The 120,674-nt window shown below is 38.2% G+C and overlaps 5 protein-coding genes across 6 annotated transcripts in view; 4 read left to right on the top strand and 1 right to left on the bottom strand.

Annotated features, from left to right (window-relative positions):
• Window positions 1–24,666, top strand: part of sema6ba (sema domain, transmembrane domain (TM), and cytoplasmic domain, (semaphorin) 6Ba) — a 195,128-nt gene extending 170,462 nt beyond the window's left edge. The window contains exons 13-17 of the mRNA XM_067452727.1: window positions 3,088–3,267; window positions 6,701–6,841; window positions 9,043–9,120; window positions 11,837–11,895; window positions 19,333–24,666. Coding sequence (XP_067308828.1) covers window positions 3,088–3,267; window positions 6,701–6,841; window positions 9,043–9,120; window positions 11,837–11,895; window positions 19,333–20,249 — 1,375 coding nt within the window. The 3' untranslated portion in view covers window positions 20,250–24,666. The remainder of the gene's footprint in view (window positions 1–3,087; window positions 3,268–6,700; window positions 6,842–9,042; window positions 9,121–11,836; window positions 11,896–19,332) is intronic.
• Window positions 24,667–29,757: 5,091 nt separating this feature from the next.
• Window positions 29,758–35,661, bottom strand: gpr35b (G-protein coupled receptor 35 b). Its single transcript, XM_067453311.1, has 2 exons — window positions 35,599–35,661; window positions 29,758–30,758 (listed from the first exon to the last, which is right to left on the bottom strand). Exons 1-2 carry the CDS (start codon window positions 35,599–35,601, stop codon window positions 29,877–29,879), a joined length of 885 nt encoding a protein of 294 aa, XP_067309412.1. The 5' UTR covers window positions 35,602–35,661; the 3' UTR covers window positions 29,758–29,876.
• A 20,341-nt stretch (window positions 35,662–56,002) lies between these two features.
• Window positions 56,003–73,403, top strand: rorcb (RAR-related orphan receptor C b). The gene is made up of 10 exons (XM_067452724.1): window positions 56,003–56,273; window positions 63,147–63,232; window positions 63,461–63,602; window positions 64,370–64,846; window positions 65,299–65,420; window positions 65,508–65,640; window positions 66,645–66,752; window positions 68,309–68,419; window positions 68,607–68,719; window positions 70,398–73,403. Exons 1-10 carry the CDS (start codon window positions 56,267–56,269, stop codon window positions 70,557–70,559), a joined length of 1,461 nt encoding a protein of 486 aa, XP_067308825.1. The 5' UTR covers window positions 56,003–56,266; the 3' UTR covers window positions 70,560–73,403.
• A 2,323-nt stretch (window positions 73,404–75,726) lies between these two features.
• sh3gl1a (SH3-domain GRB2-like 1a) lies at window positions 75,727–97,480 on the top strand. 2 transcript variants are annotated; one of them, XM_067452725.1, is made up of 10 exons: window positions 75,727–75,931; window positions 85,094–85,162; window positions 86,607–86,679; window positions 87,825–87,968; window positions 88,211–88,344; window positions 88,800–88,958; window positions 90,456–90,559; window positions 91,596–91,729; window positions 95,150–95,194; window positions 97,067–97,480. In XM_067452725.1, exons 1-10 carry the CDS (start codon window positions 75,887–75,889, stop codon window positions 97,258–97,260), a joined length of 1,101 nt encoding a protein of 366 aa, XP_067308826.1. In that variant the 5' UTR covers window positions 75,727–75,886; the 3' UTR covers window positions 97,261–97,480. The 2 variants fall into 2 exon arrangements, with proteins under 2 accessions (XP_067308826.1, XP_067308827.1); XM_067452726.1 differs by lacking the exon at window positions 95,150–95,194.
• A 5,274-nt stretch (window positions 97,481–102,754) lies between these two features.
• stap2a (signal transducing adaptor family member 2a) lies at window positions 102,755–120,377 on the top strand. The gene is made up of 11 exons (XM_067452731.1): window positions 102,755–103,042; window positions 106,264–106,335; window positions 107,585–107,704; window positions 110,926–110,982; window positions 113,373–113,524; window positions 114,323–114,454; window positions 116,107–116,176; window positions 116,257–116,359; window positions 116,446–116,541; window positions 117,439–117,570; window positions 119,120–120,377. The coding sequence occupies exons 1-11, from the start codon at window positions 102,764–102,766 to the stop codon at window positions 119,173–119,175; spliced, it is 1,269 nt and encodes a 422-aa protein (XP_067308832.1). The 5' UTR covers window positions 102,755–102,763; the 3' UTR covers window positions 119,176–120,377.
• Window positions 120,378–120,674: the final 297 nt, after the last annotated feature.

Here is a 120,674-nt window from a genome sequence, read left to right on the forward strand (position 1 = left end):
ATAAAACAATGCAAAAAATGCATTTCTTATTTGATATTTTAGTCTTGTGTCTAGTCTAAATATCTAAAAATTCTTACATTAAGAAACAATTACTAGACAAGTAAACATTATTGTCTTGTTTTGGGGGAAAATAACTCAAAATTAAGAGAGTTTTTGCTTAAAATAAGCAAAATAATCTGCCAATGGGGTGAGTAAAATAATGTTGTTTTAAGATTATTTCACTTACCCCACTGGCAGATTATTTCGCTTATTTTAAGCAAAAACTCTCTTAATTTTGAGTGATTTTTCCCCAAAACAAGACAATTACCTTTACTTGTCTAGTAAATACTTCTTGTTTTAAGAATTTTTAGATGTTTGGACTAGAAACAAGACAAAAATACTAAGTAAGAAAAGCATTTTTGGCTGTGAACCTTTTAGGGGTTCCAAATAATTAGCGCTGATAGAACCTTTTAAGGTTCTAGAACCTTTCCTTCTAAGAGTGCAGCATCACCAATTTTTTCACATTGTCTGAAACGCCTTGTTAAAGAATTCAGTCTCTCTAAACCCCTCCTTTCCAAGCATTTACTGCTCTGATTGGTCAATTGGCCCAGTCTATTGTGATTGCCGCTTACAGCGCTTACAGTGATTCATGTCGGAAACCAAACTTGATACCATTTCTGAATTTCAGCTCCAGAGGCTTCCTCAGCACCTGATACACAGTGATACTAACTGTACTAATGCACACCACTCAAACAAACACCAACAAACACGTTTTTGGGGGGTTTTATGATCAGTGTGTTTTTACCTTGTCGGCATCTGTTGTTGTTGTTCAGAGTTCGTTTTCACCCGACTGAACATGTTCAATGTTTGTCGGTGTCTGTTAGGGCAGTGTGAACATGATAGGTATTTTTCATTAAATTCTAAATCCTAAATCCAACGGCCAACTTGTTTGTTGGTGTTTGTCTGTGCAGTGTGAATTGGCCTTAATAATGCCGTCGGTTTTGCCATGTCAATTCCAGTCCTCATCCTTTGAAAGTGCAAGGTTTTGTTTTCACAGTGCAGAAAACAGCATCTCGACATGTCGACAACACGAACCAAACTTTTCCAGGCCTCAGCTACAACTACAGTGTTTGAGGCAGCCAATAAACACCACAGGCTGGCTTTATGCAAATGTATTACAAAGCTCCGAAGGTTTGTGCAGGAAGTAAGGCTGGAATTAGTGACGACTTGTTTCAGGCAGTTTAGAATCAGTTATTTCTTTTGGGAGACAATAACTTCATTTGGATCTTTTGACCTTTGAAACGTTGCAGACCTTTTACATTCATAACAACTATATAACACACTACATCAGTGGTTTCCAAACCTGTCTGATGAGGGAAACATGCAATATGTGCAGGGCTGGTGGTCCTCCAGGACAGGTTTGGGAACCACTGCACTACATGTAAGGTAACGCACCTAAAAAAAGCATAATACAGGCATTTAAATATTATCTTGAATATTCGTTAGTGAATTACTCGTCACAAAGATTTGAATGGCTTGAAGAAAAATAGGATTTTCAAGCTTACAACAGAAAATTCACAGAAAGAAAAGTTGGTGTGAGCTGTCAGAAACTCTTTTTAATCCAAATAAGCCTTTATACACCTAATCGTCTCAAGCCTCAACAGAGAGATTATTTAAAACTCTAATCTCCCACATCCCTTTTTAATTACGTCTTAAGCTGTATTAAGAATAATACACCGGGAATTGTCTAAAACAGACAACGCCCGCACTAAAATCTGATTTGTGTGAAGCTATTGTATAGTAAATGACAAATATATCAGTTACCATCAGCTGATTTGAACACAAAATAAACCCCATTTACTTTCTTAATACATATGCACAATTCATGAATGTTATTCAAAAGAAAATATGTCTTTATTCAAAATATAATAACTTGATTTTACCTCTTAAAGGTAGATGGTGTTCGATTCCAGGTTTTTTGGAGTCGACTCCGATTCCTGATTCCCACTGTGGAGTCGACTCCTCGACTCCGTTTACTTTACATCAATGCAGGGTTAGAAGTCAGAAAAAATTGCTGTTGTTACACACTTAAATTATTTCCTCCCAACACAAAGTCCTAAAATCCTCTTATTAAAACCGCACACTTTAAGCGTGGCCATCCAAATTTGTCCAATTTAGCGATGACTTTCGTTGCTATCAACATTTCTGTAGGCCTATCTATTACATAACCTAGGAAAAGTCACGAAAAAAGATGTTGTCGCGTGATGGTGCTAAACGCACATGATCATTGTCTTAAAAGGTGAGTTAAAGATGCTATACATAAAATAATGCACACTATTGATGCGTTTCTTCTTGATATTTTTATGATTTATGGTTAGTTTAATAAACTCATGGTTACATGGGAAACCAAATCTATATTTATTGGAATAATATATACCATCAATTAAACTAAAGCTAGCATGGAGGAAGCCTATAATTACAAACTAAAGTCGCTGTGATTGTTTTTTTCTTTCTAAAGTAAGCACTCAGGTAAATAACCGTGTGTGACAGTTTCTGCGACAGCTCTTTGACGCGGTGTACACGACGTCAGTGTATTACCTCGCGTCTCGCTTCATTTCACTCACTCCTTGCTTATAGTACACTCAACTTCCATGCACTTTCGATGAGAGATTCAGTAAAATAGAGTGATTTCGGACACAGCAACAGAGTCGACACCAAGAGTCGATTCCTGTACTGCAGTCGACCCCGACTCTGGTGCTATTCAGAGTCGAGGAATCAACTCTTTTGGAGTCGACTCCCCATCACTACTGAAAGGACCTATTCCCCAGGCTCGTAACTAGGCTATGTGGACGGGGAAAATAATATAGGGTAAAAAAACATTCTGTTTCTCTTTGAAAAAAATCACTTTATGGTTGCAAAATGGGTTGCAAATGCAATTTCATGTTGACTGTTTTATTTGCCTACTGTAAATGTCTTACAGTTAAGAATTATGAACTATACTCTTGGCTGAAAATGTGTCTTTTATCAGATTTTTGTTGCATCTGTTTTTAATAAAAGCAATAAGCTTCTATAATGCTGTGCATATTGCTTTATTTTCCTCACCTTAAGGTACCAGTTGAACACAATGGTGGTGGACACTGAGGCAGGCCCCCACCGCAATCGAACCGTGGTGTTCCTCGGATCCACCAGGGGAACCGTTCTCAAGTTCCTTATCACTCCCAGCCCAGAGAACCTGTACTCCAACACCAACACCTTTTTGGAAGAGCTGGAGGGCTACAACCCAGAAAGGTGATGAGATTTTCTTGCTTGAAACGCTACAGATTTAACCATTGTTTTTCAAGCAATGTTCAGTTTTGGTCTGTTTTGCTTTCTATTGCTTGCTTGCATAACTACAACCGATGGAAAAGAATCCAATGGGACTCAGAAAATCATCCAACAAAAAAAAATCCAATGGGGGCAGAAATTATATTCAAAGATGAGCTTATGTATAAAATATATATTTACGTTTCTGTAGAATGAAGCAGGGTGGGGATGAACGAGGCCGCTGGAGCGATTGATAATGAGAGAAACATGACTGTTAGTTATTAGACTGTTATAGACTAATTATATAGTTGGAATCACTTTCAAAAGACTTTTATCAGCTGGTGAACAATGAAAATATTTATAGACAATAATAATCCATCCTGTTTTAAAGATGCTGCCCAAAACTGCTACATATAGAATAACAGGACAATATTGTCCGCTGGTGAGGATGCTAATATAGTTATCACTATAGTTATCATCATTGGTATAAATGGCCTTAAAGGGTTAGTTCACCTAAAAAGGAAAATTCTGTCATTAATTACTTACCCTAATGTCGTTCGACACCCGTATGACCTCCGTTCATCTCTCAAGACCCATAAAGGCACTAAAGACGTCGTTACAAAGCCCATCTCACTACAGTGGCTCTACAATCATTTTATGAAACGAAGAGAATAGTTTTTGTGCGCAAAAAAACGAAATAACGACTTATATAGTGATGGGCCGATTTCCAAACAAAGCTTCGAACCATTATGAATCAGTGAATCGATTCATGGTTCAGATCGCCAGTGTCATACTGCCAAACTGCTAAAATCACATGACATTGGCGATCTGAATCATGAATCGATTCACTGATTCGTAACGTTCAAAGCTTTGTTTTGAAATCAGCCCATCACTCGTCGCTTCATAAAATGATCGTAGAGCTGTGTAGTGAGATGGGCTTTGTAACAACGTCTTTAGTGCCTTTATGGGAGGAAATGACATTGGTGTCAATGAAGGCCTTTCTGAGCCATCGGATTTCAACAAAAATATCTTCATTTGTGTTCTGAAGATGAACGGAGGTCATACGGGTGTCAAATGAAGGTGAGTAATTAATGACAGAATTTTCATTATAAGAAAAAACTAGATAAGACAAACTTGTTTCAGTATTTGGACATTTGGACAAAAAGTAAGGAAGGGAGATCAAGTTTTTTTTTTGTCCTTAGCATCCTTACTTCCAGACTGAATTTACTTTGAAAAATCCATATTTATCAAGCAGTTTCCCACAGTTGTTTACTGTTGTTGACGTTTAGCCCTGGATTAAAAACTTTGGCACAGTCAAAGAGGAAAAGATTTTCGGTATCAAATGCAATGGAACGAAAAAATCCATGCTTTTTATCCACAAACACACAACACCACTGAAAATGTCCTCAAAAGCAAACAGAGGTAAACGATTCAACAGGTTTTCTGATTATTTGTGTGTGTGTGTGTGTGTGTGTGTGTGTGTGTGTGTGTGTGTGTGTGTGTGTGTGTGTGTGTGTGTGTGTGTGTGTGTGTGTGTGTGTGTGTGTGTGTGTGTGTGTGTGTGTTGCGTGTGCGCGCGTGCGTGCGTGTGTGTGTGTGAGCGTGTGGCACTCTGATGGATGAAAACATGGCTGGGGTTTTGAAGATGAAAGGCAATACCTGTCTGGAGGAAGAACAGAGAGATGCATGCTGGGAGATGAAGGCGAGTTGTGTGGCGGTTGAGATAAGGTTCTCAGCAGGATGCAGCGCTCACTGAGAAACACACACACACACACACCTGAAACAAAGAGATCACTGTGTCTGCTTGACCTTCTGCCTTGCCTCAGGTGTTCTCTGGATGACATCCAAAACTCTCACACAACTTCCTGTAATATGTCTTCAAGCTACTTATCAGTGTTTAGATTACATGCCTGATATCTGTGGACCTACTGTTGAGGAGTTTCTCTGAGACGCCGATGTCGTAATTTAATTAAAGATGATGCAGTAATTTAATGCTTTATTAGCAGATTGACAGTTAATGTGTGTTGGAAACAAACCAACTCTGACTTAATCTCTTTTAGTGTGTATTTTTTTGGGCTGTTTGCCACTTTTTATAGTTACAAATTGTAGAAAGAGGACAGTGGATTACTGAAGAGAAAGAGAGAGGGGTTTAAATTTGAACTTACTGTACAAAATGATGTTGTATATAGTTTGTATTGGTAATGTAGTATAGGTGTATGTAGTTTGACAAGGGCCAAATAGTGATGGCTAGACGACTGGATCAGAGCATCTCCAAAACTGCAGCTCTTGGGCTCATTGATGCACGTGGGGAGCGAAGGCTGGCCTGTGTGGTCTGATCAAACAGACGAGCTACTATAGCTCAAATTGCTCAAGAAGTTAATGCTGGTTCTGATAGAAAGGTGTCAGAATACACAGAGCATCTCAGTTTATTCGTATGGGGCTGCATAGTCGTAGACCAGTCAGGGTGCCCATGCTGACCCCTGTCCACCACCGAAAGCGCCAACAGTGGGCACGTGAACATCAGAACTGGACCACTGAGCAATGGAAGAAGGTGGCCTGGTCTGATGAATCACGTTTTCTTTAACATCACTTGGATGGCCGAGTGCACATGCATCGCTTACCTGGAGAACACATGGCACCAGGATGCCAGTGTGATGCTTTGGGCAATGTTCTGCTGGAAAACCTTGAGTCCTGCAATCCATGTGGACCTTCCTAAGCATTGTTGCAGACCATGGAAATGGTATTCCCTGGTGGCCTCTTTCAGCAGGATAATGTGGCCCTACACAAAGCAAAAATTGTTCAGGAATGGTTTAAAGAGCACAACGAGTTTGAGGTGTTGATTTCAAATTCCCTTCAAATTCCCCAGATGTCAATTCAATCGAGCTTCTGTGGGATGTACTGAACAAACAAGTCCAATCCATGGAGGCTTCACCTCACAACTTACAGGACTTAAAGGATTTGCTGCTAACATTTTGGTGCCAGATACCACAGCACACCTTCAGAGGTCTAGTGGAGCCCATGCCTTGACAGTTCAGGGCTGTTTTTGCAGCAAAAGGGTGACCATTATAATATTAGGTCATTATGTTATGCCAGATTTGTGTATATTTATATTACACCAATTATTTCATCCCTTTTTGCTACTGTAACGTTAAGACTATATGTACATAACATATATAACATGTAAGTTCTATATGTAATGACTTCGGTAATGATTGGCTAACCTCTTGGCATGTAAAATTATGCGTTTGAATGTCTCCGTTTGAAGCTGCTGAGTACGGGTGGTCATACTGTATGTTATTGGCCTCATGACTCATGGAGACACCGATGTGAAGTTGTTAGGTTTTAATGAGTGTGTGTATCCTTGTTCTAGGATGTGTTAAGCTGTAAAAGTATTGACGGTTTTAATGTGCGTGTGTAGGTGCGGCGATGAATCCGTACAGGCACGACAGCCTCTCTCTCTGACCCTGGACAAACCCAGTCACACACTCCTGCTGGCCTTCCACTCCTGTGTGGTCAGAGTGCCTGTCGCACGCTGCCAACTGCACTCCAGATGCATGAAGTAAGAACACACACACACACCTTCAATCTGTACACTGATTAAACACCCTCACATTCACACACGCTCTCGTTTTCCGTCTTAAAGTAAATTGTGCCACCCAAACGCACACTGCTTCATCAGCGGCTTTGAAATTACCGTGACCCAACTTTTACAATTTCCTTCAGACAACGCACACAGTTCTTCTGGCCCGTCTCCCATACGGCACATTTGGAAAGGCTTCTCCCTGAGCAGCAGTAAAGCTGTGGTGTAATTCAGCCGTGATTAATGATAGAGGCTTTGATTGAGTCTGCTGATGCTCTCTTATCTTGCAGGACACGGTACAGCGCAGTTGTACCATCTGCACCAACTCAAGTTTCTCCAATCCACTTTGTACGTCTGCGGCACCATGTGCTCGCTCAAATGACTCTTGCACCGGCACCCCATGTTGCCATGGGTGGCACAAACCTCATTTCCCTCCCTGCACAGACTCGAATAAATAAATGCGTTGCGTTAAGAATGCATTGTGTTGTTTAATATAAATTAAAGTGACAAATCATAATTGTGAAATGGGTATCAAAATGTAACAGAGCCAAAGCTAATGCATGAGCACTCTAAGAATAAATGCATCTATTGCAATTCATAATCTCAATCAGCTCGCTTTTTTGTTTACTTTTTATATGCACTATAAGCATTATATTGTAGTGAGATTTTAAAAAAAAATCGAATTAATTACAAAGTAATCGCACATCAAATTTGAATGAGAAATTACCTTAAAAGATATACATAGGGAATAGTGATTGAGGGTTTAGTGGGCGATTTCGGATTCAACAACTGAGTCATTCCTTCAAACGGCTGATTCATTCAGGAACGCTCTAAGTAAATTAAAGGGGTGGGTCCGTGGTGTTTTTCTAAGGAGCTAGAAATATGACAAAATTATTTATTGACAAGTTTACAAAATTCAATATTATGTTGCATTTTACCTTGTTCTAAATTTGAATTTTTAAATGTTGAATATAGAACATTTGAAATTGAACACATCTGAAATTAGCCTGACAAGCCAGACCCACATCAAGATGTTTGGTCTGGAAACTCACCATAGACAGGGCTCAATCCGAGGGGCGGGATAAACGGTTGTCTTTCAAACTCCCTCTGCACGCGATAGGATAGCGCTACACCAACCAGAGCAACGAAGGTGAAGCAGAGCTTGTTGATAGATTAAACATTCGCCGTATCCGGCCGGCTAAACTACGAACACATCTTCCCTTTTTAAGAATGACTTCAGTGGCGTTCTTTGTTCTTTTCTCAGAGAAAAGCTTAACTCCAAGTCTTCCAGAGTCGCGGTCAAAGCTGATTCGAAAGACCGCCGTTTGCCAGTTTCTGTGTTTACTAGACAACAGAAGCACGCAAACGCAACTCGGCCGTCGTCATTATGGCCCCGCCCACCGACTCTATACACGATGTGATTGGCCTGGCAAGAGTTAGGCGAATACAGCTCAGAAGGGTATTGAGAGTTGCTAGACGACATTCGCGGGCAGATTAAATTTGCTGCCGCTAGGGTGCGTCTAGATTTCTAGGCTAATCTGAAATGTTTTTATGTTGAAATTGTATACATGTATGACATGTATTTTCAAACAACAACTATTTTGTTCTGAATTAATAGACTGGAAATATTCCGTTTTTGAAAATACAGATTCAAGATTTCAGATGAAGAAGAAATTCAGATCATCAAATTCAATATTCTAAAATTCAAACCGCAGAAATTCAGATCTTACAGAAAGTAGGCCAGAGGTTATCATCAGGGAAGCGTAAAGGATGTCAGAAAAGTCAAATGGAGCACCATCTGATCATTTCATTTCATATTTATTTATATATATATATATATATATATATATATATATATATATATATATATATATATATATATATATATATATATATATATATATATATATATGCAAGGACATTCTCTTGGAATTTCTCTGTTTATTGTAAATATATTTAGAGAAGTGAAACTTTAAACTTGAAGAGCTGGAGAGACGGTCTTTTTCTGTTCCTCTTTGTTCATTCCGTCTTTGTAAATGTCTATAGATCATGATTTCTGGTGTCTAAATATCTATAGATCATGATTTCTGGTTTCTGGTTTTGTTTCCTGTATTCATTATAGAGGAGGTCGATATTGTCCTCTGTAATATGGTCATAACATTGTGTGTGTGTTTGTGTAGAAACTGCATTGCGTCCAGAGATCCATACTGCGGCTGGACCAGAGGAAGTACCTGCTCACTCCTGCGGCCAGGCACCAGGTTAGAAATCATGAACATCCTCTACACAAATATAAATGCTTGGCAAAAGTATTGTAAGCATGCTGCTTCATTGTACAAACCTAAAATGCATTCAAACCTCAGCTCAAAGGGGCGATAGAGTTACGCACAAAATTCTTGTACACACGTTTCTGGAACACTCTGCTCGTCCGCCATTGGCTGGTCAAACATGAAGCCAATGCTGACGTGTTAATGTGTAGTCTTTGTTTGTTATACTGGGGTAGGAATATGTACTTTAAAAATATATAGTTCACCCAAAAATGATCCCATGATTGACTCACCCTCAAGCCATCCTAGGTGTATCTGACATTCTTCTTTTATATGAACACAGTCAGAGGTATATAAAGAAATATCATTGCTCTTCCAAGCTTTATAATTGCAGTGAATGGCAGTCCTGATTTTTAAGTCCATAAAAGTTCTCCACAGGCCTCCGGGGTTTGGGCCTTCTGAAGCAAATAATAAAGTTAATAAAGGCCTTCTGAAGCAAAGGGATATTTTTTTATTTAAAACTTTATAGACTAAAATAACTAGCTGCCGACAGACAGCCTACGCAAGTCGACTTGCGCCAAAACAGTAACCCCAGACCTGATGTGTGACGTAGGATGTAGGAGCATCATAAGCTTTGACGCCTCTCATGGTTCAAACTAATAGAGCTGGGCAAAAAACTCAAGCTCCTCTTCTCTTATATCGAAATCCTCCAAAATTTATCTTCAAAACTTCTCGCTTTAGTCTTCTAATTTGTGACCAGTGTTTTGTGTTGTTTTGCTCTATTCTCTGCACCTCTGCGTACATCAATACATCATACGTCAGGTCAGGGGTTACTCTTAACGCTAGTTATTTCAGTCTGCAACACTGTAAAAAATTATTGTCGGTTTTTGTTGGTTTAACTTAAAAAAGTAAGTAACCTGTTTGCCTTAAAATTTTGAGTTTATTGAAATTAAAAATTTGAGTTGATACAATGAAGGCAATTTGTTTAATTAATAGACACTCAAAATATTATTGTATCTAAACCACATAAAAAATTTGATAAATCATATTCTAATCTATTTGGCATGTTTCACTGCGTCATCAGAAATAAAACACACAATTACCCAATATACTTACCAAATATTTTAATAATATTTGAATAAAGGTTGTCGAATCTCAAAAAAATGTTCATTGTATGAACTCAAAAAAAAAAATATTTCAATGAACTCAAAATTTTAAAGGCAACCAGGTAACTTTTTTCTAAATAATTTTTTACAGTGAAAGTGTTAAATACAGCATGGAGATTTTTCTTGCACAATCACATCGCTTCACTTCAGCCTTTATTAACCCCCCAGAGACGTATGGATTACTTTTATGATGGACGGATGTGCTTTTTTTCAAAAGGTGCTCTACTCACTCTCATTATAAAGCTTGGAAGAGCCAGGATATTTTTTTAATATTACTGATTGTTTTTGGCTGAGGGGAGCGCAGGGCACAACCTAACGCAGGGTTAGTTGTAACGCATGGTTTAACACTTTTCACACATGCCAGGATGACGAAACTTTGTGTATTTACTAGTTGCCATATCAACACTATATAGAGAAAAAAATAGCGCCAAAATTAAAAAATCTTTGGAAGATATCAATGAACATTTATTTTACCATAGCAAAAGTAAATTTCTTACTTAAGTTAAATTTTTTATCTGTTTTTTGTGTTTATTTAAAATAAGACAAATCTGATATTATTTGAATCTTCTGTTATTTAACAGTATAAATGTTCTTTAATGCTGATCTGCAGTTCTGCAGGTGGGGTGCGTTGTAACACTGCATTACAATGAGCCCCTATTACAAATATGACATTTGATTCTATACTTCTGTTATGAATTCTTTTGAGAAAAGGGTAAATAAGGACTGAGAGTCAATGTTCAGGAATTATTCATTATTATTCGGTTTTTAACTATGCTGTATAGCTGTGTCAGTGATGTTTGTTGTCAAAATCAAAAAAAGTGTGTTTTTTTAAAGATAAAAAAATGCCATTATTTTATTTCAAAAAGTTAATAATTGTATTTTAGTGACAAAATATTTTAGTTTGTTTTGGATATTTTTTTGATTATATCAGATAACATTTTAAGCTGTCATTTGCTCATTTTTACATTGTGCCCCCTCACATTACAATGTACCCCACCTATGGGGCATGTTGTCACATTTCACTTCCATTCTATCTGGGTACATCAAGAAAAGAGTATACACTGTATTAATAAAACAAAACCACATAATTGTACTAGACGCGTGCAATTAATGTGGGGAAAAAGAAATAGTGAAATAAACCCCAAGTGGATTTAGACAAACTGAGACAGTCAAACAGTCTCCCCTACACCTAGAATGGCCTGAGGGTGAGTAAATCATTGGGTAATTAGAATTTTTGGGAACTATCCATTTAATATATATATAAAAAATTAAATTAAATAAAAAACACTCTAAATGTGTTATTATTTAGGTAGCTTCGGTAACTTGCTTAGTGAAAGTCTGTCTGTCTGACAGATGTTGACCTGAAAAAGACAACTCATTTTTAAATGGTGTCCGGACACATTTCTGAAAATCAGTGATGCAGTAAATTGAGTTTGCATAACTAGAAGCATTTGCATTTGCTTACTTGCATAGAAACCATGTTGTGTATCTAATCTGTGAATTTGTATTTTATGTTCAAATATCCGTTTTCTCCTGTTTTGCAGATTACCTTTCGTGCAGGATGTTGAATATGGAAACACCTCGCATCTCGGAGACTGCGACGGTGAGTTTATGAACCTGTTTAGGATGTGCCCTTTAGCTTCCCCGAGAGAATTCACTAGAAACTCTTCAACAATACAGAGAAGATCAGGTCTGGTCTGGCATGAAAGTTTTACTTAAGCAGTCAAAGTTACAAGAAAGTCACAGGTTGAAGATAATGAGAGAGAAACCAAGCCTTGGGTCTTTTCTTTTTAGAAATTCATTAATTTCTTTAAAGTTTGTAGTGTCTGAGTGCATGGGTGAGTTAGTGACAGTGTTTACATTGTTAAAAAAAGACAAAAGATGGTTTATATTTTCTAAACATTCAGAAGCTTAGATTTGCCGTAAATCTGCTCTAAATTGGCATTTTGCAAGGCTGGCACCATATGAAACCCTCTCTGTCAATCACTAAAGTTTTCATGGCTCACACAGAATGTGGAACAGCAGTGAGGTTCAAGTCTTTTCCTCAAGAGCACTTGAACATAACAGACTGCTCAGACAGAAGATGGTATATACTGCTGCTGCAGCCATATATAGCTGAGTCATATAGGAGAGAGAGAGAGGGAGGACAGAATGAATCTGAATAAAGTTCACTGGCTTAGTATGCTAACACTAGTGCTCTCAAGGAATCTGTCTCTGTAAGATATTCCCATGATAAAAAATGGAAAACAGCAGCAGAATTTAGGTTTCCTGTTTGGATTGCTAATGTTTACACACAGTTTAGTTAAGGAAAAGAATGACGGCCAAATTCTGTGACTTGAAGTAGTTTTTAGGGGACACATCTGTATTTTGAGAATGATTTCAGGTTAATATGTGCTGGGGCCCGACCTCCTGTTTGAGAACCAATGGCATAGAAGCAATAGCGGGCTAGCGGGGTATGTTGTCACACTATTTAACCCTTAAATGCATTAATATTTTGTCAATCTTTATTACATATTGGGGTCTTTAGCGACCCGGATCAATATCTGAAACTATATCTGATCATATAAAACTCTCCTGATCTTAGAGTAACAATTACAGAAGAATAAAAAAAATTGTTAGCTTTTGGAGCTTGGAAGGGTTCAGTTTGAACAGTTGTTTTATACCAGCATTACTGTCCTTGTCAGAGCTCATTTCCCAGGACATTCAGCATCTGGCTCATATCCGTGATCGTTCAGTAGGTTATGGCTCTGCAGTAAATTGCTTGGCCAAATTCAAGTTTTGCTGATGATACTTCCCATTCTTTTATTTTCTACCTGTGTTGACTATGAGTGAAACTCCACTTCATCATTGTGTTTCAGATATTGCCACCTTGTGGAATAAAGGTAAATTGCACTTATTCAGTCACCAACGATTGAATGATTGTTGTGCAGAAAAAATATATACTTACACTGTTACAAACCTCGGGTCGTTAGCGACCCTATACAATTTTTTTTTAAACAAAAAATCAATGGGAAAACCATTGCTTATAATGAATTGATTGAGGAATGCTAAGAAGGCTAATGTCTAACTTTAAAAAATGAATGAGGAGGGTAGTGAATGATGTATGCATTACAGTATGAAACAGCGTGGTTCGTATTACTATTCATTTTAATTGTAATTAGCCTGACAATCCAGACCCACATCAAGATGTTTGGTCTGGAAACTCAGGGATAAACGGTTGTCTTTCAAACTCCCTCTGCACGCGATAGGATAGCGCTACAACCAACCAGAGCAACGAAGGTGAAACAGAGCTAGTTGAAAGATTTAGCATGTGCTGTATACAGTCGGCAAAACTCAGAACACATCTTCCCTTTTTAAGAATGACTTAAAGCTTAACTCCAAGTCTTCTAGAGTTGCGGTCAAAGCCATAATGACATGATTTCGACATGAATATTTAAAAACTGTCAGTCATCACATTTTTCGAGTGAATCCCACATGTAACGTTATATGCTGATGAGTCAGTGTATTGAAGAGTGTGGTAATACACTTTAAAATGACTAAACGCTGTCACTCATTCAATAAACACAATCTCATAAAGTTACGCTATATTAATCAGTGAAGCTGGCATACAATGAATCTCTTATTTTCACAATATCACTCTGCACTTACAGAGAAGCGCTTGTTAACTGAACTCAGCACCTGGACAAACGCTCGAGCAGTGAGTGGATTACAAATTCAACACCTGTGATTGGCCAACTGCGTTGTAGATATCTACAAACATGTCTGTGATTGGCTACATTACTGACAGAGACGAAAACACGTTGGAAATGTAGTCATTTGACGAGTGCAAATACAGATACACACTGGATCTTTTGCTAGCTCCTTTTCGCTAATAATATGCTATTATTACGAATTCTTACGGAGAATTATGAGGATTACATATTCTAGACAAGCAGTTATGGGCAGCGTTTCCCTCTTAAAGGGTCATGAAACCCCAAAACACTTTTTTTGAGATGTAAACAGATATGTATAGGCTGCACATCATTGAAAACACTAAGAGTACTCATTATTGGTATGCATATGTGAAAATAGTTATTTTTGCATTTTTCAGAGCGATTTCTGTCTTCCGGTTTGAAAAGCTTAGTCGGAGCAACATCACAAATGCTGACGTCGGCACGGCCTTTTCGGCCCAAGTATGGGCTGCTGGGCACATGCTGACGTCGACCGCTCCGAGTGATTCTCGATATATATTCATAACATAAAGCTCATTCAGTCCAATCCCTGCGCTGTAGTATGCATACAAGATAATTTAGTTAATATGCATGAGACAGTCACTTCTGTCAGGCTCGTCTTCCATCATTATTGTAGAGATATGGTGGGGAAGTTTTGGAAGCAGCGTGCGGAAAAGTCACGGAGGAAAGCTTGGCGTTGTGCTGATACGAAATAACGTAAAGGGCGCCGAGCGAGCTGTAACCGGCGCCGTCTGTGGAAGCCTTTGCTACAAAGGCTCGGTAAAGTAAAATTCACTTGAGGAATCGCACGGTGAACCTGCAAGCGTTGACTATCTATGTCAGGAGTGCAAAATAACCAATCTGTAATCTGTAGGCTAATGAACAAAAGCCACGTCCTCTCCGTTTTATTTGTCGTCACAGCCATGCACTAAACCGCATGTGTTCGGGCTCTTAGTGAAACAGTCTGCTGCATATTTGGACAAATATAGATTTAGCTGCCGAGTGATAGACAGCGCGGATCGTCACGGCAATGCGCGGTCGAGACTAGCCTCAAACCTCTTCGCTTTTACCCCGATCTAGAATTACACATCTCTGTCGCATCGCATGTTGGGTGGTTCACGTTCTCTTATCACGTCGGCGCGTTGATCATCTTGCCAAACAGCGTGCATATTTGGACAAATATAGTTTTATCACGTTTGCAAAATATTTCGTCATGCAGAATAACATTTATTTTCATTTCTCACTGAATTATGCTGGTTTGAACTTTGAAGAGCTGAATGATTTGCGATCTCTGCTGCACGCCACTCATAGCTCTCTCATTCGCTGTACTCATCCCTCATTTAATCTCTCTGTGGTAAACAATGCCAACGTGAACCAAGAACATGTCTCAGAACCACTGTAACTGCTGCTGTTGGTATCGCTAATCTTAATGCACCTACTGACAGACACTCCCCTATTTATGCAAACATTCCCTCTTTCCACACAATACCATCCCACCTTTTCACAGTCGACCACTCCCCTTTTAACAAGCTTTTTCAAATCGAAGGTGTGAAAAAACACCGCTGCAGCAGGGGGGTTTCATGACCCTTTAAAGCAGAAGCAGCAGCAGGCTGTGGTTTGAGTGAGAAAGTTACACGCTATTATCAAGTCCGTCTCAAGCTCGGAACGGCGATGTCCATGGGGTCCGTGGTCAAGCCTCAACCCCACCCACCCCCCCCACCCCCCTCTGGCGCCGGGCTTGGTTTTTTGTGTCTTCGCTGCATTCAAGCTGTAAACCAATGCTGCCTCTCAGTCTTTTTGCCACTCAGTGGGGCGTAATCACAGTCTCTCCAGCTGACGGTGACGTCACATGCATTCCCTCTATTGAGAGTTGCTAAACGACACTCACGGCAGATTAGATTTGCTGCCGCTAGGGTGCGTCTAGATTTCTAGGATAAAATACAGCGTATAAATTTGACAACTTGAAAAAATTCAGCAGTTATGAACAAGGGTTTTTTAAAACATTTACCCTGAGATACCATGAGTTATTAGCCTAGAAATCTAGACACACCCTAGGGGCAGCAAATTTAATCTGCCAGCAAGTGTCGTCTAGGAACTCTCAATACCCTTCTGTATTCCTCACAATCTGGACGGGCCAATCACATCGTGTATAGAGTCGGTGGGCGGGGCCATAATGACGACGGCCGAGTTGCGTTTGCGAGCTTCTGTTGTCTAGTAAACACAGAAACTGGCGAACGGTGGCGGCCTTTCGAATCAGCTTTGACCGCGACTCTGGAAGACTTGGAGTTAAGCTTTTCTCTGAGAAAAGAACAAAGAATGGCACTGAAGTCATTCTTAAAAAGGGAAGATGTGTTCGGAGTTTAGCCGACCGGATACGGCGAATGTTTAATCTATCAACAAGCTCTGTTTCACCTTCGTTGCTCTGGTTGGTGTAGCGCTCTCCTATCGCGTGCAGAGGGAGTTTGAAAGACAAACGTTTATCCCGCCCCTCGGATTGAGCCCTGTCTATGGTGAGTTTCCAGACCAAACATCTTGATGTGGGTCTGGCTTGTCAGGCTAATGAGTTATAGCATTTGCGACAAACGAAAAGGGAATGATTGGAATTAACATGAAGAACAAAATCAACCCCAACAGCAAGAGACAAAAAAAGGCTAATTGAATTGATCATTGAATTGAAATGGAGGCACATTCACAATATAGCTAAAAATTAGCTAAAAAAAAGATTGTAAGTCTGTAAAATGTGTGATATGATTCGGCTTTCAGATGTGACCAGCTCATTAATCTCAGCGCTCCTGTTAAAACAGCTCCAGTCTGCCAGTCAGCCGTCCTCTCGTCTACATCAAACGCCTGTCTTCTTCTGTCCTCACTCTCTCCATCCATCGCACAGAAGTTCAGTCATATTTTAAACAGTCTGAGATGAGTGAGACACTGAATGCCAAAAAAGATCAGAACAGAACAAAAGAAGAGTTTGTTCAGACCGTATTTGAAATCACCGTGGCGAATACATTACATTTAGCCATATAGTTTATCCAGCCAACAGCAGTGAGTTATTTTTTCTTTGTTTTCTCTGTGTTGCTTAAATATACAGTAGTCAACTTTTCAAAAGTCTCTTGTGCTCACCAAGGCTGCATTTGTTTAATCAAAAACTTGTTTTAATATTATTACAATGTAAAATAACTCTTTTCTATTTGAATATATTGTAAATATAATTTATCCATGGGATGGCATGGCTGAATTTTCAGTATTCAGTGTCAAATGTTTCTTCAGAAATCATTCTAATATGCTGATTTGCTGCTTAAGACACATTTATTATGATCGATTTTGAAAAAAAAAAACTATTTTTGTGGAAACCATGGTACATTTTGTCAGAATTCTTTGATGAGAAAGTTTAATAGAACAGCCTTTACCATCAATACACAGCCCATAAAAGGTGACATTTAGTCCAATCCAGCCCATGATCTTAAATGAGTTTCACACCCTTGGACTAAGACAATTATAATATGTAAATACAAAGAAGACAAAGATATAAGAGAAAACTTTCAATGTACAGGAAATGTCTGTCTCTCTCATTCAAATGATTGCTACACACACCCCTGAGGACACATGCATTACAAGCAATCTTGTAGAAGTATTTTAGTCTTTAAGAATATTCAAAGGAATGAATATTCCTGATGAATATTACAAATGATTGAGAAATGGATTCAATTGTTGAGTGTGTTGAGTGCAGCAAATTCCTGCTGTTACAATGAAGAAAAAGCAATGAGAGATGAGATTCCCAGCTGACAACATTTTAGTGTTAGAAAACATAAATGCAATGGAATAGAGAGAGAATACAAAGAGATGAGATCATAAAATTGGGGTTTTCCACATATACAGTAGTGTAATTGTGGTCATGCCATGTTCTAGAGACTACCATGGTGGCAGTACCATATGCTTTCTTTGAATGGTTGCACACAATATTTGTTAATAAATTGAGTGAGTCGCCAAATAGTTCACTCAAAAATTATTATTTACAGTACTCCGCTTCATGTCATACCAAACATGTCCATCTTTTGTGGCCCACAATAGAAAGAAAATCTTTTGGACTGATATGAGGATGAGTAAATGATGACAGAAGGAATTTTCATATTTGGGTGAACTTTTCTTTTAAAATTCCTCTTACTGTCAAGACATTTGCTAGTTTGGATACCGAGGTATAAACCCAGGGTCTGACAGCTTCTCATTTCTGAGACAGCTAACAGCCCACACATAAACGGCACGGCTAGAAGAGAGATAGTCTGCAAGAAGAAAGCCAAGAAAGGAGATAATAGAGGAAAAGAAGTAGACTGAGAAAATAGAGGTTAAAACCAAGGACATCTCACAGGGAACAGCAAAAGAAAGAGTACAAGAACTGCTGTTAAAAGAGAGAAAGAGAAAGGCCAGTGCTATACACATGGCAATTCAAAGAGGAGCGATTAGAAAGTAGAGTATTTAAAGCATGAGTCATCAACTCAAAAATTGCCATGTTCTTTGAATTAGCTGAACAATCTCTCTAGACCCTATCTAGTTATAATATTTCTTACATCTACTTACCCTTTCAGAATAAAGCTGAAGTGAATAGGTTACTGTGGCCAGTGTTTGACACGCAGTGTTTACATGTTCACTGCTTTCAAGGCAGGACTTTTAAGAGTTAGGTTTAAAAGGTTGTTTTCCCTCTGTAAAGAGCGACCCTGCCTGTGTCGACTAAAACACACGCTAGGTGAGACTGTAGGCAACAGTCTCTTGTTTTCTGATCGATTGCTTGGGCCGTAATGTACAGAAACTCAATAGATCAATAGCACACAGCTTCATAAGTCACGAGGAGCTTCTTTGATGCATTTGTAAGCCATTCAAGTGACAATTTTTAAATGGTTGGTCCTCCTGAGCTTAATTATATCAATAGTTGTAGATGTTACAGTGGTTTTTAAAAGTCCTAGAGCTGTTTTTACCCTTAAAGGCCCTGTCCCAAATGGCACCCTAAACACTCGTGATCTTCAAACGAATCTGCACTTTCATGACATAACTCCACTTTGACTGAGGGGAAGAAGACTGCTGTGGACTTCAGACCAGTGTTGGCTTGTCAAAAGTGTGCATCGAGGGTATAAATCGGCTGTAAAGGGGGCACTTGCACCCTTCTGAAACCTAAAATGATAAATGGGACACCTAATTGACTTAACAGACACCTGGCAGCCAGTCCAAAAGACAAGACATGAAAGTGCATAAGTATGCCATTTGTGACAGGGCAAAGTCGTTAAAACACAAAACTCGTTGCTATTTTGTAATCGTAATATATTTTTCTGTCTTTCATGCAGGTCTGTTACGTGAAAGTTTTATGGATGAGCCTGAAAGTCTTGTTACTTTGAACCTGCTGGTTGTTGCTGCAGTCTCTGCATTCTCCACTGGGGCGGCGCTCTCCGGCCTGGCAGTGTGCTGGATTATGGGCCAGAAACACCGTCACCGTTCACACAGCAGCACTCCGTCATCCAGCAGTCAGCGGAAGAGCGAGAAGGAGCGGTGCATGATGGGACAAAGCAGGAGCGGATCCGTCATGAGTGTATCCCGGCACAGCGGACCGGACCGGCCACGCTCACAAGGTGAGACGCTCTTCGTCATGCCCAATGGTTGGGTCAAAGCAGGCGACTTGGATCCAGGTCTGCTTCCCACACCCGAGCAAACTCCCCTGCAGCAGAAACGCGGACTACGCCTGTCGGATTCTGGATCCAGCTGGGATCAAAGTCAGACCTTCTTGAGCTCGGTGGGTACCCAGTGCCCACCTCCACCATCCACCTTGTTTCTCAGCTCTAAACTCCTGCAAGGAACTGGCCGACGCCACGAGGAAGCCATCGAGACCGGCATCGACCGCCAACGCTACGTCTCACTCTCCAAGTATCGGGATCAGGGAATACGCCCAGGCACTCTTCTTCGCAAATCAGCCGGCGAATACAACTACCCCATGACTCCCCAAGACTCCCCCGACCGGCGGAGAGTGGTGTCGGCCCCCAGTACCCAGATAGAGTACAGCGGAGAGCCTCTTCGCTGGACCCACGAAGGCTACATCTTCAGCAGTCACGGCATACCTCCAACGAGCCACCATTACACCCCAGCCTCGCAGCATCCCGCGGGACTGACACGCTCCGTGCTTCACGGGTCCCGGGGGATCATTGACCTGGCAGACTTCAGCCACCTGCTCGGGAAGGGAGGGAATGATCGGACGCCGACAGGCCAGTGAACGAAGAGAAACAAGGATGCGAGGAGCAGGAAATTGTAGAAGCGTAAACGGCTGAAACCTCACGTGGACTGCAGAGTGCAACCTGGCCAACCACAGCAGCTCACTGTCTCTCTCTCTCTGTCTCTCTCTCTCTCTGTCTTTCTTTCTTTTCTCACCTGCTTGTCATCCTTTTCATCAATGGTCTGGAACTGCTTGCATGAGGACGAGCCAAAACGGACCTCGATGTCTACGAGAAGAGTGGCCATTTAAACTGGAAACACCTCTTTCTCTTGTTCTCACTCTTTCTCACTCACAATTACACATTGTGGGGAGTGACATGCTTTTCCCAGTAGCTCTCGTTCTTGCTGACTGACTATGAGTGCGGCTTACCAAACTTTATTGCCCCTTTATCAGATGGAGGAAAGAACCATAGCCACCTTGAAGACTATCTATCTCTGTTCACACCTTGACTCTCTTTAGCGGGTTAACTTTTCAGCAGATTTGCAAGTTTGATACAATGGCAGCATTTCATCTGGGAATTGGGAAAATTGTTCACTCCAAGTACAACCGATCTTTGGAGAAATGATTCGATAAAGGGTGGTCAATCTAATCTGATTCTGGTCGATACCAAACTAAGGACATTAGTGTAAATGCCGTAGGAGCAGACTTGGACTGATCAACTGGTCAGAAGGAAAGATTTTGAACAGAACCTTCGCTACAGAATCGCTCCTCTCTCTCTCTCTCTCTCTCTCTCTCTCTCTCTCTCTCTCACACTCTCTCTCTCTTTTATGTTCATGATTTGTTTAAAAATTGAACTCATAGCCCATCAAATTTACACTTTATAAATAACATAAATAACTGTATTGTAGTGCTCGAGTCTGGACAAGAGCTAACTCAGACTCAAGTCTGACTCCAGTCTTGTATGAACTTGAGGACTATAACAGTGATACACAGAAAGATGAAGTGAAAATATATCTGCATATTAAATGGGAACACAAAGCAGCTTATATAGGGCCACATTGCCCAAAATAACATCAACTATCTTTCTCCATCTCCTATACTTTTTCCATTACAAACATTTGTCTGAGATCACTTCTAGTGGGCGGGACCCCATCTAATGGTACGTCATTTGCTCTGATGCATCACTTTGACCCAAATGTATGGATAGAAAACAAAGATTTTTCTTTTGTATGCTTGGAAATGGTTGTGTTTGTGACTTTGTGTGTCTCTGTTGAGTGAGCTGAGGCGTTGACCTCAGTATTACCTCAGCCCTGAATTCAGACTTTACAAGGGAGAGAGACAGAGAGAGAGAGAAAACGTTGGTCAGATGAGTTTCATTGCCTCAACCACATGAATTTATGTGTTCTGTGTAGCTCTGTGAGTTTTACCAGAGGACTCTCTGAGAACTTATGAACATGCTGGATTCCAAGTTTTTTGTCTTTTTGTTTGGTTTCTTCCTTTTTGTACAGTGAATTTTTTACACAATATGTAACATGGAACACGGAACTGAGGTAAATACACCAACTGTTTTCTAGAGAGACATGATTAGAGACAGAGAAAGAGAGACTCTGTCCTGAAGACTCTTGGACTCTTCTACTTGAAGATGCCGTTTTCACCTTTTTGTTTCTCTTGAAGAAGAGTGAACAAAAATGCCAGAGAAGAGGAATCACATTACATAAACTAAAAGGTCTACAAAGTCAAGAAATGTCAAGTGATTTGAAGCCACTTATGTTATTGGGTGTGTCTGTGAAATAACCAATATTTTTTGTTTATCATATCCATCATAATATATTTCCCCTCCTGTGTTAATTTGTTTGGATTTTTAGTCATGGAAGTTCATTCAAAAGTTCTGGATCATTAACATGGATTGTGTGTTTTCAGTCATGTACCTGGGAACTGTCAAAGAGAAAACCATGTGTCCTTAGCGCACAGCATAATCAAATCTACAGGAAAGACTCCCTGGCTCTGTTCCAAACCCTAGAGCTGCCCACATAAGACAGCATTGAAGGCTTTTCGAAACGGTATGCAGTAAAAATTATTCTGGCTTGCCAAATTCTAAGACGGTTTCAACCAAAATGGCAGTCACTTTTACCTGAACCGACTTGTATTGCATTTGTGGTATACATTTTATCAATTCATGCATTCCCTGGGAATAAAACCTCTGATGACCTTGGTATTGCTGGCTCCGTGCTCTACTTGTTTGAGCAAGACGAATGGTTTTCCTCAGTCCTAAATTCAGACTTTATAAGAAAGACAGAAAATTACATTCTTGAGTTGTAAGGCAGTTTCATCCAAGATGGCAGACGGAGTTTACAAGTATGCATTTGGCAGACTCTCTTATCCGAAGTAACTTACATTGCATGTAAGGAATACATTTTATCAGTTCATCCATTTCCTGGGAATCTGTTCATGGCACAATTAATGGAGTTGATGTCCAAGAAGATTGTTTCAAAGCAGTCATTTTGGATAGGATTCTGCCTTTAAAAGGGTTTTGAAAAGAGCCTCAGAGAACTTCATTTTTCTGCATGACCCACGCACCCAAGTGTCCGTCACCACACAGGCTAGCTTTGTTATTAAACGTCTAATAGCATCAGTCTGTGAGATATTGAAAGCAGATGTCTGATTAGATGAGTTGCCACACACACTTGAGTTCACTGGAATGCATTTAATAATGGTGCTCATGCACCTGCAAGATGTCTTTTATTAAAAGCACGTGCTACACGCATCACTTAAGCATACTCCTCCATCCTGGAAACCATACACACACCATTGCTGATGCTCTCAGAAAACACACGCTCCTGCAGTTGTGTGCTACGGTCGGTTGAGCATTGATTAGCTCATAAATCCAGTTGAAAGAAGAGTCATGCTTGATTGCTTAGTCTCTCTGTGTATGTATGTGTGTTTATGTGTTTAAATTACCGTGTGTATGTATTTATGTCTCTTCTCTTCAGTACTAAAGATACACCAGGCAGGAAATAGGATCCAGAGCGCTGGAAATAGATCCCGGTAGGCAGGAAATGCGAGGATATAGCCGCTTACCTGTAGGTCAAGGACACAAGCGCATGTAATCAAATGCAGGAAGTAGCTAATGCCGCTAATATGCTAATGTAAAAACCACATGTGGAGAAAGAAAGATAGCCTATCATATTCTTTTAGCTAACATTTCAACTAAGTTTTTAAGTGTTCGAAAACTTCTCAATCCTCAAAACAATTGTGCCACATCCATCTTTAAAAGGGTTTGCCAACAGAAAATGAAATCGCTACGTTTTTTAATAAGATACAAAGGAGCCAAAACAAGTATTTCTTCAGAGTGACTCGTCACACACCGTTTGTGCTACTAAATGAATTAATACCTCAAATTTTGCCGCTTATTGAGGTGTGTCCTTTTCTTTTCAACGTGATCAAAGTTAATTTTTTTGCCGGGTGGATGATACAACTGTCTAAAGGGATTTTTTCACCTGAAAGCTAGTAAACAACTACAGAGCAACATGCAAAACAGTACGATTCCTTACTTCTGAATTCCTAATCTTTTTTCACACACAGACTGCCTTCAATTAAAAGATACAAGTGTCCACACATTAACTTGAAAATTCAGTGCCTCAAGCTAATTTCCTTTGTAGCAGCAGCTCTGAGTAATTAAAATGGCTTTTAATTTACATGACTTTGACCCTCAAAATATTTTTCTTTTTGTTCTGATGCTTTCTGGTGTTTTTATGCCTTTATTGCTCTAAGACTTAAGTGATTTTGAGTGACATTGACTTTTTCACACAGTGCCATTTGTGTTAATTCCGGTCTATTATTGTCAAGGAAAGTGTTGAATGTGCTGTGAATGTATTCAAACGATTTTCCCATAAGCACTTGCTTTCATAACTGAGGGGTCTTTTATCTTTGATCATGCTGCAACAAGCACAATATTGTACAAAAATCAAGGCCAATAATGTGTGTTTGACTTTTTTTTCACAGTGTTTAATTTGCTTGTGTTGCACAAATGATCACATTTATTGGTTCTCACAGACATCGCAAAGGATGGATTCGTGATCTCTTGATAACGACTGAAGGAACAGTCAGTGTTGACAGTTTTGTAAGACACTGTATATGGTGACGCAGATTTGCCTTCGACGTGAAGACTGAATCAGTGTTACGTTGAGTTGTTTACCTAGACTCAGCTGCTCTGTACATAGCTCAAACCCTGAGTTTCACCCCTCCGCTGGAGATGATGTAATGTCCCTGTGTATAGAAGTCAAGGGGCGGTATACAGTGATAACTGTTTTGTTCGTTGGTTGGTTTTTAAATAATCTCACATGTATAGAAGTACACACGTATACACAGTTTCACACATGAACACACGACTCAGTACTGGAGCACACACTTATTTTCAAATGCCAATCAACATGGAAATTTTATCATTCTAATAAACACATTTGATTGTTTGACCTTTGTCTCTGTGAAATGTGTCATGATTCATGTGTGTCATTTTGCCATTCAAGACTTTAGTAGTTGCCAGTTGCCTATAAGATACTATATTGTTAATAAATATGAGATTTTACAAGCTAACAGTACGAAACACCCATAGAGTAAGCTTAGTATACATTTCTTTCAGCAGAAGATTTTTGTATGTATGTATATATATATATATATATATATATATATATATATATATATATATATATATATAAAATTAATAAAAGTTTTATAAAAGTAATAATATCACTTTATGCCATGCAAAATCAAATATTTTTTTCATAGTTCCCATCGTGTAGCCTATGTCCTAATTTGAATGAAACATAAATTCACAATTTTAAAAGATGGAAATCATATTAGTTTTCATTTTTCCACAATATCAATTAATTGAAAATATAATAATTTCGCTTCTTTGGTTGGAGCAGATTTTCAGCATGTCTCAAGATACTACTAAATAAAAACAGGCAATTTATTAATATTGACCGACAGGTACAAAAAAAAAAAAAAAATGGTAATACAATGTATAAGGCTATTATAGATTCAGATATTATTATATAGGATTAAAGGATATTCCATATTATCACTTTGCGTCTTTAGTACAAAGACTAACAGTTCCTCAGTGACATCATTCTTCGGGAAGTGACATCTGTTTGGAGGGAAAACTGCAGAAACACTAGTAGCCATCGATTTAATAATAATAATAATAATAATAATAATAATAATAATAATAATAATAATAATAATAATAATAATTTTGATGGATTTGATAGCATTCAGTGATGCTTTGTGTTTTATTTGGTTTGTTCAAATTATAGAAATTGGTAGAAGATTATTGAAAAGATATCAAAATTTACTTTTGACATCTATATGTACTCTAAGCTCTTAGTACCTCACTATTAATGGCTAACTTTAGCTGTTTATTACATATCATTATTTTATTTTATTTTATTTTAAAAGATTGCATATTTTAACTTATATAGTAATGTTTACACATGACCGTCAAGTGAAAAGGTTGCCTTTACTTGCACGGCACCGCCCAGAAGATGGCGTTTCACAGAATGCACATTGAAATTTAACAGAGCATCTCTCTGTTGCTATGGAGAACCCTGTCACCATAGCAACATCTGTGCATCTGAAGACTAGAGTGATGCTGTTTTGAAGGATCATTACTTGGAAGTTAATTAGACACATCAACATATCAATTACATCAGGCATTTAACATCAATGCAGTTTAATTTGACTTATTCATGTCCTTTGCCTCATAAAGGGTAGGCCTATTAATAATAAAAAATGATAATAAGTGTAATAGTTCCTACCAAGAATCTTACATGCAATATTTGATATGCAAATTCATTAGCATGTAATTCTAAGTGAAATCTGTCATCCTCTAAAATCCCCCTTGCAATTATAAAAAAAAAGAATAGAACACAAAACAATTGACAGCACAGACAGGTCTCAAAACCTGCTGAGCTGCCTAAAAGAGTGTGGCACTACAATGGTAGATGCTAACAGATTGTAATACCAAGGTACTTTATTATATACTTTATTAAAAGAATACTATGGTTTTACCCTTTTAGCCTAACCAAAGAAAAGAAAAAAAAACATTAGGCCTATGGTAATATGTCCAAAAATCGTGGCAGTAGTCTATTAATATGTATGTTGTAGGTACTCTCTAGGGCTGATATGTGGCATTTAACACTGGGGGAGTTTTTATTTCATGTGATAACATAGAGTCGCTCGCTGTGCACAGTGCCACGTGCCAACGGCTGCTTGCGGTATGTGCAGCGCTGCAAAGACAACTCATGTGAAATAAACTAGATGACCACAAGGGGGCAGTTTAACCTCACGGGACATCTCGTGAAACCGTCTGCTCAGAGCTGAAGGACTGTTGAATGAAGGACCAAACCTGCAAAAGAATTACCTAAGGAAGGTTTTTTTTATTTTATTTAAATGAAATATTTAATTGATTCAAATATATTTGTTAATTTATATTTTATAAATCATGTATAATATTATATTGTTGGCTTCTATGTTGACTTGTGATAAAAGTCACTTTGGAAAAAAGCATAAGTGAATAATATAATATAATATAATATAATATAATATAATATAATATAATATAATATAATATAATATAATATAATATAATATAATATAATATAATATAATATAATATAATATAATATAATGTAACGTGACTAAGTAAACAGGTAAATGGTAAACTAATTACACAGGTAAACTAATACACACTGACTGACTACTAAGTATCAATGCAACTTTCGTGATGTAAAATTCACTAAAAGCCCTCCTTCTGCTGGAAAATAATAGTCCCTATAACCGTGAACGACAAGTCAAGTTACGTTATTACACAATGGCGGAAGCCTACTGTCTTTATAAGTGAGTCAGTTAGTAACAAAGACTTTTATATTGAAATGACTAAAACTTGTAGGGAACAAGAACAGTCAAATGCTTTGGGTAAGTCTCATTTAGTTCACTCGTGAATCATATCGTGTACACAAGTTAAGGGCAAGGATTGTAAAAGATGCTGGCTCACTACACATTGGGACACTGATGACTAGATTTCCTGTTAACGTGACAAACATCCTCATTGTACAACATCAAACTAATATGAACAACAGCAGAGCTAATATCGTTCTGACATTACATGTAAAGTTATTTAAGTGCTTGCAACATTTCAGCCATAAATAAATTATAAATGTTAGCTAGATTGTGTTCATTACCTGTCTAACAATGTATGTTTATGCTGAAATATAAAATAAAGGTTTTTGTTTGAAAAAATGTATATCGCATGTCCTGACACTGGCAACGCTAGTCAAAGGGTGCTTCTCAATCAGCTCCCTAGGGCACTGATCAGGAAGTCGGCCATTTTAAGGGCTTTTCAATCGCAGGATCCTTCCTGTGCACTGAAATGTTCGCTCCCTAAAAAGACCCACAATACACTGCAAAACCCAGAGTACTTTGATGCACTGGAAGGATTCAGAGATCGTGGATGTGTCTCAATCAGTTCCCTAGTTCAGTAGTCAGGGCACTGATCAGGGAGTCAGTGCTCTGACTACTGAACTAGGGATCTGATTGAGACACATGCTGAGACAGCCCTTAAAATGGCTGACTCTCTGATCAGTGCCCTGACTACTTAACTAGGGAGCTGATTGAGACACACCCATTAACTAGCGCTGCCAGTGTCAGGACACGGAAAACCCATTAGCTGTTAAAAAGACAAATGTTGCTGCGTACATTCAAACTAATTTTTTATTATGAACATATGATGGTCAGTGACTTGAAGGAAAATGGTAAATCTGAATGCAGGTAATACACTCGATCACTCAATCCCTCTCTCGCCACAATATAACACAATATAACTATAACATTACTCTAATACAGTAAGTTTCAACGAGCAATATCAATGAGAACAAACATGTTTACGGTGCTAAGATTGGTTGCTAAGGGTGTCGTACAGTGATTGCACAGGGTGAAGCAGCAGTTGCTTTGTTTTATCTTGAATAAAACACAGCAGCTATTGACCAATCAGAACCAAGGACTGGAGCTAATCATTTTATAATATAATATAATAATATAATATAACACTTTACAATAAGGAACCATTAAATGAGCAATAGTTACAGTAGCCTATTTATTCATCTTTAATAACATTAGGCTCCATTAAGGCTTGTCAGTAAATGCCAACTATTGTGATTGTATATATGAAACATTGCATGGGAAACAGTACCCACTCGATATTGCATATGAGTATGTGTTTTGCAAGCAATATTTACAGACAAAGTATTATGAAATCATTGTCAGTTGCTGTCTGATTCAGTTCATTTGGCTGCTTCATCTTTCAACAAAAGTTTATTTGTGAACTCTCCATTTTACTGTGCCTCATTAGCTACAAAACAAATTGCTCAGAACAAACATATAATCATCTGACGTGATCTGGGACGCCATTAAATATACCATCCACTTCTTCAAGAGTTCTTTCACTCTTTCATTTGTACTGCTGATGAGTAGCTAATGTCTGAACCTGAACAAGCGTTTTTGTAATGGATCTAGCATACAATCCTGTGCTAAAATAAAATAGGTTAAGCTTAAATGGCAAAATATTTAGTGGTCTTTAACCATTTTAATCACAAATCACTGGTCAGGAAATTAGCAAAAACTGCATAAAAACTGTAGGTAAAGTAACATAGCATGGAATTGCCTTCCCCATCTTGGAGACAGCCTTTTCCTGGGAAAAGAGTCAGCGTTCCACGCTGTGTTAATGGCTTCAAACAGTTCATGTGTAGTTGAAAAATGTCTCCCAGTTTGTTTGAGTAGCCTACCAACTCATATAGAGTTTAAATCTGGACTCTGACCAGACCAAAACTTGAGCCTGATGGACTTGTTCTCAAGCCACTTCTTGACTGTCTTTGCAATCGGGGCAGAAGCATTGTCAAAACAACATCTTTACATAACTTTTCAGTTGTGGGAAGTAAGTCATTCTGCAATATGAATTCTCATATACTCCAAAGCATTAAATGACTTTTCACAGTGAAGCAGCTCACCAGTACTAGAAGCTGAACAGGCTCCTTCCTCCATGCTTCACTGTGGTACAGAAGCATTTATTATTAGTATTATATTTCTCAGCACATTTTCGAAGACACCGCTGAGGAGCATCACTATGCAGCTCATTCCTCACACAACTTTATTCTGTATCTGATGTTTTTTGATGGCTTTTTAAGTTGTGCATTTGCTTACATTTAGTTAATTTCCTGACCAATGATGTGTGTTTAAGGATGTTAAAAGCTTAATGTTTTGAAATTTTGGATGTGGTCCTTTTTCTTGCCCAGGAGTGTTAGACAGCATTGAGATTAATAAACACGTTAGAAATACTTTTCATCATTAGTTAATGTTAACAAATGGAACGCATTTCCTTCATTTATTACTTTTCCACTTCATCATGAAAATAATTACTAGAACAAATGAATCAAGAACAAGTGCAGAGGATAATCATTTAGACATTTTATTAAGAATGAATTTCATATTTTCACAAAAATATACGCTGCTGGTACTATTCTACTAATCATTTATCTACTTATCTATTGGGTTTCTCACATTTGTCACATATGACGTACCTGCTTCAATCTAACCACAGATCAAGAAGACTCTGCTCTGACATTTAACATTTAATCAGCATGAACTTTGGTCTCTTTTATGAACTCTTTTTAGAAGAAAGTAATACCCAATAGAATCTAGACAGCAATTGGTAATAGCGATCCACTCGGCCACATCAAGAAACACATGCACAAAGTTTGTTCCGGACTCATCTGATAAAAATTGCAACAAAAGACCGATATGGACTGGTGTGAAGCAAACTATGAATGTGAGCATGTTCGCAGTGATAACAGCAGCAATGTTTTTCCTTTCTACTCTGTCCCTACCCTCAACATACCGAAGCGATCTGGCCAGGATGTAGATGGTTTGTGTGGAGCAAAATATGACTATGACTATTGGTATAATATAACCTAAAATCTCTAAAAGCAACAAAAAAGTTGTTCTGAGCTTGTCCATCAACTTTCGATCATAACAGTGCTTTAAATGTTCTGGGAGAAGGTCTTCATGGTTATAAGCGCAGATCACCGCTACCATCACCCAGATGATAATGCAAATTGTGGAGGCGATCATCCTACTTTTGTAGACCAGTGCCTTGGTCAGAAATGGAAACCTGACGGCTATGAATCGGTGGATGCTGATGGCTGTAATGGTGAACATACTGCAGTACATGTTGGAGAATTGGGTGCACAATAGAAATGAACACAATATGCTGGGGGTTATTGGACAGAAGGCCTCCAATATCCTGAAGGGGAGAAAAATAATGGCCAGGAAGTCGGCAGCCAGCAGGTTGAACATGTAGATGTGCATGTCTGTCCAGCGTTTGATGCGACAAAAGAGGCACAGAGCCGTGATGTTGAAGGAGAAGCCCACTGTGAAGATAGGTATGTAGGCCACGCGTTCAAAGAGACGGAGCGCTGCCTCTGTGTGGTTCACCGCTGAACTGCATTTAAAGTCAATCTAGAAGAGAACCAGTAATATTGCATGAAGGTTTATTAGTTACTTCAGTAGGGAAGCAGCTTGCAGTGGTTTCACACATCCGTAGATTTCACATTAGAGTCACAATGTTTAAGCAATCAAACCCCACATACAATTATGGGAATGTCATTACTTTAGCTTTCACACAAAATATTGAAATACGTCTGAGCTCAAAGGCTGCATATACTTCACATTTCCGCATAATTCCTGCTCAGTTATTTTCCAGTAGATAAAAACAAATACATAGAGAAATAGAGAAATAAATTGATAATATATTTTAAAAAACTGGTACTTCTGTGGTTTTTAGTGGATGTGTGAAATCAGATTGTTGTAATGGGAAAATTCACCTAAAAATGATCTGTCATCATCCACACGTCAAGTCACCTTCATATGTATAGCCCTTTTTTCAATATTGTTTAAAAAGCAGCTCTACGGTGATAATAGGAACTTGATGAAAAAGAGATTGTTTTGGCTGTACATTAGCTCTAGGAAAAAGTTATTGTTCAGCTAAAGTACGTTTTTGATTGATTAATTTCCATTGTAAATAATCGTGTTTTTTACTTTGGGGCCACTTTTTTTCATACTATAGAGCCCATCAACTGTTTGGTTATATTTTTCTTTTGTATTCAGCAGAAGAAAGAAGTTCATGTTTGCAACAACTTAAGAAAATGATAACAACTAGTTGCGTGTAAATAGACGAGCCCCAGCTAAAGCCTTCATGTCTTTTTGTTTTCTGACCAAAATGTGTGGTGTGCAAACCTCTCTGTTAAAGCTCTCTCTCTCTCTTAACCTTTCAGACTTGACTTGAGATCTTTGTTAGGAGTTAGTTTGGAGTTAGTGCGCTTCAACACAGAGACTGTGTGTTAGCCTATCTAGACATTTAACACAGAGAAAAGTGTTCTTTATTCTGCCCAGAGAACGACATATAGGGTTTATTTGGTTTTTGGTAATGAGGTGGGCATAACTGTTTCTCTCTCGAACGTAGACCATTTAGCACACCCTAAGTAAAGTCAGACTAAGCCAAGATCTCACTGACAGATCAAAAAAAAAAAAAAAATCAGCACCAAAGAGTGTTAGGTCTCATGGCATCAGCATCCACAGGTTTCCCTGGCTTTGGGGTTGTTGCACATAGACCGTTTCAGTATTGGCTTAAAGCCAGAGGATTTTAGGGCCAATCCTCAAGGCAAATAAAAGTGGCACTCTAGGTGTACCTTGTCATTGCAAACTGCTGATTTGGAAAACTGCTTCCCTGACGAGCTGGGGTGCTGCCTTAAGTGGTCATCCAGCTCAAGGGGAATGGGAGGGTCATCAGCTCGGTTGGCAGATCAACTGCCTCGACTGTATTTCTGGCCCTGAAATACTTTCTCCTCCAACTGAGGGGCTGCCATGTCCTAGTGCGGGTGGACAATACAGCGTCAGTCTCATATATAAATCACCAGGGAGGTCTGCATTCACACTATCTGAACAGAATAGCGAGACAGATTTTTCGCTGGGCCCAGGACAAGCTCTTGTCACTCAGAACAGTGTACATTCAGAGGCGGTTTAATGTAGGAGCAGATTTACTTTCCAGACAGAAATTACAGATGGGGAATGTTAACGCCACCCAGAAGTAGTCAAGCATCTGGACCAGATTTTATAGAGCGGAAGTGGACCTCTTTGCCTCTTATCAGATCTCGCAATGTCCCCTCTACTTCTCTCTCAGTCACCCAGGTCCGTTGGGTCTATATATGAGGGCTCATACAATGGTGCAAAAAGCGCCTGTAAGCCTTCCCTCCAGTTGCTCTACTCCCAGGAGTTCTAGCCGGGGTTCGCCACCAAGGGTCTTATCTCTTATCGATAGTGCTGCGTTGGACGGAATATGGTTCTTGGAGATGGTGTCTCTCCTCAACGGCTCACCATGGGCAATTCTGGTGAGGAAGGACCTTCTGTCTCAGGCAGAGGGCACAATATTCCATCCCAGGGCCGACCTGTGAAACCTTCATGTTTGGCCCCTGCTGGGCACCAACTGAGAGACACTGGGCTTCCACCTGCAGTTACTGAGACCATCCTAAGTACTAGGGTTACCTCCACTCTGAAAGTTTATGCCAATAAATGGGGTGTCTTTGAAAGATGGTGTACGACACATAATGTAGATCCAGTTAACTGCCAGGTTGCTTCAGTTCTGGACTTTCTGCAAGAAAAGTTGTCAACAGGCACTTGCCCCTCCACTCTTAGGGTTTAAGTGGTTGCTCTTTCCGCTTGCCACGGCCTGGTGGATGAGGTGTCGCTTGGGAGGCATCCTCTGCTTGGATGCTTTATTTGCGAGGCCAGGCAGTTGAGGCCTCCTGTAAGAACCAAGATTCCTTCATGGGACTTAGCTATAGTCTTCGAGGGTCTGGTTGAGACCACCTTTGAATCTCTAGCATCAGCATCTGACAGACTTCTGACCCTAAAGATGCTTTTTCTTATGGCATAAACTTCTCTAAAAAGAATTGATCAATATCGTCATCCTTCTTAGACTTCGCCCCAGGGATAGTTAAAGTGATTTGTAAAGTGATTTGCATTCTCATCCTCACTACCTCCCTAAAGTTCCTTTCTCGACTGTACATCCTGTCAGTCTTGAAACCTTCTGCCCTCTGCCATTCAAAACTCCTGATCAGGAGAGACTTCATAGACTGTGTCCAGGTTGTGCTCTCCAGGTGTAATTCCACCACACTACCCAGTGGTGTAAGTCAGAGCAAGTTTTTGTTTGCCATGGGGGCTATAACAGGTTCTGCCGCCAACAAACAAAGCATGTCACAGTGGGTCAGGGATGCTATTGCTCTTGCCTATGAGGTGCTCTGTCAAACTTCGCCAACAGGATTAAGGGCTTACTCCACCAGGTTGCCTCCTTTACTAAAGGCAGTGACAAGGGGTGCCCCCTTACAAAGTGTTTGTAACATGGCAGGTTGGTCCTCTCCGCATACATTCATCCAATTTTATAGTTTGAATGCTAATGCCACTCCAGGCTCTCATGTCTTTGAGTCGACATTGTAAGCTAATGTCTGCATCCTTGTGCACACCTACCTACACAACCGTAGGGGTGCAGACACCATCAAGTGGGTATTCTCGTTCCCATATGCACTTTGTGCAGCATTAAATTAAGCTTTTGAAAGGGAAGTCTCGGGATTACTTCTTGACTCTAACCCTGTTCCCTGATAAAGCGGAACGAGATGCTGCACTGCAGTGCCTTGCTGAGGACGTCCCAGGACTGGTCTTCAAACAAAAAAAGACCTGAAAGCTTCAGCTGGTGCTCATCTGTTTATAGCCTTGTGTAGCGTGTGCACTGATGACGTTACTGACCGAGGCTATAATACCTCCAGGTCAATTTCATTTTTGTTTCATTGTTTAAACACACTTTTCACAGCGGGTCGTGACACTTCATGCAGCATCTCGTCCCGCTTTATCAAGAAACAGGGAAAGCAGGTTGCAATAAGTATAGTTAGATGCAATTTATACTCACAAATAGTGGCAGATACTATTTGCACCTCACTGATTTGTTGTACATTAAACACTATGCAGTAATAACATAGCCTATAGCGTAAATGATTATGCTTAGTCAAATTATTAAATGGGTGCCACCTTATTTGGACAATAAAACCATCCCTACATACCCCTAACCTTAAACGATAAGCACTTTATTATTAAATACACATTAAACACTTTATTTCCATTTTCCTTTTTTTACATTTAAAAATAAATAAATAAATGCCTTTCTGATTTGTTATGTGATAGCAAAAGGGCAAATTCAAACTCGGCTCGATTTGCGTCAAAACTTACTGCTACACTGTTGCTATCCAGCGTCTTATGTCATTTTTTCTGGCCCAACCAGACAACATTGAGTGGAGTAAGTGTAAATAGCCTATGCCAACAAGGCACAGTATAACAGAGTTTACACACTGATAAATAATGACAGAACTTTCAATTTTCACAATCCCTTTAACTATATGTTCCACAAACAGTGTCTAAATACATTCTAATGAACACTTAATCTATTATTTTATCGTTTAAAACCTAATAAACTTCTTTTGTGTATGTAATAAATACCACATGGTTTGATATTTTGTTGTCTAATGCAATTCAATAAAATATTCAAACAATTTTAAATGTGAATGTGGCTTAAGCATCTGCATATTTTTAGGGCCACTTTCAGAGTATACAGTGCAAGCGTGGTATAAAACACTGTGGTTTGAAATCAGTCACGTATCTTTATACTTAGACAGGAAGTGTAGAATCGCGTGGTTAGACAAACCTTTCACAACTAGTAATACAAAGAATAAGTTGTCACAAAAAAGTGCCTTAATTGTTTATGTTATATAATATTGGGATGTAAGATTGTTTTAAATAATTAGGTAATACATTTTTGTTGTATGTAATCTTTTACTTTAAGGCCCTAAATACAAAATCATATGTAAAATGTACAGTTGAATGACCTCACATTTATAATAATAAGTTTGTTAGTATATTACAGTTACAGTTTGTATGATTTAATTCATAGAGACAATTGTTTAGAATTTGTTATTATGATTTTTGTTGTTTTTGTTTTTTAACTTTTTGTTATCAATGTATTTGTATAGCTCTTTATTTTAATGTTGTAAAGCACTTGGTAAATTAATGTTATTTCTATGCTATATAAATATAAAAGGTATGAATAAGTATATTCTTAAATTTACATTGAAATTACCATAATCAATCACTTAAAAATCTTCAGTTGTCATGTTAATGAATTTTCTTTATGTTTATTTTTTAGTTTTTTACTGTCAGTTATTCCTTCATTTCCCCGGTTGACAACTAAAAAACTCACCATGGTTTAGCTTGTTCTTCTCTCAGCATCGCCTCTCTCAATGGTGTGGTAAGCTATGCGCTGCATTTTAAAGAACTGAAATGCGTGTGTAGGCTGTTTGCTGCGTGACGTGTCTTTCCACTGCTGATGCTGAAAGATGAAGGGGTGAGTTTTTAACTTTTGACATTGAATTTAAGACAGATCATACAGATCACCTAGATTGCATGGCTAGTTACAGATTTCCACCGGAAGTGTTGGTTACGTGCAACTGTTTACCACACATAAGCTAATACATGGTGTTACGTTGATTATTAGAAAAAATAGCTTCCACTGTGAAATGCACATGCATGGAAAAAAAAATGTAGTGCTTGCTCATTCAACACCCTCATGATGATGAAAGCTCTAGCATAAGTTCTGCTGGGAAGACTCAATTACCACGTCACTTAATGCCTTCACTCTAATCCAATGATATTCTCATGCTCACGGTATAAAGGCTCCGTACTTACACATGTTTGAGTTCGCAGATACTGAAGTGACGATTACCCCCATCCTCCCCACCACCACCAGGATGGCCCTGTCCATACCCTACCGGGGGGTCGGCTGCGCCCCTGCCCTCGTCTTCAGGCAGGAATTGCAGATCCGAGACCCTCGGATTATGCTCTTCGGACGGGGCCTACGCCAAAATGACTCTGTACACTATCAGCTTGCTGAGCTGTTAATAAATGCACTATCGTTAATATATTTCTCCCCGAGTCTTTCTGGTAGAACTTAAAGTCAGATTAGTAGTTAGGTGATTTGTTCCTTAAAAAAAAAAAATTTTTATGCTGGTTGAAAGTCTCTTCACATCATGATAGCAATTGCTAAGTGGTCTAAATGTATTTATTTATATATCCATATGTGGAAGTCTCAGGACCATAAAATGTTCGTCCAATCATTGCATTCGGTCCAAATCCAATGACTCGATGTCCTACCTGCCGGTTAACATACGTATTTCCATACCTCCACACACCTGCTCATGCAGACATCACACGTCATCAGAGTTTAATGCTATGCAGAGTTAGACAGATGTCATTCAACACAAATGAAACAGCGGCCGCCTTTTACAGTTCCTGTAGGAGGTTTGTTTGAACCAAAACAACCAGCTTGTGTTCACACCATAACTACTGTCATTTGGAAGAGATGGGAACCCATGACATTACACTCGAATTTCATGCGATTCAATGACAACACTATCAACACTGAAATGAATATGCAGCAGTAAGGTGGTACAGGTCAGAGCTCTTTAAGTTATTTAGGTTCATTATTATGTGCTTTGAGACACAAAGTAGTGTAGAGCCATCCAAGAGGCTTTGCTTTGGAGATGCTCTGAAAGGAGGATGGAATCTTATTCTTTCAAAGCTAGCTTACTATTGCTATTCTGAAAAATGGCATACCCTATACCTTTAATTATTGTAGTTGTGGTTACAAAGGTCTTCTAAAGACCTTTGAGCACTGTGCTTTGCTTCAGAGCAGTGTGCTTCGCTTCATTCTGCTTGTGGCAGCAGACTCAAGAAAGGAGAGGCCCTGCAGGACATAGGTGACGTCCCCTACAGGAGCCCGTCTTGCGAACCTGCTCTATCTCTTCCATCTCAGATAGGGGTATCCTAATTTAGAATCAGGCTGATAGGGATCTATTTCTCACCATTTTTTTTTCTCTTCACAACTATTTTAATTATTGTTTTTATTTTAATTCTTACACACGGTATTCTTATTTATTCTTATAGTTATCACTATTTGAATTAATTTCTAAAGCACTTTGAATTTGCCATTGTGCATGAAATGTGCTATATAAACAAACTTTTATTGCCTTGCCCTGACTTCTGAATATTTAGCATTCAGTTTTGAGTTTGGTAAATGGGCTGCATTTATATAGCGCTTTCAACAGACATATTGCTATCCAAAGCGCTTTACATATTGCCATACAATCACCCATTTATACACCGACGGCGATGTCAGCCATGCGAGGCACCATCCAGCTCATCTGGAGCAGCTGGGGTTAGGTGTTCATTGAGTTTTGCTAGGTGGTTACTTTGGCCTTAGCCAAAAAGAGTCAATGAATGAGAACACCAAGATTTTGAGCTGTCGTTTGGGGAATTATCAAGACACCATCCAAATCTATCAGTTGATCGCATAATGTACCCACAACAGATTTAGAGCTGATCAGTATTACCTACATTTTATCTGAGTTAAATTTAAGGTAATTTGCCTCCAGCCAAAGCTTGAGTTCCTCAGCGTAAGCTGTTAATGTAGGCGGAGGAAATACTGAGGTGGATGGTGTTCAAATTAATCTGAATGTCATCATAACAGTGAACGTTAAACAAATAGTGAAAAGTAGAGGGCCCAAGACAGAACCTTGAGGTACACCAGAACTGATGGATTTGGTGGATGATTTGTACTTCTGGTATACAATTGTAAAAATTGTTGCCTCCCTGTCATATAGGATGAAAACCAATCAAAGGCTGTGCCAGTAATTTCAATTGCTACAGGGTATCTCATGACTTACACTGTCAAAAGATGAGCTGAGGTCTAACAGAGAAGAGTGCTAAGAGCGGCAGAATCAGAAGCTGTGAGGAGATCATTAAGAACCTTAACCAGGGCTGTTTCACAGACAAAAGCTAGACTGGAAAGGTTCATAGAGGTTATGTGCTGTTAAATAAACTTTTTCTAATATCTTGGAGAGAAAAGAGAGGTTTGAAATAGGCCTGTAGAGGTCTTTTTAAGAACCTTAGTGACAACAGCAATCTTGAGCTTAGATGGTAAAGTTCAAGAAGACATTGATGCATTAATAAAATAAGTATAGGTAGTGACAAAGCAGTCAAGCAATTTTTTCAAGGAAAGCAAGGAATAAAATGTAATAAAAATGTTCCTAAAGTCGGAATGAAATGCAAGTTGCAATAGTCTTTTCTTCCTTATTCTAATGCATATCCAAGTAAAAAAAAATGTAGGGCGGGACTTGATTTTGTCCATGAGGAATGAATTGCTTGGTTGTGGTTTGCTATTGGTCGATCTGATATGAGTTACAGGTTGCCCCGCCCTCCTGAGTAAACACATCATCAGAGAAGAGATGTAGCTGTAAGACGGAGAAGTTATTTTGATTGGAGATTTTGAGGCACATGAATAAAAAAAAAGATGTACACATAAATATTTTGTAATAAATACTGTAATATAAAATAAAAAGAATTGTCCAATTTGTTTTCATGGTGACTTTTAAAGATAGTGGCAGCGTCTGAAAACCTAGGCAGCTGGCTTGTGCCCTCAATGCCAATTATTAGACGATGACTTGTAAGGCAGCATTTGTGAAAGCACCTCACCGAACTGATTTCAGACAGACTTCTAAGGAAGTGTAACAGTTTAACCATCTATAAGGCAAAATAAAGAGCTTTGGTGAGAACTGAACATATATTTAATTACTACATTAGTAATTTCTTGCTAGAACTGACATCAGAAGTGGAAAATGTTGATCAAAAAAACACACATTGACACACCACTGACCAGCAAATGCAACTTTCAGACGGCATCTTTTTTTCCATTTCAACTGTCACAGAATGAAAGTCACATGATTATGGGATATCAAAGACATTTTTTTCTTTTCTTCTTTAAATTGGTTTGTTCTCTGGTCTCTTTCTCTCTCTCTCTCTTTGTTTTCTTTATTTGTTCGTGTACCATATTCGAGTTTGAATGTAGTGAATCAGAGAGGTGTTTTTCCAAACCACTCTTTTTATTCTATCTCAAAATTGCTTTTCTTTGCATCTTTAGAAATCTGCAGGGGACAAAAGCAGCCCATAATTACACAGTTCAGGGTCAGAGTCTGGGGTCTCTGTGATTGAAAGAGGGTAAAAATTGATGACCGATTTCTCTCTTTCAGGAATGGTCTGGACGGCGTCTTGGAATATCTTAAGTAGGTCAGTTGAACACTTTTGTTGGAAAATCAGAAAACTTGCCTGTTTAGCTGAATCTCTTAAAAAATAGGTGTTATACACAAATATGTGCCAGATAGGTCAGCAAAGGGTTGAATGAAAGACTAATCAAAAAATAAGATTCTATTTGCAAGCAGCAAATAATGCAGCATCTCATACTTCCTGCACTGTTCTGTTAACAACATCCTCTAGTCTTGCTATTTATTATTTATAATAGCTTTTGTTTCTCTCTGCTGTTGTTCTTGTGTTGACAACCAAATCAAATTCTGTATCTCTGCAGTGGCTCTTGGTTCCTCAGGGGAAGATCTATCTTTATTTTATTTTACCAAACACTGGAGCTCCATAGTAAAGGATTTTAGACATATAAAAAGAGTTTGTTAAAAGTGCACTTAGTAATTTTGTCAGACCTTTCTCCCTCTGGAGTCTGTTTTGAGACTAAAAAGGTGTCTACTTGATGTTATCATTGAGTAACTTGCACAATCATTCATCTGTAGCATTTTTAGAAACATTTTTATCATGATTTATCTAAACACTCTTACATCATGCTAACATGCTAATAACATGCTAATAAAGCTGTGAAGATTAACTGCTGTTCCTCATGATTACTCCACACCAAAAACACACAAATTACTATTTATGAATAAATATAACCTACCTACCTACCTAGGCATGCAGACTGCTTGTACAAACTTCTACATACATTTGTGAAAGAATGGGTCACTCTCAGGATCTACATACCTCCAAGCTTCGTGTGGCCTTCAGAGCTTCATGGAATGGGTTTCCATGGTCGAGCAACTCATCCAAGCCTTACATCACCAAGTGCAATGCAAAGTGTCGGATGCAGTAGTGTAAAGCACACCGCCACTGGACTCTAGAGCTGTAGACGTGTTCTCTGGAGTGACGAATCACGGTTCTCTGTCTGGCAATCCGATAGAAGAGTCAGGGTTTGGCGGATGCCAGGAGAATTGCACTTGCCTGACTACATTGTGCCGAGTGTAAAGTTTAGTGGAGGGGGATTATGGTGTGAGGTTGTTTTTCAGGGGTTGGGCTTGGCCCCTCAGTTCCAGTGAAAGGAACTCTTAATGATTCAGCATTTCAAAACATTTTGGACAATTTCGTGCTCCCAACTTTGAGGGAATAGTTCAGGGATAGCCCCTTCTTGCTCTAACATGACTGCGCACTAGTGCAAAAAACCAAGGTCCAAAAAAAAAAAACACACCACATAGATGAGTGAGTTTGATGTGGAGGAACTTGACTGGCCTGCACAGAGTCCTGACCTCAGTCCGATAGAACACCTTTGGGATGAATTAGAGCGAAGACTGAGAGCCAGGCCTTCTCGTCCAACATCAGTGCCTGACCTCACAAGAAATTCCCATAAACCTTGAGGAAAGCCTTCCCAGAAGAGTTGAAGCTGTCTGATCTATCTTTCCATCTGTCTGTCAGCCGGTCAAGCTCTCCATCCATCTATCCATCGTTTCTTTTCACCCTCATATGGTCATTTGTGGTTTAATTTCCTGCTATATGCCATAAATGTTTTTTTTTCTCTCTCTCTTTTCTTTCTCTCCAGTGTGAAGTGCAGTGTGCTCACTGTCAGAAAGTGTTGTGAGATTACCATATATGCTATGGCTGCTGGTTTGTCCCTTGGTGCATGCGTCGCTCGCTGTGAATACTGATTTGGAGTCTTACATCAGCTCTAGTGCTGTGTGAATATGCCAAGCTAGCACAAATACTGCAGAGTTGTTACATAAGACTCATTAGATCTCTCTGTTTCTCACCAATAATTCTCTCTCTCTCTCTCTCTCTCTCTCTCTCTCTCTCTCTCTCTCTCTCTCTCTCTCTCTTTTATGTTACTGATTTGTTAAAAAAATTACCTCATAGCCTATCAAATTTACACTTTTTTAATAACATAAATAACTGTGTTGTAGTGAAACTGCTCGCTGTAGTGTAGCGGCTTTCATGAAACTGTGTAACCTCTGAACGACCTCCTGAAGTTTGAGAAACCTCAAGATGAGATCGAGCGAGAGCGATAGGGAGGAAATACTGAAGTGAGAGTGTCTTGTTTAACGGAAAGTGAGAAAACCATGGAGACCCGCTAGAAAGATTATGTTTTTTTTGTGTGATGGGGTGGTATTGTGTAAATGAAGGACAGACGGAACAAAAGTTGAGAGAGAGAGAGAGGGGGGGGGGGGGGGGATTTCAAAAATATATTGTCATATTGACAGTAACTCGATGTTTAATCGTATTAAACAGGAATGGAGTGTGAGGTGAATTAGAGCCCATGGTGGTCTTTGTATGGGGCGTGACTGAGTCTGTGGCGGTTACAGTAAAGTTCGGTCAGCAAACAGAGAGTTCTGTCATCTTTCTAGTGCACCTGTACATTTGTGTTGTTAGGCTTTGATTTATAAGTGTTCAGATTATATTAGATACTGCTGCTTTCTTTATTTCTTTCTCTCTTTCTTTCTTTTAAAGAAGAAAGTCGTATATAGCTTGAGGGTGAGTAAATTATGGGCTAATTTTCATTTTGGGGTAAACTAACCCTTTAAGGGGATGTAATACGGTGATGAAAAAATTAGAGGACAAATTATATTGTAATGCTCTTGCATTTGCTTGAAATGGTTTTTCCTTCCACTGAGAAAATATACTAGTCTGACAAGCCAGAGCCACATCAAGATGTTTGGTCTGGAAACTCACCATAGACAGGGCTCAATCCGAGGGGTGGATAAACGGTTGTCTTTCAAACTCAACTCCCTCTGCACGCGATAGGATAGCGCTACACCAACCTGAGCAACGAAGGTGAAACAGAGCTTGTTGATAGATTAAACATTCGCCATATCCGGTCGGCTAAACTCCGAACACATCTTCCCTTTTTAAGAATGACTTCAGTGCCGTTCTTTGTTCTTTTCTCAGAGAAAAGCTTAACTCCAAGTCTTCCAGAATCGCAGTTAAAGCTGATTCGAAAGACCGCCGCCGTTCGCCAGTTTCTGTGTTGCTAGAAGCACGCAAACGCAACTCGGCCGTCGTCATTATGGCCCCGCCCGCCGACTCTATACACGATGTGATTGGCCCGTCCAGAGTGAGGGGAATACAGCTCAGAAGGGTATTGAGAGTTCCTAGACGACACTTGCGGGCAGATTAAATTTGCTGCCGCTAGGGTGCGTCTAGATTTCTAGGCTAAAAATATACATTAACACAAAATAATTATTTCCTATCTAACTCATTTCCATCACTAGTTTAGTGAGTAAATGCAAAGTTTTTTGGGAGGAAGCAAAAGTTCTGTGAGAGAATGCAAAAGCATTGAAAACATTTTTCCCATTTCTTTGTGGTATGAATTACTTTCTTCTTCTGAACACAAAAGAAGAATTTGGGGTAATCAAGCAGTTGATGGGCCGCATTGACTTTCACAGTATGGAGAATACGATGGATGTCAATGGGGCCTATCAACTGTTTGATTACCCGTATATTTTTCAAAATATCTTATTTTGTGTTCAGCAGAAAAAGAACATTCCTACACACATGTGGTTTGGAACAACGTGCATTAAATGCGTAAAAAAAAAAAAGAATGCTTTGAGGGCGTATATTGTGTGAGCAGAGACTGATTGTCGCTGCGATTATTGTATGTCCGCCATTGTGTGCCATTTGGGACAGGGCCATGCTGGGTTTTGACTAGGTCAGAGAAACATTAACGCAATTATACAGGGAAAATATTAGATTCAATTAAAAAAACATCATAATGATTTAAAAAAATGACATTGGGATCTACAGAATGAAAGTAAATCATAGCAAAACATGAGGATTAATATACAGCTGTATTTCTGTTGTTGCTATTTTTGTCAATGGGGTTTAGGTGTTAATCAACTGTCTCTATCTCTTTGAGCTCTTTAGAGAATGAAAGAATACTGAGTGCATGTTTGCTATAGTGTGTGTGCACTGACATTAAGGCAACATGTTGCTGCTAATCAGCCTATCCCTGCCGTTATATGGGTCAGTCTCACTTGGCAAGGCATGCTGGCTGACTCAGTGGCAGTAAACAGGCTTGCTCGCTCACCCGTTTCCACAGCAACACCGTCCCTGCCCTTTCTACGTGCTCTCAATGGCTCCGCAAGCATCTGCTTCCCCTCACCAGCCGGAACATTTGCAGAGAAATTTGCCTCACAAATCAGAAACATCACTTGTGCGCTTTTGTCCATCTTGTTGCTGACGTGTGTTTGTTAATTGCCAAATTGGGTCTGTGAGTGCCAATGAGTCTGCTTGTTTTTCTCTTTTGTTTTCTCTAGATGGGTGTGACTCATTTTCTTTCTTGACATTCGTCATTTAGTATGTATAGAGCAAGTGTATTGTTCACTTCAAATTGTAAAAGAAATGCCTTTGTTGACCAAAGCCACACATGCCAGTCATATAGCTATACAATCTCATTTAAATGTTAGATTGTCCTGTTTTGTATTTGTATTATAACAAGTTCTGTTAAAGGTGTAGAAATGTGGTTCAGGTAGAAATGTGTCCCCCCATCATATCATGTTAACACTGTAGGTCTTGATGTTTTCTCACTGTTCCTTTCATGAGATGAATGACAGACAATTTTTTGACAGTCAAACTAGCTTTTGTGATATGGGTTTGGCTAGAGCTGGCAAACTGGTGTATGCCCGCAAATAACAATTACATAATGTTTCTGATATTTAACAAGTATGAAGTAGGTGTAGCTTTGTTTCAAGAGTTCTTCCCTAAAGCTGTCTACACTGACCATAGAATAGAATTTGATAGTAAAGTTGCAAATAAATTGAATTATTTATTTTTTAACTTCAATTGCAAATACATTAGTGGAAAAGTTTCCCTTGAGTAATGAAAGAAAAGGTGTGTTGCCAAATTCTTTTTTCTTTAGTAAAGTTTCAGTAAGAGATTACGGTAATAAAAAAAGAGATTAAGCAACTATTACAAGTGTCTAAAGCCATTTTCTTAAAGCCACAATATGTCAAATTATTAGCCAAGAGGCCACTTATTCAAGCTCTTGCGCTTTTTCCAGTCATGTGTACACAGCGTTATTTTATCATATTACATTAGTGTGTTTAAGGTCATGTTATATGCTTCTTATCATTCTCTGTGCATTCACTCTGTGGCTATGAGACATTTGTTGCACACTGTAGCTAGATCGATATTAGACATGGTAAAACTTAGGCTTAAGATGTTTTTAAGAAAACACAGTCCTGGTTTTTGGATACTTTAATCCAAAAAATCTTACATATTATGCCTTTAAGGGATGCAGCTAGCATTATTGTACCAACTATCACACATATTGTGAATTGTTCTCTGGAGAAGGATATAGTACCAGCAGATATGAAGATAGCATACATTATATAAGAAGGGAAACAGATAGGAAGCAGGTAATTATCGACCAGCCTGTATTCTTAGTGTGGCTTCTAAAATAATAGAAAAGGTTGTGCATAAACAGATCTATGATTATGTAAGCAAGAATGGATTAATTATTAATTATGTATTGCTACTAAATAATTCAGCTCCTGTGTATTTAACTGGTCTTCTATTGCTCTAATCCATCACGCTCTTTAAAGGTAGTGTAAGCAACTTTTGTGTTGTTGAACTCTTCTCATCCCGATAGCAATTAATAATAGAAGTGGTCTAAATATTAAGTGGAAGTCTCAGGAGCAAAAATTATTTGTCCAATCATTGCATTAGGCCCGAATGCAATGATACGATGCCGATACCTGCATGTCATATGGATTACCATACCTTCACACACCTGCTCGTGCAGACGTCACACGTCAAGTGCGTTCCAAGAGATTATGCAGAGTTGAAGACAGACAATCACAGAACGCCACAAACAAACAACTGCTTTTTACAGTTCCTCCTGAACCAAAACAATGAGTTTATCCTTTATTCACATTATGTCATAACCATAATTATGTGATGGTAACCTGTGATGCTCTACCAGAGCTGTTCACATCTTCAGACTCAGATTTATGCGTTTCTACGTCAACACTATCAACACCGAAATTAATCTGTAGCAGTCAGGTTGTACAAGTTAGGGCTCTGAAACTTATTTAAATTAATTATTATTGTAATGTTATTTGCTTTTACATATGAGGTAATTAAATCCCGTCTCTTGTCACATAGGGCTTTGGAGCATCTTCTGTGTGCATTCATGTGTTTTAAAGAAGGCATAGCTTTGAAGACACTCTGAATGGATCTAATGCTTCCAAAACTAGCTTGCTTTTGCTACCCTACCTTTAAGGTCACAAAACTCTGGACTTTTGATAGTACCTAGGATATCTAAGTCCACTAAAAGAGGGAGAGTGTTTTCGCATTTGGCTCCTAAACTCTGGAATAGCCTTCCTGATAATGTTTGGGGCTCAGACTCACTCTCCCAGTTAAAAATCTGGATTAACGTTGCATCTCTTTAGCCAAACATTCACATAATGCATCTCATAACCTAATGCACATGATAATCTTTGCTTAATGTTATGAACAGCAGCTATGTTAATTATTTTCCATTTGATTTTCTGTTTTATCTTGGGATGCCCATACTGTCACATGTTCAGTCTGTTTTGCTTGTGTGTCATATCATGTTCCTTTGTTCCAGTTTCCCGCCACTCGTCTGTCTCCATGGCCACCATCATTATGAGTTCATGTGTCATCTCGTTTGTGTTCCCTATTTAAGTTATCCTGTTTCCTTCAGCCTCTGTCCAGTCTCGTCTATGTATAGAGTATGTTGTTAACCTGCCTGTATTGACTCACCTGGGGTTACTTGATCATTAAAATGTGTTTGAGAATTGTATCAGCCCGTCTTCGTCTTCCTGCCTGCACACACCCGTGACACATACAGAGGTAACTGGAGAGTACGCCAGCTCCAGTTTGGATCCAACCTCTTACGAAGATTATGGATGACTCCAACTCTGAATCAACATGCATCAATGTTAGGGTGACCAGATTTCTCATGATGAAGATGGAACGGAAACAGGCACTCCTCCCATTTCAAACGTTATTTCATGTTTAAAATATCAATCATATAGTCATTTTATTTCTGTTATATAAAAAAAAACCAAAGAAGTAAATTACAAACAATAGGACAAATATGATAAAGATACAAATTAAATACAAATTTTCAGGCACATTTGGTTAATTTATTTGGCCTATATATTTATTTAACATCTTTTACATATACACATGCATGTATTTTAGGCTGCCGTCACTTTAAGACTGAATATCTGGATCTAATCTACACCAATCATAACATTTATTATTGCTAGTCCCCCTTTTTCTGCCAAAACAGCCCTGACCTGTTGAGGCATGAACTCCACTAGTTAGCAGCAGATCCTTTAAGTCCTGTTGTGAGGTGGGGCCTCCATGAATCGGACTTGTTTGTTCAGCACATCCCTTTGATGCTTGATTGGATTGGTCTGCAACAATACTTAGGTAGGTGTCAAAGTAAAATACACATGGATGGCAGGATTTAAGGTTTCCCAGCAGAACATTGCCCAAAGCATCACACTGCCTCTGCCAGCTCCCCTTCTTCACATATTGCATCCTGGTGCCATGTGTTCCCAAGGTAAGTGTCGCACATGCACCTGGCCATCCACATGATGTAAAAGAAAATGTGATTCATCAGGCCAGGCCACATTCCATTGCTACGTGGTTCAGTTCTGATGTTCACGTGCCCACTGTTGGCGCTTTTGGTGGTGGACAGGGGTCAGCATGGGCACCATGACTGGTCTGCGACTATGCAGCCCCATACGCAACAAACTGCGATGCACTGTGTATTCTGACACCTTTCTGTCAGAACCAGCATTAACTAGTTGAGCAATTTGAGTTACGGTACCTCATCTGTTTGATCTCTCTCAAATCCTTATGCTTGCCCATTTTTCCTGCTTCTAACACATCAATGTTATGGGTAAAATTTTCACCTACTGCCTAATATATCTCACCCACTAACAGGTGCTGTGATGAAGAGATAATCAGTGCTATTCATTTCATCAGTCATAATGTTATGCCTGATTGGTGGATGTACGTTTTAATATTTAGACCACTTTTGTTATTGCTTGATATTAGGATGTGAAGAGAGCTTCAACCAGAATTTTAAAAAATGTCTCCATTACGTCTGTAACCTTCGTTCCCTGAATAGGGAACAAGACGCTGCGTCACCGCTCTGGGAACGCCTCTGCGTGATTGCGTCGTGAAGCATATATGTAATCAGTCCAATAGAGAGATGGAACGTCATAGGCGGGTGACATCATAGACCCAGAAACTATAAAACCTGCTGGCAAACACATGCCCGTAGAGTATGTTGTTAACCTGCCTGTATTGACTCACCTGGGGTTACTTGATCATTAAAATGTGTTTGAGAGTTGTATCAGCCCGTCTTCGTCTTCCTGCCTGCACACACCCGTGACACATACAGAGGTAACTGGAGAGTACGCCAGCTCCAGTTTGGATCCAACCTCTTACGAAGATTATAGATGACTCCAACTCTGAATCAACATGCATCAATGTTAGGGTGACCAGATTTCTCATGATGCAGATGGAACGGAAACAGGGACTCCACCCATTTCAAACGTTATTTCATGTTTAAAATATCAATTATATAGTCATTTTATTTCTGTTATATAAAAAAAAACAAAGAAGTAAATTACAAACAATAGGACAAATATGATAAAGATACAAATTAAATACAAATTTTCAGGCACATTTGGTTAATTTAACAAGTTGGCCTATATATTTATTTAACATCTTTTACATATACACATGCATGTATTTTAGGCTGCCGTCACTTTAAGACTGAATGCCTGGATCTAATCTACACCAATCATAACATTTATTATTGCTAGTCCCCCTTTTTCTGCCAAAACAGCCCTGACCTGTTGAGGCATGAACTCCACTAGTTCGCAGCAGATCCTTTAAGTCCTGCAAGTTGTGAGGTGGGGCCTCCATGAATTGGACTTGTTTGTTCAGTACATCCCTTTAATGCTTGTTTGGACTGGTCTGCAACAATACTTAGATAGGTGGTAAGTGTCAAAGTAAAATAGAGCGTGAGAGGCCGCCATACCCCGGGTTGAGTGGGCCCGCAGAGCCAAACCAGGGGGTTTAAGGCTGTCCAACCGCCACATATGCAAGCGAAAAGGGCGAGATGACCACCCACTTGCTCATCCTCTGCTTCGACACCGTAGAAAAGTAGAAAAATAGTTTTGAGTGTTAGAAACTTCTGAAAAACTGTCTCCAGAGGCTCAAAGGGAGCCCCCAAAAGGCCTTGCAGGACAATAGCCAAGTCCCAGGCCGGCATCCTGGTGTGTACTGCAGGTCTTAACCTCAACGTGCCATGAAGGAAACGGGTAACCAGAGGGTGTTGCCCCAAAGACACCCCAACCAAAGGAGAGTGGTAGGCTGCTAAGGCTACCACATACACCTTTAAAGTGCAGGGAGCTAACCCGGAGGAGAATCTCTCCTGCAGAAACTCCAGCACAGCGCTCCTAGGGCAGTTAACTGGATCCCACAGGTGCTCTCTACACTATAGGGTGAAGAGTCTCCATTTCAGAGCATATAGTTTCCTTGTGGAGGGAGCTCTAGAGTGTAGAATGGTCTTAACAACCTCAGTTGATAGACCTGAACTTATGAGCTGGGCCCCCTCAAAGGCCAAGTCCACAGCTTCCACAACTCTGGGCAGGGTGCAAAAAGACCACGCCCGCCTGAGAGAAAAGGTCCCTCCTGAGCGGAATTTCCAGAGGAGAGCCGTCGAGGAGAGGCACAATGTCCGAGAACCAGGCTTGGGCCAACAAGAACGGGGCTACAAGTAGCACGGACAATTTATATGCCATAAACGCTGGCCCTGCTGTCAGGGAGGCATCCGTGGTCAGAGACAAACACTGACACGGTGCCCCAAGGGACTGACCTTGGGCCAGAAACCAAGGGTCCTTCTACATAACCAAGGCACGGAGACACCACCGCGTGACCTTGATTATGCGAAAGGGATTTCTCCCCAGGGAAAATCCCTTGGGCCTGAGCCACCACTGTAATGGTCTCATGTGCAACAGGCTGCAAAAAATCGCTTTGGCTGCTGCAGCCATGAGACCTAACAGTCTTTGAAACTGTTTTACAGTGAGTGACTAGTCTAGCTCCACTCCTTTGCTTGATGAGTGAATCGACCCTATGCGAGGCTCTGATAGATGGGCCCGCATAGAGACCGATTTCCAAATCTCACCCAAATACGTGATTCTCTGGACTGGCGAAAACATGCTCTTCTTGAAGTTGAGCCTCAGCCCCGACCTCCTCATGTGAGACAGAACAACATCTCGATGCTGAGCTGCCACACGAGCTGAATGTCGATGTAATTGAGGATCCGAATCCCCTGCATCCCCTGCATACACAAAGGGACTAAAGCCGCATCCACAGACTTCGTGAATGTGCGGGGTGAAAGAACTAGACCGAAGGAAGTACCCGATATTGCTACGCTTCTCCCCCGAAAGCGAACCTCAGGTACTTCCTGTGCTGCGGAAGGATGGAGACATGGAAATACGCATCATTTAGATCTATGGTCACAAACCAGTCCTCAGACTTGATCTACGACACATTCTGTTTAAGTGTGAGCATTCCTGAACTTTAGCTTTGCCACCGAGCGGTTCAGGATGCAAAGATCTAAAATAGGGCACAGCCCCCCCATCCTTCTTTGGCACGATGAAGTACCGGTTGTAAAACCCTGACTCTCTGTCCTGCAGAGGAACCCTCTCTTTAGCCTTTTTCCATAGGAGAGTCTGTACTTCGTCTTTACCAGAGCCTGCTCGGTGCCCACCACCATGGGCAGAACCCCGTTGAAATGAGGTGGACGACATCTGAACTGTATGGCTTACCCCTTTCTTATAAACTGCAGGACCCAACAAGAAATATTTGGCAGATTCTCCCACTCTGCCACAAAATCTACTAAGGGTACCAGCCTCTCGAGGCTGGCCTCTCATGTACTCTGCACCACGAGCGCAGCACCCTGTCACCCAGTTGACAGTGCCACTCCTCTCCTCAGAGGGTGCTCTCTCACAGTGCTGCTCTCTCACAGCAGCAGATGAGGCCTGGGGTTTTCGGGGAAGGAACTGCTTCAGTGCCACTGCCTGCTTTTTCGCCTCCTGGAACCTGTAGGTGACGGTAGTGACGCCGTCACCAAACAGGCCCTCAGGAGACAGCGGCGCATCAAGCAGAAAGGTCTTATCCTTCTCTTTGATCTCGGTCAGATTTAGCCACAGATGTCTCTCCGTGGCCAACAGGGCTGCCATAGAATGGCCTACACATCAGCTTTAACGGTCGATGCCAAATTGGGAGAGATGGCTCGCGAGCGTCTCTCTTCCACCCTCGGCATCGAACTTTAACCATGTCTTTTCAACCTCACGATGTTACTATAAACTGTTTGGGGGGGTTGAAAACTTGTGCAGACATAGGCCATTTCCACGATCTCGGCACCACAGTGTGGAGATCTATGAAAAACGGCAAGCTCCGCCGTGGAGGCTGAGCAGAAGAGGCTGGCAGAAAGTGCCCATCAAGCCTGCTTCTCACGGAGGCGCGCTCCTGTTGTTCATTCCAATCAATATTTAATTTAGCCACAGCCCTGCTCAATACCTCCACAAGCTCCTCACTCGCGTCAATACTGGCGATATCAACCTCTTCGGCGGAAGATAACTGCAGCACCGTGGCAGGGAGAAACCCGGTTGGGAGAAACCGCAGAGCGGGCTCCCGAACCTGGAGACACAGCCATGGATCTGATGGGTAAAGGCTGAGAAAGGACGGGGCCCGTCTCAAACCAGTTGCAAACCCCACGACATGAGCTTCTGCTGTGCCTCGGCAGCAGCGGGACCCGGGGAACGCAAGCTGAGACGCCCTCCTTGAATAGTGCCCGGCAGGATCGCAGCACGCAAAGAGGCAGAGCCTCACACTACTCGCAGCTGCCACCCTCAAGTGCCGACTGCGCGTGCTGCTCACCCAAACAAACAACACAGATCGAGTGCGTATCCCCGCTCGTAAGGAAGCGTGAGCAGGGAGGAACACACCTTCTGAACAATTGTTCGCTCGTCATAATCTTTCTGTCGGTATGTGTGTAGTTTTTTGTGAGAGAAAATAACAAAGTCTGAACTCAGACAACACCAAAGACAGTTTTGGACAATGAAACATAGAGCGCTTATAGAAGGCAACAGAAGAGGGGGGCGCTTTTATCACACATTGCATACAAGCTAATATTCAAAAAAACATAGGCACTTTAAATTAAAGAATAGATTCTGATATTTCTGATTTTCTAAAACTAAAGATGTCTAAAGCTACTTTTAAACGTGGCCCAAGAGACAGGGAGGGGGAGGAAGAGACACAATGGAAGGTGAGAAGGAGGAAGGAGAAAACATAAGGTGAGAGAGTGTGTTTTCACTGACATACTGACCTGGAAGTGTGTTGCCTGGAGTCACATCAGATAACCAGGCTCAAGCCAGCGGAGATTAGAGATCTTTTGAAATTGTAGAAAAGCAAGGGATTAGATGGAGAGATGGAGGGGGAAGGAGGGAGCCGGATTATGGCGCCATGCGAACACAGGATCAAACATAATCCCTGTGAATGCTGAAACCTCCATCTTGGTTACTGGGAGAGCGAGAGTGAGGATTTATCAACGGACACCTCATCAGTCCACCATTGGCAGTACAATGAGTTTATGATTAGTCCCTTCACTCTATTCTTTAAAGCCTCAGTTGCAATTTGTGTGTTTTTTAAAGCATTAATGTTATTTGTTGAATACGGTATTAAACTGTTGATTTAAATGTGAGTGGTTGTAAAACTCGATACCAGCATGTTGTTATCTGGTGGCAATCAATGGTGATCTGGGTCATTGTTAGGTCATTGCTATGATGTTGTGGATGGTTACAAGGTGATTATTTACAGGCCCAAGTAAAAAAAAAAAAAAGAATAAAAAAAAAAGCCCACTTTCACGTCTATGTGGTTTTCTGGTTCCTAAATATTAGGTCCCTCCTTAAATGCAAGTCCAGTTTTATTTTCCATCAAGGAGAAATTGTAAGACTGAATGCCTAGAAAAGTAAAGACGCACATGCTACATGATTTGACGTATCATTCATGTCCACAAATGGTTCATCTGTACTAGAACAAACAGATTTTCCCATTCTCCTTGAATTCCATCAACCAGAAATGTTAGACACAGAATTGTCTTCAGACAACTTTAATCAAAGAGAACAATTAAAATAGTTTGTTACTCAAAAAGACAAATAAAAACTTTTTATCAGATTTTTTAGGCGATCGTTTTATTTTAAAGGGATAGTCAGCACGATACAGCCTTTAACCTCCTTGTTAGAGCATCCGACTCTCATGCCGGCAGACCTGGGTTCGAGTCCCGCTTGGAGTGGGAGGTTCGAAAAGGAGGGGTAACAGAGACCTGAATTATTTCTTTTTTACAGTGTAGCACATTTGAGCTTCAGAGAGAACCAATGAGGTTCAGTTCATATGGTTTGGTTTAACGATCTCTTTATAAACTTTTTTAAGTGACAAAGGGGTATTGCGTTACTGTCAAAAGAGGGTCAGAAATCTCTCCGATTTCCTCAAAAGATCTTCATTTGTGTTCTGAAGATGAACCAATGTCTTCAGGTTTTGGAACGAAATGAGGGTGAGAAATTAATGACAGAATGTTAATTTTTGGATAAACTAACCCTTTAAATACTTTGTGGAGATGATGCTGTTGTAGTTAGATTGTATTTTACAGTGATTTAAAAGAAAATACTTTTATATATCTATTTTGTGATTTCCATTGAGATTCTATCTGGTGTGTTTAGCTTTCCCTTTTATTGCAAAGCATAAAAAAGTTACTTTCAGCCTTTTAATTTAATCCTTAGAGTAAGGGGTTTGTTTAAATCAAAGCGCAAAGACCACTATCTTCAAATAATACACACAGTAGGCTACATTATTTCTGTAATGTGTCAAACTGGGCAAGAATAAACCCGCTTTCATTGACCTTTTGTAACCAAAATAGATTTTAGTAGGCCTACATTGCTTATTTGCAACCTCACATCTTAATTCATATTTTTACGAAATTAATTGAAACGTTTCCATCCCCTAAACATTTTTATTATTGATAAAATCCATCTGTCATGAATCATAAATGTATTCTCTCTCACTGTTTCGACAGATAAAGCCTGATTCGCTCAGCCCTGTCCCCAGCTCTTTCGATAACTGCGTTCACGTAGGTTTGGGGTCAGAAAGTCACGGCTGTTGCTATTAGTTACCGAACACGCATGAGGGAACACAGGAAAGGTTGAATGTAGAAAATCGAACGAGCTCAACAACGAGACAAAAGAAAAAATGTAACAATGGCGTATATACCTTTTATAATGTTTAATCAGGAACACAATTCTTCTATGTCTACTGAGAGTGTTCGGTTATGATATGGCTGGATTAGCTTCTGCAACCATGATGTTTATTGCATGAGAGAGACAGACAGATGAGCGGATGAGTGGAGAGATGAAAGGCAGAGTAGCCTATAGCAGGAGGCGCAGCATGCCAGTCTGGTGAACGAATAGAAATAAACAGATTGAATCAGAAATAAGGCAACAAGAAAAGGAGAGGAGCAGATCCCCCAGGGCAGCAAGCCTCGAGATGGACGCGAGAAGCGGACAGGGATGAAACGGCCAGGATAGAGGATAGAGGATAGAGCGACAACAGCGATGGATAGATGGGGGAGGAGGAAGAGGAGGGCAAAGGGAGCCGCTGTGAGCGCAGCACTGTGTGCTCTCTGGTTGCTCCACTAACCTACTTACTGTAATCTTCTGTGTGTTTCATAAGAGCCCCTGCCAGAGAATTGCATCACCAAGCTTTTCCACTTGCACTCGCTGCTCATCATTGTCATTTAGGATGTTTATCGTTTTGTCTCACATATTAGCTCATCATTTGGTGCCCATATGCTTGGAGTGTGTAGTGGAGTGTGGAATACAAAGAGAAAGAGAGAGTGTTTGTGTACGTACGTGCGTGCGTGTGTGTGTGTGTGTGTCAGGATGAGTTGGTTGTCTGAAATATGTGATTACCGGTAATATATTTCCTTTGCAAACTATGTTATCGATTTATATGTGATCCACTTCATTTCTTCTAAGAAGCTAGGACTATCTATCTATCTATCTATCTATCTATCTATCTATCTATCTATCTATCTATCTATCTATCTATCTATCTATCTATCTATCTATCTATCTATCTATCTATCTATCTATCTATCTATCTATCTATCTATCTATCTATCTATCTATCTATCTATCTATCTATCTATCTATCTATCTATCTATCTAGTTAGCTTTTATACCCTTATATACCTTAGGGTTAATGCCCCTCTCCCACCCCAAATAAATAAAGGAATAATGAATAATTAGTCTGTTTAAGCCTCCAGCGGGACTTCAAGGATTACATAACCATCTGTCATACGAGACCGGCTTGTATTTATACCTTATGACGGAGGAATTTCCTTAGCCTGGTTTGAATAATAAAGAGCTATTTTGCAGAACAATCCTCGAATGTCTCTATAATGAGTGCTTGGGGTGTGCACAAAAGAACTGGCATTAATTATGGTTTTAAACACATCAAGCATTTAAATATTTCCATTAGTTGTTCACTGTAAAAGGACAGTGTAAGATTGCATTATATAATAACTCACTTACATTAAATAATTCACTGAAAATTAAGCTGCTGGAGAGATTTTAAATGTGTATGCTTTCTTTCCAGTTTAAAATGAAAAGTCATTTTAAATAAAGTTATTTGCTATTTCAACATGCAGACCCTAAACTTTAATATAAAATAATGTTTTTGAAGATGTTACCAAATATTTCTAGATAAGTCTGCATTACAATGGAGAAATGCTCATAAGCCCCTGCACATTAATACATGAATTAAATGCTTGGAAAATGTATTGAGGACTTGAGTGGAGTGGAGAGTTTTAAAGGGATAGTTCACCCAAAAATGAACATTATGTTATTAATTACTCACCCTCAAACTTTCGTTCATCAGAACACAAAGAAAGATATTTGGATGAAATCAGAGTTTTCTGTCCTTCCATTGACAGCAACACTTTGACACAAAGTTTAGAAAGAGAAAATTGAGCGGTTTAGTCCAAATTGAGACACGGTCGCTTTGTATTATTTAAATTGGGCATTTATCATTATAAATATATATATATATTATATAAATATATTTATCAATGTTTTGGGTGAACTATCACTTTCTCACTATCATTATTATGTCTACTTTAACTTGTTTAATGAATTAATGAATTAATTATTATTATTATTATTTTTACAGTGTTGTTGTCATTTGTCCTATGGGTCCTTATTTACTTTAATTAATTGAAAGAATTAGTATGCGGTTCCGAATTCAATGTGAATTCTAGTCCCACCTTAAGCGCTGATGACTGGATGCGCGTCCCCGTGAGCAGTGCGCGGGAGTGAGATCATGTGAGAGTCCACGCTTTAGAAAGTAGGTTAGCAGGGTAGAGTGAGAGGAGAGGGAGGAGGACGACGCTCCATACCGCGCCATAACACACGTCGACTGCGACTTTCGTTGAAAGTGAAGACCTTCAGAGACGCGAATTTACTTCTATTTCATTTCCATAATAATGCTCACAGTCGGAGCTGGAAAGTTTAATTCGGGTTGCTGTCTCAAGTTAGCTACTTAGTTCGACAGTATTTCGTCGCACCCAGTGAACTTTGGAGAATCAAGAACCTGCGATCAAAATGAGAGGTAAGATGTTTGTAGCACTATATTACGTTTATTACATTTCATATTACATTTAAAGTGTCTCTAAACATAACGCACGCATGTTTTCATGTAGATTTTTGCGCTGCTTCCCTGTGACACTTGTTAGTTTGTAGCGCGTTTAAATGTTCTTTGGCTTTCCATTCTTTGTCAAATGTTACATTCATACATGAGTTTGGAATTCTGAGGCAGAATGATGAAGCTTTAAGCGGGTCGTGGTGCTAGCTTGTGTGACAGGTTTAATTAGGTGACGAATGTAAAATGATTACTGTTTCCTGTATGAAGATGCCTTCGATAGCTTACCACAGGCATTTTTGTGAATAAAATGTCGGGACGCATACTTAAAATGTTTCTGCCGAACACGCTTTATATATGTCAGTTGAATCCTCGTTTTATGTGGTTGTCGTGATACTGTTGTGTGTAAATGTTGAGATGGAGGTCTCAGTCTCTTGCGTGTCGGCTGCGTGTTGTTGTTTTCTCAGGGCAGCATGGCCGGCTGTGTGAGCAGCTCTCAAACCTGCTGTTCTACTGACCTAGTTATGTCACAGAGCATTACACAGCATTCACAGGAAGGAATGAGGGAGAGATAGAGAAGGGGAGGCGCTTTGCTGGAGTCGTGCAGACCCATGTGGTTTGTTAAATCATAGATGGCCACCGCCGCGCCTTTCCATCATGAACTTGAGTTTGACTTTGGACTTAAGCGCCTATCTTGATATAGACAATAAACAATATTTATTGGAGCAATCTCACCAAATGTATGCATGCATGAGGGCGAATTGATGTTATTTCTTAAATATCAACATTGGTTTTATAATGCTTGAACAAAGTTTGTCAACAATACATGAAGAAATACAAAAAACGGTAGCACTTTATTTCCCAGTCCTGAGTCCCGCGTACTGTGTAGCCTACTTAGGCATTGCAATATAAGTTATATGTAGGTACTAACTCTGGACCTTATGGTGACACTTTATTTTAGTGTTAGATTGTTACATATACTTACCATAGTAATACAAGTAAATCATGCATAAGTTATATACAACTAACCCTCAACCAATCCCTAACCCTACCCAAAAGTAAGTACATGTAGTTAATTATTATTACTCAGTACATAAATATGTCATTACACTGTAACAGTAACACTTTAAAATAAAGTGTAACCAATTTAACCATTTATTATGATGTTACCTTATATTACACAGTGATTTAAAATAAAATGCAAGCCAGAAAAAAAGTGTTGTTTATTTATCATTATATAAAAATAGGGTTACACTTTATTTTAAGGTGTCCGTGTTACAGTGTAATTATACTTTTAAGGACTGTATAATAATAATTAACTACATGTACTCATTTTTAGGGTTACATTAGGATGAAGGTTTGGTTTAGTACTATAATTTTAAGTTTTAATATAATTTATAGTTATTGCTATAGTAACTTACTACATTTAATACACGGCACATGGACGCTGTAAAATAAAGTGTAACTGTTTAAAACTGCATTTTAAATATAAAACTGGTGCAAAGTGTATTACACAATAAATTATTTATAATTATGTGATATGTATTATTATTTTTTAATTATTATAAGCACTATTACATTGATTTACCATGACAAGTTTCCACTGTAATGTCATTACATTAATTATCATTACTACTATCATCAAAATTAGATGTATGTGAAAGTGTAATAATTATGAAGAAATGTAAAAATACTTTTCTAAAAGGACAACAACAATCATGACCAGTAATCCAGATTACAGTTTTGAGCAATTTGTTAACTCCTTCAAACAGTGTTTTTGACAATATGTCTCTGCTTGAACAAAAACTTTAAAAAGTCTTGGCCAAAAAGATTGCTCTTTAGCTTGGCTTGAGTAAATATTAAATCTTTTCATTTAATTAGTACCCCGAACTCTTTGTCTGTAAGTACAAAGTCAGGATTTTCTCTCAACCATTTTGTTTGCTCTCTGGACAAATGTTAAAGACTGGCGTACGTGTCCGGACATACTGTTGTGAGGTGGGGCTGTGTTTAAATATACACAGTGTGTGGCTCATGTTCACAGGGTAGCTGAGGACACGAGAGCTGTATTATATACACTCAGATCTGCACTCTGTCAGGAATATATTTTTAAATGTAAATTTTTTTGTGCGGCTTGTCTTGTGTCATCGGTCTTGACTAATCCCCTCTGTTCTGATTCAAGTCTTTCAATAATATTATGGTAATAGTGTCATATCAAAGAAAGCGCACAAATGAATGCATGCGTTAATTAAGCAGTTTTCCCATTGAGAGCTATTAGGTGAGTGGGTCTTATTTTAGAATGTGGCTGTTTTCCTCTCATACAATTCGGTTTGGCATAAGTACAGTCTTTAAAGTGACCATAGCATGTATGACCTTGGTTTTATGATGACTGCACAGCATGAGTCTCACTAAAGGTGACTTACTGACACACTTTCACTTTTCAAACGTTTCACACACTCAGAGAGCCGTCATATCAGAAACTACAGTGCAATTCTGTTCTATCTCCGTAAAGCCGCCTGGACTTCACTTCGCTTGGGTGAACTCAGAGTGTTATGTAAAATAGGTGAGGTGTTAAGTCATTGTTCTTTACTCTGGCCTACATATGCCAACCACGTGACCAGAAACGCTTCTGTTCATCACTGTGACGAGAGACACAATGTTATGATTAGATACATGGCTCATTACATACATTTGTCTTTAAAATATAATTTTTTACCTTTTCAAGTTTATGTAGCTGTATTATAAGACTTTTAAAAGGGTGAGGTTATTCTTGTGGTGTTTGTTGGGTCAGTGGCTCCACTTGCATTATCCTTAACGCTTACGGTTAAAATCTGTTACGCTCTTCTGCTTAATCTAATCTGCCGCCTTGTGTTATGTCACCACAATAGACTTTACTGCTTAACACGGTGTTCTGTACTCAAAGATGATTGCATTATGGCACCTGTATGCAAACACAGATAACAGCGGCTGCCGCTCAAAGTAGATTTGAACCCTTTTCCTGATTTGCCCTGCAGGTAAATAATTAAATGTTTCACCTCTCTTTATTTTATTTTATTTTATTTATTTATTTTTTATTTTATTGGTTTTGTTCTATAATATCATCACACAAATGACATTTAGGACATGAGGGAAAGTATCATGATTCCTCAGTGACACATATATGAAGAAGATGAGTTTTGGCATCATAATATATTTCTGCAAATCTTCTGGACATTGTTCTTGCTTTTGAAAACAAGCACAACAAAACGCAGGTCTCTTGAGAAGTTAGGCTATTTTAAAGGTTCCTAAGTTTTTAGGAGGTCTCCTACAACCGATTTACATGCATCAAAGGTAAAGAAAAAAAACCTCACAAAATATACATTGCACGTCACCTCATTTCTCAAAGAGTATAAAAATGGTTAATCAGTCTATAAAAGTCTACTTTCCGAGAGCCTGCTGTTCTCTGATTGGTCAGATGGCTCAGTCTGTTGTGATTGGTAAATTTGAATTTCATCTCCGGAGGTTTCCTCGGCACTTGATACACAGTGATACGAACAGTAATGATGGTTTCGGATGTACCGTATCAATTCCACAGCTAGTCCTCATTCTTTTGAAGAGCATGCAAAGTTGATTTGCAGCACTGAAAACTCTTTCATGCCTCAGCTACAACTACAGATTAGTCCCTATGTTGACATTCTATGCAACTCTTTAAACTAAACCAAAATTTTAACTAAACTGCTCAATTCATATGGATAGTTTTATGAAGCGCCAGTGGTAGCTGCATAGACGGTCAATGGAGAGACAGAAATCTCTGAGATTTAATTAAAATATCTTAATTTGTAGGACGAAAGTCTTAAAGGTGCAGTGTGTAAATTTTAGCGGCATCTAGAGGTGAGGTTGAGAATTGCAATGTCTACCGCTCACTCTGCCTTTTCGAAGTACATAGAGAGGCTACGGTGGCACAGGACAAAGATGCTGTCATCTGAGACAGCAGAGAGTAGCTAGTGCTTTGTCTGTTAGTTTGTCCGTTTAGGGCTACCGTAGAAACATGGCGACGCAAAATAGATGTATGTAGTATGTAGACAGAAATGGCTCATTCAAAGGTAATTAAACCATAGCTCTTGTTTACTTGCAAATACATGATCAGTTTGACACAAAGTTATTTAACACGAGAGTAATGCAGGTGACATTTAAGTCTAGTGATGGAAGGGAATTATTAAATGGACAAATTACTCATGAAGAAAAACGCATGCATGCATACACATTTTGCCTTATCATCAGCATCTACGCTAAAGATGTTGCTGGCCCTTGCTGATTGATTTTACACGGCTCTCTCTATCTTTTTATAATCAGCCGAAGAGAGTGAAAGTGTATCAGTGTGTGTGCATGTCAGCAGAAATCATTTCTACAGTTACAGCTGTTCACAGAAATCACAGAAATTGTGCACAAAAATTCTAAAATATAACAGAACCCAAGACTAATGTGCAAACTAATCCACATTAACTATGTAAATCTTACACTGACTACAACCGCTGATTTACAAGCCATTAAAATACATTTTTAGATACCATTTAAAACGTATTTAATTATTATATAAAACAATAATAATGATATCAAATAATAATTACGCTAATGCACATTTTTTCATTAATATCAAGATGTTATGTTAAACATTTATTATTAAATATATAAAATATAAATTATTTAATAATAATAATAATAATAGTAATGATAATTTAAATGTTCATATCAAATTGTATTTATTGTACAGACTTTTATCTGGCCCAAAAATAAATTTTTGTCTGTTCTTAAGTTCCTGTTGAGACCACCTTAACAAAGGGAAAGGAAAGGCCTATTCAAATTACATGCGCTTGGGATCCGCCCACAGCCGCCCCTCCCCTTTTCACTGGGAAAGTATGTCAGTAGGACAGCGGGTCCACATGGGCTTACTGCCAAGCCGAACTGAGCGACATTTAGAGCCGGCCAGTCGCAGACACATCTGCCCGAGCATCAACCAATAGGCTGTAAGAAATGGCAGGGAGGCGGAACATCTGCATTATTAGACTGAGCAGCTCTGAATGTCGTGTTTGTGGAATGTTTGCAGACGAAGGTTATATAACACTACACAGACCGGTACGGGAGGGGCACCCAAGGGCTTACAGATTTTTCCATTGCATGCCACAGTGAATCTTGGTCATTGCTTTCAGCTGACAGAGCTAGAAAGACAAAATGGAGGATGTTTTTTTTCCCCTACTGAGCATGGCGTTGCAAGCTTAGTTTTTTCACCACTACAGCAACAGATGTTAGAAAATATAATTTTTTTTTGCATAATTATTGTGTAACTGTACCCCAAAGCCATTTATTTATTAAATAATTTGTTAATTCAATAGATTTTTTAAATGTAATTAATTGAAAATATATAGGTAGTTTTGATGTTCACTTTTAGTTTTTCACACTTTTATTTTTATTAATCTATTATTAATGAATTAGTTTTTGTAAATAATTCAAATTTGTATTTTTACATACTGCTCACTAGGCATCTAGTTTCTACAAGTCCCTACGCTTTTCCACTGATCAGAGGAATCGTATCAGAACCTCTCATAAAAGCCGAGACATAATACACCCTTCAGTGGGAAAATCAATCCTCTGCATATTTCTGTCCTTCATGCCATGCATAGTGAGAGAGAGATCTCTATCTCACTATTGGTTGATATTATTTGTGGTGTATTTAAAAATTATTTATGCATATAATAATAATAATAATAGATTTTATTTATAATGCACTTTTCATTCCGAAGAATCTCAAAGTGCAACAAAGGGGGGGGGGGGGGGGGATAACAACAAAAAAATGAATAAAAAGTAAAAATATAGAATACTACAAACAATCAACCAACACAGAAAACAGAACAGAAACAGAGCTGATGGTGAACAGAAACAGAGCTGATGGTGAACAGAAACAGAGCTGATGGTGAACAGAAACAGAGCTGATGGTGGACAGAAAACAGAGCTGATGGTGAACAGAAACAGAGCTGATGGTGGACAGAAAACAGCTGATGGTGGAAGTCTCTGTTAGCTCCGCAGCACACTGTGGTCCACTCCATGTTTCAGATTTCTCCCAGCGGCAGTGTCCCGATGACATCGCCGAGGCACGACAGCTGAAGACCAGATGATGGGTCTTCTTCGTGATGATTCAAACGATGGGGATCGCTGCAGCACCATGCAAGAGGCAGAACATTCCTCCGGGCACTTCTGTGGACACACCGGGGCCGGCGCAGATGTCGCTCCACGGTCGCAATGCAGGACGGAACAGCGGCGCAGCCGAGAAGCAGAACATCCCAACATCATGCCGGACGCCGACGACGAGAGCCCGGATGACGCTAGCCCGGTGCAAACTTCAGCCACCATGCAGCTTAAGCCCAAGGGAGACCACCAGTGAGCACCCGCGGCGAGAAACATCAAATGTCCTCCAAACCAGAAACCAACCGCAGCAATTCAAACGTAAACATTAGAGAAGCGGTTGAAAACGGCGAAACGACGAACAACGACCTCTCAGTGGCTGCCAGCAATCAGCAACAGTCCCAATTGTAGCTCTGACTGTTAGACTAGTCACAAACATAAGGAAATAAAATAAAATGTAAATCTAATAGAACATTAACATGATTTGTTGTGGGTGGAGAAGCGGCGAACAGACAACGCCAGCGTCCTCTCCCCCACGTTGCCTAGCAACCAAATAACATGTTAATATGACATAATATGACATGTTAATATGATATAACATTTAATATGTGCTTTTATTAATGTTCAGGACATGTTTTTTGCTTGGAATGCTTAAAATAGTGTTGTATGTTTTTTGTTTTTTTATTCCAGCTCAAATTGAGGTTATACCGTGTAAGATCTGTGGCGACAAATCCTCTGGGATTCACTATGGCGTTATTACGTGTGAAGGCTGCAAGGTAAGAATTCTATACAGACTATTCAGTTCAATTAAACCCACAGGAGCAAATTATGCTTTTGTGCTCTATCCTTCCTTATCTTTTATCCCAATGTTTTTGTACTCATCTGTTTTCTGGGTCAGTTTATATTCCTTTATGTTCGTCATTCGATGCCAGGTCACACCCAGGCAAAAGCCGCACCTGATTTTATCTATCCTGTACACCAAGGTAACAACGTTTCTTTTGCAGGGTTTTTTCCGACGCAGCCAGCAGAACAATGCCATGTACTCATGTTCAAGGCAGAGGAACTGCCTCATCGACCGAACCAACCGGAACCGCTGCCAACACTGTCGTCTGCAGAAGTGCCTGGCGCTCGGCATGAGCCGTGATGGTGAGCGCGAGTCTTAATGTCAAACTAACCCAACAGCAGACAGAAAACTGATTTCAGGAATAGGGACTCTAGATGAGGAGGGCAGGGTCAAAGGGCAGATGAGGGAAGCTTGTTGCCGACGGTTTTTATTTTGTATGTTTGGCTTGCTGAAGAAGTTTTAATTAAAAAATAATATGACCCCAAACGTTTGTATATAAATACTATAAATAATATAAATGCTATTTAACACTTTCCCCATCTGCGTGTTTTAAAAAAGTCTGTTCTTGATCGTTTTTGATATTAAAATTTCATGGGCCCCAGAATATTTTTTGTTTGTAATATATGAACATGCAGTATATCACAAAAAAGAATAGACCCTTTACTTTTTTTTTAACAAACAAACAAAAAACATTTAATATGGATGTTTCATTAAAAAAAAGCAGCATTTGAGAAAAAACGCTGAGAAAATCGTGTTTTTGTCAAAGACTAGGTCTGGATCGGATTCAGAATGATGATCAAACGCAGACAGAGTAGATCAAGTCTATCAACGCCACAGAAACTTGCACAGTCCTATAGGTCGTCCTGGGTCGACATTTCATTCAGTAACATTAGGCAGATTCATATGCTGTTTAATGTTTTATATCCGTATGATATTGCTTATTTCTGCATATTCTTCTCCCGTGTTTTGATCAGGAGATTCAGTACTCTTTCAGAAAATGTAATTCTCGTCAATGGCAGGGAAAGAGTTAATATGTGAAGTAAAAGTAACTGTCTTTCACTTTCTATAGCGGTGAAGTTTGGCCGAATGTCAAAGAAACAGCGGGACAGCCTGTATGCGGAGGTGCAGCGGCACCAGCAGCTATCTCAAGAGTGCCTGGTGGGTTTGGGTGGCGGTCTGGCACCGCGTGACCATGAAGAGTCGGGCGAAGACAGCGCACACAGCCGGCCGTACAGTAGCGGAGGTTCCAGCTCCAACCTCAGCGACCTGGACGACATCGCCACGCTGCCCGACGGTTTGTTGTTCGACCTGCCGCTCACCCCAGAGGAGGCGGACGAGTACTGCGCTCTGGAGATGCTCGGGGGCAACAGCGTGTCTGGGAGTGCAGGAAGTGGAAGTTCCTCCAATCAGAGCTCTCCAGAGGCCAGCTCTATAGATTTGGCAGATGCAGTGAGAGTGAAGCATGAGTACATCCTGCCTGAAAACAGCCTATTTGCACACTCTCTCCTGAGCTCTTTACCAGATAACTGCTCACTACACGACATAGGTGAGCAGCCATTATAGAGTCACATTTTATGATAATAAAATTTGAATCATTACGCTAATATAAGTTTAGATTTAGATTCTGATATTATTTTAATAACATTTGCCCCTTAATTGTGTCTGGACGCAATCAAATTAGCCTATATTATATTGATCACACTTTAGTTTAGGGTCTAATTCTCACCGTTAATTAAATGTTGACTACGACATGAATGCCGTACCGAACGGTTCAATATTATATTGAGTATTGTGACATCTCTAATATCTATAGATGTTTATTTAATTATAATCCATGTTTTATAATCTATATTTGCATCTATAGATGAATATATCTATATAATGTATTTCTTATTTAGATACATTATGTATATTATTTTTGATTCTGCATATATCTGTTTCTATCTAGATAGACAGATACTAAAGGAAAATGTACTAATGTGTTGAAATTATTTTCAGAGCGGATCACTCAAAACGTTTTGAAGTCTCACCTGGAGACATGTCAGTACAGCCCAGAAGAGATGAAGAAACTCACCTGGAACCTCTACACACCTGAAGAAACCCGTAGCTTTCAACTCAAGGTACAGCATCATCATACTAGATGGCGTCTTCTAGATTGCGCTTGCTGATTTGTCTCTTTATTAACAGTTGTATTATTAATCTTTCAGTCTGCAGAATGGATGTGGCAGCAGTGCGCCCTGCACATGACAAACGCCATTCAGTACGTTGTGGAGTTCGCCAAGCGCATCTCTGGATTCATGGACCTCTGCCAAAATGACCAGATCATCCTGCTCAAAGCAGGTCAGTGCTGCCTTTGTTCCACACGGATGACAGATTACTAATCCTTGACTATACAACAGATTTCTGCATTTGCATCACCTTATCCACTCACTGCTGTGATGTGGCATTTTTGATGTGGCCCAGAGTTTAATCCCTATTACAAGCGTTATGATAAGACCATTAGCTCATTCCAGAACACTCAGTTTCTTTAGCTTTGTCTTTCATACTATGTCTAGAATACATGTAATTGAAGAAATGCAAACGCAACTGAATAACAGTTGAGTTTAATTTACACAGCACAGTTTTCAGTCTAGCAGAGTGCTTGGATGTGAATGATGCATTGTGAGCCAAACACCTGAAATGACTTTTTAAAATTAGCAATTTGTGCTTGATTGCATTGTGTTTGGATATATGCCTGGGTAAAATGCCATTCTCCATCAACTGGTCATTTTCTGATGCCAGTGACAATATTAATATATACACAGACACAGTACAATAAGAACTATTTCAGTGTATTTCGTGGCTGGTTAAACTGGATTGTGGGTCATTAGAGAATAAAATGCTTGGAATAATGACGTGGAACAACTGTTTTGTGAATTCGGCCAATAGGATTCTGTTCTGTCCACGTTCTGCTTGAACTTGCAATAACGTTTGTCTCCTCTTGTGTTTGTTTCTCCAACATTCTGTCTACTTCTACACTTTGTGCTTACCATCTGTAAAAAAACAACTTCTAAATGTCATTTAAAACAATCTTAAACACAATGACATTTCATTTCGGTGTTTAATGGTGTTTTTTTTTTTTTTTTTCAAAATTTGTTTAAAAATATATATATATATATTTTTTAATAATATATATTTTTTTTATCTGTATTTTTCCACGGTGGAGCATATTCCCGCTTTTCCTTCCCCCTCCTCTGCTCTCTTTTATCTGTTTTCTCTCTATCGTTATCTTTATCTCCATCTGTCTCTCTCTCTTTCTTCCTGGTTTTTTTTTGCCACTCTCTTTCTCTCTATTACTGTTCCAGGATGTCTGGAAGTCCTGCTGATCCGAATGTGTCGTGCTTACAACTCTTCGAACAACACAATGTTTTTTGACGGCAAGTTTGCCAGCCCTCAGCTCTTCAAAGCTCTCGGTGAGTGTCTGGATATGTTCAGAATAACATGCTACCATCTTAAAGGAATAGTTCATCCTGAAATGAAAATATGGTCATCATTTACTCACCCTGCTGTTGTTCCAATGCCCTATGTACTTCTATCTTATTCGGACCTCAAAAGCAGACATTTTAAAAAAAGTTCAGCAAGCGCTCCTTCCTATAATGGCAGCAAATAGTGAACCAGGCTAAACCATTAAAAAAATTATACAAAAGTATCACACAGTGATACAGTGAGACATGCTTGATATATGTAAAGTGTTCAGGTGGCATACTGTAAGGTTTTGTGAGAAAGAAACCTTAATATTTAGTCAAAACACTGAGCTCGGCTGTTACTCTGTGCGTGCTGCTGTGACTGCGTGTGAGCCGTCAGATACTAGAAAAGCATGTCAAGATACTACATAATATTTATTTAATTTAGTAGTATGCTTTTCCAAATTCAGCAAATGTCAGCAGTTTTTATCATACATGTTTCTTGCGGAATTTAACATGCACTTAAGATTATAAATGTAATCAGGTCATGTGATTACAATGTAGCAGAATACTGCTGTTTGAAATGTGTATCTTTTCATAATGTGAAACTATATTCAGTGCATGCTATGCAGTAAGCAGAACGCTAATATTCCATTTCGAGGGCATCCTCTTTTTCTTTATAATAAACATCACCAGCAGCCTCTTAAGAGCAAGAATGGAGGCGTCATGAATCAATAAGTCACAAGAGCTAATGGGTTTTTAACTCAGTATATAAAAGTGATGCTCGGGTGAATAATAGCTCATCAAAGTTAAATGGAAGCATTGCAGAAAGCACTCAGAAATGTTTTAAATAAAGATTTTATTATTGGAATAAGTTAGTAGAATGATTTGTAGATAATGCTACTGCTTTATTTTATTAGCTTTTTTCAAATTGTGTATGTTTAATTCAAAATTCACCCTAATCATTTTTTTAAATGCATGTTATAGATCGTATTGTGAACAATTAATCTGCGCATGTTTCATTTTTTTAAACCTTGTAATGTTTAATCACAATGTCATACCTGACCTTTCTGATGACATATGCAGGACTTCTCCAATCATTTAGTGCTTTTAAACCCTACAGCTTAAGACTGCAAAGAGTGCAACACCCACATCTTTTAAAATGCAAACAATCCTTTTTTTAAATAATCCATTACTCTCTAAAGTATTTCACAATTAGGAAGAATAGTTATGTCGCTACTCTACTTCCATTTCATTGCGACTTTAAATGCACAATACAGACATACTGTAATAGCCAACTATTATATTCACGATAAAGCAAAGCAAAGACTGTTTTACTTAATTGCTTAAGTCTGCATTATTCTCACAAATTACCTGAAGCTTTGTGCCCAGAACATCTTATAATTTCCTTTATAGTTCATCTTTTACATAAATGGAACCCAATAGATCCATTAAATCATGTTAAACAAAAAGAGATTGGTTCTGGGCAAATTATGGACTTCAATATAAATGTAATTTATTTCTCCATCTTCAGCATGGTAACTAGCATGTGTATGTGTTTGTAGGGTGTGATGACCTGGTGAACACTGTCTTTGAATTGGCTAAAAGTCTGAGTCGTCTTCAGCTGAGCGAGGAGGAAATGGCTTTATTCAGCGCCGCGGTCTTACTGGCACCAGGTGAGATACACGCAGCCGTGTCTGGTATCAATTTTGCGACTCATTCCCTGAAGAAAATTATTTTAAAGCTGGGTTTATGTGCTCTCATAAGAGTTAATATATACCATGGTCAGACTTGCACACTGGCATAAAATGAGACCCGTTCTCACAGTTTGAAACCCTTGTTATTTGTTTGTGCGGCGCTCAGATCGGCCATGGTTGACAGAGTCTCATCAGGTTCAAAAGCTCCAAGAGAAGGTTTACGTGGCTCTTCAGCACAGCCTGCACATGAACGGAGCCACTGCTGAGAAACTGGACAAGGTAAGGAACAAGACACACACGGCACTTTACCGATAAACGGTTAAACTTTGAGAATATTTAATAATAATAATTAAAACACTATCATCCAAGGATATTAATGCTAGATACATACTGCTCTGTCAAGTTTAACATCAGCTGTGGTTCAGTGAGTGATTTATCTGTAAGGATAAGTGATAAAAGGAAAATGCATTGTGGCTGTTGTTCAGCTGTTGTTCAAGTCAGTTCAGTGTTGATTCAGTTTCATTGTAAAATTAGTTATTTTTGTCTATAAAGCAGCTCTGCAAAAATATATATGTCATTATCCAGTTCAGTTCTCTTACAACAGTGACAGTACAGTCAGATCAGTAATACTGTTGAAAATTAAGTGTCCCCAACTAAACAAGCCAGAGGCGACAGTGACAAGGAATCCAAACTCCATCATGTGACCCTTGGGAGAAACCAGGCTCAGACAGGGTTCTTCTCTGGCCAACGAACAAACACGTTGTGATTATGATTCAGGCTGCATCACAAGTCAGAATTCAGATCGGAATCGGTAGCATTCAGATATTTATCCAGTTCCTTTTGCTTGAAGATCAGATTCATCACGCTGGTATGGAGCCGAAGCTGGTCATAGGGTCTGTGCGGAGGACCTGTCTGGTTCTTGTGGTCTTTGCTGAGGATCTGTGCCGATGGCTGTCATGTCGACGAGGCCTTCGCAGGGATTGTCTAGTTGACAGGATCTCTGCTGACTTTCAGGGCTGCGTTTTGGTCGTGTCTAGGTGCAGGTCCACCATCTGATCTGGATATGGGCTGGATCCGGCTGACTACGGTAACCTCGGGATAAGGATGAGACAGACTATTATTAGTGCACTTGCCATTCTTCTTATGATGTTGCAAGAACTTTGAGTGTCCGGTTGGCCTAACAAACCTATTTAAATAATAGAAATTGATAGTGCATTGCGTATGCTAGGTTAAAGAGATGCGTTTTAGTCTAGATTTAAACTCGCAGAGTGTGTCTGCTTTCCGAACAACGCTAGGAAGACTGTTCCAGAGTTTAGGTGCTAAATAGGAAAAGGATCTACCGCTTGCAGTCGATTTTTATCAACTGGCCAATATTTTGAGATTGCAATAGACATGAAGGAGTATAATGTGTTAAGAGCTCGCTAAAGTACTGGGGAGATCAGCCATTTAGTGCTTTGTGAATAATGAGCAAGATTTTAAAATGCATGCAATGTTTAATAGTGAGCCAATGTAGATGTAGTGTTTAAGAGGTTCATTCTTCTATTCAGCAGGATTGCATTCAATTTTTACAAATTTGTTAGAAAAATGTTATGGTTTTCACAAAAAAAATATTAAGCAACTGTTTTCAACACTGATAATAATACGAAATGATTGTTGAGCTGGAAATCTGCATATTAGAATGATTTCTGAAGGATCATGTGACATTGAAGACTAGGAATAAATGATTTAAAAATAGATTTAAATAGATTTTAACTTGTAATATTTCACAATATTGCAGTTTTTAGTGTATTTTTTATAGAACAATTTTTTTCAAAAACATTTTTAATATTTTACCAATCACAAATGGTAGTGACATGGTTATTTTCTTCTGCTGAATATCCATGCTACTAATCCAAAGGTCTTTATTGTGGCGTATCTGATCTATCAAGATGACACTCTCATTGTCTTGGGTTCACAGATGGTGTCCAAACTACCACAGATGAAGTCAATCTGTAACCTGCACATTGACAAGCTGGAGTTCTTCCGCCTGGTTCACCCGGAAACAGCCTACAGCTTCCCGCCTCTTTACAGGGAAGTGTTCGGCAGCGAGATCAACTTCCCTGACTCCACCAACAGTTAGAGAGAGGGAGGTAGTAAGGGAGAGAATGAGAGAGAGTGCAAAGGGGAAATTATAGGCTTGTGTTGAAGAGACGCCCTTACGTGTAAAAACAGCATTTGAAGGAACACATTTAAAAAAACCTCCATGGAGAATCCTCAGTCTATTGCAGCGCTGTTAGCATACATAAATACAAAAAACACACAATTAACCAACTGCAAACGTGCTGCTACAGTACAGGGGCCAAGAAAGTATTTCAGCTTCGACAACACACACAAACATACAAGTATGTGGATTATTCCTGGAGTTGTGCTCTCAAATCTGTTATTATTTTACGGGAACACTCCTAAATTATCTTTTATGTACAGATGTACGCTTGCAAGGGAGCTTTGTCCCAACATGTCGATGTCTAAGCATGCAACTATTCCTTCTGCATCTGCACACAAAATGAGTTTTATAACGGAGGTTTTATAAACATAATTTTACGAATTTTACAGGATCTAACTCTCTTCCACATGAACATTCAGGAGAGCACAACATCTTTTTTTATTGAAGTGCATCCTGCGTACTAGGTGACGGTCACACGTCCTTCCCCACCGAATCACTCTTTAAGCACTAACATCGCTTTTTTTCCTCCCTCTCCCCTCGATTTCCACCATCAGACGAATCATGAATGTATCCCACAATGCAAAGGCACTTATTTTGATTTCAGACCGAATGTACACGATGCACTTTTGGTCTTGCGTTATGCTTTATGAGACTTTGACAATCCAAAAAAACCCTGATGTGCCCAGATTGTTCGTTAAAAATGAAGGGACCAATGTTACCAGTGTAAATTTAAATGAATATTTCATGTTAAATACAAGTTTTTAATGATGATATAAAAAAAGAAATGTTCAATATAATTGAATGAAAATAATATATTTAGAAAATACTTTTGAATTTGTGAAAACAAACACATGCATTGACAAAATGCACTTATAGTGGAAGTCTAACTGTACAGTTATAAAACTATAATTCTAGTGCTTAACTTTATTTGTTAGCATCTGAGTTTAACTTGTATTTAACTTGGAGTATTCCTTTAAAGCTTTTTAAACAAACTAGAAAACATAAGTGTGCTAAACTCTTTCCTAAATAGTGCAATAGAACAACCTGATAATCACTACAAATGTGCAGTCATGACCAAACATCTCTGAAGGCCTTGTTTTGGTACAATAAAGCGAAGAAAACAACACAATCCTCACTTTAACAGTTATTTACATGATCTCATACCTCATATTCCGCTGAACTTGACATATTCAGTACAGTAATAGACTAGCAGACAACTGCAGACTGCGACAGGACATATTATTAAATGCAAAACAATTACTCAGTAGAATATCGATATATAAGAAGTTTGCAAACTTGGGCATGACTGTAAAGGATTGGCGAACACAACTTTTTTGCTCAGGCACATTTAGACAGTGTTTGGTGCTGCACCTTATTTTTTGTTGTAATTTTAACGCAATGAAAAACCTCAGTCCCATTTCCCCTTCCCTTGTAAATGCCACTTTAGAATGAGAAACAATTAAATGTTCATTTCATTTATATGGACATTGCTAAAAGATTATTTTGAATAGGAATGTAAATAAATTAGTCTATTTAGTCAAGAAAGTGAAAGAGAGAGCGAGAGAGAAAGGTGGAGCAGGATGGGAATGTTTAAGGAAAAGCATGAGCCAGGACTTTTATCAGCCGGCTTTTGAATTCTTCCAGCGTGTGTATGGAAGTACCGGACCGGAGAAATGAACTGGGTTTGGTCTGACTTTTGCCCGTTTCGTTCTGGAGCTGGAGAGCCAAGTCGGATGGGGTGCAGAAATTGACATTGTTCTGTTAACGTCTGTGGAAATCCTGATGTTATGAGACCCTTCCATTTGTCTGATGCTTTTACAAACCGAAAGTCCTGTAGGATTCGGGTACAGATACGCCACATGCATCTCATTTGCTTGTGGCCAGTGAGTGCGGCTGTGGTTTCTGTTGTATTATTTTTGTAAATTGTTGATCGCCTCTCCTGTTGTCCATTTATGTGCTCCGGATCGCTTCCTTCCATCCTTTTTTTCCTACTCGCGCACCACAGTGCGACAAAAACCGTTTCGACTGAGTCCTCAGCTACTCCTTTGATTCGAGATTCATGGCATTGTATAGTACTGCTATATATACTACACAACTGGTTTTAAGTGATTCAGATGAATGAATGATTGTATTCTGAATGAAAGACAAATGATATGGTTTTGTGTGTCAGTTTTTAATGAACAAGAGGAAATCTGTCTTCTTTTTGTGTGCCCAACAATACAAACCTCTCACGTCAAGGACTGTAGCCTGCCCTTGGTTTAAGAATGAGAAGTATGGGAATTCTGTCAGTGTAATGTATTTTTAAACGTGTTGTTTTGACAATCCCCACCTCTAGGCCTTTGATGCATGCCTTCCTGTTAAGACAAAACTGTGTTTGTCTCATTCAGTCACCCTGTAATCAAATTTAATGTTTATATTGTTTTTGTAGAAGAAATGTTTCTGCTCTGTGTGTTTCACACAAAAAAGATTTATTCTCAGGGAGATAGCTGGTCTCTGTCTCACCAGTATCCTCTGCTGACTACACACACACATACACACACACACACACACACACAAACACACTTTGCACCGAATAGGAGACCCGTATTCTTGATCACTGTGTCCTGTAGCTATATTTAAATATATATATATATAAATATATTTTTGTGAATGTCAATCACAAAGTGTCAAAAACCTTTCCTCTTTCTGCTGATGTACTATTACAGGTTCTTTCAGTCTGAATTATAAGACACAGAATGACAAAATGAAAAAATAAAGATGGATCTTATTCTTTAAGAAGAAATGTTGTTCCTTGTCATTTGTCCTTTTTACTGAATTATACATAAAAAATAAATATCTTAAGTATTGCATACACACACATATATGTATATATTTTCAGGTGGATAGGGATACTTTTTCCAAATCACCTCAATGGCAAAAAGTGTCCCAATCATCCAAATTCATACTGAGGAGGTATTTTACATACAGTGAAGAAATTAAGTATTTGAACACACTGCTATTTTGCAAGTTCTCCCACTTGGAAATCATGGAGGGGTCTGAAATTATCATCGTAGATGAATCCAGAAATAACAATATATGCTTTTTTTTTACTATTTTTTTGTATGATACAGCTGCAAAAAACCTGTCTATCGGTTAGAATTCTGACCCTCAAAGACCTGTTAGTCTGCCTTTAAAATGTCCACCTCCACTCCACACTATCCTAAATAAGATGCACCTGTTTGAGGTTGTTAGCTGCATAAAGACACCTGTCCACCCCATACAATCAGTAAGAATCCAACTACTAACATGGCCAAGACCAAAGAGCTGTCCAAAGACACTAGGGACAAAAATTGTACACCTCCACAAGGCTGGAAAGGGCTATGGGGAAATTGCCAAGCAGCTTGGTGAAAAAAGGTCCACTGTTGGAGCAATCATTAGAAAATGGAAGAAGCTAAACATGACTGTCAATCTCTCTCAGACTGGGGCTCCATGCAAGATCTCACCTCATGGGGTTTCAATGATCCTAAGAAAGGTGAGAAATCAGCCCAGAACTACACGGGAGGAGCTGGTCAATGAGCTGGGACCACCGTTTCCAAGGTTACTGTTGGTAATACACTAAGACGTCATGGTTTTAAATCATCCATGGCACGCATGGTTCCCCTGCTTAAACTAGCACATGACCAGGCCCGTCTTAAGTTTGCATCGTCATCGTCGCATTCAGCATCGTCTTCTCTTCTGCTTTTGTTTTCAAACCTCAAATAAAGAATCAAACGGTCGCGAATCAGGAGATTGATTCGTGATTCATATCGCCAATGTCACGTGATTTCGGCAGTTTGCCAGTTTGACACGCGATCCGAAACTTGAATCATGACCGTTTGATTCTTTATTTGAGGAACACGGAAGAGAAGACAATGCTGAATAAAGTCATATTTTTTGTTATTTTTGGACCAAAATGTATTGTCTCCGCTTCAAAAGAGTCTAACTAACCAACTGATGTCACATATGGACTACTTTGATGATGTTTTCATTACCTTCTGGACGTGGACAGCAAGTGGGCATACACTTACATTCAAAGGACAGAAAGGCCTCGGACTAAATCTAAAATATCTTAAACTGTGTTCCGAGGATGAACAGAGGTCCTACAGATGGAACGACATTGGGGTGAGTCATTAATGAAATAAATTTAATTTTTGGGTTAACTAACCCTTTAAGGAGAGGATGACCTTCATGTATTGCGAGATTTAGGGGAACAACTTCCTTCCCTCAGTTAGAGCATTGAAGATGGGTCGAGGCTGGGTCTTCCAACATGACAATGACCCGAAGCACACAGCCAGGATAACCAAGGAGCGGCTGTGTAAGAATCATATCAAGGTTCTGGTGTGGCCTAGCCAGTCTCCAGACCTAAACCCAATAGAAAATCTTTGGAGGGAGCTCAAACTCTGTGTTTCTCAGTGACAGGCCAGACTGAACGGGCCAAAATCCCTCCTGCAGTGTGTGCACACCTGGTGAAAAACTACAGGAAATGTTTGACCTCTCTAATTACAAACAAAGGCTACTGTACCAAATATTAACATTGATTGTCTCAGGTGTTCAAATACTTATTTGCAGCTGTATCATACAAATAAATAGTTTAAAAAAATCATACATTGTGATTTCTGGACTTTTTTTTAATTTAGATTATGTCTCTCACAGTGGACATGCACCTACGATGACAATTTCTGACCCCTCCATGATTTCCAAGTGGGAGAACTTGCAAAATAGCAGGGTGTTCAAATACTTATTTTCCTCACTGTATATATATTACAGACAAAAGTTTAACCCGGAAGCTGGAGATTGCATATTTAATATGTATTTAATACATCAAAATACTATATAATGATTTCAGTGGACCTTTAAGTAAGTTACATGTTAAGTATTGAAATCTTTAGAAACTGCTTTTTTCCCTCTCTTGTTTTTAATCATGATTGCAAAAAGAAAAAAGAAAAAAAAGAAATGTCTCTTGCAATGTGAGCGATATGGAATCCTGACGTCAGCAATCAGTTGACCAACCAGAACACTCTTATATACGCGACGCGTGAATGGGAGCGTTCTAGTTGCGTCGCGTCGCAGTGTGACGTGCCCAGCAGGTTCAAACTCTGGCCGAGCAGGAAGAAGGAGTTGTGATTGAGGGGTTTTTCACAGCTCTATAGACGCCTATAGTTTCATTTTATTGGGTGAATTAAATAACATCAAAATTTTTCAAAGCGAAAGGATCCGACGCAAAGATGTCTGTTGCCGGACTGAAGAAACAGTTTTATAAAGCGAGTCAGGTGAGTGTTTCCACGTCAACTAGTGGTGCACGAGCATAAACTTATAGACTAGATGCAACAATAAACAAATAACATACCGTAAGTTATATTATTAATAATATACCGTAAGTTATATGTAAAAAAAAAAAAAACATTTGCGGTGTCTGTTCAACTTGTTTGAAACATTTCATCCGGGGTCTCCTCAGCTGTGAAGTAAAAGTTAAAGCCTGGTTGTGTTTCAAAATGTAGTGTGTCCCCTAACGTTACATAGACAGCGTATTTGGCGTTCACAAATGAGTTTTGAAAGTGTAGACAGCTTTTTTGAGACATATATATATATATATATATATATATATATATATATATATATATATATATATATATATATATATTTGTTACTTTTTTATCTTGACTATTTATATCTAAAATTTGAATCTAAACTTTGTTTTGCAGTGTAAACACATATCACCCAAAATATGTTATATCCACAGAACTTCAAAAGATCAAATACTTTATGAAATTAACCAAGCTCAATTCCAAATCACATATGAATTTAGATCTATAAATATTTTAGTATATAGATTTTTATAGGTAAGAATGGTTTGACAAAAAATGTAACACTTTTTCTTTTTGCACCGCTTTGATCAACATGTGTTCAACAGTTCAGATAAAACCTGTATGTCATTTTGAGCAGGAAGCACTTACGCTCCATGGCATAATGCTCTTATCTGGTGTGCACTTAGGAGCTGTCTGCAGGTGATGCATACAATGTTCACTAATGTGTGAAGACATTTTCTATTTCTATTTTGCATAAACAAATTTAAGCCTATTTTTGGGATTAGTGCTGTGTTTTGCAAATGTGATTCTCATGATGACCCTCTAGTTCTCTTTATTGTAATCCAGTATCCATTTTTCAATATATAATTTTATTTATTTTATATATATATATATATATATATATATATATATATATATATATATATATATATATATTTATATTTATTATTATTATTATTATTATTATTATTTTATTCCAGTTCCATTGCATTATGTCTTTGCTCACCATTTTACCAAACACTGGCAATGTAAGTAAAGCCTCATAGAAAGTTGTGCTAGTCGGATCAAATTACCTCAGTTATTTTCTGTTCATTGTGAATAATGCTGCTTTATTTCATGGTGTGGTTGGTAAACAACCTGTTTCAGATATGAGTTTAGTGTAGGGGTTTAAGTCCCCAGAAGGTAGATAAAGAAAGTGATTTAGTAATGAGAGTCGCCGATGATATCTGAGCATTAGCTTTTAATCCATGTCTTCTACTCCAATACAGTCATGCATTTAAAAATGAAGCCTGTTTATAAAACACAGTGCACATTAACTTTGGCACATACAATTTCAGACATTCCCTTGAAGTTTTTGTCCTCAGCCAGTCTTAACATTCCTTTACCATTTTTGCTCAAGCAAAACGAGTCTAACATGCACCTACATGTTTCAGATGAATCAGGTGAAAGAATCTTACACGTCACTGAGCCTCATTACAAAAAAAACCTAAAGTACGCAGGGTTTATATTTAGAACTTCTTGATGTTCATACTTACTAAAGACTAAGTCATTAGTACTGAAAGCATGTTCCATCTTGATCTTATGTCACCGTTTGAAGTTATTGTTCATGATGAAAAGGGTCATATTATCTGTTTACAAAAAGCATGAATAAAAAAGGGCAGAAATTTGAGTTCTTTGTGGTGATCTGAAGTTTGGAGAGTCAAAAAAAAATGCATACTGATTCTACTCCGAATATGCTCACAGTCAGTGTTTAAGGTATGTTATGTTAAACGTACATTTGCATAAGGCATGCATATTTGTCCATATACCCATGTTGATTAGAGTATTAAAAACTTAATTCAAACTTAATTTAAGATACATTTACTTAGGGCTGGACAATAATTCAATATCAATATATATCGCGATATAATTTTTTTCAATAACGGTGATATGATTTTTAAACACATTTCCGATATTTCGATATGACTGACATTCAGGGCGCATGCCATCAGAAAGAGCAGAACACGATTGGCTTCTTGCGTGGTGACGTAGGCCTACACCACGGACACGCAGCCAGTGCTCAGCAGTAGTAGGCTGATAGATCCAACGCGGCACGTTTTAGCTACAAAGAGAGTTTCCCTGACCGCAACACAAATGTGACTGAACGAGCTTCCACAAGTAAGGAGAAATAAATAGTTGATAAGAGAAGAAAGACTAACTTTCTTTAGTGGCGTGGAAGTGGTTCGTCTATCTAAAGCACTATTCGCACGGGATTAGTATTATCTGGTGGGACCTCTGTGATTTAGAAATGACTCCCCCACATCTGAGTTTTGCGTGGCGCATTCGCACGGGATAAGCAAAGCCTGTGATTTTACTCGAATTTACTGACTTCTCCCGGATATGATGTTCGTTATAGATAGCTGTATGAAATCATAAACAGGCATCGATATCGTTTTGATTATTTCACAGTAGCCTAAAAAATAAAAATAATTTCGTTCAGTTGCGAACAGACGCCATGAACTGAGCTCAGACCAGCGGCAGGAATCAGATTTCATTTATCACGAGTAGGAAGCTGACAATATACGGCGGAAGATTCAGTTTCAAAACTAAATGTAAAAGCGCCTATTTAAACAAGATTGTCATTGTACTATACTGTTCTGTTATGTTTTTCATTCAGAACAGTATTGATGTTAATATTAAACACACCATTCAATCAGATTACTCCCAAATTGATAATCATTCTAAAGTGAAAGTATAATCCGTGTGGGCGCGGCTGCACGGGAATTAACGGTGCGCATTATGAATGCAGACTTTATTCTTCGTGAAAGATAAAGATGCTCACAGGGAGAAAAAAGCTTGCAAAAAGTATATACAATCCGCCTAATCCTGGCCAAATCACAGAGATGTCGATTCGCACGGGACTAATGTTATCACAGAGGCGAAATATGGTAGGCTAATTTGCGGGGGAATTTTTACTTTACAAATTACAGACATGGCCGATTCGCACGGAATTAAGATCACAGACATTCTCTGCAATTATTACAAATCACCAGAGGTCCCCAGATAATACGAATCCCGTGCGAATGGGGCTGATATTAAACTTGTGCCGGAGAGGTGCCGACTAGGGGTGTAACAATACATCGACATAGATGCATCAATCTAATGTCTAACAATACGATGCCAAGCGTTACAAATAATCCATGTAGACTATTTATGTAAGAGGCAATGTGGCACATTTGTTTTAATACTTATACTTTCCACATTTGCACACAATGTCATGTATTAACATCAATGCGTTCATTCTCGTTTAAATTACCTTTCAATGCTTGTGAAAGACGGTCAGACATGGCTTCACGAAAATGTATCATTTTCTCCTGTTTAAAGCCTTGCAAAAAGAAGCGTGCACTCATCTCAAACAGAGCACAAATAGGCCACTGAAGTGAGTCTTATTTTTTATTTTATTTTTGTGCATCAGTAGATAAAGGTAGCCTATAGTTTTGCATAAAAGGAGAATATAGCGCTATGAATCGTTCTTCACTGAAATTTAAAACTTAAAAGAAAATGCTCAATAAACTGCGTCTGCGAAGTGAGAGTCTTATGTTTATTTGATGGTGATTTCACATTTTTTGTTCGTATAAAGGCTAAATACAAATAAAAGGTGAACATTAATTTATTTGTACCGTTTTTATTTCTAAAATATTATATAGTTTTATAGGAGGAGGTTTCATAGACTTGGCAAATTAATTTGTCAGAAGTTTGTAGGTACAGAAATCCTTTGTGGCAGTTCTTGGTAGTTTTTCTAAAGCTTTTATATAGTTCATATCGATATCGAAATTATATCGTATCGACCAAAATTAAGAAATATATCGTGATATAAATTTTGGCCATATCGTCCAGCCCTACATTTACTACAAATAAAAATCTGCGATTAAACTGCGATTAACAATCTCATGACAATCATGCGATTAAAAAAATATATTGTTTGACAGCCTATATATATATATATATATATATATATATATATATATATAATATATCAAATATTTTTTTTTAAATTAACCGTGAGTACCATGTTTACCATGCCTTATATCGATCTAGTGTGACTTCTCCTACGACGACAGTCAAATATCTCGGTTTTTCAAGACAAACTATGACCAAAATGAGTGCTAGAGATTTCTTTGTAGCCAGCATTTCAGTCCGGCGTGTAATGCAGCTCACCGTCACTGAACGCATCATTCATTGATGATATAAAACTCCGGGTGAGTTTTCTTGCGCGCGTCCGTTTTTAGCGCGCCTTCACTATCGTGCAGTCTGACATTAATGTCAACTGAGATCTTACAGTGTGACACGGGGATCATGTTCGTACAGTCTGACAAGGGACATTCGCAAAGGATTTTGAAAAATCGCACAGTGTGCAGGACCCATTAGAATGTTAAATTTAAGTTTGTCGAAATTAAATAAAAACAAGTTCATGAAACTCAAAGAAATGTAACAATTCAAATGACTTAAATGTGTCAGTTTTGTGAACTCAAATGAATAAGAAAGTTCTAGATACTCAAAAATGTATTTTGATAAGTTTACTCTACTCAAATTTATACATTTTTGAACCCTTAAGTGTCCATGTGAGTTAAGTTGTGTTTTACCTGTAGTATTGTGTGAAGCTGATGTTATATTGTAGAAACAATGTTATATCAGATTTGCTTTAGCACAGAGATAATTATGCAAAATATGTCTTCCCTTTCATATGCAGCATTATTAAAATGTACATTTATTCTTACGGTGGCTTGAATATTGGCGTGTAAATTTAGGGTGTTTTTGTTTTTACATGATCAGTCAATCTAATTATGATAGTATGTATAATAGTATGCTATCCTACATTTCCAGTGTTCAGATATCAATAACTATTTCTAGCGGCAAAGACGCTATCACATCCTCCACAGACAGCAAACTTAAACTTAGTGATTAAATATTGAGCATTTTGGTGTTGTGCAATAGATATATCTGGTTTGATTTCACCTGCTAGTCTTGAAAAAGTTTTATAAGAGGTGTGTGAGGAATTCACTGTTTAGTTTAGTCGTCAGACTGGATTCTTTTTCACAGCAAGTACCTGCCCACCAAATGGACAGAACAGGCGTTTCCTTTAAGACTTTTCCCTCCCTCCTACTTTATCACCTGCTCTCTTTTTTTTCTTTTTATAGGTGGCATTTGCGTATGTGTAGGTTGACAAAAGATGTGTTTATTGCACCGACATCTATTGTATTGTTGTACTGGATAGTTTTTTAGCTGAAGTGTGTTTCCATGTGGGTCAAGTTGTGTATTTCCTATTGTATTGTGTAAAGCTGAGGTCTTTGTTCCTGTACACTAGAAACAAAGTTGCTATAGTGCAGAGATAAATATGCAAAATATGACTTCCCTTTCCTATGAAGCATGAAGCGTTATTACAATATTTTTACTTCTAACCCCTATACATATATATATATATTTATATTTATGATCAGTGAATCAGATTAAGATGATCAGGCGCAGTGGCTTATTTTTCCTGTTTTGATTCTTTAAGCTTAACTGCTTGAAGTTAGTTTTACTGACAAGTATAAATTGTGCCTATGTATGATTTTCTTTACAGAAGTATTTCAATTTAAATCAATGTAAAATATTCATGTGGCTTAGTTCCACTAGGATAATCAGCAGCAATATTATCAGCAGTCATATCTGCAGTATATGTTGATAACATTGATTAACATATTAGTTGTCAGCCATTACAAAAAAGTATTTCATATTTCTTATTTATTATCAGTATTGATCAAAAAGTCCAGTATTGGAACATCACATTGAAACCAAATTGATATTGTGTATCACATAAATCACCTCAGTTTTGGTTACATGAATACAAGCACTTTAAGATGAGATTCATTTGAAATAAACAGTTTTGTTCAAAAGCATTTAAATTGTCATGATCTGTGTGATCAGTGTCTGTGTCCACACCTCCATCTGAATCATCTTTATTAGGTCGCTAGTGGCTCAGAGCCAAACAATATGAAGGACTGTCAATCAAACACACATGTACACGTGCTCCTTTTCTCTGAAGACTGGGTGTGTGTTATACAATCTGATTATGCTTAATATTTGGTCGGTGTGAGTATGAGATTCAAAGAGCCGTGAAAATCTGTACGGTATTCACCCTAAAGGTTTTGAATATTCTATTTTTACTGTGATATTTCCACACTAATTAATTAATTCCTAGGGATGTGCGCAGCGGCATTTACAATAATGCATAATCAACCTCTATACAAGCATTAAAGGCAATCAATAATTCACTATAACGATGATAAATAAAAGCTGGAACTTCTGGTGCTGTTCGGTCATTTTTAATTGTAAAATCATAGATTTTGTGAATCCTAAAATATTCTTTGGATTTTAAGGCAAAATCTGAAGTCATCGTTAGTTTGACATGTTCATCGACAGACGATTAATGGCCATTGCGATCAAATTGTACCTCAGACGAAATTCTGTCACAAGATTTGACGCACAGTCCTGTAGTGTGGCTTCTCCTACTGCCCAGTACATATTGTGCTATTTGGGCTGTCCCAGACAAAAGATGACCAATCGTGGAGGTTTCTGTGGTTGTGGCTCCTAAACAGTGGTCCTACAGTGTACAAAGACGGCCGTTGTCTCGGTCTTGCGATCCAAGCTAGCCTGCGATAATTTTCTGACAGTTTTAGAAATGTAGCATGATCATCTCACAGTGTATTTGCTGCTACAACCTATGTCTACTGAATAACTAATTATAATTCATCATGAAAATGATAAATGGTGCGAAAACTTAGGAGCACAGAAACTGATGGTGCAATTAATGAGACAACCGCAAACCACCACTTTTCACGTTTTCTTTTCAAGAGAAGCCATGATTAACGCTAGAGATCATTTTGTTTGCTAGCCACCATTTGTATTCCGCATGTAATGTAGCTCGCGTCAATTTCCTGCTTACTGGAATACAATACACCATACATACTTTCTGTGTTTGTGTTTGGAAGGAGTTCAGCTCATTAAGGAGGAGTGCTTGTGTGTGAAACTGGATGTAAGCCCATACAGGAAGCATCTTTGAAGAACAACAGGAATAGCTCAGATGAGGAACTCCACAGGGGCCCATTCCTGAACAGAGTTCTTTCCTTTACTGTTCTTATTTCTTTTCTCTCTTTTAAAAACAATTGTGATTAGTAGTGTTTGCTAAGACGGAGGAGAAGTGCGCCATTATGTCTCTAAATGATTGGACTTTTACCTGGTCGTCAATAAAAGGGCACTTGTGTGTGGACTAATAATTGCCCATCTTAGTAACTGCATAGCAATGCCTTTGAAACCACCTATAACACCCACGTTGAGTTCTACACAGAAAAACTCTATCCATCCATCCATCCATCCATCCATCCATCCATCCATCCATCCATCCATCCATCCATCCATCCATCCATCCATCCATCCATCCATCCATCCATCCATCCATCCATCCATCCACCCACAAAGGATTATTAGGAACACCATACTAATACTGTGTTTGACCCCCTTTCGCCTTCTGAACTGCCTTAATTCTACGTGGCATTGATTCAAAAAGGTGGTGAAAGCATTCTTTAGAAATGTTGGCCCATATTGATAGGAGAGCATCTTGCAGTTGATGGAGATTTGTGGGATGCACATCCAGGGCACAAAGCTCCCGTTCCACCACATCCCAAAGATGATATTGGGTTGAGATCTGGTGACTGTGGCGGCCATTTAATACAGTGAACTCATTGTCATGGTCAAGAAACCAATTTGAAATGATTCAAGCTTTGTGACATGGTGCATTATCCTGCTGGAAGTAGCCATCAGAGGATGGGTACATGGTGGTCATAAAGGGATGGACATGGTCAGAAACAATGCCCAGGTAGTCCGTGGCATTTAAACGATGCCCAGTTGGCACTAAGGGGCCTTAAGTGGGCCAAGAAAACATCCTCCACACCATTACGCCACTAGCCTGCACAGTGGTAACAAGGCATGATGGATCCATTTCTCATTCTGTTTATGTCAAATACTGACTCTACCATCTGAATGTCTTAACAGAATTCGAGACCAGGCAACTTTTTTCAGTCCTCAACTGTCCATTTTTGGTGAGCTTGTGCAAATTGTAGCCTTTTTTTCCTATTTGTAGTGGAGATGAGTCGTACCCGGTGGGGTCTTCTGCTGTTGTAGCCCATCCGCCTCAAGGTTGTGTGTGTTGCGGCTTCACAAATGCTTTGCTGCATACTTCGGTTGTAACGAGTAGTTATTTCAGTCAAAGTTGCTCTTCTATCAGCTTGAATCAGTCGGCCCATTCTCCTCTGACCTCTAGCATTAACAAGGCATTTCCGCCCACAGGACTGCCGCATACTGGCTGTTTTTCCCTTTTCACACCATTCTTTGTAAACCCTAGAAATGGTTGTGCGTGAAAATCCCAGTAATTGAGCAGATTGTGAAATACTCCGACCGGCCCGTCTGGCACCAACCATGCTAGGCTCAAAATTGCTTAAATCACCTTTCTTACCCATTCTGACATTTAGTTTAGAGTTCAGGAGATTGTCTTGACCAGGACCACACCCCTAAATGCACTGAAGCAACTGCCATGATTGGTTGTTTAGATAATTGCATTAATGAGAAATTGAACAGGTAGGTGTTCCTAATAATCCTTTAGGTGAGTACTCATGTACACAGCTCTGGAAAAAATTAAGAGACCACTTAACATTGAGAAATCCCAGAGCTGTTTTTATAATATAATATATATCCAACTTCAAAGCATGGGAGCATAATACATTTTAGTTTGTGACAAAGTAAAATTTTATTGCACAAAGGCACTTCTTTTATGAACTCAACAGTTAATCAAATACTTTTAAGTTCCTTCCATGCCATTTTTTCATTGCTCTTTCTCACTCATTCTTTAACGGGAACTGAATGTGAAGCAGATATTTAGATGAAAGCCTGAGGCCTTTACATTTGCAAAACAAGGAATGTTTCTTCTATTTGAATACTTTATCATGCAATCTCACACATGTTCTGTTGCACATGCAAATTTTGTAATTTGTACTAGTTTAGTAAACAACAAAAAAAACAGCCTTCTTGAAAGTACTTGTACTGATGTTTTAGATGGTGAGTGAGAAGGTGGGAGGTGCTGAAGGAACCAAACTGGATGAGGACTTCAAAGAGCTTGAGAAGGTAACACATTTCTGACATTCACGTTGTGATGGCAAATGTTCAAGTTCTTTTAAATGTGATTAAGACTTCCTTCTTCCTACTTATTTAAAGTTATTGTAATACATTCAACAATAAAATTGTCTCCGCAATTAAGCAGGTGCAATTCGCTGGCCAACAAAACATCTGGAGCCTTGTGTATAAAACTTTCTGTATATTTCATCTTAAAAGTGTGTTTGCGCATAAAAGCTAGATTTTGCGTACACACAAAAGTTTTAGATTTATAAAACCATGTGTATGCAACCAGTGCAAAATTCAGAGTCAAGTGCATGTCACTGATCCTTGTTCTTGTCCAGTAAAAGAGTGCGTACATGAGCTGGGTCTGAAATTGCATGCTGTCAGAGTTGTTTGGGGGGGTTGGGGGCTAACACCCCCTCAAAACAATGGTAGGGGAAACACTGGTATGAATGTTTATAGTATGAATATAATCTGGACGTACTACATCCACCATACTGTCATTATCATGTGACCTACCAGTGTCAGTTGTGTTTGCTTCACCTCCATTCATAAATTCTCTGGCGTGGACTCATGGGATAGTAAAGTGTCCATGGAATGCGCACTTCAGAATCTGCAGTAGTAGTTGGTCATCTGGGTACTTTTTACCTACTTTTTGGACATATTACTCTGTTGGCGTACTGTTTTTCGCACACTATATAGTAGAGAAGTATTCAATTTCAGATGGAACTATTGTTTTTTTTTATTCTTCTATGTGTGTGAAAAATCGCACATTTCATTGCCCTTTTTGTGTGTATGCAACAATATACATCAGGCCCCTGAACTGTGTTAACACATAATTGTGTAGATATGAAGGAATTATTTCTACTTCCTATCTATGATTAACAAATACAGAGGTTTTATAAGTTACAGTTTATTTAATATTTTGTGAAGGGGGCTTTTAAATATAATGTTAACTTCCCATTATTATTGCCCATTTTATCCTCAGAAATCACAATTCTTTTGTTAAATGTTGACAATACTGGCTTCAGTATAACTTGGCAATAGACTGAAAAGAAGAAAGTGTTAAACACCATATCCGCCCGCAGGAGTTGCGTCAGTAATGCTAAAGCAAATGATCCTCCACCTAGAAAAGTGGCCCCACCTCAAAATGATTCATTTACAGCTCATGACTTACATAAGAGCTTTAACAAAAACACAAGCTTCGCATTTCTGCTTTTAAACGCATTTGCACGATTTTCTATGCTAAACCACAAAACCTATCACATTTGCTTTGTAAAGAACATTTAACTTGGTATCAGTCCTCTTCCTGAATTGCTGTTGTTTTAGAAGGTGTGACCGCTGCTGCTTGTTTCAAGTCTCACTTCTTTGTCTGTGAGTGCTGTAGATGAGCGGTCTCTGTTGACTGTGACGCAAAGACACACGCCTATACGCTGACATTTGTGCTTTACAGAAGGCTGACATCACCAGTAAAGCCATATCAGATGTGCTCTGCAAAACTACTGAATACCTGCAGCCAAACCCAGGTGAGAAACAGGAAAAATATTCCCCATGTGCTGAATTCAAAGTCAAATACAATATATAGTGTTTAATAATTACTTCAAAATAATCCCCTATTATGCTATTTTAAAGGTTCCTAATTCTGTTTGTAGGTCTTCCACAATAGATTTACATGCATTAAAGGTCAATACAACTTTTCTCATAATATGCATTGTACATCACCTCATTTCTCAAAGAGTCTAAAAAGATTTGAAGATTGTTTGTTCGAAGATTCTATCTCTAAACCCCTCCCTGCTTTGTTGTGTCAGATGACTCGGTCTGTTGTGATTGGTCTACTGCTTACAGTGCATGTTGGAAAGAGATGCCAATTACCTCATCTGTATTTCAGCTCTGGAGGCTTCCTCCAAACAGTATCAATGGCATTGGTTTTACCGTATTAATTCCAGCACAAGTCCTCATCCTTCTGAAGTGCATGCAAAGTGGTTTTACAATGTTGATAGCACAAACCAAACTCTTCCAGGCCTCAGCTATAACTACAGTGTTTGAGGGCGGATCAAAGTAGATGTTGTGCAGACAGCCAATGAAAACCATATGGTGACATTATGCAAAAGTGTTGCAAGGTTACGTATTTATGTAACAAGAAGTTAGACTGGAATTTCTGACGAATCGTTTTGAATAGATTCTTTCCTTTAGGAGACGATCACTATTTATCGAACACTGAATTTTAAAAATGTGCAGGCCTTTTACGTTCACAAACAGCTAAATTACGCACTGCATGTAATATTCAAAAAAGCATAATAGGGGCACTTTAAGTTTAAATTTACTTAAGAAACAAAATTACATAAGATGTAGGACTTCAGTGAATTAAAATTTGACTTGTTTTCCCTTTGAATCAAGTATATTTTTCTTAACCTTCTGGCAGGGTGAAAACTGCATTTAATTGCTGTCTAATATCAAATCAGATTTTTTTGTTTAAATCAAGGTACATTTACTTGAAACTTGAAGTATATTAAATAAGTGTATTCTAAAGAGAGAGAAAAGGATATCTGCCAGTGGCGTTAGAGAAATATATTTAATTCACAAGGAAAACTATTTTATTATTTTTTAACTCAATGTTTAGATCATTTCTTTGTAGTCATCTGCCTGCTTCTCTCTCTGTCTTGTACTTTAGCATCGAGAGCCAGGCTGACCATGGTGAACACGGTGTCTAAGATGCGTGGGCAGGTGAAGAGCCCAGGTTATCCACAGGCAGAGGGCCTTCTGGGAGAGTGCATGCTCAAATACGGCCGAGACTTGGGCGAAGACACCAACTTTGGTAAGAGGAATGTTCTTTCTCATAAGCGTTTGCAAAAAACTGTATTGGGAAACTGTACAGCATATTATTTCACACGGCAAAACATGAAACCGAAATCTATTCAGATTCTCAACATCTCATTATTACCTGTTGAGCATCTGGGTTTAAGCATGTTATATTTCTCTTTGTTTATACTGCTATTCTAGGATCTTTCTATTTATTGCAAATCATATTTCTATGCATGTTCTGTACCCGATCCATAGGTGGTGCTTTAGTGGATATGGGAGAGGCCATGAAGAGACTGGCAGAAGTGAAAGACTCTCTAGACATTGACGTGAAACAGAACTTCATCGACCCTTTTCAAACCATAGTCGACAAGGACCTGAAAGACATACAGGTGGAAAACTGGTCAAGGGCTCTCCACAATCAAATCAGAGTTTATTGATAAAAAATATATACAGTTATTGTCATTGGCTAAATGTTTAATTAGTTGTGTCAGATTGTAATTAAGCTTTTTTTATAATAAAAAAAAACAACAAAAAACAGACAAGTTAATAATTTAATATTTATTATTAATTCATATATAATTATTTATTTAGTCATTCACAGCAATATTTTATGGAATGTTGGGAAAATGCAAAATAATGTTGGAATGGCTTACTTTTGTTTTTCATGGCCATTTTCCACCGTCTTTGACCATTTAGTTAAATAAGTAGTTTTTGCTGTGCCTTTAAGACTTAAGATGTAAATTACCTCTGCTATGATTGGCTTACCTCTGCAAACTTGTAACCCTAGCATTTTTAGCTATTAAAACTTGTATGTCTGTTAATAATAAAAATAATTTTGCCTCAGCATCACCTGAAGAAACTGGAGGGCCGTCGACTAGATTATGACTACAAGAAGAAGCGTCAAGGGAAGATTCCGGATGAGGAGCTGAGGATGGCGGTGGAGAAGTTTGAAGAGTCCAAAGAGATAGCCGAAACCAGCATGCAGAACCTTCTGGATACTGACGTAAGCTTACTTCAGCCTACAGGAGTCTTTGAACTCGGCTCACTGCAATTTGAAATATTGTTCTTTCCGTTTTGGAAAACCCAACAAGCTCATATAATTTGGAAATGGATTCATAGCTATGAATTCAAATAGCTTTCAAAAAAAAAAAAAAAAAAAAAAAAAAAAAAAATATATATATATATATATATATATATATATATATATATATATATATATATATATATATATATATATATAATATTATTTTTAATTAAAAATAAAAAACTTTCTAAAATAAAATATAAAGAGAAATACAGTAATTTCCGTTTTGCCATCCACGAACACATAATGACACATCTTTCATAATAAGCCACATGATTTGAGGAGTCATTCATATCCATAGTACAAACATGCTGAAATTTAATTTCACTAATCAAATCACCTTTATTTAAATAGGGCTTTATATAATGCAGACAGTTTCAAAACGCCTTTACACTGATAACGGGTGAAAAAATCCCAAGGGATGCTTGCCTGAGAAAACACTACTAAAAATCAAATGATCCCCTATTGGAAAGTCTTTATAGTCCAGGACCATGCAGACTCGTATAATTGTAATGTTGCTATAGTGATCCACATCAATGAGTGCTGGATATTTTCCAGACTGCTCCACTCCAGTCTGCTGAGCCAACACATTTATCAGTCTGTTTTATTGACACTGGACTGCAGCCCAGAGAAAACTTCAGGATATTTCTGATTCTTTGCCACATTGATCTTATGCACAGGCCTGTAATTAAACAAAGTTATTGATTTCAGCTTACAAAAAGTTTCTCTGTGTGCCATGCGAGTACCATACAATTACCATGTATGTGAATATACAGTAGTAGTCATGCAGTAAAGGGATAACTAACTTCAAGTCAGTAACATAAAAAGGTAGATTTGTTTAGTTTGATTTCAGAAAATATAAGACTGATTAATCTAATCAGCTAGTTAATCACTAATCAGCATAACTTATTGTTAGTTGGTCACTGTCTTAACTTGATATTTTGGTATGTTTATGCCACTATCCTAGATGTACGAAATTAAACTGACCTTTCAACCGTTTGTATTCTCATTTTATGATTTTTTTTCTTATATCACATTACTTGCATTTTTAATTTAGTGATGCAATGTTTGTTTAAACATGAATTTTAATGTGAAGCACACTGTGAACTACCACAGGAATTTAGAGTGTCCATTTTTATAAATAAGTGCAGAAAATGCAGTGAGGTTCATGCTTAAAACAGGAAAAAACTCTTTACCAATGCTGTAAAATAAAAAAAAATGGTTATTGAGATATATTTCTGGAAAAAATCCTTTCTATCATGTGTAATTTTGCTTCTGAAGAAATTGCCTTTTGTCTCAAGAATCTTAAGGTATTTTTTGAAGAAAGAAATATTGATTGAATTTGATTTGGCTTTCAGATTGCAGCTCTTTTTGCTAACATCTTTTAATGCTTTGTACGTGTCTGTGTGTTTGCAGGTGGAGCAGGTGAGTCAGCTCGCATCGCTGGTCGAATCGCAGCTGCAGTTTCACAAACAGTCTATGGAGGTCCTGGAGGATCTGGCAGGGAGGATGAGAGAAAGGTTAGAGATGAACGTCTATCATTCCGCCTGAGTATCTTCATAACATAAATGAAAATCCCTTTCAAACCCATTTAACATTATTCTCTAACACACATTGAATCCCATATTTGGTCATTTTTTCTTATGCAGTTACAGTGAATGGGAACAAAAGCATTCAAGCTTCAAATAGGATGCAAAAGCACTGTAACAATATCATTAAAGGTGAAGTGTGTCGCTTCTGCGTCACTAGTGGCACCTAATAGCCTAGAAATCTAGACGCACCCTAGTGGCAGCAAATCTAATCTGCCACGAGTGTCGTCTAGCAACTCTCAATAGACTTCTGAGCTGTAAAAACCAAACTCTGATCAGGCCAATCACATCTTGTATAGAGTCGGTGGGCGGGCTTGACATAATGACCGCAGAGTTGCGTGCTAATTGTAAACAAAGAAGCTGGCGAACGTCGGTCTTTCGAATCGTCTTTGACCGCGGCTTGTGAAGACTTGGAATTAAGCTTTTATTTGAGAAAAGAACAAAGAACGGCACTGAAGTTATTCTTGAGAAGGGGAGATGTGTTCTGAGTTTTGCCGACCGGATACGGAGAAAGTTTAATCGGTCAACTAGCTCCGCTTCACGTTGCTCTGGTTGGTGGTAGCGCTATCCAATCGTGTGCAGAGGGAGTTTGAAAGACAACCGTTTATCCCGCCCCTCAGATTGAGCCCTGTCAATGGTGAGTTTCCAGTCTAGATTTCTAGGCTAAGACCAGATCACTCTCACTCTTGATGGAGCCTGAGAGGCTCAGTGATTACACTTTTAGTTGAGATAAACTCATGTATGGAATACTAATATTAATCAATGAACAATAAACTGGGCTAAGAGTTAGATAATTCGAACATAAAAGATATAACCGTTGCAATAAATTCCAAGTGTTCTTAATATTTAATATATTTTGGGGGGAACTACTTTCAGCCTATGGCAGATGGTTTACCTGCTTGCAACCTTTGTGTGTTTGTGTTGGCATGAATTTGTGTTTCTTTGTGTTTTTTTGTGTGTTCTGCAGAGTAAACAAGGCCCAGTCTCAGCCACGCCAGAAACGGATGCCTGTGTCCAGACCCAGTTTTGATTACTCTGAGTCGGAAGACTCAAACGGAGCCTGGAATTCGCCAGCTGCGCCTCCCTCGCACCCATCCGCAGGTTAGCTTGTCCTGTTCCGTTACATAAGGCTTTCTTAAAAACATGATTCAACACAGAGCCAATGTGCTTTCACACATGCTGCCTTTACTGTAAATGTAACGGCATTTTTGAGGTGGACTAGACTTGATCCAAATCTGATCAGGGAGTCTGAAGAATCTTAATGGTAATGATTAAAATGAAACACAGAAAGCCATTATGTGTGCAAAAGACAGACCTACATTCAAAAGCATAATGATAATGTTTTAATTGAAACCGGTCTAATGGGTCATATTCATTAATTCATGTAACAAATAGCTCAGATCTCCACATGCTCGACAATACAAGTTATTCTCATACAGTGTCTGGTTTCTGCATAAACCAGAAAAGATGACCCAGTTGACCACATGCACTGTTACTTCCTTTTCAATAAGCCAGCTTGGGTATTTTGGGTGATCTGTTATCTATCATCATTCTATACTCACTGTACATTGACACAAAACCATCAATGTGATGACTGCATTCAATTCAATGTTAACCGTTTACCACAATTTTGCCAATAAACCAGTTTTATTTATTGCAGCAAAGGCAGAGCTAATGGGAATGTTGGAAAAAGAAACGCTGTAACTGTAACAATGTCACTGTCACTTCAAATGTTATTTTTAATGTGAGGACCAAAAACATTATTTGTTCATCCTTCTGAGATTGTCACATTTGTAAAGCAGAACGTTTCAAGATAAATTAACGTTAAAAATATTTTAATTACCACTATAACCAGGAGATGGTGACAGAACATTTATTGGCTCATATTAGCCATTTCCAGTAATATTTTTTTGGATGCCAGGCCTGACTATTTAAAGGAACACTCCACCGTTTTTAGAAATAGGGTTGCCCCCCCCCCCCCCCCCCCCACCACCACCTCCACCACCACCACCTAATTACTTCTTGTGGCCTGCGTATTCACAACGAGTACAAATATACGCAGACCACATGAAGTAATTAGGTGGGGGGGGGATCATTTTTACTCAGGAAATGCTAGCTAGCAACATAGGATTCCATTCATTATGCTAAGCTAAGCTAGCAGTGACCCTGCCAAACTAAAACAATGCATGCACTGAGACAAATGCATTTGCCCACATATCCTAAATGTAGGAAGTTGAATAAGCCCTAGTTCTAAATACGGTGGAGTGTTCCTTTAAAGGTGCACTAAGCAAATTTTCGTCCACTGGAGGGCGCCTATTCTATCAACAGCTATTTTTATATCTATCAACAGCTATTTTTATCATATCAAATACATTTAAGGGGCCATGGGCTTCGGCCATCCGTCCACTCTCTTCCATGAACTGAAATGATGCAGTGGGCTGAACTTTCCACACGATTGACATCAGGTTCAAGTACGCCCACAAGCCGTGCGAGTTATTCGTGTATTGCAGGTTGGCTGGTGGTTATGTTGCCCGCATACCACCTCCCATGGCCGAGACTGGTATTACAATACCTGACGGGCCGGGGCTAGTAATGCTACTGCTAATTAAGGTTGATATCTCTGCAGCACTATAACTTGACATTTTTTTAATGACATCATCGCCCTTATTTCTTCTCATTCTTTTGATGCGTGTAAGTCATTTTCTGGATAGTTTTACCTACATTTTTACACATGGCACCTTTAAGGGTACTTTCACTCTAGCACTTTTGGTGCGCACCCAGGTTTGATTGACGTCAGAGTTTGGTTCATTTGGCTGATGTGAACGCTGTCCTCCAAACACAGGTGCGCACCTGCAAACCGTACCCAAGTCTGTTTAAAAAGGTGGTCTGGGTTCGGTTCATGTGAACTCCGGTAAGGTTCACTGCTGATGTGATTGCAATCGTATTAAATCATGGAAGTGCACCACTGTTAATGACGTATGATTTGATAAAAATGTGTTTTGTTAGTGTTTAACTTATTTTCCTGGCGAGCATGACTGACGTTCAGCAAGCAGAGAGCTGTAGATTTAATTTCTGCTTGTCTTCAACGTTTGCAGTACATTCATGGCAGATAGACGCAAATGACATTACATACTGAAGCTTTGGTAACAAAACCAACTGTTAAAAAACAAAAATATAAAAGTGAGTTCATTATGGCATCTTCTCCCCGCCGTCGTTACCACGCAACGGGGTAAACAGCAGACCCAAATAAAATAATATGAACACAGTCCAGCGGGGGCAGAGGGAGCAATCGAACTCAGGTTCGAACCAAGTGAGAGAGCACCCGTAGTGACTATATTCTGATTATAAACTAAGTGTTACACTATTGATGCTGTTAAAGCTATCTCAGGACACTGACAATACCGACACTAACAAATGACAATTCACTGGAAGTTTCCCAGCTGGCTTTAATCGTTGCAGAAGTTCTTAAGAGCGTTCTGTGCATATGGTCAATTGATTAACTGACGCATGTTCCGAATGGAACACTGCATGCTGTACAGAGCATATATTGTTTAATACGTAGTATTTTAAAATGTTGTCTGTCCAAAACCTACATCAGCCTGGCTGCCCAGACAGTCAGTAACTTGCATTTGTGTATAATGGAACCTTCTAAGGAAACAGAATGTCTGAGGTTTCAAGCTTCCCTCCAAGGCAATATAAAGTCATGTCTGAAGATCTAGAAAAAAAATTAAATGAACTTTATTCATAGCCAGGCAAATATCTTTGACTACAATGCTTATTTCTTATAGGAAAAAAGAAAAGAAAAAAAGAACTTTCAATTGCTCTCTTGGACACCATATTATAGTATTTATTAATATTTATTATTTATTAATATATATATTTAGATCTAATTTATTTTTATTTGAGTTTTAATAATTTCAGTTATTTTTAAAGTTTAGGTTTTTAAAAAAAATGTAATTTGATTTGATTTCAAGAAAATATTAATTCATAAAAAAGCGAAAATTCTGTGTTATTAAAATACAATAACTATATGAAATAAAATGTTGAAGTACTACAATTACTAATCATAAAACTGAAAAAAAAAGAAATACAAATTGAAACACAAAATTACTAACAAAAAAAATATTAAAATAAATAAAAACAAAAATAAAAGCAAACTCAAAATATTATTTCATAAAAGAATATACAAATTCAGTATTTTACAAATTCTAGAATATACAAATTCAGTAAGTTTGCATTGAGTTTTTTGTTATGGACTTTTGTCATTTTTGTTAGTTATTTTTAATGTTTCTATTTTTATTTTGTATTTATTTCAGTTTTATGATTAGTAATTGTAGTGCTTCAACTTTATTTCATTTAGTTGCCATGGTAACATTTCATCATATATTTTTTATGCGTACTTGTGTGGATGGATGTGTGCCTGTGTCCATTGGTTTTCACTGTAAAAGACTGTCTGTGATCACAGATGTGTGTGTGGAGCCACGCAGAGACTGACTATTGTTATTCTTTCTTTTACGTCAGCGGCCCCCTCCTTTAACAGGACATCTTCACGCCAAAAACGTAATTGTGAGTCATATGCAAACACACACTTGACATGGTGAAGGGCTTTTATTCTATGCCAGATTTTTCCCAGCCTCAATTCCTAATGAAACCGCGCAGTGTAAATCACCCACCTGCTAAATACACTCCCACATAGACTGTAACAAACCTGTGATGAGCACAGACAGTACACTTATGAATATGAATCTGTTTTCTTCATAAGATGATTCAAAAGCCTGATCAATCTGCCACATGTTGAGTTATCCACCAGGGATGAATGAGTTATTAAAATCTGCATTATGTTTAAACATGTCACACATACACAAACGAGCTGTTGTTAAATGATGAGCTGCCTCACTGTCTACTTAGGGTCTCTTCCAAGGCAGCATTTTAACCTAAATTTACTTGGTAATTGATTTGGAACGCACTACATAGGCAGCACATGCGGCATGATTTGCAGTGATTCCCAATAGAGTTTGACCATGTTATGTTGACCATGTTAAATGAGTGAACATTTATGTTGTCTAGCATGCAGAGAATCTGGATTGCTTGAGTAGATCCTTTTGTGACCTGCATGTTTGGAGGCGGCAGAACTGTCCTTTTTCTTTGATAAATAATCCATTCATTTAACTTTCTGGAGGCCCACTTTTGCATGAAAGTTGTAGTGCATGTGCTTAAAATGCTAAATATGTTTGGTGTATGTCAGTTTTCATTAAAGACCATTTCTTTTTCATGGCATTAGCACTTTAGTAAAGGCACCAATCCCAGGTTCTTTGGAGAGAAAACTATTAGACTAGATAATTATTTAACCTCAAATTAACAGTTTGTAAAGTTTAAAACACACCAACTCTCCATTTTTACACCAATTTTAGTGTTGACTGCATTCGTCCAAGCATTCAATTCTGCTGCAAGATTAGTGTGAAAGAAATTATCATGCAAAAACATATTCTATCATTTATGGGATGGTAAATATAGGTTTATGAATAGCTACAAACCTAGAACTTTCAACCTTAATAGTTCTGGTTTTATTTTATTATATTTATTAGTGCTGTCAAATCGATAAATCACATCTAACATAAAAGTTAGCTTGTGGGTGTGTGTGTGTATATATAATGGTATATTATATTAACAAAAATGCATGCATATTGAACATACATATATATACAATTAAAAAAATTATTAATTATTAATATGTGTGTGTATATATATATATATATATATATATATATATATATATATATATATATATATATATATATATATATATAAAATACACTATTTATGTTGTATTATTTTATTTGTATTAATTTGATTTAATTGTATTACATTTTTATTTCATTTTTATTATTTAACTTTTAAACTTATTTCATTATTATGGTAATTATTGATGTTTGCTGCTAGAATTAGGAAAATGACGTATCGGTATTTTAAAAATGCATTCGTTCATTAGTAATTCATTAGTAACTGTTTATTTTATTTATTTTGGTCTTTTTTATTACTAATATCTATTAGTAATAAATTGTCTACTATCTATTACCATTTAACCTTTTTTTTAAACTAGGATTGCTTTATTGTGGCAATTGCTAGAATTAACAGTGACACATGTCTTAAACATTTTATGTAATGTGGACTTCAGAAAATATCGAGTTATCGATAATATCTTTATTTTAAAAATATATATATTTTATTTAATTAGTTTTTTAGTTTAAAGCCCTGTTTTGTACTACAGTGTTTAAATAATTTAATGTTTATCTTCTGTACTTCCACTAATAGTTAATTTCTCAATCGTTTTTTTCTCTGTATTTTTTTTAAATCTCTTGTTCACTTTTCCTCTTTCTCCTCTGTGTGCATCTTCACCCTTTATCCTTTCTGTTCTCAAACGTTCTTTGGTCTCCATAGCGACAGATCAGCCGTGCTGCAAGGCTTTGTATGACTTTGAACCGGAGAACGCCGGAGAGCTTGGCTTCTACGAGGGCGACGTCATCACACTGACCAATCAGATTGACGAGAACTGGTACGAGGGAAGCCTGCGCGGCCAGGAGGGATTGTTCCCCTGCAACTACGTGGAGGTGATGGTGCCCCTGCGGCACTGATCACACACACGGAAAAGAGCAAGAGAAAGTGCAATGTCAGGTACAGACGGACAGGGAAAGGGTTGTATTACTATGAGCTACGTACTCACTATGAGCACTTTGACCTCCTGAAAGAAATGCGGTTTGTGTCCGGGTTATTATTTGTTACTTAGGGTTGAGGTAAAACACTACCATTCCCTTAAGTACAATAAACATCACTGAGCAGTATATCAAAGATAAATCCGTTTTGGGAGTGTTCATTCTAGAGTCAAATGGATATTATTTTCATATCAGTTTCCTATAATGATGTTACTTGCTTACAAATGCCCTCAGCAGAATCTTTATCGTTTAAGAAATGTCTCTTGTTGGTACTGACTGACCTCTAGTGGCCATGTATGAATTAGTAATCACAGCTCAGCTTTTTTTACTTTTTTTTTTTTTTTTACGGGTGAAAAGCTCAGCCTGTTGGAATAGAACTCATCTAACTTCATAATGCAGTTGTTATGGCGTTGGTAATTTGTCTGAATCACATGAACGATTAAGTGACCCTTTCCCATGGGCTTTAGTTGTACTGGGATTCTTTCATTTTTCTTAAAGGCTCATCATTTACTCACCCTCAAGTTGCTCCAAACCTGTATGAATTTCTGCCTTCGGCTCAACACAAAAGAAGATATTTTGAAGAATATAGAACCAAACAGTTGATGAACCCTACTGACTTCTAATGTCCTCAGTGGCGCAATCAGTAAAGCGTATACATGGCTAATAGATCACTGTTTTTTCGCGATCAACAGAGCTTCGAATCCGCCTTTTGCAAAGCTTGCTCTTCTTTTGCAAAGCTTGAAAATGTTTTAAATGTAGAAATAAAGTTTACAAAATGTTTAATTATAAAAAGCATTTATTGGGTAGGGTTAGGGATAGGTGTAAGGATGGCTTTTATTGTCCCTTTAAGACGGCATTCCATTTAATAATTTAAATAAAAATATTAATTGACACTGTTATAATTGCATCCTGTTAATGTACAAAAATACTGAGTATAGAATAGTATCTATCAAAATAAATGATACATTACATGTAATTACTATTTATATGGGAAATAACTGCTACTTTTATATGGTTCAAATAGAATATATTACCGTTTTCCCTTAGTAAATACAATCTACAGCTATTTGCTCTTAGTGTGAATATTATCTATCACTAAGAAAGTGTTATTTTCTTTGAATGTAAATAGAATCTAGTTGCTATTAACACTTGTGGAAAAAAAATAGTGAAAATAGCCGCTGCCTAAAAAAATGACTGTGGGGCCCATTGACTTTGGTTACTGGTGTGGTTTCTGACACTCTTCAAAATATCTTGTTTTGTATTCAGCAGAAGGAAGAAACTCTCTCTTTTCAAATTCAGGTTTGAAACAGCTTGAGGGTGAGTAAATGGTGAGCATTTTTATTTTTGGCTGACATTTCCCTTTAAATGCTGTGCTCACTTGAGCGGTGTATTAATAATTTGATCAACATTGAGTTTAATGTGAGGTTATGTCCCAAAAAGGGAGGTCATTAGTACATTCAAGAAAACAAAACTGTCATTGCATGAGCATTAACAGACTTAGGGTCACCTAAAATTAGAAATTAAGTTTCGATTTCTCACTCATGTTTTTCTAAACACATTCAGTTTGATAATATTGAAAAGTCACATGGTTTTGGAAGGGCATGAGGGCGAGTGAGTAATGACAGAATGAATTATTCCTTTAAATCCTCACTCACTTCCTACTTGCAAATTCTATTTTTAAACGAGAATGTAACTGAGGTAAATCCAGCTGTTTGATTAACCAGAAATACCAGTCGATGCTTATGTAGACATTAGACAACAATCATTCATACTTTTCTTCTTTTTCTGCATGATTACAGCTCTTTTATTGAAAAAGGAACCTTTACAAATCCACTTCTGCACTGTACTCGTGTTTTCGAGAACACATCTAAAGCCTCGTAGTGTTACGGCTGCGGTTTATGAAATCCCTCGGATTACACATATTAACGCTCCACAGGGATGTCAGGTTCTTAAAAAAAGGGAAATGAAGTGTGTGAAGCAATTTTTGTGATTCTGTTTGTTTGTCTTCTGGGTTTATACGGCTTTAATCTGTTTCCCTTCCTCAAATAGGGAATTCAGAAGTTCCCTTTAACCACTGACCCTGGTTCAGTTTCTATCTCTCAGGGAAAGGTATGTTTGTTGTAGTCTTACCGTACAGATAAACTCACTGGGAGGGACTTATTCATATAATTCAGCATGTGCAGAGAAAATGTCTCTGCATAAAGTGTTGACATATATGGATATATATACAGCTGATGCAAATTTGTTCTGCTCCTGAGTGGTGTCGTCGTCATGGATAAACCAACCAAGCTAATGTTTACATAATATATCTTTGTATTTAAAGTCATGCTGGATTTTGTGTTAGTCTTTGCATTACAATAATGATGTTATTAAACCGATTGTATAGTACATTATGATTTATTTTGTAGTTAGAAAAAAAAATTGACCAGCTACGGAGCCCCTAAAGGGACAGTTTGAGTTCCCCTGAGTAACTTTGCGTTTATTCATAAAATGTTTGTTCTCTCAAGAAACTTTGCATTTGCTCACAAAGAACTCAACATGTCACTGCGTTTCAAAACTTTTTTGTGTTCTTCCAAGAAACTTCCTGAACGTTCCTTCGCAAAACTTGCACATTCCCCCAAGAAATTTTTGTTCGTTCGCAATGAGCTCAGAACGTCAATGCTTTTGTATCCAAGCTCAAAGTTTCAAAGCTTTCAGAGTTTTTGCATTCGTTTCTCTGGGGAGCGCGAAACACTTCCGAGAGAACGCAAAGGCATTGACGTATCATTTTTCCTCCCATCTTGTATTGTTTTCTGTCACCGTGTCCCTTCAGGGCCTCTGTAGAACTTATGCATTAAATATCGCCACTTTTTAAAGGACAGACTGTATCTTTGAACAACATGCCAAATGGAGAGATTGGACTGATTTATATTATCTAGCATTTTCAGGGCATATTGATCATATTTTAGATTTCTTGTTCTTTTTAGTTTTTCAGTTACTGGAAACTTGGCACGAAGGACTGTAAACTGGTGTCCATTGAAAACTGGGATCAGGTTGTAATCTGCCCAGAGTTACTGTAGTTAAATTAATAAATCGGAGCATATCGTTTATTGTTATGCGTTATAATGCAGTAATAGGTCAATGTATGTAAGGGACTCTGGAGAGAACGTACCACAGTGAAAAACGACCCAAAATGATTTCAGCAGCTAAAGATCCTGCCTGCACCTCTTTCTCTTTTACTTGTGTTCTTTTACATTTGCATTAGTCAGCGGATCTGATTTCATGCCAGTCAGGTAACCCGGAAAGAAACCAGTGTGACCAGCTTTTGTAAAGTAAACGCATTACTTTCCCTGCGTCATTGTGTTTCGGTGAGCTCTTGCTCTGAGTTATCCCTCTTTTTCCTTGCACGTCTTTAAAAGCTGCTTCCTACTGTAGGACGCTCAGCATATTACATGCTTTCTGCACACACTACATTTAAAAGTAATATTTTATTATGGGTAGACTGTATTATATGTGATGGAAACCCTTGCCTGTGCCTGTTGTTGTCCCTGGTAAACATTGTTAGGCCAGTCATGTGTTTGAGGAAGTGTTTCAGAAAGAATGCTTCTTTGATTCAGTATTTCCTGCGTAATCCATTTGTGATTTATGTTTTGTTATAAAAATGTGCAGGGAACATTGTATATTTTTCATTTTAAATAAAGGTGGAAACTTTAATGCTCTGTGTTTTTCTTTTGTCAGTGCTCGTTCTGAGCGGGTTTCTCTCAGCGCTGAGTGTGAGTGTGAAAAGCTCGGGAGTTTTTTTTGTGTTAAAGAAGTCTCTTGTGCTCACTAAGGCTGCATTTACTTGACCAAAAATACAGTAAAAAAATACCTGTTGTGACATTTTCTTAAAATTACCTGTTTTCTTGAATATTTTTTGATATGTAATTTATTCCTGTGATCAAAGCTGAATTTTCAGCATCATAACTCCAGTCTTCAGTGTCACATGATCCTTCAGAAATCATTCTAACATGAGGATTTGCTGCTCAGGAAACATTTCTTATTATCATCAATGTGGAATCTATTATGTACAATTTAAGATGGATTCTTTGATGAATAGAAAGTAAAAAAAGAAGATCTGAAATAGAAACCTTTTGTAACATTATACACATACCAAAGTTTTGGGTCAGTAAGAATTGTTGTTGTATTTTGTGGACAGAAATGAATACCTCTATTCAGCGGGGATGCTCTAAATTGATCAAGAGTGACTGTACAGGCGTATGATGTACTGTTACAAAGAGGACTATTACAAATACATTCTGTTCTTTTGAACCTTCTGTTTATCAAAGAATCCTGGAAAAAAACATTGACAACAGTTTTCAACGATGTTAATAATAATAACTGTTTATCAGAATGATTTCTGAAGGATCACTGAAGCCTGGAGTAATGATGCTGAAAATTCAGGTTTACATCACAAGAATAAACTAGAATACATTTTAAAATACATTTAAATAAGGTAATAATAGTTCACAATATTATTGTTTTTACTGTATTTTAATTAAATAAATGCGTCCCTGGTAAGCGTAAGACACTTCTTTTAAAAATCTTTTTAAAAATCTTTCTGATCCCAAACTTTTGAATGGTTTTATATACTGTATGTATACCGCACAAATATATTAAAAAAAATAGTTAAAAAATAATTATTTAAAATTGAATTTAGGCTATAAAATTGAAATAATAAAAAATATATGGTTGATTAGGTGTTCATTTGTTAATCGCTAGAGCAAAGAACTAATTATTCTAGAAGTCACTACTTTATATCATAAAGTTTTGATAGTAATTTATAGCCTATATTTTAGAATTTTGTGTATAAAATAAAATGCCTGAAAAAAGGGAAAACGTTTTTATTAATACACTGTAAAAAAAAAAAAAAAAAAAAAAAAGACAAAAAAAAAAATTGACTCCAACTGAAAATTTTCTAGTGACTGATCACATCAAAAATTTAATTAAATTAAATTGCATCAATTCAATTTGGAGGACTGACAAATTTAGATGTAATCAGTCACTAGAAAATTTTCAGTTGGAGTTGGGTTGAAAAAGGTGAGTTTTCAGTTTCACCTTTTCTTTTTTTTCTTTTTTCTTTTTTACAGTGTACATTGTGTGTTATTCATAATATAAAAATAAGCATAGGTTGTTTTTCAATGCTAATATGTTGTATATTTTAAATTATATCAATACTTAAATGCATTTGTAATGTGTATATTGGTATGTAATTTATAATACTTATATGTATTATTTGTAACAGCACCAACTGAATTACAGTAGAATAAACTCCTTTCTTAGAGTAGACATCAAAAAATGAACATTATATCATAACCTCACATATTTTCCACAAGATAAGATTTGCCTGCGGGTTATAATGTAATCCCAGATGGCATATTGACTCTCGGGTGTGTTGAGTCCCTGAATGCGTGTCAGTGACGAGATTAATCACGCATATCCACTGCCATCCATCTCTCACCCAAAGAAGGCGTGTCGTTTCCCGGGCAGTAATATCATCCAGCGGCTCTTTGTCCCGCTACTGAGGTGGGTGTGTGTGTGTGTGAGAGACTGTGTGTCAGTAACGGGCAGAGCTGCTCGAGTCATGGCGGCGGCGCCCGCGAACGCGCGCACCGGGAACCCGAAAGCGCAGCTGCCGCCGTGTTATTACGAGGGATACCTGGAGAAAAGAGGAGTGAAAGAGAAGGTGAGCGACCATTACGACATCATGTCAAACTCTTCATTTGATCATGTCATCACGCGCAGCTGCATGGCACATGCTTCAAGCGCGTATTGTTTGGACATGGGCGAGGTTTGCATGGATCAGCTCATTCAGCTGTCTTAATATTATCCGTTTGTTAAGGCACTACTCAAATGTTGATTCTGAATTTTAATTCTAGCATTTATTGAAGAATGAGCTGACGTTGTAGCTCTGTGGCATTCGCGATGCCGCTGTCTGACAGCTCTATAAATGGCATAACTCATATTTGAGCTCTTATTTTGCCTGTTGGGTGCTTTAAATTCAGCTGCTCTGGTTGTGGAATGGACACACCTTAATGCAGACCACATGCAGTGTAAAGTGTGTGATTAATATGATGCGTAATCATCAAGAATTCAATCCCAGACACAGGCGTCTCTTATCAGAAGGGGTTTATACCGGAGTTCACTGCGATCTGCTGCAGACAGTGATGCCAGCTGTCATTTAATATGACCGATTCTTGAACATTACAGTCATTTAGAAGTCTTGATCATCAGTGTTGTCTTCATCATGAGTCTTCATCAGTGGTGTCTTCATCAGTGGTGTCTTCATCAGTGGTGTCTTCATCATGAGTCTTCATCAGTGGTGTCTTCATCAGTGGTGTCTTCATCAGTGTTGTCTTCATCAGTGTTGTCTTCATCAGTGGTGTCTTCATCATGAGTCTTCATCAGTGGTGTCTTCATCAGTGGTGTCTTCATCAGTGTTGTCTTCATCAGTGTTGTCTTCATCAGTGGTGTCTTCATCATGAGTCTTCATCAGTGTTGTCTTCATCAGTGGTGTCTTCATCATGAGTCTTCATCAGTGGTGTCTTCATCAGTGTTGTCTTCATCAGTGTTGTCTTCATCAGTGGTGTCTTCATCAGTGGTGTCTTCATCAGTGTTGTCTTCATCATGAGTCTTCATCAGTGGTGTCTTCATCAGTGGTGTCTTCATCATGAGTCTTCATCAGTGGTGTCTTCATCAGTGTTGTCTTCATCAGTGGTGTCTTCATCATGAGTCTTCATCAGTGTTGTCTTCATCATGAGTCTTCATCAGTGGTGTCTTCATCAGTGGTGTCTTCGCCAGTGTTGTCTTCATCATGAGTCTTCATCAGTGTTGTCTTCATGAGTCTTCATCAGTGGTGTCTTCATCAGTGGTGTCTTCATCATGAGTCTTCATCATGAGTCTTCATCATGAGTCTTCATCATGAGTCTTCATCATGAGTCTTCATCAGTGTTGTCTTCATCAGTGTTGTCTTCATCATGAGTCTTCATCAGTGTTGTCTTCATCAGTGGTGTCTTCATCAGTGGTGTCTTCATCAGTGGTGTCTTCATCAGTGGTGTCTTCATCATGAGTCTTCATAAGTGGTGTCTTCATCAGTGTTGTCTTCATCAGTGGTGTCTTCATCAGTGGTGTCTTCATCATGAGTCTTCATCAGTGGTGTCTTCATCAGTGGTGTCTTCATCAGTGTTGTCTTCATCATGAGTCTTCATCAGTGTTGTCTTCATCATGAGTCTTCGTCAGTGTTGTCTTCGTCAGTGTTGTCTTCGTCAGTGTTGTCTTCATCAGTGTTGTCTTCATCATGAGTCTTCATCAGTGTTGTCTTCATCAGTGTTGTCTTCATCATGAGTCTTCATCATGAGTCTTCATCAGTGTTGTCTTCATCATGAATCTTCATCAGTGTTGTCTTCATCAGTGTTGTCTTCATCATGAGTCTTCATCATGAGTCTTCATCAGTGTTGTCTTCATCATGAGTCTTCATCAGTGTTGTCTTCATCAGTGTTGTCTTCATCACAAGTCTTCATCACTGGTGTCTTCATCATGAGTCTTCATCACTGTTGTCTTCATCATGAGTCTTCATCACTGTTGTCTTCATCATGAGTCTTCATCAGTGTTGTCTTCATCATGAGTCTTCATCATTGTTGTCTTCATCATGAGTCTTCATCACTGTTGTCTTCATCACAAGTCTTCATCACTGGTGTCTTCATCATGAGTCTTCATCACTGTTGTCTTCATCATGAGTCTTCATCAGTGTTGTCTTCATCATGAGTCTTCATCATGAGTCTTCATCATTGTTGTCTTCATCATGAGTCTTCATCATTGTTGTCTTCATCAGTGCACGTTTGTGGATTCTGTTTTTATGTAACTTTGAGCTGGACTGAAGTTACTAATCTGGTTAATAAATAGCCTGCAGATTAAAAATAATTTACAAACCAACCTCGTAGCCACTGCATAATGCACATGTTTAGGAAATCAAGTAAACACTTTATGAAATAAGTGTTTGTTTAATTTCACTGATTAATTTGTCATTCTATAGATATATAATAAAATGTATATACCTAAATACTTAAATACTTACTAGATATTAGTTCCATATTTTAATACAAAATATTTAATTTATTATTTTTATTTGTCTCTAAGTTATTCCTAATATTAAAATTAAGGTATTTACTTCATAAATGTGTGTATATGTGTGTGTGTGTGTGTGTGTGTGTGTGTGTATATATATATATATATATATATATATATATATATATATATATATATATATATATATAAAATGCACATGTATATTTGTGCACTGTAGTGTTATATATATGTGTATAAAGTCATAATATAAAAATGTGTGTGTGTGTATGTTCAGACAAATAAAATAAAATAGTTTAGTGTTCAACTAAAATAGTATAAATTGCAGCCAAACTAAAATATTATCCAAAGTACAAAGGTGACAAAGAGAGCCACATACACAAATCGTATATTCAGCAGGGAATATCGGGGTTCAGGTGCACATTGTGTGTCGGGGGTGTGTAGGGGGGTGGGACTCAGATTTAGGACAGCTGTGCTCCGGGCAGGCGTGTGTGTTTGTGTGTGTGTGTGTGTGTGTGTGTGTGTGAGAGAAATCTGTGCCCCTGGGAGACATGAGCTGCCATTGAGATCAGGATTGAGCCAGACAGAACCAAGAATTACAGACAGAAGAGCGGTAATCTATGCAGAGACCACTGCCATTTGTCAGAGCATTACCAAGTCAACATTACGCGCTAGAGCTCTGAATAGATGTTTAACCGTCCTCCAGAGAGAGATGATTTAGTGTCACGTTTGTGTACATTTATGCATATAGAGTCAGAACGTGCAGATCTCGCATTTACTTGAGACTAGATATGAAAATGTTGCTTTTGTTTTCTCCTGATGCAGGTAGCTCGACGTTTATGGACCTGTTTATGTGGAAACACACTCTACTTCTTCAACAACTCTAAGGACACACATGTAAGTGACACGTTCTGGGGTATACAATCCTCTGTCAATCTGTGGAGCATTAGGAGAGATCTGGAAGGAAATTTTCTGCAAATCCCCTTCAAGTCTAAAGTCCATCGTAACCTTATCATCTCCATAAGCGCACTCAGCCGAGGAGAGCAGATGGCAAAGAGTCCGAGTTTTATCAGGCTCTACTTAATTGTGGTTTGAGTATTGATTTTCCCTCTGAACCCATCAAGATAGCAGTGTCTCTATAACCTCAGCCAGAGATGGGAAGGTTAATCTAGAGGAGGAAAAAAGAGAAAGTGGCATGCAAAGAGTTTTCTGAACAATCGCACGTGTGTGGGAACTTATTTACATAGCCTATTCGTGGAATGTGATCATGAACAAACTCTAGTGTGTTTATTCTTTGTGTTAGGAACCGGCCTAAGCCTTTATTCACTGGTCACATATATTTGGGAGACATTTTTATACAAAGCAACATACATTGCGTTGATGGTACACATTTGATCATTTCTTTACGTTGTGGTATTCTGGGTTGTGTTTTTAATGTTAAAGGAATAGTTCACCTCAAAATGAAAGTTTTACACCCCTTCATGCCATTCCAAATATGCTTCTCATTCTTCTGTGAAACATAAAATGAGATGTTTGGCAGAATGTCCAAGCTGCTCTTTTCCATTAATCGATCACGATGATGATAAAATGTGGGTCCTCACAGATGGTTTTGTACAAATCTGTGAAGACCCCCACCCCGCCTTGTATTTATATTATTTATTTATTTATTTATTTTTATAACTCCGTATTTTTGAACCTGAGAAGTGTAACCCATGTAAATAATAATAATAATAATAATGTCATCCAAAATTAAACCACATTAATTTAACATTTGAAAGCAAAGCAATAAAGATATTAGTATTGCAATTTTAAAATTTTTGTTAAATAAAATTATTTTAGAGTAAAATAGTATCATTGCAATGATTTATTTATTTGTGTGTGTATGAGTATTTATTATTACTATATTTATAATTTTGATATATTAATTTTAATTATAATAAAATAGAGATTTGTAATTATAATATTCAACATACAAATATTTGATTATTATTTAAAATGATAATTAAATCATGGATGCTAGCCATTCTGCCAAAAATCCTCTTTTTTTGTGTTTCACGGAAGTCAGTCGGGTTTGAAAAAGGCACTTTTGGATTCATTGTTTCCTTTATATTAAATGTCGCTCTGCTTGTGTGTGTTTTCTAAATAGTATGTAGAGAAGTTGGATCTGAGTGGGTTTGTGTCTCTGATCGATGACCCGAGTCGTGATAGGAATCTTGAAGCTGCCAGATTAAACCTCCGCATGAAGGATGGAGAAATCAAACTCACTGTGAGTATCAAATGTCTGTCAGTACACACACATCTCACTCCCTAATGCACATAAATCTCGGCCTCACACCCACCGACCGCCTGATGGATATTCACCACAGTGCTGGGGGTAACACATTACAAGTTACGTAATCTGATTACTTTTTTCAAGTACCTAGAAAAGTAATTTATTACTTTTAAATTTGATGCGAAATGAGTTGTGCAGAGGCATTGTGCGTGTTGTGTCAACTTGATGGTTATTGTAGTTCTAGACTAAATGTGAGCATGGATTTACTCAACTCATTTACTTACTTGCACAAAAACAGATTTAGTATTCCTCAAAATGAATAACAACAATGACATGCAAACTTAGAATATTACGCAAGCCTGCCATCATTTAATATATTAAATTACACATATACTTTGAATTTAGTCTTACTTTATTAACCAATGTCTTTACTGCTGACATTTGAGGATCCAATTCAACCAAACTAAGTTAAAAAAATACATTCGATAAACATCTTCATTTTCATGCTGAAGTAAAAGTGCGGAACTTTCTTCTCTTGCATCCTATTCTTCTGCAATCCAGAATAGCAGCAGGCGAGAATTTGCATTTCCTTCAGCCTGAGGCTTATTTGTTTCACTTTTGGTGTGAAAAAAATGACACATTTATGATACTTTTAGGACACATTTAGCGATGGAACTTATCGAACATCCAAAACAATGCTGTATTTTTGACTAAATGCACTAAAACTGTGCTAGGAATTTGTTCATTACACACACAAACAAAGATCTGCTGTAAGGTTCTGATGCTTGTAATGAACTATAACGTAGCTCTTATGATGGCGGTCCAGTGGTATGGTGCACTGCACACCAGGGTCCAGATTGTAGCATTTACACTTATTTAAATGAACCGCACTAACAGAGCAATCGCAAAAGAGTTTGTTTAAACGGTATCATGAACTGGCTTTTTTATACTGTTGTCTGAGGTCAACTTATGGCGTTTGTGTGGTTTTTACATCCAAGAACATCATAACTAATAACTAATAGGCTATTTTCTACACTGGTTTTGAGACTCCTAAACGCAGGGTTTTGGTGCCACACTGAAGACTTGGAAGTAAACGCCCACGGCTAGGATTGGATAAGATTTGCATATTTAATGAGCTTCAGCTCCCCTGTTCAGTTCAGTGACATGAGGGATGGATTGATTTGAAAGCAACAACCGGAATTATTCTCTCGATCCCAGGACTCGTAAACGTCTTTATCAAACAAACACAATGATTTATTTCTCATCCACCCACGAATGATTGGAATATTATTTTTGTATTATTTGGCCCGCCCGATCGGTGGGTATAAGCATGAACCTCGCGCACACTCTCTCTCACACACACATACACGCACACACACGCCCAGATCAAGAAAGGAATATTATTTCACTGTTTGAGATTTACCGGCCTGCTGACCGGTGTACATTTTGGTAGCCCGTCTGGAAAACACACAGCCCCGGGACTACTATTACATATAAAAAAGATGTTTTACTCACATAAGTGTGTTGCACAATTCCTGTCGGATCCAATATAGAAGGCACGACATTGTGTTTTAATCTCAATATGTCTGCAGATCCAGCGCAACTAGTTTACAAACGATTCGGCAGTGAAATGAAGCGAACACGCGTACGGTCTTCCCCACTGAGCTGAAACTTAATTAAAAATAAATGAAGGGTCACACATTCCTAATATTAGGATCCGACGGAAGCTTATGCAGCGAGTGTGTTCTTCCACAATATCTTGCTATCTTCTTTGTATGTTTATTGCTGCTGGCTAGTGTGATCCGATCAGCTCCATGAGTCGGTGGGCGGGGCTATTGAATTAGACGTGCTTATTATTCTGTAGAGTCGCTGTTTTGCAACACGATGACATGAAGATACGGCACTCGATCGTTTTCTGGGCCTGGTGTGTATAAAAGCTTTTCTTTGTCTAACAAGGAAGTTTTCAGCTCTAAAAATGACAGGATATTCTTAAATTACCGTGACCTTTTATATAAATCAAAAGCTCAAGGGAAAGTTGATTTCTCATTTCATCCCCCCTTTAATCAAGCCAAACCTGCCAACACACTCTAAAATGTCAAGCGCTTTCTTGAAACAATAAGTTCCTAACTGAATGCTTGAACTATATCTTTGAGACACGCTCCAATCCCGTCACCCTCTCCAGAATGAGCAAATATGTGTTTTTCACTCTTCACAAACCTCTCCCTAGAATTTACCTTCGACACGCAATAGAGTGTTTCGGTTTCACTGGACAGTATTTTATTATTGTTTATGCGCCGCTCATCTGATGCCAGTAATAACACTTCCAGGCAGCTCCAGGTCATTTTATGGTCAGTTCAAGACTAAACAGCACTTGCTGTACTGTATTGGATCACTATCAGCCATTGAATACTGTAGACTTTGCTCTGGAAACTCTTGGTTTATTTTGCATTCAGAATGAGGGTTGATCAGAGGTCTGCTAGAGAGATTGTAAAAAGATTCCCAACACAAAGAGGCACAAAAACACTCTCCACGACATTGACTATCACAGTACTTTGATACTTCCTCTTACAAAACCTATGAGCAGTCCTTCCATACCTCAAAGAAATGCACAAATAAATGTTTAAACTGGAAAATCCAACGCCTACACTACAGGTCAGAAGTTTGGGAGGTTTTGTTTTTGAAGGAAATCTCTTCTGCTCCATTTATTTGATCAAAAATACAACAGTGTATATTGTAAAATATTATTAAAATGTATTTAAATATATTTTAAAATGTATAATGCAAAGCTGAATTTTCAGCATCATTCCTCCAGTCTTCAGTGTCACACGATCCTTCAGAAATCATTCTGATATGATGAATTTGTGCGCAAGAAATGTTTACTATTATTATAATACATTTTGAAAACAGTTGTGCTACTTAATATTTTTATGCAAACCGTGATACAAAATTTAACTGAAATATACTTTTTATACAAGTATTTACTATTGCTTTTGATCAATTTAATGCATGCTTTCTGAGTGAATTTCTTTTCTTTTTTTTAAATGATGAATGGATGAATCAACTGTGTAGTTTATCACCTTGGATAATTAATACATGTAATCTAATTGGGCTGTGTTATACTATATGACTGTAATGTAATGCAGTGGTGTAAGGAAATATGTGCATTAATTATAGTTAATAATATAATGAATGACTCTCTCTCTGTTTCCTCTCAGGCACCAAATCTCGAGGCGCGAGAGCTGTGGAAAGGTTTTCTCTACTCTGTCGTAGATGTGAGTTCATTCAAATGAATATTTGTTTTTTAACAGAAGATTACATATATTCTTTACAGATTTGGGTATTTCCTGCAAGAAAAGGAGTGGGAATACTGGCTTAGTGCTAAAGACTTACAGCTTCTCTTGCAGAACAATGAATTTCAGTCAGACGTTTTTTGTTTGTTTTTAACACAGTCTTGTATAATTGCTGTTCTGAGTTGTTTAATCAGATCTGAGACCTTTGAGCTACAGGAGACTTTGAGTTTTATGACCAGTTTCCAAGAATTCAGTCGATACCGTTGTTTCTTTCATGACTTTTTAAATTGCTGAATATCTGATATCTAGACCATTTACGTTAAGTTTTGGGTTGGTACAAAAAAAATTCAAAAGAGACACGATCATTAAAGATCTACCATGGTTTCCTCAAAATATACCAGCTTTGATCACAGGAAAAAAATACATTTTAACATATTCAGAGAGAAAACTCAGAGTTATTTTAAACCAGGGGTCTCAAACTCAATTTACATGGGGGGCGCTGGAGGTAGACTCTGGGTCAGGCTGGGCCAAATCAAGTATTCCCAAAACAACAAGTCCAATCTTCTCAATCTTTATTATTAACAGTTCTTCAACATGAATGTTTCTTCTGAACATGAACTGTTCCTCTGAATTGGAACATTCCTTTCTGAACATGAATGATTCATACAGGCTTCTCTTGCCTACTTTTTGTTTTGTTTTTTTATATTGTCAATACATTTTTGAGATTTTTGGATTTGGTTATCTTTCGTCCTTCGCACCGATCTATTACCAACAGGTGTGCGATGGTAATTGTGTACTAATAAATATAGCCTACACTGTAAAAAAATATTTAGAAAAAGAGTTACCTGGTTGCCTTAAAATTTTGAGTTCATTGAAATTAAAAATTTGAGTTAATACAATGACAATTTTGAGATTCGACAACCTTTATTAAAATATTATTTAAAGATTTTGTAAGCATATTGGGTAATTGTGTGTGTTTTATTTCTGATTATGCAGCGAAACATGCCAAATAGTGCTATTTTCATGATTTATCAATTTTTTATGTGATTCAGATACAAAAATATTTTGAGTTTCCATTTATTAAACAAATTTCCTTCATTGTATCAACTCAATTTTTTAATTTCAATAAACTCAAAATTTTAAGGCAACCAGGTTACTTACTTTTTTAAGTTAAACCAACAAAAACCAACCAAAAATGTTTACAGTGTATAGAAATGAAATCATTATGTAATACTGAAATAATAAATGTTTTCATTTTTATTTAAAATGATAGACTAATTCAAAACAAGTCCATAACCAGGTCAAACAGAACAGGGAAGGAAATTCTAGGTCTAATTCTAGTTGGGAAATAATCTATTTGGGACTATTTGCAAATGATATTTACATTAATTTGCATCAAATATATTATTAGTCCTGAGATTCTTTGCATGAGTGAATAGTACATCCTCTGCTTATATTTGAGTTCCTCAGTGGTCTAATAGTAGACTTTGAGTAAATCGTCTCAATGTTCAGTTCTAATCCGCTCATGTAGTTTTCTTCATTAAAATGTTCATCAGTGATTGTATATAAAGAGCATGGACACGTTGCATTTTGTGTGTGCAATTTAGTTTAGTGATTTCACCGGAACGAATAGTCTCTCCGCAAACGGCATTACGCGATAGATTGACGCGCTTCTGTGTCTGTGTGTCTGTGTGTGTAGACCTTTTTTTTTTTTTTTTTTTACGGTCTATGGCATAGCCATATGGCGAGCCAAAAGAGAATGTAAACCCCGCCTACTTTGATTTGATTGGCCATTTGATCGCCGTTAAACCACATTAATTTCGACTGTTTTATCAGCCTCTGTTCATGTCAATCACGCGGTGTCAACCAATTATATCAGAGCAGTCAGGCTGAAACAGTTTACAGAAATGCGATTTGAACAGGATTTCAAACCACATATGAATGTAGCTCATTCATTTGTTTGTTTGTTTTATTTTCACATGATCTGATAGGATTTCAATTAGGATATGCACAAAATCAGATTTGGACTGACAGTCAAAAATGCATCACTTTCTTTTTGGGTCTGGAACCAAAATAACCATGAGAACCAAACTACAAGTGTGAACACACCCTCGATCAGATTTAGCTGGACTTTAAACATGCAATAAAGTGAATGTGACATGATCAGGTATTATAAAAAGTATCCACCATCATATCCAATGGCTCTACATCAAAACAACACCACTGAAACACCACGCACTCCTTTCTTTAGTGATGCTGCTCACATGTTTTCACAGATAAAGAGATCAGAGTCCCTGAGCATTAAGCGTCACTATGGCCAGTATATTCATCCGTGCAAATTAGACTGACATATACTTTGTGGTTGATTCCAGCTGGCTGTGCCGACAACTCTCACCCTCCTGCCCGGGCAGCTGCACATGCTGAAGGAAGTCGTGGAGAAAGAAAAAATGCGTCGGAAGGCACGTGCGTCTTCCAGAGCCCCCGCGTCCCCTCTCTCGCTCCCGCTGGTGGGGGAAATACCTGCGTGAGTATCTGTTTATCTGTGTTTGTGGAGAGGGGTCATAGATAACATTCTTGAGCGTCTGCGTGTTTATCCATTACTAAAACATCACTATTCCTATCGCTCTTACAGAAATAGCACTGTGACTTTCCTAAACAATTTTTTTGCCTGCGTGATAAAAAAATTCCATGAATTTACACCGTGTGCTATCCAGCAATAAAAATAAACAATAAAAGCGAACTCTTCCGTGTGATTCTTATTTGACATGGCATTTCTTAGAACTACAACATGCAGCCGAACTATAATTAATGTGATGTTTTAGTGTTTATACAGTGTTTTTTATATCATTATTTGGATTATTTTTGATGTTTTATGAGGTATATGCGGTGTGGTTGATGTGTCAGACTGTATTTGCTACTGCCGTTAACATGTTCTTGTTAAAAGTGACACTCCTTACTAAGGTTTCAGTTCTTATTACTCATAAAAAAACACTTTTTTTATTTTTGTACTTTATTGTTAACCTATTCTAGACATTTTTAGGGCCCATATTGTTGAAAGGAATTGCACAAAAAATTTCCCAAATTCAGATGACCAAGCCAATCAGTATTTGATGATTATTAGGAGGCTTGATAGACAGAGGTCAATGGGCAAATTTGGCCAGGATGAAAGGGTTACACCTCTACTCTTTTTCCGGAGGACATCCTGGGATTTTAAATGACAAGTCAGGAGCTCGGTTTAACATCTCATCTGAAGGACGGATTCTTAGTGGATACTTAAGACAAATATGTTGCCGTAGTTGTGATTGTGTATGTTATTTGGCAGGTGTTTCCGGCCTGTGTCTCGAACTGAAGCTGAGGTGCTGTTAGAAAGACATCCAGACTGCGGGAACATGCTGCTCAGACCGGGACGGGACGGATCTTCACTCGCTGTCACCACACGACAAGACCTGAACGGGTAAAAACACTCAAACATCTCTGTCGCGCTGTCTCTCTCAGTATTTATTTCTGTTTATTTAATTTATCATTGAGTAGTCTACTATCTACACAGGCAGATGACTTATAAAGCAGCATCCTAAACCAAAAAGAACCTCATAAGTGACTTATTAGAGCGGCTATTTATAGGCAGCAGCTCTGCACACTACACAGATAGTGCTCGTGAAATGTCGCGCACAGGAGACTGGACACCAATTAATTAAAATGGAGCATAAAATACACAAAGCATTCCACATATTAGTGGAAAAAGTTCTTAACTTTTACTTCTGAATTAATTATATTTGACATGTTGTTTGAACTTGCGTGGCATCTTAATTTCTTCCACTGACTCTACAGTGTTTGTTTTTAGACAAGTTTATCACAAGTGGCCATTATGACATCATCACTGGTTTTCATTATGATGTCCTAAATTGACATTGACTGAATTTCCCCAGGGTTTATTTATTATGACATCATCACTGGATTCTATTATGTCATCATAAAGGGCGATCACTAGCCTGATGTGGTTATACTCAGTTCTAGTCAGAATATGAGTCTGAAACTGCTCCATTGAGCTGTGATTATGGGGTGTGTTTCAACCGAACCAGGAAAGACCTCAATTGGATAGACCTACAACCAATCAGAGCAACGGAGCGACACATTACGTTAGTTGTCAAATGTCAACAGAGCTCAACTGCACTGTGTTGCCAAGTCCGCGTTTTTCACCGCGGGTGGTTTTCTATGTCCGCGGATTGAAGCGACTATTATGTGATATATAGACCCATGAGTGCAAATTTTAGCAGGCAAACTTGCCAAAATAACACACATTTTACCCCCCAAACACCATTTTTCCCCAGAGAACCCCCAGAAAAGCTATTGTTTTGGGCTAGTAGTTGGCTGGTTTTGTTGTAAAAACTGGGCAACCCTGTCTGCACACACGCTGGAATAAACGATATTTGATGGTGTTGGATAATTTAATGATACACAGAGTACTTACCCAACATGGTACATTTTTGAGAGAAATAGTGAAGGTGAATGCATATACAAACAAGCTCTCCGTTTAGGATCCGAACAAATATAATCCAAGCCCATGTGATGACGTGCATGATTACGTTACTGTTGATCATCTGTCCGTCATCGTCTAAAGCCCGCCCTGATGATTTCAGTGGTCTGAACAGTTTCTGTTCGGGGATAATTACTCCTCTATGGTGCGAGGCCAGACCGAACCGCCCGACCTAAAAATGTTGTGGGCGGGGCTAAGTTCAGCTGACATCCAGGCTATCACTGCATTTAATTATAAACTCATAAATGGACACGATGACTAAATTTTTCGTTGTTTTATTTATTTTGATGTCCATTGGATTTCATGGGTGAAATGACTGGATTTCCTCACGATTTCTGGAATTCTACTAAAATTCAATGGATTGATTCACAACGATACTGGGTCACTGGATCAATTCAGTGTTACTTTAACATCATTTATATTCACTAATGGAGTGCTGACGCTCTTACCAGAAACTTTTGATAAGTAGAACTTGGAAGTAGCTGTGTAGGTAGTTTATTAGCCTAATGGGATTGAAGACGGCCCGCTAGTGTTTAGAACAGAGTCATTGTGTTTTGTTTTTTCTTTTTCAGATCAGTGTTCAGGCATTACAGAGTGACACAGAAGCAGCAGGGTGGTTACATCATCGACGTGGAAAACCCAGTATGTAAATATGACTATCTTAATAAAGAGAAAACATCAACCTTGGGCAAACCTCACTCCTCCTCTTTATTTTCCTCCAGATCCCCTGCCCCACACTGCATGATGTCATCAATGCACTCGTGGAGAAAACGGCCGGGACTCTTCAGCCCTTCATATTAGAAGAGCCTTATGAGGAGAACATCAGTATGTAACAAACACATTGTTAAAGTGGGCCATAAAATAACACTGAACTGTACTGAACTCAGCATCTGAATTTCCTTTGCCTGTAGCGTTTGTGTCATCCAACGATGAGAATGGAGAGCGAACCCTGCACTGTGCTCCCGCTGGGCCTCTCTCTCGAGCTCCATCACTGCCCCGTAAACAAGGTACCGCACATCTCATGCTCCACAGCGTCACACAATGACATCTGCTGATATTTCTTCATATATTGAAAAGGTATCAAGAGTGCTGCAGCTTCATATGATAGCATAGTGTAGTGCTTAAAAAAGACGGTCAAACCCCACAGGTTTTTATCCAGATATTTTGGGCACTTTCCTGATAAATCAGCTGCTATATCAGTTTCAAAGCTCCTGCCAAACAGCATGCAGGAACAGTTGCACTTGGATGCTGTAGTGACTCTTGTATGAAACACAAGTATGAAACAAGTCTCAATCTGTGTGTTTGAGCAATTTGTGGCTTGTAGGAATTGCATAACTGTGAAAAGTTTGAGAAAATGCTGGCTACAGTATGTGTGAACACTAGATGCGGGTAGGTTTAGGGGTAGAGGCAGTTTGTGGGGATAGAATATAGAGTTTATATAGTATAAAAACCATTACGCCTATGGAAAGTAATTCCCCATAAAATATGGAAACACAACGTGTGTGTGTGTGTGTGTGTGTGTGTGTGTGTGTGTGTGTGTGTGTGTGTGTGTGTGTGTGTGTGTGTGTGTGTGTGTGTGTGTGTGTGTGTGTGTGTGTGTGTGTGCGCCCTTGTTTATATTACATTGTGGGGACCAAATGTCCCCATAAGGATAGTAAAACCTGAGATTACCTACATTGTGGGAACCAGCCAGCAGTCCCCACTTTTCAAAGGGCTTATAAATCATACAGGATGAGTTTTTAAAAAAAGTAAAAATGCAGAATGTTTCCTGTGATGCGTAGGTTTAGGGGCAGGGGCAGTGTAGGGGGATAGTAGATACGGTTTGTACGGTATAAAAACCATTACGTCTATGGAGAGTCCCCACAAAGATAGTGAACCAGACGTGTTTGTGTATGTTCGTTCAGTAGGTACAGACAGATGGACACTGCGGACACAGACGAGATCTCCCAGTCCCTCAACAAGATCCTTTTCCCCATCTGGCTCTCCGTCCAACTCCATGAGAAGACTGGTTCTGTCTCCCTCACCTCTCTCTCAGAGTAAGAGCTCCAAAACTGTCTTCAAAACATTTCAACTTGATAGCATTGTTTTGAGTTTGGAATTTTATAGTATTTTTTCCTATAAATTGTAGGGGTGCAATGATACATGGTTATATTAAGATATTGCATATATAAAAATGTGATGATATAGTTGATGTTCACGATATAAGGTTTAAGGTTTTATTCAAGACTTAGCTTGCAGTATTTATAAGGTATAATTCACCCAAAAAATGTCCATTTTGTCATCATGTACTTAGCCTCATGCCTTTTCATACCTACTGTATAAGATTCTCGTTCAACTTCAAAATTAATTCCAACTTCCATTTTTTTATGCAACTTGAGAGATTACTGTCCCTCTATTAAAGTAAATTTCTCTAAAACTTAAAAGGGGTAGTTCACCCAAAAATGAAAATTAGCCAATATAGCCATAACCCTCAAGCCATTGAGGATAATTAGAGTTATATTAAAAGATGTCCTACTCATCCAAGCATTATAATGGCATTGAATGGCTGTTTTCTGTTTTGAAGTTGAAATTATTTTTTATTTTTGAAGTAAAAGTGCATCTATCCATCATAAAATTGCTCCACACGGATATACTTTTTTTTAATTATTATTATCATTTAGATATTTTTATTTGTGTGTATATTTAATTTATTTAATTAAAATTTGGTTATTTAATTCTTTTTACCGTTCAAAAGTTTGGGGATGATAATTTTTTTTTTCAATTTAAAAATATATTAAAATAGAAGTTTTTCATTAAATTACACAGTATAGATTGTAAAAAATATCTTGCAATATAATCTTTTTTACTTTTTTTCATAAATAAAAATGCAGCCTTGGTGAGCATAAGAGACTTGTTTTAATTGCTTCCTTCAAATATTTATATTCTTTTGTAATCGACGTGTGATCCTCAATAAACACGTTTCTTACGTGATACCCAGACATTTTGAATATTTTGATCTAATATGATTTCTAACCTGTAAGTTTGCCAGAGGAGAACTGGCACCCCGGCTGAGTCTGGCTTCTCCCAAGGTTTATTTTTCTCCATCATGCCCTGATGGAGTTTTGGTTCCTTGCCACTGTCGCCTTTGGCTTGGCTTGCTCAGTTGGGGACACTAATATTTCTATGTAAGTTATTCAACTAAATATCCAAATAAAATTAATTTATTAGGTCTTAATTAAACTATAATACTGATCTGCCAACATTGTCGCTATATGATAAATTAAAATAAGCTGATAACTTCACCTTTTTCTCCAGAACAACTGTACAGCCGAATAAAATTTTGTTGCAATATATTACTGTTTAACACTGTGAAGCTGCTTTGAAACAATCGCCATTGTAAAAGCGCTATATAAATAAAGTTGACTTGACTTGACTTTTGAAAAGGTTTTTTTAAAATCTTAGGGAGCTCAAACTTTTTAACAATAGTGTTTATTTTTTGCATTAGATACCCAAACATACAAAAGTAAAATAATTATTTACAGAGCATGAGGGTTAAAATTTGACTGGATATTTAATATATGACTAAAACTGTTCTCTTCCCATCAGGCCTCACAGACGAGCTTAAACAGAAGCTGGAGAAGAGACGGACTAGTCAAGATTAATTTCCTCCTTGTTTCTTCTGCCCACCCTTCGCCGTCTCATTCTTCCAGTGCCTTCCAATAAAGACTGATGTCCTGTTGAAGGAACAAGGACTCCCTGTAATCGACATTCTTCCCTCAGTGTGACTTAAACAATGCCACTTTATTTGACTTTATTAATAACACGAGAGCTGCGATCCACCAGCTTGTCCTGCCCCATGATAAGGCGGTCAAACAATGCTTTGAGATTACAGAAAATTAAAAAGGAAAAGTCTGAGCCAATATTATTTATATCTAATTTTCTCTCAGTTTAATTAACAAGACACTCAGGTTTCTAATGACAAAACCATGAGTTGAGAGGAACTTTTCACACATTTAAGAAAGAATTAAGCACATCACAATGAATATTTGGTTTTAATCAAGCACTAACTGTGACCTGGAGAGAACGGATCTATGCTGAATGTGTTGTTCGGGGCAGGGTCCAAAATTAACACTCCCCATCACCAACTGCACATATAAATTGGGCAAATAGCCTATCTGGATTTTGCTTTTATCCAAAGCGTCTTACATTAGGCATACATTAAACACATAGTATAGTCAGTTCATTCCCTGGGAGTCGAACACAGGAATTTGGCATTGCTAGTACTATTCAGTTCCAAAGAAAAACAACTTATGTTTGTAACTTTAGGAACATGAACATATGATTTAAAGAGAATTGTAACTGACCCACACTGACAGTAGCTATGACAAATGTCACAAGTGAAACAAAAACATATAAAAATGTGTCATGACCAGTGAGAAATATAAATGGTCTTAAATTTTGAGGTGTGGCAAAAGTTCATTTTTGACCCTGCTTCCGAGTGTCGCGGTAGAGTAGGCTACCTAGCCTACTATGTTTTGAAATTTGAATGATGCTTTTGGACACATTTGCTGGAGAATGCCCTGGCAGTTTTTGTTTTTTGTTTTGCTAAAAAATGGTATTTGAATATAAAGGACAATTCAGCCTTCTAGAAGTGAGTATGAGTTGTAAGCGTTTAGAGATAGGTTGTGAAATGGTTGCATTTGTGTTCATGATTAATTCACCAACTGTCATTATCGGTTTTATGAACATGCATGGTGCTAACTGTGACTTTGTAGATATGTTTTCATGTGATGTTAAAAATAATTTCTTGCTATTTATAACTGTGATATTTGGGGGAATTAAAGGGAAGGTTTTATAGAATTCATCCGCTGTTAGTTTTATTTGACTGTAACGTTACCGACTGCTGTTTTAACCGACGGTTAGAACAGTTCATTGCCGCCATCTTGCGACTGAAAGTGAAAACGGGAAACATACCAGTCACACTGAGGACTTCCGTTCATTTAATGGTGAGAAACCTTTCGCATGATGACTAGAATTTCACAAGTGTGTAGTTAAAACACAAGTTAATTTTTTACAAGTTAAACTTAATTAAATGAAAGTTTTGCTGGGACGAATGTTTGTAATGGACTGCTTAGAAAACGCTTAACTACACTCAAGTAAA

This window comes from Pseudorasbora parva, chromosome 9, assembly GCF_024679245.1.
Source record: "Pseudorasbora parva isolate DD20220531a chromosome 9, ASM2467924v1, whole genome shotgun sequence".
Classification (NCBI taxonomy): domain Eukaryota; kingdom Metazoa; phylum Chordata; class Actinopteri; order Cypriniformes; family Gobionidae; genus Pseudorasbora; species Pseudorasbora parva.

Coding starts and splice junctions, on each gene's coding strand:
- rorcb (XM_067452724.1), top strand. Junction 64,847..65,298: donor CTGCTCACTACACGACATAG/GTGAGCAGCCAT, acceptor AATTATTTTCAG/AGCGGATCACTCAAAACGTT. Junction 68,720..70,397: donor CTGCTGAGAAACTGGACAAG/GTAAGGAACAAG, acceptor TTGGGTTCACAG/ATGGTGTCCAAACTACCACA.
- sh3gl1a (XM_067452725.1), top strand. CDS start 75,887: ATGTCTGTTGCCGGACTGAAGAAACAGTTTTATAAAGCGAGTCAG. Junction 75,932..85,093: donor AGTTTTATAAAGCGAGTCAG/GTGAGTGTTTCC, acceptor CTGATGTTTTAG/ATGGTGAGTGAGAAGGTGGG. Junction 88,345..88,799: donor AGGACCTGAAAGACATACAG/GTGGAAAACTGG, acceptor ATTTTGCCTCAG/CATCACCTGAAGAAACTGGA.
- stap2a (XM_067452731.1), top strand. CDS start 102,764: ATGCGTGTCAGTGACGAGATTAATCACGCATATCCACTGCCATCCATC. Junction 107,705..110,925: donor ATGGAGAAATCAAACTCACT/GTGAGTATCAAA, acceptor GTTTCCTCTCAG/GCACCAAATCTCGAGGCGCG. Junction 116,360..116,445: donor GCCTTATGAGGAGAACATCA/GTATGTAACAAA, acceptor CTTTGCCTGTAG/CGTTTGTGTCATCCAACGAT.